The sequence below is a fragment of the Hippoglossus hippoglossus genome, chromosome 13 (assembly GCF_009819705.1).
Source record: "Hippoglossus hippoglossus isolate fHipHip1 chromosome 13, fHipHip1.pri, whole genome shotgun sequence".
Taxonomy (NCBI): domain Eukaryota; kingdom Metazoa; phylum Chordata; class Actinopteri; order Pleuronectiformes; family Pleuronectidae; genus Hippoglossus; species Hippoglossus hippoglossus.
Window position 1 is genome coordinate 27,061,928 of NC_047163.1, and position 139,676 is coordinate 27,201,603.

General features: G+C 41.5%; 5 protein-coding genes and 1 long non-coding RNA gene across 10 annotated transcripts; 3 read left to right on the forward strand and 3 right to left on the reverse strand.

The window, feature by feature from the left end:
• Positions 1–31,048: 31,048 nt before the first annotated feature.
• LOC117772673 (endothelin-converting enzyme-like 1) lies at positions 31,049–80,059 on the forward strand. Of its 2 annotated transcripts, XM_034604000.1 has the most exons (18): positions 31,049–31,246; positions 39,941–41,133; positions 41,891–41,959; positions 43,212–43,322; positions 43,430–43,522; positions 45,731–45,855; positions 56,974–57,196; positions 63,133–63,231; positions 63,787–63,861; positions 67,044–67,147; positions 68,596–68,654; positions 70,558–70,609; positions 74,143–74,210; positions 74,788–74,936; positions 75,999–76,064; positions 76,593–76,688; positions 77,682–77,758; positions 78,516–80,059. In XM_034604000.1, exons 2-18 carry the CDS (start codon positions 40,276–40,278, stop codon positions 78,613–78,615), a joined length of 2,424 nt encoding a protein of 807 aa, XP_034459891.1. In that variant the 5' UTR covers positions 31,049–31,246; positions 39,941–40,275; the 3' UTR covers positions 78,616–80,059. The 2 variants fall into 2 exon arrangements, with proteins under 2 accessions (XP_034459891.1, XP_034459892.1); XM_034604001.1 differs by lacking the exon at positions 31,049–31,246 and having other exon boundaries at positions 40,276–41,133; positions 74,812–74,936.
• LOC117772677 lies at positions 65,576–95,264 on the reverse strand. The gene is made up of 4 exons (XR_004615822.1): positions 95,057–95,264; positions 77,184–77,189; positions 76,106–76,112; positions 65,576–65,589 (listed from the first exon to the last, which is right to left on the reverse strand). It is a non-coding gene; the product is annotated as an uncharacterized LOC117772677 (long non-coding RNA).
• Positions 95,265–96,403: 1,139 nt separating this feature from the next.
• xaf1 (XIAP associated factor 1) lies at positions 96,404–100,159 on the forward strand. Its single transcript, XM_034604008.1, has 7 exons — positions 96,404–96,554; positions 97,309–97,444; positions 97,523–97,579; positions 98,049–98,274; positions 98,388–98,449; positions 99,758–100,027; positions 100,116–100,159. The coding sequence occupies exons 1-7, from the start codon at positions 96,517–96,519 to the stop codon at positions 100,146–100,148; spliced, it is 822 nt and encodes a 273-aa protein (XP_034459899.1). The 5' UTR covers positions 96,404–96,516; the 3' UTR covers positions 100,149–100,159.
• Positions 100,160–101,827: 1,668 nt separating this feature from the next.
• Positions 101,828–107,622, forward strand: tekt1 (tektin 1). The gene is made up of 8 exons (XM_034604007.1): positions 101,828–101,921; positions 102,962–103,140; positions 103,224–103,389; positions 104,850–104,978; positions 105,136–105,282; positions 105,458–105,683; positions 106,795–106,991; positions 107,331–107,622. The coding sequence occupies exons 2-8, from the start codon at positions 102,981–102,983 to the stop codon at positions 107,488–107,490; spliced, it is 1,185 nt and encodes a 394-aa protein (XP_034459898.1). The 5' UTR covers positions 101,828–101,921; positions 102,962–102,980; the 3' UTR covers positions 107,491–107,622.
• inpp5ka (inositol polyphosphate-5-phosphatase Ka) lies at positions 107,310–121,096 on the reverse strand. 4 transcript variants are annotated; one of them, XM_034604005.1, is made up of 14 exons: positions 120,974–121,096; positions 120,539–120,643; positions 117,432–117,536; positions 117,232–117,340; positions 116,884–117,000; positions 115,097–115,272; positions 114,893–115,004; positions 114,655–114,764; positions 114,520–114,546; positions 112,854–113,079; positions 111,767–111,904; positions 111,598–111,681; positions 111,417–111,521; positions 107,310–107,447 (listed from the first exon to the last, which is right to left on the reverse strand). In XM_034604005.1, exons 2-14 carry the CDS (start codon positions 120,592–120,594, stop codon positions 107,430–107,432), a joined length of 1,383 nt encoding a protein of 460 aa, XP_034459896.1. In that variant the 5' UTR covers positions 120,595–120,643; positions 120,974–121,096; the 3' UTR covers positions 107,310–107,429. The 4 variants fall into 4 exon arrangements, with proteins under 4 accessions (XP_034459896.1, XP_034459893.1, XP_034459894.1 ...); XM_034604002.1 differs by lacking the exon at positions 107,310–107,447 and adding an exon at positions 108,038–111,317; XM_034604003.1 differs by lacking the exons at positions 107,310–107,447; positions 120,974–121,096 and adding exons at positions 108,038–111,317; positions 120,668–120,937 and having other exon boundaries at positions 120,539–120,629.
• A 1,551-nt stretch (positions 121,097–122,647) lies between these two features.
• Positions 122,648–135,047, reverse strand: LOC117772679 (phosphatidylinositol transfer protein alpha isoform-like). Its single transcript, XM_034604011.1, has 12 exons — positions 134,910–135,047; positions 133,371–133,401; positions 128,772–128,917; positions 127,971–128,062; positions 127,708–127,715; positions 125,638–125,712; positions 124,853–124,927; positions 124,595–124,672; positions 124,383–124,493; positions 124,087–124,209; positions 123,669–123,734; positions 122,648–123,584 (listed from the first exon to the last, which is right to left on the reverse strand). The coding sequence occupies exons 1-11, from the start codon at positions 134,924–134,926 to the stop codon at positions 123,681–123,683; spliced, it is 810 nt and encodes a 269-aa protein (XP_034459902.1). The 5' UTR covers positions 134,927–135,047; the 3' UTR covers positions 122,648–123,584; positions 123,669–123,680.
• Positions 135,048–139,676: the final 4,629 nt, after the last annotated feature.

Genomic DNA, 139,676 nt, shown 5'->3' on the forward strand with positions numbered 1-139,676 from the left:
GTGTCAAATTGCCCCTGCCTTTCCTGTGTGTCTGTATTTAAGCCTCGGTTCTTCCCTTTGTCCTTGTCGGATCGTCGTCGTATGTCTCTGGTCGTATGTGTTCTCGTGTATACCCGTCCTAATCTCCTGTCCTGTCCTCCTGTCCGGATCTCCTGGACTTCTGTATCCCGTGTCTCCTGAGCCTCTGCACCTCTGCACCCTCCCGTGTAAGCTTCCTGTATTTTCTCCCTTTGTGCTCCCAGTTTGGTTTGTTAAAGATTCGTTTTGATTAAAATTATACTTTTTTAAGTTTAAACTCTGCGTCTGGGTCCAACTGCCCCCCACACCGTGACAGAACGATCCGACCTAAGATATGGACCCAGCAGAGATTAGTTTTTTTTACGAACAAGTTTATTATTTGGATTGTCTGGTGGACAAGCTGGGTTCACCGGGCACCCAGCACCAAGCAGAGACCCTGGAGGAGATCTCTGTTGTGGAGGCATGGCTGAGAGACCGCCCTTGGGTGAGCCATTTCGTCCCGTACCTCGTGGAGGTGAGGGACAGACTTAAAGAATTCCTCAACCCTCCAGTCCCATCCTCAAACCCGTACGTGGGAAGCCGCCTGGCTCGGGGAGGACCCCGCAGCCTCCAGAAAGCTTCTGCTGTGGGTGGCAGATGTCGGAGCAGCAACCCCCCGCCTCTCTGGCCTGTTCACAGGCACCACCCTCCAGCCCCATCCACAAACCCATACGTGGGAAGCCGCCTGGCGTTTGGAGGACCCCGCAGCCTTAGGGAGAAAGTCTCTGCTGGGGGTGGCAGACGTCGGAGAGGGGGCGCCCACAACAGGAACCCCTCACCTCCAGTCCTGGCTGAGCCACAGCTTTCCCCTGTCCTGGCTGAGCCACAGCCTTCTCCTGTCCTGGCTGGGCCGCAGCCTTCCCCCGTCCTGGCTGGGCCGCTGTTCCGACGTCCTGTTCCGCGCCGGAGGGTCCCGGCTGACGTCACTGCTGTTCCGACGTCGGGGGTCCTCGCAGTGTCTCTTCCAGTTCCTGTTACGCGCCGGAGGGTCCCGGCTGACGTCACTGCTGTTCCGACGTCGGGGATCCTCGCAGCGTCTCCTTCAGTTCCTGTCCCGCGCCGGAGGGTCCCGGCTGACGTCACTCCTGTTCCGACGTCGGGGGTCCTCGCGGCATATACTCCAGTTCCTGTTACGCGCCGGAGGGTCCCGGCTGACGTCACTGCTGTTCCGACGTCGGGGATCCTCGCAGCGTCTCTTCCAGTTCCTGTCCCGCGCCGGAGGGTCCCGGCTGACGTCACTGCTGTTCCGACGTCGGGGATCCTCGCAGCGTCTCTTCCAGTTCCTGTCCCGCGCCGGAGGGTCCCGGCTGACGTCACTCCTGTTCCGACGTCGGGGGTCCTCGCGGAATATACTCCAGTTCCTGTCCCGCGCCGGAGGGTCCCGACTGACGTCACTCCTGTTCCGACATCGGGGATCCTCGCAGAGTATACTCCAGTTCCTGTTCCACGCCGGAGGGTTCCGGCTGACGTCACTGCTGTTCCGACGTCGGGGATCCTCGCAGCGTCTCCTCCAGTTCCTGTCCTGCGCCGGAGGGTCCCGACTGACGTCACTCCTGTTCCGACGTCGGGGATCCTCGCAGCGTCTCCTTCAGTTCCTGTCCCGCGCCGGAGGGTCCCGGCTGACGTCACTGCTGTTCCGACGTCAGGGATCCTCGCAGCGTCTCCTCCAGTCCCTGTCCCGCGCCGGAGAATCCCGACTGACGTCACTCCTGTTCCGACGTCGGGGATCCTCGCAGCGTCTCCTCCAGTTCCTGTCCCGCGCCGGAGGGTCCCGACTGACGTCACTCCTGTTCCGACATCGGGGATCCTCGCAGAGTATACTCCAGTTCCTGTTCCGCGCCGGAGGGTCCCGGCTGACGTCACTGCTGTTCCGACGTCGGGGATCCTCGCAGCGTCTCCTTCAGTTCCTGTCCCGCGTCGGAGGGTCCCGACTGACGTCACTCCTGTTCCGACGTCAGGGATCCTCGCAGCGTCTCCTCCAGTCCCTGTCCCGCGCCGGAGAATCCCGGCTGACGTCACTCCTGTTCCGACGTCGGGGATCCTCGCAGCGTCTCCTTCAGTTCCTGTCCCGAGCCGGAGGGTCCCGACTGACGTCACTCCTGTTCCGACGTCAGGGATCCTCGCAGCGTCTCCTCCAGTCCCTGTCCCGCGCCGGAGAATCCCGGCTGACGTCACTCCTGTTCCGACGTCGGGGATCCTCGCAGCGTCTCTTCCAGTTCCTGTCCTGCGCCTGAGAATCCCGGCTGACGTCACTCCTGTTCCGACGTCGGGGGTCCTCGCAGTGCTTCTTCAAGTTCCTGTTCTGCGCCGGACGGTCCCGGCAGACGCCACTCCTGTTCCGGCGTCGGGGGTCCTGGCAGCTGCGACTCTGGTTCCTGCCCCACGTCCAGGGCTGAGGTCTGCGCCCCTTCATGTTTCGGGACAGCTGCAGAAGCGGCGGTCATCTCCTGAGCTCCCGTGCTCCGTCCCTGACCGGCCTCCGTGTCGTCCTCCTGAGCCCCTGTACTCTGTTCCTGATCGGCCAAGGTGCCGTCCTCCTGAGCCCCTGTACTCTGTTCCTGATCGGCCACGGTGCCGTCCTTCTGAGCCCCTGTACTCTGTTCCTGATCGGCCAAGGTGCCGTCCTCCTGAGCCCCTGTACTCTGTCCCTGAGTGGCCAAGGTGCCGTCCTCCTGAGCCCCTGTACTCTGTTCCTGATCGGCCAAGGTGCCGTCCTCCTGAGCCCCTGTACTCTGTTCCTGATCGGCCACGGTGCCGTCCTCCTGAGCCCCTGTACTCTGTTCCTGATCGGCCACGGTGCCGTCCCCCTGAGCCCTTCTCTGTTCCTGAGAGGCCACGGTGCCGCCCGCCGGAATCTTTGTTCTCGGTCCCTGATCGGCCACCGCGCCGCCCGCCCGAGACTCTGTTCTCTGCCCCTGACCGGCCTCCGCGCCGCCCGCCCGAGCCCCGGTGCTCTGTCCAGGAATCCCTCCTCCGGATCCCCCCTCCTCCCTCCCGTCTAAGTGCGAGTTTTGGGCCGTCTAGAATTCGGCCCTTGGGGGGGGGGTACTGTCAGGGTTTAATATTTTCCAGTGCTTAGTTTCCACCATTTCCAAGGTGTTTTCAGTTATTTAGTATCTCCTCCTGCTTCATGTTTTCACACTCCGTGTTCTGTTTCGTGTTTTATTTTGTAGTCTCTGTTGCTTGTGTGTTCTTTCTTCACTTCCTGTCTGTGATTGTCTACACCAGTCCTCATGTGTTACACCTGTGTCAAATTGCCCCTGCCTTTCCTGTGTGTCTGTATTTAAGCCTCGGTTCTTCCCTTTGTCCTTGTCGGATCGTCGTCGTATGTGTTCTCGTGTATACCCGTCCTAATCTCCTGTCCTGTCCTCCTGTCCGGATCTCCTGGACTTCTGTATCCCGTGTCTCCTGAGCCTCTGCACCTCTGCACCCTCCCGTGTAAGCTTCCTGTATTTTCTCCCTTTGTGCTCCCAGTTTGGTTTGTTAAAGATTCGTTTTGATTAAAATTATACTTTTTTAAGTTTAAACTCTGCGTCGGGGCCCAACTGCCCCCCACACCGTGACAGAAAGGAGTTCAAATGAAGCAGATGGACACAGAAAGATCTTGGGAGAGTAAAGCAGAGAGTTGAAAATATGGAATATTTTCTAGCATGAAAGTTGGTAAAAGAAAGAAAAAGAGAACCAGTGGCATGTGGAGATAAGTGTATGTGTGGGTGTGTAATGAGGAACCGTGCAGCACCACCTGCATCCTTCAGGCAAAAGCTGTATTGACAGGTGTCAACATCAGGGGGCCTAATCTTGTTTGGATTTTTCGCCAGTGGCGCTTGTACCTGTGTGGGGTGGACATCTGACTTTATGGATGAATTTGTGTGCATGTTGTATGTGTGTGGCTGTGCAGACGCTCGTGTGTGTGTGATGCCTGTGGCGTTTCTCTCTGGCTGCCCATAGAGCGTTGTATCTGGATGTGTTTGCACGCAGCAGCAGAGCACTGGACAGTTAATGCTCTGTCTCACATCCAAACTTACAAGCAACAGCAATTGCTGCTGTACACTTTTACTTTTTATGTTGACTTTACACAGACAGGTACCCCTCCGGAAAAAATCCAAACAAGATAAATTAGTCATCAAGAACATTCAAACAAAACCTGATGTGAAATATTGACAAGAGGATCATCAGACAATTAAAAATCAACAGGGGAGCAGAGTCATTAATCATAGCTATTTTGGGATTGATTAAAGTCTGTGAGGGAGATTTTGACAGTTCGAGTGTCCCACAACCCAGATACTGATGCTCGGTTTGAAGCCACAGAGACTGACGAAGCACAGCAGGAGAAAAGACTGCAGCTCACATTGGCTTTGATCGCATTGTTTTTCAGTTTGATCCGATTGAGCTGATATAAATGACAGACACAGTGGAGTTAAGATCAGAGAAAAACACTGTCTCAATGAAGCAACACTAATGTTGATGAAATAATATATCTATATAACCAGTAGTTAGTTAGTTAGTTAGAGTACTCGTTATGTTTTTGTGCACTTAAATGACTGTAGTATTAATTGGTGTTGTTTAAGGTGAGGTAAGAAGTTGTTACACACTTCAACTCCACGGTTTGGAGTTCTGTGATTTCAAGTCTTTTGCTCCCTAACTTAGTTTTTGACATAAGGAGTAGTTACTGCCATCTGCCTGCAACCTCAGTGTGATGTGTGTACTCGGTAAGCTTCAAATTCTTGTCAAATCAAAGAACAACTTTGAGCATCCATCCATTATCTATACATTTTGTGGGTCGTAGGGGGAGCTGGGTTGCTGTTACATGTAACAGATGCAAAAATGGGAAAAATAAAAAGAAAACAAATATACGGTGGCCCTGAGAGCTCAACGCACTGCAACTTAAGAAAACACATGCAAGTGGACAAAACACAAGCAAAGTAAGAAAACATCTTCATCAATTTCACCAACACAACACAACACAATACAGAAATGCGCTGCAAATACAGAAACGTACAGCAAATACAGAAACGCACAGCAAATACAGAAACGCGCAGCAAATACAGAAACGTGCAGCAAATACAGAAACGTGCAGCAAATACAGAAACGCGCAGCAAATACAGAAAACGACAACGGAAGTGTTTCCAGAGGACAGCTAAAAGTGATGGACACTGCTGCCACAGGAGACACAAAAACGTCCAATACATCAAACAAATACGGTTCCACACAGGGGTCGGCAACCCGCGGCTCTGGAGCCACATGCGGCTCTTCAGCCCCTCTGCAGGGGCTGTACAGTGTTGTGCATATTTTTCGCGAACGGTGAACTTAACGAATCAGTTTTCATATGATTAACGTGAATGTAACGATGAACGTGAGTGAACGTCACGTTCATTTTTTAAATCATCGTATCAGGCCATCATGAAATACCAGGAGCGGGCGTGTGTGTGTGTGTGTGTGTGTGTGTGCCCCCAAATAGCGCACACACACACTGGCCCCGGGGCTCCGCCCCCGCTCACTCGCTCGGAGACACACAGTGAGATCAGAGCTCGGAAGAGGGGGCAAAATTGCTCTTTTGATAGTAAAGGTTTCCTACCCCTGCACAATATGGACAATACATTGCCTCACAAACAGGGGCTTGCTTGTTAGCGCTGTTTATTCAGTTTAACAGGAAAACACGGCATGTCTCTAGCTCAGACCGTTGAGGAGTCATGACGCTCTAAAGACAACATGATATTTGAGATCGTATAAAGCCCAGTGGGTCTCAGAGGGTTAACAGGATACATCTGCAGTAATAAAGTTTGTTATTTATTAAAATAAACCAAAAACGTTTTAAAGTTTAGCAAATTTTCCAAGATCACTGACGGACACCGACTTTAACAACTCCAAACTGCGGCAGCAACAACAAGCGGACGTGTCCATCACTTTTAGGAGTCCTCTGGAAAGACTTCCGATGTCGTTTTCTGTATTTGCTGCGCGTTTCTGTATTTGCAGCGCGTTTCTGTAATGTGTTGTGTTGTGTTGTGAAATTGATGAAGATGTTTTCTTACTTTGCTTGTGTTTTGTCCACTTGCATGTGTTTTCTTAAGTTGCAGTGCGTTGAGCTCTCAGGGCCACCGTACAAATATCTTCAGGCAAGAAAAAGCGGTGTCACTCACATGTAAAGAAACAGACGAAGATGTCAAGAATGTTTGTGGTGATAAGAGCCGACACCGCTGTCTGTGTGTGGTAAAGAAAATCACGTGATCTGCACAGCGGAGTTAATACGTTACTTTCTGCCTCTGCCTGCTGCGCCCAGCTGCTCCAAGCCTCGTCTGAGTAATGCATAGGATTTGTTGCTGTTGTGCAGGGAACCTCCTGCTGCGTTGTGCTCTCATATTCACACAGTCAATTTAGAGTCTCCAGTTAACCTAACCCCAGTCTGCAATTGTCTTTGGACAGTGGGAGGAAGCTGAAGTTCACAGAAAAAAAGAGGGAGAACTTGTAAACTCCACCCATAAGGAACTCTGCAGAACCGTGATTCGAACCTGGAACTTTCTTGCTGTGGGGCAACAATGCAAACCATCGCATCATCATACTGCCCCAACCTTTGAGCAGAGTTTCCGAAAATCTGCAGCTTTATCAAGGATTATAGAGGACACCAAGACGAGCAAACAATGGCCTAACATTCGAGTATCCCCTTTAGAAACAGGTTGAACAACCTGGTTGGAACAAACATACTTAACCATTAAAGGGGACATGGCATGCAAATTCCACTTTGTTAGTGCTTCTACAGGTTAATGTGGGTATCTGGCATGTCTACCAACCCCAAAACTCTGGGGAAAAAACACTCGCGCGTTTTGTTATAGTTCCTCTAAGTCAGAAACGTCATGCTTGAGCGACTCGATTGAGCTTCCTGTGTATTGTGTCGTAACAAGGAACTGGAAGTCTCCCTACATGGTCTTGGCCCACCCCCCACCTCATCCCCCCACACTCGTTACTTCCGGGTTTACACCGGAGGCAGCGAGGCTGCGAGGCAGCGCAGCGCCGTTCCCAAGCACGCAGCCGGGCTGTTCACACGGGACGAGCATTTCTCCGCTGGTCAGCCCGCGATTCACTCACATGTGACATTTGTCTGGATCGTTGGGACTGGGAGGCTGCAGCAGTTGCTCGGGCGCGACCGCTCGCTCTCCCATGCGTGAGCTGGAATTTGTGTCAGCGCCACACAGCCAGCAGTGTGGAAGACTTCCGCAGTGTTCAGCGCTACTGTAACCCCCGAACCCCGACATTCAACGGGTACAACAACAAGCGGAGAAAGCAGAATCGCGGGCTGACCTTATATATACAGTCTATGGGGCTGACCAGCGCGGAGAAATGCACGTCCCATGTGAACAGCCAGGCGGCTGCGCGCTTGAGAACGGCGCTGCGCTGCCTCGCAGCGGTCTTCCACACTGCCAGCTGGCTGTGTGGAAGACTTCCGCAGTGTTCAGCTCTACTGTACGCCGGGGTACAGTAGCGCAGCGCCGTTCTCAAGCGCGCAGCCGCCTGGCTGGTCACACGGGACGTGCATTTCTCCGCTGGTCAGCCCCATAGACTGTATATATAAGGTCAGCCCACGATTCTGCTTTCTCCGCTTGTTGTTGTACCCGTTGAATGTCGGGGTTCGGGGGTAAATGATGGTCTTCATAGCCCCCCCCCACCCCTCTCTTTCTCTCTCTGTCTGTCTGCTTGTGTGCTTGTAGTGGATGGGCAGATGGGGACATTTAATTATGTGATTGGGAAAATTAAAACTCCAGGACAACAGAAGGGGAATACAAAGTATGGGATGCATATTTGATAATTTATATCATATAAAATATGTAATTTATATCGTTTAAAATCATGGGGGGAGAGGGGGAGGGGGGAGCTGGCTCATTAGCATTTAAAGGAACAGGCACTCAAAACAGGTCACTCTGTGGAGGGCTGTTTTAGACAGGGTAAAAAGGGTGCTGTTTGAAATGATCCTTGTGGTATTTTGACCAAAGTATGTTACAGACATTTCATTAAGACCCCAAGGAACCATATCAACTTGTGGTAAAATGGGCATGCTATGTCCCCTTTAAGACTTTTAGCCACAGTATGTGAATGATATTTTGTCAGTTAGGTTTATGGTTAAAACTAAGATCACGGAAACCTTAAAAGATATCTTCAACTATTTTCACATTGCGCTTTTGTAATACTACCAAAGTCACAAGGGTCCAATCATTTTGAGAAAAGGATCAAAGTCAATGCAGCATAAACAGAAAACAATCTATTCTCTTTCTTCTAAAAACCTGTCACTGAAATGACCCACAATGCAACATAACCACCATCAGAGATTATGGTGTGTTTGGCCTAAGTAGCCAGTGTAGCCTCACACAGACGAGGAGTGGGACCCTGAGCACTTTCTACTCCACACCAAAACAATGTTCAATCTTTAACGTTTGAGTTACTCCCTTGAGGAACTTTATCACACTTCACTCAGCTATTGAGAAAAAAAAAGAACATTAATTTGCAAAAAATGTTCCCACGAGTGTTTCTTGGTTTTGTGAAAAAAAAAAAGTGAACCACTAAGAAATTATCACATGGTGAATAGGAAAGCATCTCAGTAATTATTAAAACTAAAATTTAGCTGTGCAAATTTTAAATTTTAATTCTATTTAAAATGTACAGATCATTGAATACATTTATAAAGTTTATTAGGTTAAAAGATATGATAGCAATCATTTTGTGTACGCTAACCAATTTGCCAGACGCTAAGTTGTGGGCACTAAAGGTTAGATTAAACTACCAGGTAAAGAAAAAAATTTGAATTTTAAGTTATGATGTTAAATTTTTTTTGCAGAATATAGATAATATAAAATGTCAGACTAGATTTAATTTGTTCACTTGAATTTGCACCATCTCTGAGTCATACAGCTGCTCTTTCTGCTCACAAGACTTTCTTTGTTTACCTTCCTACAGACACTGCTCTTTTAATGAAATGACCGTGAAGAGAGATCGGTTTAAACGCATTTAAGAGCCTATGTGCACATATACATCGAGAGTGTTCATGCGTGCACGTCACGGTAAACACTCTGTGTGTCCCTTCCCACACTAATGCGTTTGGGGGAGGTGTTATGGCAGATGATGGGGAATTAGAGAAGCGAGTAAATTGAATACGAGTCTTGGAGGTAGCCTCATTATCGAATTCCAATCCAACATAATTAAGGCACAACAATGCAATAACTGTCAGCTCATTACGGAGAATAATAAAATTCACATCACAGTGTCACTCTCACAAATGCCAACTTCAGGCGCCAACTGTGATCATGCAGCCAATCCCTCCCTCTTTAACGGAGAAATTACAATGGAGCTTTGGGTGGAGGCCCATCTGCTTGGATTTCTTATCTCCCACTCCTCTGTTACTCTGTGAGGATTAGGCTAGATGAGAGGATGAGGAGGTGTTAAGTCAGTATGCCAACTGTAATTAAAAGGGCATTTCTCTTTGACTCCAAAAAGTATGAAACAGGAGGAAAGCTTAATGATACATCAACAATGTATGCAGTTTATATGTCTGCATCCAACCTTATCATCACTTTTTTTTTAAAGCCTGCAGGACAAATCATTTGTGTTTCTTTTTCCTTTAATATTCTCACCTATACAGGTGATGTTGATATGACAGTCTCTGGCTAACTTGTGATTACGTCATGGCTATTGTTGTGCAATAATGCATTAAACGAGATACCATAAAATGGTGTGCCTTTCGGCATTCAATAAATTTGATTATCAAAATAAAATATTGAATATTAATATTAAAAATATTAATATTAAATAATAACTTGAATTGATTAAAGTTACCTCAGGGCACCACCCTTCAAAGGAAGGGAAAAGATAGCCAATTTATTGATTAAGTCTCATAAAAGTACTAACTACAAATTTGGAACTATCTATATGGTTAGCTAACTAACCATATAGATAGTTAGCTAAGTTGAAGGATATAGAGTTCTTGACAGTGTAGAGGTTGGCAAAATTCACTTATGCAACATTAATGAAAAAACATTTGTGAAAGAAAAACATTTATTATGAAGGTAATAAAGTACAAAAACACAAATTACTAATGGTGTACTTAATATATAAAGATGTGTATGTGAGTCAGCGTGCTTCCAAAATGGCGGTTGGCCACTCCGAAGATAACGGACTCCCCCCTTTGGAATGTTTACGACATGTAGCGGGGGTCAGAGAGATTGGTGAAGAGATATGCGTGTGTCTGTGTTGGTGCCAAATTAGAGAAAGTTACTAGATGCATGCAAGGAAAGACTGAAGAGCATAACTAACATTAACTTTCAAATAACTTGCAACCACAATATCACAGCAACACAAATCAAACTTATAAACATCACACGGAATCGAATAAACAGTCTTTGCTTAGCCTAGTATAATTATTAAGCCCAATTGTGTTACCCGTCCATGGAAAGGAAAAAAGGTTGCTGTGCTGTTCGAAGTTCTGTGAAGTCGTCTTGCTCCCTAAAGAGACGAAATTCCCATCACTATTTTGGTGACAGTGTTCCCTGTTGAGTTGAGGTGGAAAATGGTAAAACAAAATGGCATTTTATTCTAAAAATGCTGTAACATGTGGCTGAATACTGAGGCCTTTCACTAAGTGGAATTTATACGTTGTCTGAACTGTTTGAATATGATTTGTTAGCAGCTAAATCACCCAGATCTTAAAAATGATTTTGCCTCTTCTAAGAGTTTATACTATCTCTTTTTGGCTGGACCAAACAAGTTTGTGATGAAGTTTAACCATTGGTTTACTGAATGCTGCCTGACTAAGTTAAAGGCCCCAGTGTGTAAGATCTAGGTGAAATGTTTTCACGAGTGTGTTTCATCTAAATTACACAAATTGTTGTTTTATTTACCCTAGAATGGGCCCTTTATATTGAAATAATTTATATTTACATCAGGGGGGCCCTTTTATGGAGGCCGCCATGTTTCTTGTAGTAGCGCAGACTGGACAAACTAAACACCCTTTGAGTTTTTATGAAAACTGAAGGTTATGACGACGTCACTGTGATAAAATCAGGTTTTTGCAGAGCAGAGCAGCAGCTTGGAAATGGCTTGGAAGTTAACATATAGGTTAAATAAGCCACATTTCAGTCACTATTTCATACTTGTTCCATTGTCTGACAACAGAAACAATGAAGTGGAGGTTGAAGCAAACAGATAAATGACACCGGGTGTAAAGATGATCCAATGAACATGTCATGAATGTGCATATTAGCATATTGCAGATTCCAACAGTTTCCAATAAGGTCATCAACTTTAAACATTGACTATAAATGGTCGAGTCATGTGGCCTTCCAGGTTTTGACCACATGATCTTGTGAAATCCTTTTTTTGTGTAGTTCAGCTGTGAGTAAAAATAATACAGCAACATGTGAAGCACAACTAGTATGGTTCACATGACCCTGTGTGTGGCAAATGGAAGGAATCTGTGCTCCTATGTGTGACGGAGCAGCATAACCATCTTCAGCTTACCGTAAAAGAGAGGGAGACAGAGAGAGGGGGGGGGGGGGGGGGGGTGAGGGACAGAGGGAGGGAGGGGGGTGGTTGAGGGGCAGAGGGAGGGAGACATGATCTCTGGGAGAACATACAATTTAATTATAGCTGCAATCAATCTGATTTACAGGCACACACACACACACACACACACACACACACACACACACAGTCTTGTCTCCGTGACTTCAGAGGACATTACATTGGCTTACATTAATTTCCTGGAGATTCTAACCTTAACCATAACTACTACAGGCCTAACCCTTACCCTAACCTTTGACATGCCTTCACCTTTAAACGATATGATTTATACTACGTGTACTCGCTTTTTGTCATAAGATAGACATGGCCACATAATGTGACTGCGTAAACAGATTTAGGTCCCCACAACGTGAGGAATCACAAGTGCAACCAAGTCTCTTATGAGATTAGACTTTCTCACTTTTTGTTTTTTGGGGGGTGTTTTTACCTTGTTTCCTCTGCTTGTACTGAAGAGAAGCACCTACTGAAGTAACACTGACATATATGTACATACATGTCCCTCGGGGGAGCAAGGCAACAAAAATTTGATGGATTGATTGATTCACATGCACACGCACACACGCACATAAACAGTAGTATTGTTCTCAGCAGTAATGTAATCTTGCCTCAGCTGCTGGCTTCATCAGACTGATGTAATAGGAAACTGGTATTTATGTTTTTCGGAAAAGATGGATTGAGTGGAAGGAGAGAGGAGGGTGTGAGGAGGTTACAGCCCCAGACTAACTCTACTCAGCCCGTCAGGCCTGGGGAGGGAGCAGAGGGGTGAGGGAGAGAGGGAGAGGTAAAGGGGGAGATTGGATCAGAAGAGGAGAATAGGTAAAGAGTTGTTAAATGGAGGGGAGGAGAGAATGACGGATTATTTATAAAGGGGAAAAGATGGAGAGATTGAAAGAGGGGGAGGAAGAGGACGAAGGAGGAGATTGGACAAAGTATAGATAAACAGATTAGAGAGTGAGGGAGTGTGTTTTTTTTTTTTTTCATTTCTCATTTGTTCTTGCCAAGAGAAATGGTCAAGTCAGAATGTGAGTGTGTGTGTGTGTGTGTGTGTGTGTGTGTGGTATGTATCATTAGGATATGGAGTCAAGTCTTCACATCCCTAGAAGGAATTGTAAATATGTAAAATAAATGTTAGAAAGAGCAGAGAGAATGGCACTGTTTATGTTGTGTTATACATATATAACCATGATAATATATGGAGAGCTGTGTGTGTGTGAGTGTGCATGTGTGTGTGCGTGTGTGTGTGTGTGTGTGTGTGTGTGTGTGTGTGTGTGTGTGTGTGTGTGTGTGTGTGTGTGTGTGTGTGTGTGTGACATCATTGGGTTTGTAGTTGTCCAGTAGACAGGAGGTAAGATTCCAGCAAATAATTTGTTGCAATAAAACAAAGTGGCAAAGATTTTCGTAAAATCTTTGTGGTTCTATAAAAGTTATTTTATTACCTAGTTATCAAAGGATAGGTTTGGAGATTTTTACATCCATTTTTACACATCATTTCTAAACATATGATGGAGATTGTTGTTATTAGTACTTTTTTATAGTTTTATCATAAAAAATGTAAAGGCCATCGACCACACCGATTAGTTTGACGTGGTTGAACATGAGTATAAATAAACTGTGCTTCTTATTCCTCAGGGAATCAAAATTAGTCTGATTGGTTTTCTTAAGGTTGTTCCTACCTGGAATCAGATATTTGTTTCACTTGAATCTTCGTCCATTGAGTCAAGGTAGGCAGCATATAAATGTTATTTCAGTGTTCAATTCAAAGTGGAAGCTGTCCTGTGATACTCCCTTTGTATGTGAGAGAAATGGGTTTTACATTTGTGCCGCTTAGAAAAAACTGAAGTAAACACACACATGATCTGAGTACCTAGCCGAGGCCCAATATATTTACATAAACTTGACCTGACAAAATTTGGTAACACAGAATGGATATCTCAAAATAATGCGAGGAATCTCTATCTGTCTGTATGAATGTATGTATGTGATTCACCCTCCTGGTAAACGTTTATCCCACCTACTTCAAACTTGGCCTGTGTGTTGCTGTGAGCCCAAGAAAATGCAGAGGAGAATTTTGGTGCAACTGGGACATGTCCAATAATAATACATTCCCTGGCCAAGGCCCAACAGTTTCCTTAAATCCAATCAAGCTGCACCAGATTTCACACACTCATAGATATCAGTTACCTAAATGTGACAGATTTTTTTTAATCAAGCCCTAGGAGTTGTCCCCATGAAAAACAGTGGACATGTTGAAGAATGCCTCCTATTGTGAAATAGTACAAAATAAAAAGGCTCTGTAGCAGCAAGGGTTGGGACTCTTGACGAAAATGATCATTTCAAGTCGAAATTCACCAAACTCTGAACAAACAGGTGAACAATTCTATGTTCACACAGAGGGACCAAGTAACCCCCCCCAGTTCAATTACTGCAACCAGCATCACCACACACCAAACTAACGGCCCAGATCCAATGGACGTGTTTCGAATGGTCACTGCATTAGTAGACAGAATTTAAGGAGACATGCTTGAGTATGGAAAGGATTAAAACATTTCACAACCAATAACTCTCTTCATCTGAATTGAATTAAAACAAACGTGAAAAAAATCACTTTCTTTTATAGCTGTTTCTGCTGTGCTGTCAGTCAGGTGACATAAGATGTTTTCTCCCAATGGCATCTACATTCTCCTATTTCCTTTCCCCCATAAGCACTTTCTCTGAAATAAATCAAAGTAAAGCTGAACATAGCCATTTGGGATAATTTGCGTCTCCTTCTTGTCACTGCGTTCTCAACAGCTGGGCTCCAGGGCTTTTGCTGCTTTAAATAGTTGTATCTTTGTTTAACACAGTCAGCATTTTCTCCAAGCTCTTATCTGAGTTGTGTCAATGCGGTCCTTGTTTCATATAGTCTGTTTATTACACCATGTTGTGCTATCAACTGGCTGCCTAACACATCAGTGGCAGGGGGAAACCCATTCAGCAAAATGTGGCAGCAAAAGCCAGGTAGGTTGCCATGGACACTGCTATGTTCACGGCTAGTTAGAACCAATGAAAGTCATTTTTCCAGCCACTTTTTTTGGAAGGAGAGGTGGTGGTAAATCTGTTTTTGGAGATAAAGAGTCTTTAGGGTTTTTACAAATCAGGTTTTTCTGTTGCTTGTTGTTTGACCAGCTTCACTCTCTCTTACCCCACTTCTCCCTCTACTACAGTCATTGGAAATATAAATTGCAGCGGCCATGATTTATGTCACTGAGGGTTCAAGGTGCTTTTGCGTCCTTACAAGTTTTGTTCTTTACGTTTAAATTTAAAAAACGGACACATGACTGCACTGTGCTGTTTTGTGACGTCCAAATAAAAGACTGAGCCTTTATGAAGTTTAATTAAGTTTGTAAGTTACCAGCAGCTTGTACCAGCAGATATGCTGCAGTACAAGTCAATGCAATAACTGAGGCGATCACAAAAGAAACATGGTTTAATTCTGTTTAGTCATTCCACTGAGGCAACATGAACAATTCCAGGTCAATGACCCTAATATCTAAATGGAGAGTTCTCATTATTAATGTTATTAGTTACACTTGTGTTCTGCAGTGAGAAAGGTCTATAAAGCCTCATGGAAAGATGTTTTTTGACCTGAAGAACATTTAGTGTGTGACACTGTTCAGTTGTGCAGACACAGAGTGAAGACATAAAGTTGCACTATTAGGTTTTATGGTTGTTTTTTGTACACTAACATTTTTAATGTGCAGGTCAATCATCCAATCTGTATGTGGAATGCATATCTCACAGACTGTTCAAATTATTGATTTCACACTTGCCATGTGTATTGTAAATTGCTTGAGAGAGGTGCAGGGCCGTGTTTGGTGCAATATGTACAATATCAATAAGAATATGAAAAAGCAGGGGACAAGCGCTCTGTATCAGTGGGGGAGGGGCAGTGAGCTAAACGTCAGTCATGGACCGAGTTGAACATGTCTTCTTTTACATCCTCGGATAAACTACAGCACTGGTAGGTAACCAACAGCCGGTGGCCAATAATATCTGACCCACCAGATCATCTTAATAATTTGATGATTTGTATTTCCCCATATCAGACAAAGGCAGACATTCAAGGGAGTTACTGGTGCTGATCTCCATCGTGGCAACAACATTCACAGAATCACTTCCACTTTAGCAAGTTGTCTTCAAAGTAAAAGCACATTTGTTTTATTGCTGCAATACTATTTATCAGGCTAAATTACAGAGCTTTTATTTAGAAAAGTTGTTAATTTGGGTCTGAACATTGTGTCGATGGCTAAACAGATATGGGGCCATTATTGTAGCAAAACTACTGACAAATGTGAGTCTCAATCCGTCTGTGTGTAATCAGATTTGTGAATGTGTACATTGATCTGCAAATCTGTATTTAGAATTTGTGTATGTGTGTAATCGGATTGAAATGTGTAAAGAAAATATCTTCAAATATGTATTGAGATTTGCAAGTGTATTGATATCTGTAAATGTGTAGAATGTAAATAAAAGTAAATTAAAGCAGTATTAAAGTATATATAAAATAATGGGAGAAAAGACAAAAAAAATTGCAGCTATACAAATTTCACAACCAGAGCCATTTGACAAATCCGTCAGAATGGCCAAGATGGATTATCAATTTGAGAGATTTCTTGTTGCATCAGGATTAAAGGAGAAACCAGAGGAATATCAGGTGAATTCACACCTTTATGCAATAGGAGATGCAGAAGAGTTCTGCCAATGACCAATGAAATAAAAAGAAGGATGATGTTAAAGCTGTGGTTAAAGCTGCATTTGGACAGCACTGTGTAGGAAAACACAATGTCATTTTTCAAAGAGCTCAGTTTAACATAAGATGTCAACTAAAAGAAGAGAGTGCAGAAGTATTCCTTACAACAGTGCAAAGGTTAGCGGAACACCGTAACTTTGGAGTGCTTAAAGGGATAGTTCACTCAAAGGTGGCTCGCCAGGCCCCTTGTGTCTCTATACACGCACCAATTTGGCAAAATCACACATTCAAGCCTGGACAACTAGATGTGGTTTTTGCAGTTTGAGAGAGAGAGAGAAGGCCTTGAGTATTTCCCTAGATTTGTATATTAATGGCCAATTTGCTTCATTTAGTCAAGTACAACAAGTACTAAATTTAATCTTCCAAATTAAAATTCTTTTAGATATCTTCAAGCTAGGCATTATGTTCAGGAAGAGTGCCAAGATTTAGGCCCAATCCCATTTCACCACTTAGCCCTTCCCCCTCGTTTTGCGCGTTCACGTGCTAACGTGTGTAGGGGTACCCAGAATGCATGCGAATCACCGGCCAGCTGGGAGAGAGACACACAAATGTAGTATTTTCTCCATTAATAAGTATTTAAATATTACGGCAACCTTAAACCTTTGTAAAATAATCCCGTATTTTCACATAATTTCATGTCGCATCCCCCCCCCTCTTTGAAGATAACCGATGCATTTGATTTAACCAGCATATAGCAGCGATGTTAATGAACTTAATTGCTCCTCTAGTAACAAAGCATCCTGGCAGGGTTGCCTACAGTATGTAGTGGTCTCTAGAAGTGCTGTCCCAATTCGTAGGGGAAGATTTCTACCACTACCCATTGTAACTCTGTTTCAAGGGGCAAGATAAACCCACGAAAATAAGGGGTAGGGGTAGGGGATGGGAGAAGGGGTGAAATGTGATGGGGCCCAAGTGTCCGTAAGGCCCGACATTCAAATTCATGTCTACAGAATTTGCAATACAGAATTGTGTTAAAAGAATGGCTTAAGTGAAAAATTGGTGCTGAGCTAAAGTCAGGAGGTGTAGCAGTATGTAGCAGTAGAGTTGACAGTACCCACAATGCAGTGTAGAGAACCTCCGGGTTGACTCAGTAAAACGTTGTGTTCACCTAACTCCATGGCGTCCTGTCTCCTTCGTTATATATAAAGAGTCTGTATTTGACCAATCCCAAAGGTTAAATCAGGATATTATTACACAGTGGAATTTTAATCGTTGTATCAGGTTTTAATGCAGACTAATGCTACTAGTGTTTTCAATTCTTCTGAGTTAGACTATTCTAAAAGTTTAAATCATAGTTTATGCTGGCTGTTTCTGTACTTGCACTGATGAGAAATGACATAATTTCTGCTGCCTCATTTCATTGTTTTCCGGCTGGTCGCACAAAACTCTTTTGACTTGGTGCTTCTAGCACAACATGGATTGAGCTGGTGGCAAGAGTCGAGCACGTCTGTCTCAGATGTCTATTCTTCCTTATCGATGTCATTAATGACAGAGCATAGATATTTGAGGGGTGATTGCAGAGGCTGTTGGTAAAAAAATAAGGAATTCTGCAGGAAACTATGGAAAACCTCTGCAAATGGTTTGTCGAGGCAAAGAAGCACACACAAGCCAAAAGTGGTGCTCCTGGAGGTAGCAAGCCGTACTGGAAAAAAAGCCATTCTATATGTGTTTGCTCTTCTTCTTTGCCTTTTTCTGTGAGTGTGGTTGTATTTGTATCAGCGGCGACACCCATAGTTCAGGAGAGGACTGCACTGACTGCAAACAAGTGTAAGTACACTGTATGACAGAGAGAGGCGTCACAGTGGGCATGCACAATGACCAATCCTTCAAGCATAATCACAGCTTGAGCTCACTTAAATCTGTATCTGAACGTTGGTGTAGCATTTTTGCTTCTACAGAAAATAAACTCATGATTGAAAACAAGGACCTTCCAACATCTTTACTCTAACTGAACCAGGGAGAAAATGTGGTGCTGTCTTCCCTCCCTGTACTTTCTTCCTAGCTCACTACAGATGTGTGGCTGTGGTGCAGAGTGGAGGCAGGTTTAGCCCTCGCTCTTGTTCCTCTGCTCATCCCAAGGGTCTCTTTAAGGAGCTCACGGCTTCCACAGCCACGAGACTGAAAGAAAAACACACACTCACCAGCACGTGTACACGTACACATGTTCTCAAGGTGGTGATAAGGAGCTACTTAAGGGTGCTTGAGCTTTCCCACTTGAACCCTTGTTTATTGGCTGCGAGCACACCTTGTCCTGCAGCTTGGCTGGCTGTGTTTTCTTCAGAGCAAACAAAACCAATACAGGGGGAAAGAGAGCGGTGTAAATAAATACACACATGGCTAATTCTTATAGACACATATGCTTACACATATTTCTTAGAGACAAAAAGTCCTTTCCTGGCACCACTTTTACCTCTTCATCCATCCCTTAATGAGGCGGTGACGAGCGATCTGGTTGGGATTTTGTCAGCGGGTGGCTGGAGCTCCACAGACAGATTAAAACCCAATTATGTTTTCATTTCACGCTCTTTTATTGGACCTGATAAAAAAAAATTGGGAATAGCAGAGCAGAAGGGTAGAGAGAAAGAAAAGGAAAGGGGACAGGCGGAGAAGGCTGAAGGGAGGAGAATACAGAATGGGCTGTAACTGTTAACTCCTCCCTCATGACGAGTGTGTGTGTGTGTGTGTGTGTGTGTGTGTGTGTGTGTGTGTGTGTGTGTGTGTGTGTGTGTGTGTGTGTGTGTGTGTGTGTGTGTGTGTGTGTGTGTGTTTGTGTGTGTGTGTGTGTGTGTGTATGTGTGTGCGTGTGTGTGTGTGTGTGTGGTTCTCCCTTGAAAAATAGCTGTAGAGGCTGCAAGGACATTAAAATGAGATATTAAGGCCATACAGTCCTACACACCTGCAATGAAAATAATGTATAGATGTACTTTTATCTGGCCTCCATTGAACATCATCAATCACACATCTACCATAAATTTGTGGTTCCCAATCTTTTTGGTTCAAAATCTCAGTCAGATTAACTCAAGTAACACCTGCCCTGTTCAAAAAACTATATGTGTTATTTCAAGACAAAGTATGTAACAAGTCTTCATTAAATGTCTAAAAACAACTAGACCTTGTTATATATTTTGGTGACTTGTGTAGCCTACTTATATTATCCAAAATGATTCCAACAATTTTCAAACCCAGGGAAATTCCCAATTTCAGTTTGACTTGCGATATATCAGCTTTACCTGTGGCTGTGCTTATCTTTGCTATAACTTCCAGGACAAACGAAGGAAAAACACACTGCTAGCAAGTAGTTGGCTGTTTATCCCACTGTTTGTATTGGTGACTGGTCATGGATCACGCACAAGTATTTGCGCCTGAGTCAATGTCATCACACTAGCTCTTTTCTTATTGTTTTTATTGAGAGATCCCTAGTGGTTGGGGTTACATATTGTATGTTTGAAAAACTGAAATATATATAAGTCGATTATATGTCAATATTTTTTCGTACAATTGAACTATGAATGCATATGTTTCTCTGGTCTCATTAATATTCACTTCACCACATTGGCTAGTTCAAGTTTTACCCTGTACTTGCAGCTAGCCTTTCTTTTTGAGGAATTCATCCATCGATTTCTATCATTAAACTATTACTGTTAGCTATCTATTACTATTACCAAATAGCTATTACTTTTCAACTATTTGAATAGTTAATCAATTACATTTAGCTTTCTGTTATTTTGCTAATTATATCAACTTTTTTAACCAAGTATTTCATCCTTTTATCCATTGTTTTTGTAGCTTTTTCAACCTTAACCATTTAACTATTTCAGCAATTTAGCCCGCACAAGCATTTATCAGTTTCTTCTGTCTTCTTATTGATAACTTTTAGCTATCTAGTTATTTATCTGATGGCTAACCATTCTCCGATAGCTTGCTAACCAGTTTTCCCACTCAGTTGCAGTGTGTGTATGTGTGTATTGTTTCGGTAACTTATTTCACTAACACTCTTTTATTTCTTCTGTATAAATTAGAGCCGTTGCTATAAGAAATTAAAATATTAATGGGTTGAACAAAGTTAATAAACAACAACTTTGTGGTCAAAAGACAGTTAGCTTTTTTTTAACCACAAACAGCCATAGGTGTATCGTTTTTTTATTTTAATTTCCATATTTATAAAATTGACTCTCTAATCAGCTGCAATCTCTTTTGTCTTCTTTTGACTTCTGTGGCATTTAGTCATCTTTTCTCTGCTGTTCATGACAAACATTTCAGCACTGAGCTTGACTCACGCATGGCCTAATCTCTTCTGTCACGCCATGATATTTAGCCCTGAACCATGAACTTACAAATGTCAGTAGGATGCAGAAGTTTGACTTCAGCTTTCTGTCACATAAACTTTTCACATTCTCTGACTACTGCAGATCGCTGGTGTACAAGGACCCCTGTTTGGGAATCACTTCTGAACATTACAAGCACACACTCACACAAACACACACACACAAACACACACACACAAACACACGCACACAAACACACGCACACAAACACGCACACAAACACACACACACACACACACTGTAAAACATATTCCACCACCGTACATTGGTGTCTTATGAGGAGACAGACACGCATTTACACACACAAGCTCCCGCATTGCCCTCCAGTACACTATCTGGAGTAATTGATTGATTGAACAAGAGAACCGAACAGGACATACAGCTCAACCTGGTCATCTCATTAGTAAATCCCTGGGGACCCTGTCAACATGTTAAACACCCACCTCTTCACGCACGCACGTGCACACACACACACACACACACACACACATACACACACACTGTGCCCCATTTTCTTTCCTCCTCCAATTTCTCTTTCCAATCAAACTGAAGACGACGACTTTTGCCCTTGTCCTGGTTTTGTCCCATGCCCCCTCTACCACAACCCCCACCTTTGCCTTGTCCATCACTCAATCATCCCACACCTCATCACCCAACACCTACCCATCCCTCGTGCTGCTGTCGCTGTAACACTTTTAATTACAGCAAGTTAAAAATTACGAGCCCGGAACACAGAGTCGCTGGCAGGTTGGCTTTAATTGCCTCGTGGTGTAATGCTGGACAGAGGAATGGGGAGGGTGGTGGGAGGGTTAAGGGGGAGTGGGTCACTCTTGGGTAGCAGAGAGAGAGAGAGAGATAAAGAGAGCAAGAAAGAGACTCACTTTCAGATGACCCTGTTAATCAATGGACAGCCAATAGTGTAGCAGAGCACGGAAACTGTTTCCTCCCTCTCACTCGGTCTTCCCCAACCTTCATCCAACAGTGTCAATGTAACACTCACTCTCACACACACACACACTGTCTAAAAATTGGCAATACAATATGAGGCCTGCACAGGATCAGTGGAAGTGAGTCACTTATATGTGTCACATTCCGTTTTTACACTGACATAGCCGGTTTACACAAGTTTTTGAGTAAACCTGCTGAAAAAGGCGATTGTGAACATGTTCGACGTCACAAACTAAAATCTGAGGCGCTCTCTCACCTTGTTGTCTTGCTGAATTAGTGCGTTCACCCGGTTATCATGTCACTGCTGATAAGAACCGGAGCAGATTCAAATCTGTGTGTACTCTAGAGTCATTTAATCTGGGAGTGAATGCTGATTGTATCCATTCCCATTGTAGACAAAAGCCAGATGTAAGTTGGTTTTGGTGGGTTTTTGGACCAGTGGGAAAGGGGCAATTGATTTTCTCAATAGTACACCCCCTCTTGGTCTTGGCTGACTGTGCCTACAGTTCAAAGCCAATGTGAATATAACTGAATCTCTTGAGTATTTGCTCACCGGTACCTCTCTTGGTGATCTGCTTGGTAATTCAAATGGTGATGGACGCCGCCTTTGGCAACATTCCCGTTTTGATTCAAAACAGAAAAGCAACAAACACACCACGCCACCTTCTCCTACCAGCCATGAATTCATCATGATTTGAGGTGATTTATGACTCCACCCTCCCTCATGTGGATAAGCACCACTGGAACCACTCAGATATATTAAAATGGAGCACACCCCTCCACCACGGCCCTAAGCATTGTGGTTAGCTAACCTAAATAAGCTGTAAAGCTCTTGTAGCTTCAACAGATCTCAGACTACTGCAGCTGGATGACCGCTTCACTTCGGCCTGTTCTCTCCCGACTCCACCCATCTAATGAAACAGATATATTTTTGTCCTTTGCGGCAAATGTGCATTAAGATGGAGGTCGCTGCGGGGCTAAGTGGATGTGTGTGCAGATGGTGACAGTGACAGAGATGTAAGTGATGGTGGCATCTGACCAAAGGATCCATATAGGGATGACATCACCCTCTGAAGAAAAAAGAGGAGGAGGGGGAGGGGGAGGAGGCGGGAAGGAGGGGTTAGCAAACTATGAGCTCAGAATATCAATGCAGGAGGACAGCTTTAAGCACTTCTGGCACTGGAGCTCCAACCCTCTCCTTCCCTCCGCCCTCCCTCCCCTCAGTGTCTATAACTCATCCGTTGCCAGTCTTTTATCATGGAGCCCTGACACCTGTCCTTTTCCCACCCCTCCCTCATGTTCACGCACCTTTCTCTCTGAATTCAGGTTGCCACCTGCTAATCTGGTCTGTGCCTTTTCCAATCACAGCTGTGACACTTTCCCTTGAGCCTTGAAGTATCGTAGCTTCTTTCTTCTTCTTTTTTTTAGTTTGCTGCCGTCATTGTGTGTGTGTGAGGCTGACTGAAAGGACATCTAGGTTTATTTCAGACACACACAGGAACACTTAGTCACACCAGGTCAATAGTGTTTAGCTTGTTACTTAAAAATTAATTCATTAATTATTTGTACCCATCCTACCTTCGGGCAGATATTAGACCTTCAGAACCCAGTAACCACACATATGAATGATTATAAAAGCCAAATTGAATGTAGGAGCAATCTTCTTGTCATCATCTTTGCCGTGTAAAATAAAACCGGGGAAGCTTTCCACAGGGATAAACTCTTCTTTTTATTGTGTGACATTTCCCATCTTTTCAGTGTGAGAGGACAATGACTAAAGACCGTGCAATAAAAAAAAAACAATCTTTAAAGTTCTCTGCTTGTCGCACTGTGCAGGCCAGGTCGACTGAAAGCTTGTATCATGTGAGATGCTGAGATGTAGATAAATTGTAGTACTGCAACATAAAAGACGTCATCCATCTGCACCGCTCTCATGTTTTAAAACTGTGGCAACACAACGTCATGAAGTAGAGAGGGTCGTCCAGGGTCGGTGGTTCGATCCCCAGCTCCTTCAGTCCACATTCTGATGTGTTCTTGGTCAAGATGCTGAACCACAAATTACCCCTGATGGCTCTACCAACACTGTATTAATGGTGTGTCACAGAAGAAAACGCTGCATATAGTAGCATTGTATAAATGTGTGTGAATCATATCATAATCAAATATTATTTGTAGTGTTAATGGCTTTGAGTGGTCCATAAGACTGGAATACAGTCAATTTACCAAAAGAAGAAAAAGGGGCAACATGGATAACTAATACTGCAAAGTGAATTTCAGACATATTTTCAAGCAGTAACATTATGTGATCTGTTAATCTGCTACATGGCAAAACATATAATGTGGAGCATTTATTGTTGTTTTCCGGTTAGTTGGTATTGTAAATGTTTTCCTCAGCAGGAGTCATGATAAAGGCATTTTGGCCCATCTAAGGTCACAACACCTACAGCTGGATAATAAAACAATACCAATAATTACAATTTTCATCAATATTGTTGTAGCTTAATCCAACTACTTTTCAAATGACGAGATGAAAGTCCAGACTTAAAACAGAGATTTTCCTCAATGAATAGAAAAAGGTGGATACACATGTGATTATGGAGGCTTTGCACAAACAGCTCAGTAACTACTAACTACTGCTGTTTCTGTCCCCTGCTCCGAGAGCATTATGGGTAATGTAGTTCTTACGATAAAACTTAAAACCTCAAACATCTAGCCTCTAAATTATTCCTGGTACTTAGTTTGCAAATCAAATAATCAACATTAGTTTAAACAAATAAAGTCACATCAATATAAGATATGATCAATGTATATATCGATATAATGCGCATACATTGTGTAAACACAGGGAGGCGGAATAACACATAATTGATATCAGATTTGTGAAATGTTTTGCTGTTTATGAAGTGTTTGTCATTACCTGCTCATAAAGAAGAAGGGTTTAATCTTATTTAAACTTAAGAGAAATAATAATATGACACTGATAATTATCGATATTGATTGAATCTTGATAATCCCATATTGCTCAGCCCTAACAGAAACTTTAAATTACCTGTTGCTTATCCTTGAAGATCATTCCATGAAATGTTATTCCTTCATGCTTCTCCACATCAGCTTTGCTCTTTTTCCTTCACAGAGCTCCAGAGATCCTTCTTCCAGTCGTTTTTACCACACATGAGGATGTAATGCTTTTTAAGACATTAAACTATCACTATCAAGTTAATTATGTTACCTTTATATTATACTAGCAAACAATTAAGCCCGGGATGGGAAGCTTGAATCACTTTGAGAGCAACACGATAGAAGAATGAGGAATGGTGCCACGGAGCAATAAATGACGCTCACAGTAAAAGAGGCCGGCGGTGTTTGCCAACCATCTGGAATATGGTCTAATTTGTTAACAGTAATTACAGCGCCATCTCAAAGGTAATATGCTGCTGATTTACCGAAGTAAAACAGCTACATGTACATCTTAACGCCGCTTCTTGTGTTCCCATGTTTTTGAAGCATGTTTGTTCCGCCTCTTCCTCCACCACGCTCTCATCCACCCCTTCATCTCTCCTTTACTCCATCATCTCTCTCTAAAGCCGTTGAGCTCTTTCCATCCATCTCTCTCCTTCCAACCATATCTCTCCCCCTCCATGCCTCCCTCCCTCTCCGGCTGTTTTAAGGGGAGCTCTTTGAGGATCCACTGACTTAATTACTGTAATGGGGTTTCTGACACTTGAGACTAAACAAGTGAAACTGGGGAAAGGAGCGACCAAGGGGACGTTATTAGTTTTTTTTTTTATAAAAGCTGTGAGCACAACAGAAAGTAGCAGAAGGCCCTCAGAGGGACGTTCTTTTGCAGCAGTTTCCTGCACTTTTTATCCTTCATTATTAAGAAAGTTTGACTGTGTGTGTGTGTACGTTCAGGAAAAGAATGTGCACCTGTGTGTGTAGCGGGAGCGTTTGCAGTCCGCGACATTCAGAAGTGTTCAGACGAGGCTCTCCGAAAAAAAATGGTTAATTAAGCAATTATTGAACATTGCAGCTGTGACTCGTGGGAGATGTTTGTTTTGCAGGTTGTTTAAGGCTGAAGTTTTTAAACTGCGGTTCAAGGATTTTCAGAGTTCGTTGAGGGGATCAACTGGGATTTTGTTTTGCAAAAAAGTTTCCTCATTTGAGTTACTTTAGCAAAAGTTAGCTCAACATGTGAGGGACTGAGCTGTCAATCCCTGGAAGTCAACGTTTAGTTTATGACGTGTGAGACACCTCTTGATTAAATGAATGAAAGACACCGACTGGTTTTCTGCGTTTGACTGTAAAATAGAATTGCCCTACGTTGTCACCAGCTACACATGCAGGGACCTGGATCCAAATGAGAAGGGAGAAGGGAATGGAGGAGGAAAAAAAGAGGATGGAAAGAAGAAAGCGGAGGAGGAGGAGGAGGAGGAGGAGGAAGGAAAGAATGCGAGCCAAGTTCTTGTCCATCTTCATTATGATTCATTTCAGTTTTTATCAGTCACAGAGGAATCTCAGACGTTTGGCTCGATATACTGGCACACACACAAACACAGACGTGCGCACGGATATTTAGAAGAGGCTCAACTCAGTTTCAGTTTCATTTAATCAGAAAATAAATTTTACTCTGGACTGTAAAAAATGTAAAGAAAACTTAAAAAGCTTGTTTCAATCTATAATTATACAACTATGAATAAATTAACTGCCAGTATTAGAAAATTACGTACTTTCTCAAACAGCATTTTAAATTCAGTGAACTGAAGGAGACCCGGCTGCCCACACATACAGATATTTACAGTCACATTAGATTTCAGTGATATTGCATATGAATATGCTGACACATAGGTACTTTAGAACTTATTTACTGCTCATTAAAATCCCCCTGGGAGCAGATCTCATGGTAATATACAGTACCTCTTAGATTATGTGATATGTTGGGTGAAAGTTGACACTTTGGCCGAGTGGTGATGGAGGAAAGCTAATTGACAGTCCACAACATTAAGGGTCTATCCTCTGGGGAGCTTGAACACAACCAGTACATTTCCTGATAGCAGAATTCCTGACTATATTGTAAGTTCATTTCAGCCTCACGGCAGAGCCAGAGGAGAGTTCATGAAATATTATTATTCATCCTCTGGAGAAAACAAATACAGACAGGACCTATCAAACAAATGCAGCTGTTAGGTTTCTAACTAGGTTGTGTGGTATATACTGCCTTTAAGTAATATCAATATCAACTCTGGAATGTATGCAAAAACCGACCAATGAGTCTGTTGACCTAATACACATGTGCATCTGCTTAATGGTGCATTTACTGCTAACATATCTAGATGCTTTGCAGTTCTACATTTGATAATTCTGTGCCCATCAGTTATGGTTATATATTTATTATTATTGTGGATAAAACTGCATCTTTATTCCTCACTACAAAAGAGGGTAATGGAAATTTCAGATGGGTATGATGACATGCAAAACAGTGCAAGCTGCCAAGTCTCTGGTTCCTATATGAGTGCAACTTTCACTTATCAAGAACTAATCCAAATTACCACCTTAAATGGGCAATGCTCCACATAGATGCATTAACCTATTAACTCTATTGCATTGGTATCAGTACTAAAAGACCAAGTTGAGAAGACTGAAAAGAATGTTGTATTGTAATATCGCCAATGGAACACAAACCACCAAGCCTCACACCTTGAATTACAGCTTGCCTCATGAGGATTCACAAGTAATGTGTTTATATTTCACAAAACTGTGGCATCAACATAACAACAATTTGTTTTGCCAGAAGTTTCCAGCCAAGACTTTAATCAGCTTTAAGTGTTTGTGTTTCTCCCCAGTGTCGCGTTCATCCTGAACATGTACAGAATGGTGTCATATTGAGCACACAAAAGATGCTCATGGAGTTATTTGATTTAAGAAACTGGATTCTAGCTACAAAGTCAAAATTATGTTATCATTAATGTGTTTCCTTTGAATACAAATAAATGTTTCCTTTGTTCCCTAATTGATTATCTAAGTGTATCATTTTTTTAAGACAGTTCTTGTTACATCTCACCTTAAAATCAGTATCAGCTAGCTCTATGAAATTAATTATGGTATTACACTTTGATCATTTTTGACCTTGACCTTTTTGACCTCATATAGAAAACACACTCATTGACTGAGTACAACAGAGATTTTTACTTGGTCTAATTGAATTATTCTTTATGTGAGAATTTATAAGGCATAAGAAATAAAAAATCGGAGTTCCAAATGTGGTTTAACACGCTTCAATGTGATTCAATTCAATTTTATTTGTATAGCGCCAAATTATAATAAACGTTATCTCAAGACACTTTACATAGAAGGTCAAGACTGTGAAAATGATAGAGAAACCCAAAAGTATACAATGTACAGCATCAGGCTTTTCTGGGAAACCTGCTCGTACATCAAAGAAACAATGACGCTTATACAGAAGATACAAGGTTAACACCAGTTATGGAAACAGATTTTACAGTGATTCATTGATAGGAAATTGATGTTTATGATAAAAGTTACACATTGAAGCCTTCATCATGAACCAAGGCCTCACACTAAACTTGATTCTCATATGAAGAGACGTACAACACCAAATACACGCTCACACCCACACACCCACACAAACACACACTCATCTCTTTTACCCCTCTGGGGGGTTGAATCGGCCTATCAGATAGCTGAGGTAGGGTGCCGGTGGGGGGGCAAGGAATATAAATGGTGCTCCCAGTTCCCCATTAGCCTGTCTGAGTGGAAGATGGAGGGTGGTGGACGCATGGGGTGGGGTCAGGCTCAGGTGCTGAGCACACAGGAGAGAAAAAACCTCCTCCCCATCCTCCTCCCTCCTCCTCTTATCTTAGTTGTTGCACCTTTTAGGCAAGCAACCTCCATCCATCTTCAGTTTGGCTAAACCTGAGAGCTACCTGGAGACTACCTCTCCAATTCTATTACACCCATCGCTGAGGAAGGTGGAATCTATACTACTGGTCGCTAATGTGTTCTTGTAAAATCAGCTCACTTCCCGCTGTATGTAATTTCAGAATTATCATCTCTGTCTCTGTCTTAACTTCCTTTGTGAAATGTCTGCTTCATCAGGGACCTTAATGAATCCAGTGAACCAGGACAAAAGTTATATTTTTAGACTCTCAGAAATAGACTTCTGTCATCAGCTCATATGGACTTTCCAATCATTGTTAAGAGGACGTGTTGAGGGAAGTTAGCGCAGGTGTGTGTGTTTTTGTCTGTGTGTGTGTGTGTGTGTGTGTGTGTGTGTGTGTGTGTGTGTGTGTGTGTGTGTGTGTGTGTGTGTGTGTGTGTGTGTGTGTGTGTGCCTGCAGTGCTGTTGATTATATATGTGTCTGTCCATGAGAGCCAGAAAAAGATGGAGAGAGTGAGTTTCCTTGCCTCTCCCCGTGGCAGCAGGTGTGTAAATAACAACCTAATAAAAAATGAGGCTAAGTCAAAGTGCTGAGGGACCAGACTGCCACTCATCCATGCACTCCCTCCCCTTCTCTTTGTCAAACTCCGACATTGATCCCAGCTCATCTGCTCATTGTCAGCGTTCCCCGGCTGCACAAGGCTCCCTCCCTCCCCTCTGCTCTGCTGGGCCGCTCGTTATAATTCTGGGTCTGTAGGCCGCCAGTGTTGTGGCATCATTTTACCAAGTGTCCTGCTTCCGCACGGGCTGACAGCTGAACCCAATCTCCCCTGCTTCACTCAGCCAGATTAAAAGTGTGCCTCGTTTGCCTCGTTGTCCTCACTGTTGTTACCTGTTGGCCGAATGAGCCCCAGAACTGCAGGGGACAGAGAGCGAGAATGGCTCTGAGCAATTCTAACCATGCAAAGTTGGTCATGAAAAGATTGTCAATCAGTGTGAAAATTGAAACATCTAAATTCACTTTGATTATACAGTGTATGTATCCTACAGTACAAAAAGATCAACTGAATTCGTAGAATCAAATCAGGTAGACTGTCTTTATCATTAAATGTCAATAATATCTCACCCTGTATAAAATAATACAACCTTAATGTTAGCCAGACTTAGCCCTCAGTTCAACAATTGAGAGTCTGTGTTACTCAGTCCCAAAAGGTAAAAGTCCCAAAACAAAGTTTATGCAGGTGTGCGTGGAAAGATGTCGCAGAAATAAAAAAACAAGGATATTCCATAAACCTTCTCTATTTCATTTGGCTCTTTTTCATCATATGCTCCACATGAACCATTTAGTTTAGTTGATTTTATTCTGCGTTGGTATTTTCAGTTATTTCTGTATGCCATCTTAATACATCATTTTTATAACTGCTGTGTTTCCTTGGCAATTAAGTGCAATTCTTAAAATTGGTGCTTTCTGTTGAGCAGTTTTCTTTTCCATCAATAAGTCAACAAACAAAAGGACAAAAGGAACCCATTTGTAGTCACTGTCTCTAAAATCCGCTGACACTCGTCCTCCCTCAGCTCGAGCCTCCTCTCACTGAACAATCAGAGTAATGAAATGGCCGGTTAGTTACTCAGCTGATTTGCATAATAATATTAGTTGACCTTTTTGGTTTGATTAGTTTGGTTTGTGTGATTTTCAGGCTACATGGAGATGAATGTTCTCCAGTTCTATAGCTAATGTTTAGCGGTTGTTCGGAGCACACGATTTATTACAACGCACTGTGTGTCGGGGTGGCACAGTAAAATGTTGCAGCCCTATAATATCAATCAGTGGAATAGACTTACTCATTTGGGAATTAGTTGATGTTTACCCTCTGAGCTGCTGGGAACATATAACAATTCTAATCTGCTTCTTTAACTCAATAACAGAGGAACTTACTTCGCCATTAATATTAAAGCTGGGCACATGCTCATGGGAGATCGCTGCACAGTCTCCCTGTGGGTGCTTTTAGCAGATAAAACACAGTGGGTTAAAATGGGGATATGCTGTTTTTTTTTTTATCTGCTGTATGATCAAATCCTTTTAATGTGGAGTTGAGTTGTCTGGGAATGTGCATGAGTCAGCAAGTCCGAATTTCTATTCTTCCAAAACAGAAAACAAATAACTCAATAACCCAATATTAAGTCAAAGCAATTACGCTTAAGATATTAGACATAATTACTCACGCAAATATCAATTAGAAGCAAAAGAAAATGAAAGAATTAAAGTCTGTTCTCTTGAATGATGTTTGAGAGAGTCTGTGTGTGTGTGTGTGTGTGTGTGTGTGTGTGTGTGTGTGTGTGTGTGTGTGTGTGTGTGTGTGTGTGTGTGTCAGCCCGTGCCTCACCTTGTTAATGAGGGGACCCCCCCCCCCCCACCTCCTCTCCTCCCCTCCCTCCTCCCCTCCCTCCCTCCTCCATACATCGGAGGCTGTGAGCTGCAGCGGCGGCAGAGAGCGGTGCGGATCCCCGTGTGTGTCGATCTCCGGAGGCGGGGCGGACCGGATAATCTAGTCGGACCTTAAGTGGTGTGGATCTCCATCCATCCGCCCATACACACGCATACACATACATTTTCACACAGACCGGACCAGGGCACTTTAACTCTCGGCTGGGACTCAGATCTACTCACCACAGGTAAGCTCCTCATGGGTTTTTTGAACAAGTTTCCGTCCGTATCCACATGTCAGAAGAGCGTTCGTGCTGAAACAAGTCGCTCCACCAGCCAGCGCGTTGTGTGCAGTGTGGCACGACAGGGTTGTGTGAGTATAACGATCATGTTATTATTGTATATTGCATGTTAAAATATGAAGAGCAAAGATAAAATAAGAAGCAGCGCAGCTTAACTTGGGGGTCACGTCTCAGAGCCGAGCACGCGCTGTTGAGAGGTGTCCACTCGTCTTTTACGCACATGGTGCCACAGTCAATTTTCATCAAAAACGTCCACATGGACGAGTCTAGAAGTTTTCTGGTCAATACTAAGATGCTTTTTCTAAATGCATTGAGGCAATTATCACGTGTGCGTATAAGTAGGGCTAATTGTTATTTCTTTATCTTTTCTTTTTGCGGAGCAGCTTCACCAGTCTGCCTTCCATCTTTACGCACCACCAGCTTTGCATCGCCCAGAAAGTTGTCACATGTTACGGTCGATCTCTTCAGAATAGTCTATTGAAAAGCCTATAACCCTACATATCAGTCTTCAGGTTCACGGCTCCGTCCACCGACAGAGACACGCTTTTCTCTCTTGTGGAGAATTGAGCTTAAAACCTCAGAAGGTGAATGCTGCTGTGCTTCTTACTGGTGAAACTGACACAGGCTGCAGAATGGGACTTCAGAAAAGTAAAATATTATGTTATGATATGATTACGTTTAATCAGGCACAGAACACAACCTATAAAAGCAGCCTTTAATTGGATGGAAAATAAACCTAAAATACTTATTTTCAACTCCCTCGACTGAAATACATAAAGAGTGGGTAACTATTAACGTACTTCTCATGAGTAGCTGAGTAGAGATAGTAACTTAATATCTCAGGGGGGAGGACTCAAGTAGTTAAAAATCCCACTTTTTGAAATGTGGTTTGGCATACTGCTCTACAGAAGAAGACTTATGGGAGTCATTACGGTTAATAGAGTTACTGTATGTAAGTGCTTTATACCTGTCAGTCAGTGTTTCACTTGAATGATGTGCGTGTGCGCATTGGATGGAGAGAGTTAGTGACTGAGAGGGTTTTTCAGGGGTTCTCCTGACTAATTGTTCTGTAATAATTGATTATTAAGAATGTCTTTATATTGCACATGTGGGATATTTAATAAATACACAGAGCACCTCAATAGTTAATAGCACCACAAAGGGGGTTCTTCTGAAGTACAAGTCTAAGAAGTATACTGTATCTGTCGGTGGGACCCTTGAGCAATACGTCCAAATCTGTAGCCCATACAAACACACCATAGCACTCTACTGCAGCCTCTGGCGACTGGTGATAAGGCTCGCGGGGCTCCCAATGCTCAACCATCAGAGTGCCGTGAAGCTGCCGGGGCAGGCTCTGTGACCATTTTGATTAGGGGATAATAAACCCATTTATCGGGGGCTTTCAGGTGACGTAACGCAGCTGAGGGGAGATAGAAGTAGAGTTTCCCGCTAAGCTGTTATTTCTGGTTCTCTTGGTGGTATCATGACAAACTGCAGCAGAGAAAAGAGGAATGTGCTCTCAGTGAATTCATGTTGAGGTGTGAGTTTGGCTGTCTGGAAATTGTAATAATTTTGGTGATAAGTTTTGAGGGAGACACCAAGCACACCACTTGCTGAAGGCAGGAGATATGCGGGTTTAACATGGTGGGACATTTACTCTCATTTCAACGGTGAATACTACATGTCTACTACAGTCTGTATGGACAGATATGTTTTATGGTCTTTGCAACATGCCCTCTGGCTACTTTGTAAATCTGTTGCAGAGGGGAACGATTTTTATGTTGATACGTTAACTTCCAAAGCACTGAAGCCTGTTACTCCTAAAGCACAGCAAGTCTGTAGCGATAATTCAGTACAGCTCAAGCTGGTACAGCTTACATTTCTATTTGATGTGCTCATTTATTAGGAAACTGATTTACACCAGTAAAATATTCACTTTTTATTTTAAACATTTAGAATCAATCAGCTCACGCATCACTTACACAGAGCAGTCATCTATTAAACCATTTTTGCACATTTGCCTTAATTCTATGAGAACTGGTATCCATCTGCGGAGTCACTGTAACAGTGATGTGAACCTGACCCGTCAGAGGGCTCCAGTTATTGATTACCCATTGATCTTCACTGAGGAGTTATTGATAGCAGTTAGAGAACAAGAGACGTGTAGTGTAGTTTCTTTAAAGAGCAACTTAAGAACCTGTTTTTGTTTGAACAAATTCACAAATTCAGAAACTGAATTTCCTGTGACTGCTGGCCGTTGGTTGCTGTTCCAGGTTTCCTCTGTCTCTCCCCCCTGTCTATAGCAACACATTATAGGCATTTTCTGATGTTTAATAGCCGTCTATAACATATGATGTTTATCCCGAATTCCTAACTCTTATTATAATGTCTACATGTATATCAGGGGTGGGGAACCTTTCTCCTATCAGGGGTCATTTCATTCTTTCTAACATTCTTTAGGCCATACAAAATGATTTAACACAAATATCCCGCTAACCTCCCTAAAGCTGCTTTCAGACATGCACAGCTCCTGAATTTCTCATACATGTATTATGTGAACGCAAATTTCCGTGTGAGAGCCTCCAGAATTTCTGCTGAATTTCTCCGCCTGGCCTCCTAGTATAAAGTCTGCAGAAACTCCGGAGGAGCCGATGTGAGAACACTGCAGGAGATCCTCTGCAGAATTCAGCGCAAGTGAGTGGGTGTGTTGATGTTGCTTCTCACACAGACGCATAAATGAAAAAAAGAAAACAAACATCTCATGTTGACAAAGCGGCGCCACACACACACAAGACACAGATGAAGATGTCAAGAGAGTTTGCGGTGATAAGGTGTTGATGTGCTGTAAACAAAATCACGGGATCTCCGCAGCAGAATGAATAAGTTAGGTCCTGCCTCTGCCTGCTGCACCCCCCTCACCTGAATCCCGTGGAGGATTTATTGCTGTTTTGAACGTGTCCGAGCAGAGAACCTCCCGCTGCGTTGTGCGTGTGTAAAAGGAAAACTGCGGAAAAAGTCCTGACCCAAGTCCCCTGAGTTTCTCCGCAGGTCATGTCTGAAAATAGCTTAATGCAATGTCTGGCACTGCTTCTCTTTGGCAAAGTGTCTGATGTCAGGTGGTAGTGATGTTGATGATGTTCCTCACAGCTCGTTTTCCAGGCTTGGGTCACACGTTCTAGAGCAAATCGAGTCCCTTTTGAAGAGAACTGCTCACAGCAGAAGGTCATCAGTGCATGTCTCCTCAGAATGGGAAAATCCTGAGGACGTACAATTTAAAGAACTCAAACAGAGGGAGGCTGAGAGTTTTCAGCACATTGTGTCTTTGCGGCTCAATGATTTTGTGTTGTTGGTTTTCATACATCAGCCGTTTCCACACTAAACAGCTTAACACATATGCTCTGTTTTCTTTTGTTTACTTTTCATGAGCTGAAATGTCGCGACAAATGCCTGAAGGATTTTGGAAACTCACCCTGTTCACATGTCATAGCAGACTTTTGTTTTCGCAGTGTTGGAAGATGCAAAAACAAAATCTAAACTAATCCTCACCTTTGTCTTGCAACAACACTGATTCCTCCCTCGTATCAAACTCGGCAGTGATCCCAACTGAACACACTGACACTGTCCCTGTCAGAATGTGATCACTTTATCTAAGACCATTTGTCCTTGTGGCTCCAGTTCAGCTGCATGTTTCCAGCTGGGATGGTGCTTGGCCTTTTTCATCAGTTTGAGCACGTCCCCGCAAACTATAGACACACCAAATATAGAAGTTTGTTCATTTCGCTTGGAAAGCGCGACTTTCTGCATCTTCTTTTCTTTTCTTGACATGTCACTATGATCCTTGTCAGCCACTGTGTGTTCATTCACCTTGACCGTGAAGTGACAGGGGTACAGCTGGAGGGGACCACCCTGAAGGACATCTTCAATCTTATGTTGTTTTGTGTTATCACAGAAAAGATTTATTGCTGTCATGAACATTTTTTTGTGTTTCTGAGGGTAAATAGAAATTGTCTCATGGGATGTGTACAGAGCTGGAGACCGCAGGTTCCCCACTCCTGCTCTACTGTATATGGTGGTGTAGCTGGTAAAAGCTCAAGTTGCATTAACTCAACATGAAGCATCTTTTTTTCCTGGCAGAGGATGAAAGCTGTGAGAGTGACGTCACTGACCCTGATTCTCAATCCTTCACTGACGGCTAAGATTGTGGTTCAGACCTGATTAAAATACTATTTTACAGTTAGCTTAGCGAGGCTGATTCTGCAGATTCAGCAGAGGAAAGTGATGGAATTTGGAAAATGATTTTGCCTGATTGATTTTTCACAGTTGTGGGGTAAAGTTGACAGAATTACTGAAAATAACTTGACCTGGGGCCTGGATCAACTGACAGCTAAAAATAATTATCTTACTCATAGTGAAGTTACCCTTTAAATATATTACTATGTTGTTTATTTGGAATTAATAGGAGTTTGTCAGTTTGGTACCGTCTTCAGGACCCCTGGACGTCCCCCGTCCCCACTTTGAGAACCCTTCCAATAAGTTAAAGTCAATGTCTGATAAAAAAAAGATAAAAAATCTATGGGAAATGCTTGACAACTGACAAGGTGGTATGCATGACCGATTGTGTGTGTGTGTCTGTGCTGCAATTTCAGTTTCCATGCATGTGTGTGTGTATGTGTGTGTAAGAGCGTGCAGCAGTTTTAGTATAACTCTCAGATATTAGGCCCTGTCATTTTCGGTAAATAGCCATTCATCATGCATGCCTCTCAGTGTGATGGTACACACACAAGACCCAATCCATTAGCCATGGGCTGGGTGTCCACTCAGAATGTTATAGTGTGTGTGTGTGTGTGTGTGTGTATACGTACATTCATAGCATAATTTTTCTATAAAGCTTGTGGAGTCCTGACCTGAGAGAGTGCATGTGCATTTGACAGAATGAAGGAGAGAATGCATGTGCTGTGTAGAAATTCAATATTATTATAGCCAGATTCTCCTTCATAGATACAAAATGTTTCTGACCATGTGTGTGTGAGTATGTGTGTACATTAGTGTAACTAGGGGGAGGATTGATAGATGATATGTTAAACTGATAATGATAATGACACTGCACAAAGACACACTATCCTTGACTCTCACCCAGTTCTCTGCATATCCCATCACTGAACTCTGCTCTTGGCAGGAAGAGAGTGCAGACAGACATTCACAACATGTTGTCACCAGCCGCTGCTTTTCATGTGGCAGCCATGAGCCGCACGATGAGGATGTAATGATGCATGAGAGCTTCATGCTTTCCCCTCACTTCCACCATCCATTGTGCAAGCACCTCGACCAACCAGTAGGGAGCGCTAGACCACTCACAAAACAGGACGTTGGAATTGGATGATGTAAAACCCAGCATTACGGAGAGTGTTTTATTGAACACTCAATCTCAAAGTGCTTTATGTTGTTTATTTATACAATATTCAGGAAATACAGGATGGCTAAGCACAGGACACTTGAGCTGCTTTCAGACATGCACTGAACTCTGCAGATCCTCCGTATTTTCTCCGGAGGAGGTGCATATGTGAACGCAAATGTCCAAGTGAGAGGCCTCGAAGTTTCTGCAGACTTTCTCCACCTGGCCTCATAGTGTAAAGTCTGTAGAAATTCTGGAGAATTCAATGTGAGAACACCTCTGGATTCACCGCGAGCGAGTTGAGGGGTCGATGGCGCTTCTAACACATGACACGTGACAAAATGAAAAAAAGTAAAAGAAGACAAATATATAAGTTCAAAAGCAATGAAACACACGTAGAACACAGACAAAGATGGCAAGAGAGTTTGTGGTGATAAGAGCCGACACCGGTGTGAAAAGAACCTCCTACTGCGTTGTGCACGTGTGAAAGACCGACTGCTTGTAAACTCCTTTCGACAATTCTCCAGATTTTACTAGCAGGTCATGTCTGAAAACGGCTTTGCAGATTAAATTGGGTTCATGGGAATCAGTAATGTTTTCCAGCACATACATTGGACGTGAATGTGTGTGTGAATGGGTGGATGGCAAAACTGTCTATATAAGTGATTTATAAATACAGGCTATTTACCTGCACACCCTGAAATGAACATGCCAGAGCGTGTGCCAATTTATCTCCTGAACAACAAATTATTATATTCCACGGACCAACAGGTGGTAGTAACATGTCATGATATACTGCAATACATAAGTAGAGGCAGAAGACGAAGAGTGGCAGTTACAGTGTAAGCATGGACGTGTTTGGATTTAAATACTTACGATGAAGGGCATGGCTTCAGACCTATAGACTGTCGATATAGATGGACGACATGACATGTCACGACAAGCATCTCCATCACGTCCTGGTGGCTGTAGTATTGGTCATGGTTGGATGGGACATTGGCCAAAAAAAGCCTTAAAAGTCAAAGCTCACGTAAAATAAACGTTTCTCAAAGATGGTTTCTGTCATTTTTGTAGTTCTTATCACATTGATGTTTGTTTGAGTGTACATTTTTCTGGGAAGTTTGGCTTTAGTTAGTTATTTGTTGCTATAGAAATGGGTTGAAATGTCATGATTGACCTGCCACTGGTCCGGCAGGTGTATCGGCTGGACCTCGATTTTTCCTCTGATCGGTAGAAGATTGGCTGCAAATAATGTCATTGGTGTAATATGGCAATGTTCGTGTCCAGGATATTTTGACTTTAGACATGTCTTCCATATTCATTTAAATGGACATACAAATAATGGTGGACACCACTGACTGTAAACATACCTTTGGTTTGTTAACAAGACAACACAGGTACCACAGGGCTCTTTGAATGGAAAATACAATGGATGTGTGGAGTGGCAGAACAAATGTACACAGAAACACGGCATGCTTAATAAATTGGCGAGCTGTAATGTAAATGACATGTGATTTGGAGTAAATGGGCTAAAGCAGCAGAAGCACACAGCCTTCTGTTCGTAGCACAATGAGTTGTGAGGTTGTGATGTGCAGATTTTCCGGGCTATTATTCATTTTCAGGCAGCACTGATCCTTGCAGATGTGACCAGATGATAACATTTATTTCATGCAAACCTTCACAGCTGAATGGAAAGTTTAATTTGAGCTTTACTTTCTGCCTTCTTATGTGAGGGGATACCCTTCACTGGCTCCTACCATAAATCATACATCAAATTATTCCACATGAACGTTTATTCCCAGGGATATTGTGCTGTAACAGGAAGAATCCCCTGCTGGCTTCCCGGCAATAAAAACACAGTCAATTGTGTTTGCACAGACCATCCGTTGTTATCATTACCTCTGCTTGAACCACAGATCTCTGCAGTTGGAGATATGAATTTTATTTCTTCACCATCCATGCATCAAGCTTTCTATATTCTGTCTATCACCCCCCTCCACCTGTACACATACTGCTTTATCCCACTAACCACTCACCTGCCATTCCCTTAAGATTTGTACTCGCCACCTCTCACAGGATGAAGCGCCCGCTGCTCGTCTCTGTTTACCTGCAAAGACTGAACTTCTTATTCCTTTCTCTGATTTTGTCTTTCTTTCCGACTATTTCCTCTTCTTTATCTACATAGAGCACTCCACAGTAAGGTCAGGGAAAGCTTGTTAAAGACGCCGGTGCTGAAGTTTGCTATTCTAAACGGAGATAACGGATCCATTTTCACAGATCAGCTTCACAGCTTTAAGCAAGTTCACTGTGTAACACACACATATGCACGCACCCACACACACACACACACACACACACACACACACACACACACACACACACACACACACACACACACACACACACACACACACACACACAAAGACATAGAGAAAAGGGCTTGCAAACTCACAGTGGAAGAGCATCCAAAAAACAATTTGTCTGTCAGTCTCCCTGTCTAAAGGCTTGTGATATTGCCTACAGGCTAGTAAGCAAGTAGCATGCATCAGCAAAGGCAAAGCAGAATACAAACAGACGTAAAAATATTTAATGTGTAGTTTGTCTGTTAGTGCCGCATTATACCAGCTCATGGACACGCTGTGAATCCAGTCTTGTGGGACTTACTTGAAAAACCACTTAACATCAAGATAAATGTAAACACTTTGGGATATTTGTGCATTTGATTGATATTTTGGCAGCTGCTTGTAATGTGATAACGTGTTATAATTTTTTTAAATCTCAGAAGAGGATCGGCTAATGCCATCGCTGCTGGAGTTGTTTGTAAGTGTGTATGTGTGTTGGTGTGTGTGTCTTCAGCTTGGTGAGACAGGACATAAATCCTGCCTGCCCCTCTGTAATAATAAAAAGTTTTACATCAATTTGAACTGACACAGGCTAAGTTATGGTGATTGCCACGCCTCTCCATGTCCAGCTGATACTCAGCTCTTTTCTCATTTCTCCATTGATCTATCCAAAGCCATGAGTCACCGGGGGCATCTTCTCCCTCCGAGGGATGACTATCACCAATCAATTCAACAGCCTTAGCTGACAAACAACAGAAGGAATCCATGTGGGGGAAATGTGCCGAAAAAGGTGCTATTTTGTCATTCTCTGCTGCTGTAATTGTGGATTCAATTTCCAATCTCTCTCTCTCTCTCTCTCTCTCTCTCTCTCTCTCTCTCTCTCTCTCTCTCTCTCTCGCCTTACAGAACCAGTTACCAGTTGGAGAGAGGGAGCAAAGAGGAGCAAATGGAAAGGGAGCAGCAAGAAAGAGGATGAGCGAGAGAAAGAAGGACCCGAGAGATTCCTCATGCTCAATGGGAGCCCCCTCGCTCTGCTGATTTAAAAAGAATAAAGGGGACTTTGCCTAAAGAGGCCCAACAGGATTTTGACTTCTCTTCAGTGTTTTGCCCTTTAGCGGCAGTCCTCCCTTTTGTCTCGCGAGGAGTTGTCGTGACAGTACTCTGAACGTAGAAATAAGTTATTTTTTCATCCATTTCACCCTGAATCCATCGCTGCTTTCTACCTAAAACAATAATTTGCCATGGAGAAGACTTACTCACTAACTGCCCACTATGATGAGTTCCAGGAAGTAAAACATGGAGGTCGGTACAGCAGTGACATCCTAAGCAATGGCATGACCCTTCACCTGGGAGGCAGCCTGGACCGCCATGTGGGGCGAAGCCGAGGAGGGACCTTGTCAAACGGTCGAAACAAAGATCCAAGCAGCGCCAGCAGCAGTGGAGGGCTTCCTCGATGGAGCCGGAGGGAGATCTGTCTCCTCTCTGCACTGGTCTTTGCTGCAGGCATGTGTGTTATCTTGGGCAGCATGCTGGCACTCAAGTACATTTCCCTGGACGCCCAGCAGGACCCACAGTGCCGACAAGACTGCCAACGCAAACGCTCCCTGCTGCGCACGGCTCGCTTCGTTCAGTCCAATATTGACCCAACCATCCAGCCCTGCCAGGACTTCTACTCCTTTGCCTGTGGCGGTTGGTTGAGGCGCCACGGCATCCCAGAGGACAAGCTCAGCTATGGCATCATCACGGCTATAGGGGAGCACAACGAGGAGAAACTACAGCACCTCCTTCTGGAGCCAGTACGGAGGCGTGGGCCCGACTCGGCGGAGCGCAAGGTCAAGGAGTTCTACAGATCTTGCGTCAACATCCAGGAAATCGACAAGCTTGGCTCTGACCCCATGACAGAGGTGATAGACAGCTGTGGGGGGTGGGACCTGGCGGGGGCTCCTCCGGGTGCTGCTGGGTGGGAGAGCGAAGGTGCACCTCAGAGACCGGACTTCGATGAGCTATTGTACAGGACACAGGGGGTGTACAGCACTGCCGTCTTTTTCTCCCTCACTGTCAATGTGGATGATAAAAACTCTTCCAGGAACGCTATCAGGGTGAGAAGAAGCTGTGTGTACTTGTGAATGCACGATGTGACTTCATGGGGCCACAAACGTATTGATTGTTATTCATCCTAGGTGAAAAGAGGACAATCATGGGACATTAAAGTTGTGTTCAGACTAAACACAAAGTGAATTTTCACCTGGTGTATATAAATGTGTCCACTGGTGAGACTCTTCCTCATTTAGTTCCTGTGCCTTATTATGACCTATGACCTGAAGGGTCTCAATATGCAAAATTCAGTTTGCATTTATTCTGAACACACCTTTATAATAAAGCCTTTATTTAAGGTGCATCAACAGCTCTGAAACAGTCTGAAACAGAGTGTTTCTTGTCAGGTTAGCTGTGTAATACCTGATCTGAGTCACTGTTCACTGCTCATAGACAAACCGTTATGAGAGCAAAGCTGAGATTAAATAACAGATGACATGTCAGTCCAGCGCACACACTGCAGGAATTATTTATGAAGGTCATAGATAATGTACAAGTTTACCATATGTGTCATAGCCTGCACATACTGGCTTTATTACAATCCTTTGAAAATACATATGTGACATATGTGACTATGTACCAGAAAATTACCATATGATCTTCTGACCGTGTGTGTGTGTGTGTGTGTGTGTGTGTGTGTGTGTGTGTGTGTGTGTGTGTGTGTGTGTGTGTGTGTGTGTGTGTGTGTGTGTGTGTGTGTGTGTGTGTGTGTGTGTGTGTGTGTGTGTGTGTGTGTGTGTGTGTGTGTGTGTGTGTGTGCAGGTTGATCAGGAGGGGCTCACACTCCCGGAGAGAACCCTCTATCTGGAAGAGGATGAGGACAGTGTGAAGGTAAACATGCCTCCTTTGGTTTCTATCAGTTATTTTGGTCAGTTACACATTTTGTTGTTCCTCAGGCTCTGCGGCTCAGACACATTAATTGATGCGACATTCATTTGCTTAGTCTCACCTTTCATTTGAGCTGGTTTACATTAATATATAAAGTACTGTGTGGGAGATATACTGTAGACACAGTATCCAAAGTTTAATGAGTCAAAAGTAGTTCGACCTATTCACATTACTTCAAACTAAATCATATTTTATATTTTTGGGAAAGATCCTTTGCTCACTATCCTTTATTAAGAGGACAGACAGTTTCCCGTACTCAGTATGTGGGGGGCGGCAGCAGCCAGGATGTGACCTGGCCGTTTGCCGTCCTCCTCCACTCTCTCTCCCCATGTCACTCAGTGTCATATCAATAACCCCAAAAGATCTTAAAAAAAAACCCTCTGCGGTCACTGACCTGCTAAAGTTTTCCACCACAGACATCAGAAAACACTCTTCCCTGGAGATTCTCTGTCAGAGCATCATTGCAGCTGTCCTCGATCAGCTCTTGCTTGTTGTTTGGTCTCTCTGCTTTTAGCCTGGTCTTCAGAAGAGGAATGAGACTACTGACCCTAACCTAAACTCTCAACTCTCAATCGACCCTGAGCCATGTGTGAGCTCTTTTGTGCATTAACTATTGTTGAGACAACACAGCTGCATAAGAAACATTAGTGGCTTAATCTCACACACGACTCTTTCCACACTGACGTTCACCCATTCAAATGAAAGCCGACACTAGGCACTAGTACCATTATATAAATTCAAATTGAATGTGCTAAAGCACAGAGCCTGAAGATTAATAACTGAGCACACACTGTAGGTCTGGACAGTATCTACCTAACCCTTCCCTGTCCATCCCTCCTTCCCATCACTTCGTTTTCTCTCATTTTTCCCTCCCCTATCGTCCCCTTCATTATCTTTTTTCTACCTTTACCTCACACTTGACGTCCTTTAGGTTCTTTCTCTCCTTCCTAACCTCCCCTCCTCCTAGTCTCTTCTCTTTTCTTAACTCTCTCCCTCGTTCTCTCCTCCTCCGTCTGTCTTACTGAACCATCTCTCTCTCTCTCTTCTCTTCATCAATCCACCTGTTTTCCTCTGTCACCCGCTGTGCTTTTGTTATCCTGTCCACTTTGCCACATGTCAGCCCCCGTCGCTGGCCATTACTGATGATGTCGCGGCTCCTCCTGCCTATTAACGCTGATGTCGCTGTGCTTCTCAGATCCTGGCGGCGTACAAGGCCCTGATGGAGCGCTTGCTGAGCATGCTGGGAGCTCAAGATCCCACGCAGAAGTCCAAGGAGATTATACAGCTGGAGACTCGTCTGGCCAATGTGAGCTTATTGCGTGTGCATGTGAGCTTATGTGAGTGTATGTGCGTGCATGTGAGTGTATGTGCGTGTGTGCGTTGTTGTGTAAAATGTCCTCTCTCTCTCTCCAGATCACTGTGTCCGAATATGATGACCAAAGAAAGGACATCAGCACCATGTACAACCGCATCACCCTGAGGCAGCTACAGCGCATCGCTCCTAGTGTGGGTACTACACACACACACACACCCACACACACACACCCACACACACACACACACACACACACACACACACACACACACACACACACACACACACACACACAGACACACACACACAGCACATAAACATCATTTATGATATAATATGTATGTGTGTATATGCATGTGAACGTGGACTGAATCAGACCCACACACAGAGACCTAAGTGACTCTCAAGAGCTGTCCGCCAGCAGGGGTAGTTGATGGAAAACAATGGAGAGAAGGGACAGAAGGAGGGGGTGAGACACTGGAGACACGAAGAGGGAGAGGGAAGAAGGTGGAGGCTCTCCTCTGAAGCAGCGGGAACACCAACAGAGAATCGTCAAGATGTTTTAATGGTCGAGAAGGAGGACTGGAGGGAGGGAGGGGAGATGGAAACTGGGAATGTGCTGAGAGGAAGAAAAAGAGTTACATTTTTCAGATTCCCAGCCAAAAAAAACTGTGTGGAAACAAGGGGTGTGACAAGGAAAAGGAGAAACATGGAAAGACGTAGATCAGACGTTGAAGATTCAAGTAGAGTAGAGAGAACACTGCAAAGTTGCTTCAGTGTGTTGCTGCTATTCATTAGTCCAAATGCAACTAAAACCCTGGAGCTTGTCACTCAAGATTTGTGAAAAAAATACAGTCACAAGGCTGTGCAATTATAAGTAATAACACCAAGCATGAACAAGCAGCAATCTGCCTTATACCAAACCCCCACATTATTGTACAAGCTATAAATATAGGATTGTGAATACATTTTTAAAAGCATCATTTATGTCTAACAAATATAAATAGGAACATATGCAGTATACATTAGACAAAGACAAATCAGTAGTATTTGCATTATTTATTCCCTGGAACGTTGTGCTCCTACCGTAGGCCTCCTGCCAGCAGCAAGCTCTGAGCCTGTTTGATTAAGGACCGGGTCACAGGCAGACCTGAAGCAAGGGCACATTTTTAATGGAGGGACAGCAGCAGCAGCCGTGAGGGTTGTACAAGCGATTTCCTTTTCCAGTGTTGTTGCTTGCAGCATTAGCTCTTAAACGCCCATTTAATCTGCCCGATTCTCTGCTGTCTGAATAACCATCCTCTGCATCTTCGTCTTCATTTGAGTTGAATAGCCTATATACTGAATTGGATTTAAAAGTTCTAACACTACACAATACAAGTAGCAATATTACAGGATTATTTCATGTGTGATGTGACTGAAATTAAGTAAATGAAGTTCTGAGGTTCATGGCTCTTTAAAACTGAATTCTACCAGTGCAGTTCTATTCTAAACCTGCCTGTTTGGAATGGGCTGTTTACTTGGTCTGTGATGATGCTGCTTGCACTGCACAAAGAGCTGTTCACCTGTTCATGCAAAGTTCAGTGAAGCTCGACTCAGTACGCAGAACCCTGAACTGGAGACTCAGTTGTTGCCGTTGTCGTGAATGCATTGTCACTTGCGTTGATTAGTCCCATGGCCGCTGCTGCTACAGAACGCCTGTATATTCAAAGTGTATTAATATTGAACGTCCAAATCGCACCAAATTTGACAATGCACTTTCTTTAGCCCTGAACAAAACACTTACCAAGTGTGGAGCTGATAAGATGAACTGTTCTCGATATCTGCGAGCCCCAACAGACAGAGAATTCCTGAATTAGTAGATAGAAGAGGATTTTTCCTGTAGGTCGGTGAACACTGTGCATCTTTACTGGAAGAGATAGACAGAAACTGACTCGCCCACTTTGTCCATTTCACAGTTGTGATGTGATATCAATAGGTCCTCATAAAATAACATTACTTGGGCAGCAAAAATTGCTTTTCATCACAAAAGCCACAACAACAAAATTGTAGCCTGTGTTAAAAGTTACCATGGCCGGGTCTAGAAGTGAAAATTGTGTAAATGTGGGTCAATTCCCAGACTGAGCTTGGCATTGTGAAGCCGTTACAGGTTAAAGAGAGAAAAAATAAATGTTTCGTCCTCATATTTTTAAACTTATTTTCCAAATCTTTTCATCCTCACAGCATCTGGGTTGGTATATTGCTCTTTTAAGTGTCTGACACAGGACCATACTGATTTGGAAAGCATCATGGTCCGTGGCCTGGAACTCCCAACCGTTCAAAGAGTATTTAGCACATTTGACAACAACTGTATTTAACATAAAAAAGAAGTGACTCGATCATTCCCTGTCCAACCACAGATTCACTGGAAACGGCTGCTGGACAAAATCTTCCTCGAAAACCTCTCGGAGGACGAAGAGATCGTGGTGCTGGCTACTGACTACTTACAGAAAGTCTCTGACATCATCAACACCACTTCAAAGAGGTAAGGAGAAAGAGAGAATGGGCGGCGGGTGGTTTGACGGCTGAGGGTGTGGGGCAGGGAGAGAAAGATGAGGGCACTGAGGTGTATGGAAAATCGATGAAATTAGACGCATTCATTTTTGAGTCCATACTTTTTGAGTGCGAGTAAGCGCTTTTGTTCTTAAGTTTGTGTGTGTGCGTGTGTGTTTGTGTGAGTGTGTGTGGGTCGCATTTGGTTTAGGGCTGTCACTACTATTTTGGCTACAACGTATAATGTCACGAGTTGTATGGATTGGGCTTTGAGTGCTGCTATGCATGTATTTGTGTGCACATTAGCCAATGTGTGTGTGTGCGTGTGTGTGTGTGTGTGAGGTGAGTCACTGTTGGGTGAACTTCCACTTCTACAGCAGATGATTATTATTGATCTCACACCCACACCTTTCTACCACCTGCAGACTTAGACAGACTCCAGGGGAAGCTTTAGAGGGCTGTTGCACACCAGGATGTGTGTTACAGCCACTGATAGCTTGCCAATAGTCAATGTCCTTTACACAAATACACAACAGCCCTCGAGGATGGGTGACTATCCAGTCACCCATCCTGGGTGACTGGATGGTTGACTAAAATGTCACCTCTACCTTTCTGCTAGGCAAAGAGGTGGGTGGTATTTCATTTCTCACAACAGCAACTCCACATGCTAAACATGGACCAGGTCACTGTGTTGTCACTATGACCCATCAGTTCCTCTGGTCAACCAATCAGTGCCTCAACCTGTTAGACCTGAATATCGTGTACGCACCAGATCAGAACTTAACACAGAGAAAGACACATTAACTAACAAGTCCCCTCATCACTGAGCAACTATTCCATCTTCCTGACATGAACACAACCAGAGCAGCAGCTAGAATCAGAGGAACAATTTGAACTTGAATTGGAACTGCCTAAAAAAATCGTGAATCCAGGAGACCCATTTCTTTTGACAGGGTTTTACCACCACCACTTGTTACACGATACGGTAAATGCATAGTATTACAGTGGTATTATCTACCATTCAAAGTGCTTCACAGTACAAGTCCAATTCACCCATTCAACCACACATTCATACAGCGTTTCTTAGTGCTACGCTTTTTTCTATCACACCATCCATACACTGTCGGCACAGTCAGGGGCAATTTAGGTTTCAGTATCTTGAACCAAACTGTTGGAACAGGGATCGAACCACTGACCTTGTGGTTAGTGGATGACCCTCTCTACCGCCTCAGACAAAGCCACAGAACTGCCGTGAGTTTTCTATGTAACATCAGCCCAACTCATATGTGCCATCATGCAAATGGCTTCATGGTTGCTATAAATTGCTCAATTTTATGTCTGCATTTGGGTTTTTTCCTTTCTCCAGTTAGATTTTATGTATATTTATTCATAGTAAATGTTTTTTTTCTTTACTTCTTATTATTGTGTCCACCAACCTTTGTATTTTATATAAATTACTTTCATGATCAACAACAAAAGAATGTATATTTCTGCAGCGATTTAGCTCAGCTCCCATCAGTGTCAGATTTTCTGTTTTGCGCTGCTATTTATTTCGGAACAGACTATTCCTGATCTCTTTTATCTGCTCTCCTGCTGCGCTCCTTCTTTGTGAAATGTAGTTTTACATCACAACAGTCCTGCATGCACATGCATTGAGTCAGGGTCATATCATTGAAGGGTTTCATTATCTCCTTTGTGAATATACAGTGACGTGCGCCTCTGTCCAATCCATTTTCGCAGCCTCACTTCTCCACAGGTTGCAGGAGCCAGGTTTGATGCTCTGTCTCTTCTCTTGTTGTTTACCAATCTTCTCTCTGACTGGTCTGTCCATCCATCCTTCCTGACGGCTTCAGTAATAAACGAGACTCTGCTTCCATCACCCTCTCTCCCTGTCTTCTCTCCCCTCCACCTGTGTCTATATGACATCCTGTCTTCTCTCCCTGTTATCGCTTCTTCACTCAGTCAGGGTGAAAATCCAGTGCAGAGCTATACACAGCAGCTTTACTAGCTTTTATTTCCTTGTTAAATCAAATGCTGTTGCAGTATATGACCAGAACATGCAGCGTTTAAGGCCTCTCCACTCCTCATGACAATTTGCCCCTCTGCCAGTAAAGGGAAAAAGACGATCAAAATTATGTTGGGTCCAAATTTAAACTTAACAAGACAATTTTTTTATTTAATAAAGTGAAAAGCTTTGACATTTTAATATTGACGTTATAAGTCAAGACTGTGAGATATAATTTTATTATCGTAAGTCATATTAATGGCACAAATATGTTGTGAATTATGATTAAGATGAATTATTAATTTCATCTTTACAACAGTTTCTCATAATTTTGTCTTTGAATTTCACTTTTATTAGGTTGGAGGACTGACCTGATATTTTTTCAAGAATAGTCAAAATCAATGGAGCAGTTGTTGACTTATTCAGTTTAGCTCCAAAATTCGTGCAATTCCCATAATGCAACTCAACACGTTTTGCTAGAAACTCCCAGCCTGGTAAATGCCAGAAAATTGCCAACATTTTAACATAAATGGACTGTATTTATATAGCACTCTAATCTTATTTTATCCACCCATTCACACACACATCCATACAGTGCTTCTATATCACACACCATTCATACACTGCTGGCACAGCTGTCAAGGACAGTTTTGGGGGTTTAGTATCTAACCCAGCTTCTGAATGCATAGGAGCCAAGATCGAACCACTGACATTTTGGTTAACCGACTACATCCTGGACCATAGTTGCCCCATTGGCTGTTCAAGTCCATGTCAAAAACATCTGACCTTCGTAACGTCATCATGCTTATAGCGACTTCAGAAGGATTCCTACAGAACCTCAACAATTAGTGCATATAGGGCTGGGCAATTAACCGAAAATGTATCCAAACCAACATGTATAACCTCTCACCGACCTAATATTGCTCATGTCTAATACTTTTCCCGATGCGTGCATTCACAAACTGTTGGGTTTCCGCTACTTTCCGCGCCGTATTACCTTGCATTACACTAAGCAGAAGTTATTAGCATCTGAACAGGACTTGAAGTCTACTTTGTGTTTGTTTGATTTTCTCGAACGTTTATGAGACTCTTATTAAAACACATTGAAAAAAAGACATTTTGCGCTCACGCAGTTCAAATGCAGCACACAACTCGAAATGTGACGCGCACAGCCTGAACGATCCGGATTCATCATCCGACATCTTCGATTAATAACTTAATAGATGTGATGGTCAGTTTGTGTGAAGCGCTACAGAGAAGAGCAGACACACACACACACACACACACGCCCTCCTGCAGACAGGAGAAAAGAGGGGGGGGATTGAAATAATCGTGATATTGATTTGAAGTCATATCGCCCAGTCCTAGTATATTTTGTGTTCACACACACACCGAGTAGTCCCCACTAGTAAACACTTAAAATTGATAGTTGCCGAGGTCGAGCTGAGGAGGGTTGGTTGATGAAGACCCCCTAATTGATTAATGATGAATGCACACGGGTATACAGAGAGGTCTGGTGTTATGCTGAGGACTGGCCAAAAGGCGTGCTGGAATTTCTCCCGGTGCTGCCGATGTCCAGACTGACACACAGGTCAATGTCTGGGAGAGAGACACAGAGAGGGATAGAGTGCGACCAGGAGCTGCACACATCTCTACAATGATGCAACTTCACTAAGCAATGAGTTAGAGACTGTTTCTGTTATCACAAAAAGTGCAGATGTTTTCCAGCTCATTATGAAACTGCGGTGAGACAAATTAGACTGTGTCGGGCCTCAGAGTCGCAGTAATTAATGGGAAACACTGGTCTTTTCAGTTTTTAGCAGGAATGGGCTTCCATACAATGACAGTTAGCAGCAGCAGTTTGAACTTTTAAGACTTTCTTCCTCTCTGTCTGTCTCTTCTTTCAGTCAGTCTTCTTTTCTCTCTTACCCTCCGTTCACCTAACTCTCCTATCCCCTGCTCCACCACCTCTCTCCATCTGTCTCTCTTTCCCCATCTTCTCTGGCTGCCTCTCTCCTTTTCAACTTTGCATGAACACCCTGTAGTTGCCCTCAATCTGCCTCTCTGCTCTCCCATCTCTCCATCTGCCCCTCTGCCATTGTTACCTATCTATTCCTCCTTCAATCAATTCTGTGGGCTACCTTCTGTCATCTTCTCCCTCACCTGTTCCTCACTCTCTCCCAACATCTCTGTTGCTATCCTTCCTCTTTTTAATCTCTCTTACTCAGTCTCCACCTCCAGTCTGTCTCCAGGTTCCGTCTCCTAGGAAGTTCATTTTAGACTGAACCGAACAAAGGTTGGCGTTGCTCATTCACACACACACACACACACACACACACACACACACACACACACACACACACACACACACACACACACACACACACACACGCACACACACACACACACAGAGTTGTACAAATGGTGGAATGGCGCTATGGGGTATTGCTCATTAGCATTGCTTATGAATGCCCCGGTTGCTCACATCAAGGGGTCCTTTCCACCACTGCCAGTTATTAACAAGTCACACAGCTTGTAGCAAGAACAGAAAACACATCCACCCATATAAATACAGACTTCAGGAAACTGAAGTTAACATTCACATGGAGATAACACCAGGAATCTGTACCTGCAAGTGCAAAATCCTGTCAGAACAAAAAACACTTCCTTCCTCCAGTGTTTCATCTGTTCGGTAGTTGTGTTACTCCATGTTTGCTTTTCCCAACTAATTAATTAGACAAAACATTATTTCAGTATTAGTAGGGATATTATATGCTATTGACTTCATAAATTAATAGAAGAGATGAAAACAGCGGAAATAGCATAAATATTAATCAAGTAATATGGAGTCTACAGCCATGCTAGCGGCTCTGTGAGGCTCTGCTTATCACAGTGTTGTGTTGAGCTTGTTGAGCTAAGAGCTAACATCAGTATGCTAACACGCTCACTGTGATAATGTTAACATGCTGATATTTATTCTGTATTCATACAATGTTGGCAGAAGAGGAAAACACTCTTTATTCAGACTCAGGTGGTGATGCATTTGCAGTGGTTTCTCCAACAGTTTGTTGACATGTCTGTATAGTTACCCTCACCATGAGGGAAATATTAATACTTTCACTTTGACACTACTGACACTTACTTAAATAGGATTTCTCATGCAGGACTTTAATGCAATGTAGTATTTTTTCACAAGGATCTGAATTCTTCTTAATCCACTGGGGCTCTTGAATGTCTGCAGGAAGTGTCATGGAAATCCATGCATTAGTTAATGACACACGTGGATGACATGACCCCCCCAAAGTAAAGTCAAAGTGTCTCGATCGCTCCCTAGTGGCTGGCTGCAGTATAGGTCATAAACCCTGCCTCCTCCATCTTAATGGATGGTACAAGGACCAATCTAAGTACAGATCAAACACATTTTTCTCAAAGATGGTTTCTTTCATTTTATGTAGTTCTCATCACACTGATGCATGTTCAAGTGTTTGGTTAGTTTGGTTTTAATTCGTCATGATTGACAGCTGAGACTGACTCACAATTGGTCAAGCGTCTGAATCAACTGGACCTCGCTACCACGGCTCCATCCCCAGATCAGTACTGTACAGACTGAGGCACACACACACACACACACACACACACACACACACACACACACACACACACACACACACTCGCACGGTTCCATTGTTTAGCCTCATATAGCTGGAGTCAAAGGTTGTGGCAGAGGTGTTGGCCCGTGGTGTCATTGTCCAGTAGAGCAGATGGTGAAGTGGTTTTGTTCTTCTCAACGTCACAAACGGACCACAGAAAAACTCTTTTGTACATTGTCATACTTTGCTGAACTTGTGTCACTCACTGACACACACACACACACACACACACACACACACACACACACACACACACACACACACACACACACACACACACACACACACACAGATCAAGAGTGCATTGAACTCATAACAGAGCCAAAGGCATTGGAACAGACTTTCATATGAATGCAGACAGAGAGGAATGGATTCTTGGTAAATTGGAGGAACAGTTTGAAGTGGAACTCTGAGGTGAAAAGGTGTCCGACAAGAACACAGACAGGTGCTTCATCTGACTGTTGTGTTTCGTGACAACAGGATGGATGGTTAAAAATGAATGGATCTACCATCTCACCACCTTCCTTCCATTTCTCACTTCTCCCCCCTGCTCTCCTTCTCTTGACTCCTTCTATTTCTTTCCTCCTACCTCCTTTCCCGTGTCATTTCTTTTTTCATTTCCCTTCTTCATTCTTTTCCCTTCTCCATGGCTACATTTTTGTACTTTTTCTCCCCTAGTCTTCCTTACATCTTGCTTTTCATACTTTCTCTCACTCTGTATTTTCTCTGCCTTCCACCCATTTTCTCTACTTTTCTGTTACGACCAGATGTGTTTTTCTTTATCCATCCATCCATGCCTCATTCAAACTCCATCCTAATCCTTTCCCTTTACTACCAATCATGTTTCCCTCTATGCATTAAGTCTTTTCTTCTCCTCTGTCTTCATTCTCTTAAACTTGGTTTGGGGTTGCTATTGACAACTCCATCTATCCATTGCACTCTCATTTTCTCCTCTGTCCATTTCCTCTCTCTCTCTCCATCTTTTAGGCATCTTATTGACGGATCCTTTTCTCCATTGTTATCTCTCTCCATCCTTACCATACTCTCACATTGATGGCTTTCCCATCATACAAGGCTACTGACAAGAGAAGTCACACGTCTGTCTCTTCATGCTCCATCCATCCATCTTTCTGTTTTTTCTCTCTCCCTCCAGTGTCTGTGTGTGTGTGTGTCTATGTTTGTGTGTGTGTGTGTGTGTGTGTGTGTGTGTGTGTGTGTGTGTGTGTGTGTGTGTGTGTGTGTGTGTGTGTGTGTGTGTGTGTGTGTGTGTGTGTGTGTGTGTGTGTGTGTGTGTGTGTGTGTGCAGTCCCATTGGGGTGACTGCAGCCAATCCCATTAGCCAGATGAGCAGGCCTCCAATGAAGGGGAAAGCACCAGCCTCTCTCCCACATACCCCCCCCTCTTCTCTCTCTCCGTCTGCTCCCTCTGTTCATCCGTCACTCTCGAGGGCGTGTGCAGGGGTAGGTGGTGTGTGTTATTTCTCCTGCCTGTTTGGAGTCAGCTTTGAAGACTAGCGGGGAGAGTCTCTCATTTCATGTGTGTTTGTTTAGAGGTGTTTTAAGCAATACAATAAAATTGAGTTCATGAGTAACCCACAGAAAAGACAGAGCACCAGCGGAGGGTTCGCTTCCTGCTGGGTCCACCACTTTTAAAAATGCACACTCGAGGTAATTGTAGAGCTTTTGTTCACATGAAGCTGTTCACCAAATGTTGGATTTCATGGTTAAGTAGCTTTCAGCAGTCGAGGTCTGATTCCCAGCTGGGCCTCCCAAGCTGAAAATACATGCAGTCCTGCTGCTATATTGTGCTTTGGATGTACATCTCAAGCAGAAATGTGTGCGCTTTTCTCTCTCTGTGTTTGTGTTTGTATTTTATAACCTTTTTTTTCTTTTTATGTCTCATTACTACACTTTCATCTTATTATTTTACATGTAAAATTATTATATCTCTGCTGTCTGCATATCCAGAAGTGAAGTTTGGACCAGAGGAGGTTCTCCCCTCTCTATTACCTACAGGGTCATTGCCTGTGCTAATGTGTTGATGCAGTGCACATGGGCAGTATCTTTTCATCTCCCTATCCTCCACATTAAAAAAGATTCACCTAATGAGCCTTCACTTAGTCCTCGAGTGATTAAACCTACTTCCTGATCTGTACAGGCCCTCTGCTTTCGTGTAGCTCAGCTGTGACTCCATGACTGTGCAAAACACACTAACACATGACACGCAGGGAAGAGTGGGGTGATGTGACCTTGTAGGGGAGTTTCTAGGGGGCTAATGATAAATTGATGACATTTTATATATTTTGTGACTCATTCCAATCACCATGTAATGCAAAACATGGGATGTTTAGAAGAAAGTTTGCTGCTATGAATGATTGTTGAAAATGTCTTTGAGTTTCCCATGTCAAAACAGTAATACAAATAAAAATTGCTTTACTTATTACTCATCAATTAGTTATATATCAATCAATCAATAACATTTTATTTGTATAGCCCATATTGTATAGCCCATATTCACAAATCACAATTTGTCTCATAGGGCTTAACAAGGTGTGACATCGTCTGTCCTTAACCTTCAACAAGAGTCAGGAAAAACTTGTTTTATTAATTTTGTCACTCAGCACAGCTTCATTGAAAGGTCTTCTAATGACTCCTGACATCTCTTGTATTCAACAATGGACTGTAAAAAGTAGGACAACATGACAGCTTCCCCTAAAAGTGAAGCCAAACTATTTCAATCACCACCTGGTGGCTGGCTGCACAAGAGGTCATAAATCTTGCCTCCTCCATGTTAGTGGATTAGACGTGGACCAACTAAAAAGTCATACGTTAAATAATTTTATCTCCAAGATGGTTTCTGTCATTTGAGGTAGTTCTTATCACACTGATGTTTGTTCAAGTGTTAATTTCTACAGTGAGTTTGGTTTTAATTAGTTATTTGATGGTATATAAATTAGAGTGAAACGTCATGATTGACAACTGAGACTGACAATTGGTGGAGCCCTTGTATCCCCAGGACCTCGCTACCCATGCTCCATCCCTGATTGCTAATGTGCAGACTTGTATTTGGGATATTGTAGCTTCATTTCTGGATAGTGGGAGCAAGTGGGGACACGTCATCCATCTTTATATACAGTCAAAAAGCTCTGTCTCAATTCAGGGCTGCATCCCTCTGAGGATGCGGTCTACCCAGCCCACGAAGACCACCTCCTTGAAGGCAGCATAGACAGCAAAGTTCGAACCGATATAAGGCGGGAGAGGTTGGACCAGGATTCACCTATTGGATCCTTTATTGCTTGGGAACGGAAGGACACATTTGTTAGCTGCATTTGAAGTAGCTGTTGAAATGGAACTGTCTATTCGCACTGCTGTGACCCAGTCTTCAAATGCAGCCTCTGAAGATGTGGCTCCTGAATTGTGACACAGTTTATGTATTCAACACACCCTCAAATTCTGAGCAAACATCTGCTGATTTTTAATATATACATTTTTTTAGAGATTTCTAGCCCCCACACCAGCCTGAGACATCTCTGTCCGGTCTCTCTCCCTGAACACTTGAGGACAAAATTGACATCAACCATCCATCAAACAATGCATCACTGCCAAAACCTGGTAATTAGAGGTTGGTACTACAATAGGAAGTCAAACTGCTACAGCTTGACCTTAGCTGTAAATTTGTCAGGTGATGAAAATATATTTTTTATTAACCTTGTGATTTCTAGTGTTTTACTAACAGTCTGATATACAAGTAGTTTAACAAGTCAGAATACGTGCATCGTTTTCAGATCACCAGAGCAGCAGTCTCATCAGTGTTCTGACTCAGTGTAACAATGATTTGAGGGCTGGATTTTAAATGATGTCTACGACTTGTTATGGATGTAACAGCATCACATTACTTTTGTATTTTAATGGTCCATTTACATAAGAACATAAAAGCGTTTACTGTCAGGAAAGAATAAACATATGTTGTTTCAAGTGTTTGAAATGACCGTTGTCCTGCTTTCCGGTGAAGACTGCCGCATATAATCGGCTACTACACTCAAACTGTGCAGCCATGAAAAGAAAGCAAACCACTGGTGCAAATTTAATTAGCGTTGTGTGTTTGTTTCTTAGTAAGCACACAGCTCATTGTGGATTATCCCCCTTTACTCTGAGAGATTACTGTCATCGCTTTTCTTCATAGATGCCTCGAGTAAAACCTCGCTCCTCTCCCCATCGCTCCCACACATCAGGAGGAGAACTGTAGGTTTTACCATTTCCATATAGATGACTTCCATACATGTATTTTCTCTTTTGGGCAGACACACAATCTGCAGCAAACAGGTGATGACAAAGTCACACCAAGCAGCTAATCGCGCGTAGCAGCCACACATGTAACACATGTTGATTAGCTGATGGTGGCTGATGATCAAGGACACCACCTGAGGCTCTCGTTCATTTATTTGCCCTCCCCTCACTCCACCTCCTGCTTTCCTTTCACTTTTCCCGTCAATTAAATTCACTTCACAAGTGCTTTGTTGGCGGGGACCTCAGGGTGCTGTCGCCAAGGCGCTTTTGATTTAATATCTGTGGTTGCATCAAAAAAAGAAAAAAACAGTGGAAAACAACAACATGCCTCGAGGTTCGCATGGTGATCTCCCAGTAGGGGTGATAGAGGGGGGCATTTGTCTCCGCAGGGCAGATGAGATGTGTGCGCCCAGTGGGGGCATGAGGACACAGCAGCTCTCTAACTCTATCGTCTGGGGGAGTTCGGGGAGACACAGCTTGAATACATTAATGAATGATCCATTCTCTCGCCTCCCACTCGACACTTTCCTCACCCCTCTGCTGCCCCTCTGCTGAGTGTCACTCTGGTTTCAAGAGAGCTGTGCTTTAACTGTTAGACCCTCTTGACTCCTCACCGCTCGCTCTCGATCACTGTCCCCCTCTTGTTTTCCCTCTAACTTTTCTGGCTCGGAGGGCAAATGTAAAAACAGAAACTGGGCCATGAGGAAGATTACAGTTTGACTCCGCAGACGTCCCTTTACAAAGACTCAAGTCTGTCCTTAGTCCTATAGACGTACATTAAAGAAGTAGAGCGCATATCTCCACCAAGGCCCAACAGTCCCCTTAAAATCAATCAAACAGCACCAAATTTGACACTAGATATCAATCCTCTTAACTGTGCCTGATGTTTTTCATCAAGATCCCTGAATGATTCCTGGGCAAATTGGTGAAAATGTAAAAAAAAATTATTTCAAACAATGTTCGGAAAAAATCCAGAATCTGCCCCTTTCTCTGGATCCCCATCAAAAGTGTATGAATTCTTCCTTGGCCCATGTTCCACTATTCATCCAAAAACATCTGTCTCTCATATGGTGTTTGCAGAGCTGTTACCGTGTTTCAATGGTAGATTAAATCCAAACCAAATCTATGAAAATGTAACTGACCCGTCCTTCTCATGTCATCTGTCTTAGGGTTCTCCATAACTACATGCTGTGGCGCATTGTGGTAGCGCTGAGCGAACACCTGTCCACCGCCTTCCGCAGCATCATCCACGAGTTTTCTCGGGAGATTGACGGCACAGAGCAGCAGCTGGAGCTGGGCCGGCTCTGCCTCACCCAGGCCAACAAACACTTTGGCATGGCTCTGGGAGCCCTGTTCGTCCACCAGCACTTCTCCTCACAGAGCAAGGCTAAGGTATGGATGGATGGATGGATGGATGGATGGATGGATGGATGGATGGATGGATGTTGGGACTGTAGATGGCTGGATTGTGATGGCTTCCATTTTGTCCCTAATTTGTTCATTTTCACTTGATGATTTAGATATATAGAGAGTAATCAATCAAGCTTTTTAAATTTTGTATTCAGCTTTTATTTTTCTATATATTTTAGGTGTAAGTGTGACTCAAAAGTCACAGTTTTGCTTGATGCTTGGTTTTATTTTACTGTCCGGACAGTGAAAACATTATTTCCTGATATTAATTAACTTTCTCTGAAACTTCAAAACCAGTGCACTACAAAACTGACTTTATAGTAGTTGCATACCATATGCATTTAATATGTAATATGAAAGTGAGATAACATTAATGTTCTCTCTCATTCCTCTCCCTGGGCATTGTCTATCTACCTGCAGTACATGGGTATGGTTGGTTGGTGCCCAGAGAGGACAACATAAATGTCATTCCATCTGGAAATAAGTAAACCAAAACCAGCACATTTAGTCTGATAGCTAATAGAAGGAAGCTGCCCAAATCCAACCCAGTACTTTGTCACACTCTGGCAAGCAGTGCTTTAATTGCATGTGACTCCATTCGCTCAAATGATGCAAATAAAGTGGCTTCCTGGGGATGTGACAACATGTTTTGCCAACCATTGTCTTGTTGACTACACAGTTTAAGAACCAGCCACACTCCTACGCTGGGTCTGGCCTCACACAGCACACAACATTTCGGAAGTTGTATTGGGGGAGATAATTCAGACGTTTCCGATTTTTAAGAGCCAGTTTGGAGATTGAACCCTGTGTCAAGCTGCAACTGTATCATTTATTTTTAATGAATGTGTTTCCAGCACTACTTAGACTAAGATGTGTGCATTAATGAGCAATTTGTCTGCAGTCCCAATTGGTTCCAAAAAAAGTACTTGGAGAGGAATCTCACTAATGTCAAACTACCCAATGTTCAAAGGCAGCAAGAGGAAAACCCACATAACTGACCTGGAATTCAATTTTTGTGACTGCACTTATTGCTGAATTATAACAATATTTTACCATTGTTAGAGTAGTTTCATCAAATCTGACACTTAAGGGCTGTGACAGTTTTTCATATTTTTCTTTTCTGTAGCTCCACAGAGACAATGTAGGGGGGGTTCCCCTGGTCGGTTTTGACATGTCTAGATGACTTTGAGGGATTTAATTTTGATCAATCACAGCTATCTCCTTAGTCTCTGTACCTCTCACTAGCTGCTTCTTTTGGTTTCTGATTTGCTCTACACTGAGGTCAGTCTTTTCTAATCCCCACTTCTGCCATTTGGTCGCCTTCTCTTTCACCTCAATCCTCCCCTATATGTATTCGTATCTAGTCTGGTGTCAATTCTAGGACATGGGGATGTGGGTCCCAATGGGATTTCTGACCTCTGTAACCCCAGACTCTTTCTCTAAGCCCTCCATCATCGCCTTTCCACCTCCTCCTTCTTCTTCTTCTTATACTCTGACTGTCCACCCGTGCACGCTCTCTTACTTTGAGCTGCCTTTTCTTCTCCTCTTGCAAACTTTCAAATCTCTGCCAAAGCTCAGGACTTTTAAAGCAAGTCTGACACAAGTGGATGTGTCCACTAATTACTTTCTATGTACTGTACCTTAATTGAAATTAAAGTTTGCAAGCTCCCAATGTTCTATTTAAGATTCTAATGAGATACAAAGTGTAAATTTCAAAGACGCTTCAAGCCAGTGGCTCCTGTCTGATGAAGAAAAGAATGGAAGAGAGGGTGTTTTTTTAGGGTCAAGCCTCCATTAGAGTTTTTAACCTAATAAAATTAATAAATCCATAAGTACCTAAACATCACACTACTGGTCCTTTAGAGTGTCTGCAGGATAGAAAATCTCACACTTGCTGCATTTTCTGCTGTTGTCCCTGTCCTCATCGATCATTTTACATTGCTCACAGACATGGGTGTGTACAGTTCTGGCATGTCCACACAGGTTGGAGACCTCATTATCAACACCAGAGGTACCAGACCTGAGGCCAGTGGCGATGTGTGTAGCCTTGACTGACTCACTGATGCTGCTTGCCTCAGCATGACCTGGAATTAATGAGCGTCAGGAGCTGAGAGGCTGACAGGAGACAGAGTGGGAAAGACAAGCTTTGTTGTTACTCTGAATCGCCAATGTGGAGATATTGTCGAGGGACACAACATGTCCCGGTGCCATTCAGGAGTAGAATTTGTGCTTACGGTGGGTTTTAGAAAGCACCAGTAGAATTCTTTTAAAGATTATTTGAGGTTTGGACAGAAGAAGTTCTTCGTTCGTATCACGAGAAAAGACAAGTTATTTAATAATTTAATTATGTTTAGTGCCAAAACATTTTAAATTCTTTCGGACACATTATCTGTATGTGGCATCTAGAGCATGGTTAAGAGAAGATAGAGAATCTGAAAAGGTTGCTGTCATTGATTCTGACAGGACATGAACTCTGCTCTCCAACACAAAAGTCAGATACTAACACCCATCCAACACCTCAACCCTTACACCCTTACATTGTGCCATGCTACATAAAGGTGGGTTTTGATGTGAATCCTGTGGAATTATACAATGTACACATGATTACCAGGGACACTGAGCCTAAAACTGCATGTGACACAAACAAATGCCCAAAGAATCGATGTAGATAGACCTAAGCAGCTTCTGGTTATTTAAAGGGCAACTCCATCAGCTTTACACATCAAGCCTGTTTGTGCCTTGAGAGGCAGCTGTGCTGTACGATAAACTTCCACAACTGACGTGACTTGAGTCAATATCAGCTCGGTCTGGAGATTACGTTTGAAAAGGTATCAAATCTGGAGGTGTGGACGTGGAAAGAAGTGAGTTTATCAGACCTCTGGAGTCTGTTCTGCATCTCTGCTTGAGACTAGTGGCTCTATACAACATTAGCTGCTACAAGCATAACACACACACACACACACACACACACACACACACACACACACACACACACACACACACACACACACACACACACACACACACACACACACACACACACACACACACACAATCTCCACCCAAACTGCCTCCAGTGCAGTGGCAGGGTTTGAATAAAAAAGATGATTTTGATCTTTATCCTTAAAAAATATATATCTACCATGAGTGCGTCAATGTTATAGGCGGTGATGGAGCAAGTACTCCACAAAAGTAACACACTAACTTTTCCACTTGAGTAAAAGTAAGTACTTGCTGAGTCTATTGCCTAATGCAACAGTCTACTTACTATGTCATTGCAACTGAGTCTTCACAAGTGAGCAGGGTTTAATGTTACCTGCCCACTCTGATTGGTTCAGTGGACCAATTCCCCTCTCGTTATTGATTATTTAAAAAAATATTGAAAACAATATGAACATGTTACACAATACATTGCAGTTAAAATGCAGTTGAGTAGAAAGTAAATATATTTGCTGATACAGTATATGTTGTGAAGTAAGTAAAAAGACCGGGAAATAAATCTTCTGAAGTTAAGAACAAATACATGAAAAATGTACTTAAGAACAGTAAACGAAGTAAATGTACTTTGTTACATCCTACCACTGTTTATATGTGTGCACTGCTAAATCCATGGACTCTTTTAATTTAACCTTAGAGATGACTAGAAGTCATTTTATGGCACTGTATTGAATATACTGGAATTTTGAAAAGAATTGACAGGACAGATATGAGACAATATCACCAAGCCTGGTTTAATTGAAGGTGATTCATTTACATTGTGACTGGTACTACACAAGACAGACTGGAATTAGCATCACACACAACTGACTTCAAGAGCTGTGGCTCTTGAAGTCAGTTTAACTTTGGGGAGAGCCCAGGCCAAAACAACAAACAAAATAACCCCATTTAGAAACAACACCACACTTCTGAATGAACCACAAAAAACAGTTATAATACTAAACTTCCTAACACCCAAAACAGGAGAAAAATGGGTGAGGCCAAAAATAGCAGCTCTACACTTCAAAGCTTTTGGCAAGATTTACAAAGGAAGGATGAAATTAAAACTGAAAGTAGAACAGACTGAAAAATGAAACAATCCAAAAGTAATTCTGACTTTATGCTAAAGCACCAGGTTATCAGAGACCCACAGGTTAAGTTTGGTCTAACACAGCTCTTCACACACATACATGGAGAGAGGTGCAGCGCCTCAGGTCTGGACCGATCAGGAGGAAGGATCCAGAGCTAACTCACTACGGGAGAATTTCAGACTTTGAAATAAAAAATCTCATCTTTTTGTTGACTGAGAAGGACGAGGACAAGATCATCATCACTGAATGATATTGAATCATCATTTTTTTCTGGGGAATGAGCTGTACCAAATCTTCTAAAACTTTTTAATGAAAACATTTTGCAAGTTTTGCAAATTCGTATCAGTGCCGGTATGAAGAATTTTGAAATGTGGAATATTCAAAGGCAAGTATGTCACATTTTCTTGTTTATTTTTCACACCCCTGGTGTGTAAAGGCCTGAGTTAATCATGTCTTACAATATGCAGTGGTTATCATGCTACATGCAGACATTTTGCAGCTTGCATGCTTTGTGGACTGCAAATCCTAGTTGACCCATTTCAGTTACTCTTACTTGTGTTGGTGCTCAGCTGGAAAACAGCACAGAGTCCCATGTTATTTAAAAAAAAATTTCAATCACATAAATAAATCCAGTGATGGCGGAACACTTTGACTTGTGGTCTGTGGCCTGTGTGAGCTGCACATAGGGTCAGTGGTAACTAGACTGGAATTAGCATTACACACAACTGACTTCAAGAACCGCAGCTTAATGGGACGACAAAGGTGGATCAAATTCAGCATTGTAACTCTCTGATTTAGTAGAAATTTAGATTAATCTTTTTATGGTAGATGGACTGTATTTATAAAGAGCTTTTCCAGTCTTATCTACAAATCAAAGCACTTAACAGTACAAGTCACCCATTTACACACATTCATACGACACCTTTACACACATTTTACACTCTTTCTCTAACACACACCATTCTGCACAATGTCTGCATGGGCGTCAGGGGCACTTTGGGGCTCAGTATCTTGCCCAAGGACACTTTGGAATGCAGACTGGAGGTCCTGGGGATTGAACCATCGCACATCTGATTCGTGGACGAACCACTCTACCTTCTAAGTCTTATTAACCAGTCATATTAGCACAAGCAATGGTACACAGAAAAGCACTCTTGGCAAGTGATCATCACTACCACCTGCTCCCAGCAAGAAACCACAATTGGAGGCAGAGGAAACTTGCATAAAGCACATTTTAAATAAAAAATATTGGGTATTTAATTAAAGGACAAATATGATACGTTTTTTCCCCTTCCTCTAGTTAGTGTATAGTTTTTTTTGTGTATGTAAAAGGTCTGGAAAGTAAAAAAAAAATTAGAAAAAACTTTAATCAGTGGAAAGGGGAGCTCCTCCCCCCAGAAAACATTGCTCCCTGAAGCAGGGGAAACGTCTAGTCAGTAGTCTGCATCATTCAGTTACCTCCATTATCTCCGCCCAATATTTGCATGCCTAGGCCACACAAATAGGAGTAGAACGCGCTTGTGACACCGATAATGTAAATCCTCTGTCTACAAAGGCTGCCTCCTTCTTGGGCCGGGTAGACCGCGTCCTTAGAGCCTTTGAAACCTTTTTAATTAATAACACAAATGAACCTGAATAACAGCCTAATACGTCTCCTTTGAGATTCAAACACTGAACAGGGGCACCAAGGTTTATATTAAAAAAATAACTAAAACTCCAGAAGATTTCTCTTGTGAAACATTCCATACTGTCATAACATTGGCAGAAAATGTGTTTATGGAGATCCACGTAAGTTGTAATATGTTTTAAGGATTTTGACACTTCTTCCAATATGATGTGATCTCCCTCCAGGTACAGGAGCTGGTGGAGGACATAAAACACTCCCTGGACCTCCGTCTGCAAGAGCTGGACTGGATGGATGAGGCCACCAAGGAGGCTGCCAGAGCAAAGGTTCGGAGCCTAAGTCAGCTTCTGCATCGCAGACACAGCTCCCTGCCAGATCCGATTAGTATTTGAAAAGGATTTAATTATTTCTTTGCAGTTCTTTTCTTTCCAGGGCTTTGATTGATTGCTTGGTTAGATGGAAGTGTGTGATAGAATACATCAAGGGCTTGACATTGAGAAGTGAGGATCTCCTAATCCGGATCTCTCTCTGGTGCTGCTTTAGGGTCTGCACTGCAAGATATCCCTTCTAATACTTCTACAATCTGGAGTTATAATCCTTTTAGAGGGCCATGCTGAATATAAAGAGCTTCCCTGTAATCCTATTACTTTGGGTTTGCTTGATTAGTGTGTGTGTGTGTGTGTGTGTGTGTGTGTGTGTGTGTGTGTGTGTGTGTGTGTGTGTGTGTATGTGTGTGGAAGGATAGTTGTGTACCTTGGTCCCTAAACGAGTGTGCATGAGTGGTTGTTAGTTATTGCAAATGGATGTTACGTGATTTCGGACCAGTTCTTCCTCCTCTACTTCTCCATCTCTTCATCATCCTCTCTTCCTCCCCCTCGCAGCTGAAGCACATGATGGTGATGACCGGGTACCCAGACTTCCTGCTCAAACCTGAGCTCATAGATCAGGAATATGCGGTGAGTCACAAACTGTCCAGCCATCTTCACCATGCACAAGTACCCACCCTCACTGTTAATCCCATTTCCCAGCAACCCCTCCCCCTCTCTAGAATCACTTTCCAGCAGCCATTACACTGCAGCCTGGGTGATTGTATTCAGATCGAGCAAAAATACATCATGCACAGAAGTATATAAACACGCACTGATGAGAGTGTTCATATAAATCACATGATTTAAGTATGTAGATCTAACGAGGTAGCACATGTAAAACCTGGGAGCAGCTCAGCTGGCAAAGAAAATGTGCAATCAGGAGTGTGTTGATGGAGAGCCTGTGGGGACAGCTGCATAAATAAAAGATAAGTATATACTTTACATCTGCGGACAACTGGGATGAGGATTTGCTTAATTGTGGGTGGAGAGAATGAAAGTGTGAACCCAAGAACTCAAAACCAATCAAGTTCATCATGAAGGCTGTGCTGAAAGAGGGGAGGTGATTCAAACATGAAACTGCAACTATATACCCTGAACAAAGTCGTCCAGACAACAAGTCACAGTGTACAGTGAAACTGGTTAACATCAGTGGTGGGTAGTGATTAAGTACATTTACCAAGATGTAGTTTTGAAGTACTTGAGTGAAGGGAACAGGTCATACAAAAACACAAGCTAATAGCAAACATTGAAAACTCAGTATTTAGACTGGGTTACTGGGTCAGTCTCCAAATTTGTACCCCATGTGTCAGCATAGCCATGAAGCAGAGTATTTATTTCTCCTGTGTGTGTGTGTGTGTGTGTGTGTGTGTGTGTGTGTGTGTGTGTGTGTGTGTGTAAAATAACTCAAAAATGCATCGACAGAATTTCACCAAGCCTGGAGATAATATTATATGGGAGTGTATCTGTAGATGATTGACTTGTGGAAGTAATCGGTCAAAGGTCAAGGTAAGAAAAGTATGATCTGAAAAGAATTTTACCAAAGAAATCATAGAAAGACAATATTAAGCGATTCATCCAAAAATGATGATGGATGGATCATATATTGTCATATTTAATGATATCATATTTTTCACGGAAGCTTATATAGATCGAAAAATCAGCTAGGATTATGATGTAGGAGTGAAGTCTTCATGACATAAGCAGAAAATGACATCATACAATATACTACTGAATTAACATTAATAATCAATATGCTTAGAGAAAGGGTCGACACCTTTTTGGGATGAACTAATCATTCATCATCATATGGTATAAATGACGTCTTGATGATGTCTTTATGAAATGGTTTTATTACAACATAGAAAAGTTAGCATGGCCTGAATGGGCTATATACAGTGAACATGCAGGGTATCCTTCACCATTCTAATGCTTTTCATTGTATTTTGAAAACTAGATAACTGCTCCCAGATCAACATCGTGACCAAATGTATAACTGCTCTGGGGCCTTTTCCATCAGTACATAGGGTTAGCCTACAAAATGAGTTGTCTGCTGGGTTGCATAAACAGGGGAGTCTGGAATCGAGTCAAATTCCTCAGTCTGAAATATAGTTTTAGTCTGCCAGGCCAAACCATTCCTTTAATAACAACTTTATTTATAAGTAAGCTGTTGCTCTGCCAGTGTTTTTGGTTTTATGTTCAAAGTGCAGACTCGAGGTAGGGAGGCGGTTGTGGACATTCTGTCAGAGACTATGGTCGGTCTCCATGCTGCCACAGTCACGTCAGTGAGTGTTTATGTGTGTATTTTCTTCTCAAACACTCAGAGGCAGATCTGGCCCTGTGAGCCTAAACAAGCAAAAAAACAAACAAGAGAGATTTTGTGTTTACTGTCAGTTTAAAGGATAGAGATGCTTCCAAAGCAAGTAACATTAAATTCCTCTGGCATGTGAACAGAAATGGTCCTCAATCTGTGTACAGTACACGACTGCAAGTACATTTTAACGCTAGGCACCAGCATCAGAACAGGGGGAATTAAGTCATGAATAAATTCTGCCACATTCACCGCAGATTATCACTGTTTCGAGCTGATTGGCTGCTGACTTAAAGGTTCAGCTCGCACTAACCAAAAACATCCAATTAAAGAAATATGTTTACTGGCTTTCTTACCAAGACTTAAATTAAAAGATTGACTCTCATGTCCATCTACATACTAAGTCCACAAATCTCTGTCTGTGTATGTATGTGGAAGGCATAACTCAAGAACCGTGAATCTTATCTGTTTCACACTTCCCACATGTATTGTTTATGGCTCTAGAGGGTGCATTGTTGAATTTGGTGCAATTTGGACACATGTTATGTTCAATATGAATAAAGGTTGAATAAAAAGGCAAACAGTGCAGTCAGTGTGAGTTAGAGTTTTTTTACCATATGAGATTGAAACAGACATTCACGGCTGCTGATCCCGCGGCAGCAAAATTCATAGAATCACTTCCTTTTTATCAATAGTCTTCAAAGTAAAAGCACATGTTCGTGTTGTAGCAGCAATGCTTTATATCGAGCTGAATTGCAGAGCTTTTATTTTAAAAAGATGTGAACCTGCGTCTGAAGATTATGCACAGTTCTGTAAATCATTTAAACTTATATATAACCCCCCAAAAGTGAACAGCAATAAAGCAAATTCTGTTTCATTTCATGAACAATATTGATTTTATAATCAGAGCAAAAAACTGAATCCAGCTAATCATAAGTCACTTTTACAGTTTCAGAAAGCTGCAACCAGCACAACCACAGGCCAAACCAACAGGCCATTCCAACAGCATGTTTACAACAGGCATGGAACTAGTAAAATGTGAAACTCGAGCCGGAAACCAGTTTGATTAATTTAGCCCTGAAGACAAAAAACAGCAAACCTGTCTCTGTCCAGTGGTAATAAAACCTTATCAGAAACCAGGACCATCCTGAACTCTGGATTGTTTCAAGAAGTGTGAAAGACATAATATTCTGGCACATCACAAAGCAAATAGTTATATTGATATTTTTGTTTTATACGGATTAAACGATTGAAGTATAATTTGTTAAGTGAGAGCTCAAGAGGGCGAATTTGTCAATATCGATCAAAGCCAGGCTCGCTGTTTCCCCCAAATGTCAAATAATCAGCTACTGGAACTATCTGACAGAAAGCGATGAACAGTGCACTTCCCAAAATGTCTAACGATTCCTGTACTGCATACAGTGAAGGTCTTCACACTGACCTCGTGTCTGTGGTTTTGCAGTTTGTCGTGGATGAGAAGACCTACTTCAAGAACATCCTCAACAGCATCAAGTTCAACATTAAGCTGTCGGTCAAGAAGATCCACGAAGAGGTGGACAAGAACGCGTGAGTCCTCTCCTCGCGTTACACAAGTGACACTAGGCAGCCATCACCACTCACTGACACGCAGGGCAAAGCAATTAAAGAAGGTTAATATATCTGAAATGTATTCTGAGCTCACGCAGCTGAGGCTCACACCGGACGCTGCTGCAGTTACGCCACTGTGAGTGGGTCTCGCTAATATGTCTGACATGCCTAACATGTGTCCCTGTGAATCCCTTTGTAGTTTGACACATTTGTTGATGTGCCTCTAAATTAAACCAACAGATACCATATTGACATACACACAGCAGGAGAAAATCCATTTGATTTACTTATCTATCGCAGCCAGGCAGCAGAAAAGTGCTGTGGGACATGCCGCTCTCTTTTTCAAAATAGAGCCCTGTACGGTTGGATTGAGTGCCTCTCCGCTATGACAACACAATAAAGTCGCATTAGTATTCCAAGGTGCTCAAAACAACTGTATCATTAGCCCACACTCAGTGCCCTGAAGAGTTAAATCACATACTCCCTCTATATCACCAAAAAGTGAACCCTTCATCATTCACTCTGTCCTGACGCAGGGAAAAAAATAAAGTATCACTCCTCCTCCTCTTCCCTGTGTTTGTCTCCTCTCCATCTCTCTGCAGTCCACACACAGCCATCACTCTTTCGCTCCCAGAACAAGGGCATCGCACACTTTCAGAGTTAGTCATTTGGGGGATTTTATGCCAATCGATTAGTCTGGCTTTAAGTGGATTACCATAAAGGAACTGTCCGCAGTTTCATATGCAGGGAGGGAGGAACTCTGGCCGTGGGACCGGACACACTGAGCGTTTCTCACCGGGGAGTTTAGACAGAGAGAGACAGAGGTGTTTGGGATTCTGTTCAGGATCTGGGGTGTGTTTTCAAGTCGGTAAATTGGTGTGTGTGTGTGTGGTTGTACTTGTACTTATATATTTGTGAGGACCATTTTGACAATAGACCTAGAGGACATTTTGGCTGGTCCTCACTTTTTCAAAGGCTTGTTTGAGTGTTAAGACTTGGCTTTAGGGTTAGGGTTACAATTAGGTTGAGGTCAGGGTTATTTAGTTGAGTTGGTTAAGGTTAGGGTAAGGAGCTGGCAAATGCATTATGCCAATGAGTGTCCTGTTCATCTCAAGACTGGATGACCTGATCTGCCCCCGATCTCTGTCCAACAGTCAACATGTGAGAGGCCGTGCACTCCAGATATCTGTGCTGCTGCCAGTCCTGCTTTTACTGTTGCTTGACCACATGACTCCTTTCTGACTGAGACAAGACAGAGTGAAGCAAACGGTCATATTGTGTGTGTGTGTGTGTGTGTGTGTGTGTTAGTGTGTGTGTGTGTGTGTGTGTGTGTGTGTGTGTGTGTGTGTGTGTGTGTGTGTGTGTGTGTGTGTGTGTGTGTTCCCATTTGTAATCCTCTGTTTGTTTGACACTGTTTCTCTCCTCAGGTGGCTTCTCCCCCCTCAGGCCCTTAATGCCTACTACCTCCCTAACAAGAACCAAATGGGTCAGTGCAAGTCTTCATTATACATACTGATATTTGTGTTCTCTCTGCCATCTGTCTACACACACACTCACACACAAACACACTTTCCCCTATTGCCATTCTGCACCATGACATGGACCTCGCATTAGTTACACACAATTACTCCATGTTGCCGCCTGTTTTCTGCAAGTCAAACACGACGGCTGCTTAGAGGGAACAGCGTCCACTCCCTCATATCATATTCCCCGTCATCACTCACTTTCTACTTCGATCTCCACCTCACATACTTAATACCCCCCTGGAGGAAAAACAAGCCGTGACACTTTCCCGACTTTTAACAAATCTAGGCTTGCTATGTCACCCCTCCCTCGCTGCTCGCCTCATCTTCTCCCAGGCTTCCCCCGCTGTCTGTGTCAGCCTGCCTGCTGGATTAAATCTCTCACCGAAAAATCAATGGTGCACTCGCGAGCTGATGCTCGAGGACAAGAGGAGTCAGACAAACACAGTCATCAGTGCCCCTTGGGTCATTTTTTTTTCAACCACACACATTATTTCTCTCACTTAACCCTGAACTTTTCACTTCTCACCTCTTTTTTTCTCAGTGTGCTCATTTCTGTATTCAATTTTTTCTTTAATCAAATTAATTAAGTCACTTAATCCCATTTCTCTTGTTTCTTTTTTTATGTCTAGCATCAGCTTTTATTTTAAGATACAGAGACAAGGACAGTTGTGTAATTTCTCTTATAGTTGGTTTTCAGTCAGAAAATGTCACATAATGTTTCATAAATGTTAACCAACATTGCAACTATCGGTTTCCATGACAAAGTAATATGTCAATTATCTATATTAGATTTGTCCAAAATGTTTGAAACCTTAAATCAGTTATTTTACCGTCTGTGTGATGCTACTCATGTGTGCTTTGAACTAAATTCGAATGTCCACAGTTTTATGTTTAACATGATAATGATTTACAAAATCTAAAATGTGAACCATCATCGTTTAACACGTTCGCATGCTAACATTTGCTAATTAGACAAAGTGCAGCTGGAGGGAGTGTTCTAAAGTTCCTCCAGATATTTTGTCATTGACCAAACTAATGCCCGATCTTGCCATGTAAAAGAAAGTGAAAAAAAATCTTGGATTCACTGGTTTATCCAGATTCACTCCAACATTTTATGGGATTTGTTCTTGGGTCACGCCCCAACCATTCCACAAAAATGTTGTAAACATTTTTTGCGTAATCCTTCTAACTAACTAACTAAGAGAAAAACAAACAGCAGACACATTCTCACTGATCTCACTTAAAGTTACTTCAAGCCCCTAAGATGTCTTTAAGTGTTAAATTTCTGTGCGACAGCCAGAGGATATTTGTCTTAGGTTGTCCGTCAGACCCATCCTCGTGAACATGTTATCTAAGGAACACCTCAACACATTTCTTCAAATTTGTTACTAAAGAGAAGGTTGAGATTGTGGCCATGTTTGTTGACTGTTGTGAGGAGGCATGTAAATGTGAGTTGGTAATTCTAGTTCTTGATAATATTTCATGACTAAATAACAACAGTAAAATAAAATGGGAAAACAGACGTATCATGTTTTCTGTAGCGCTGGAGGAGCTTTCCAGTTTATGTACAATATTATGTCATCAGGATACTGTAAACTGCATGTCATACTAATAATAATGATTAATTCTGCATTTATACTTTTTGAACATTGAAAAGCTGCTGCTTCATCAGGACTGTGAGATAGTGGTTTGATCCGTTCTGACTCAGTCTAATCTGGTAACTGTGTTTTCCTTTTCCAATCTCGTCTGTTCCCTCTTAAGGAGCCCGTATACTGTCACTGAAAGTGTGTGATATTCACACGAGCTGTTGGAGTACCTGAGCCTTTCCACTTCCCTCATGTTGTTTCCTCATCTCTTTTCCAGTCTTTCCTGCTGGCATCCTTCAGCCCACTCTCTACAACCCTGAGTTCCCACAGTAAGTCGCCCTCCTCCTGTCCCTGCCCTCCCCTGCTGCTGCTGCTGCTGCTGCCCACAGGGAGGAAACAACATCTTCACAGCCACAACAACAGGCCATTAAAGGCTGCGTTAGTCTGGCCAGCCTCGGAGTCCCAGCATGGCTGATTAAACCAATTTAACTACCCACCAAGAGCTCAATTACTGAACAAGGTCCTGCTAATGGAACAGGTGTCACTGAGAGGTCGACTCTAAAAGTAACTTCGCTGAACTTACATGGCTTCCCTGTCCGTCCAGCAGTTCTGGGAAAAACTATTCATAACTTTAAATTAGTTATACATTGAGAACAAACATTTTGTTCTTTGGCTGTGCATTTTACAAAGATACTTTTTTGTGTTTTTAATAAGGTTTGACAGGTATCATGGCCAATAGCAATTTTATTTTTTAATACGGTATCTGAGTGGAAGTTTTCCCTTTGATGGTAAAATGTAGGATCTTTACAAATCAAATTATTGTGAGACAAGAATTTCAAAAATGTAAAATGTGATCATAACTCAAGCAGCCCCACAAAACGTTTGCTTGGATAAACGGGTCTAAAAGGGGAAAAACTTGAATTAGAAATCTGACCAGACAAGTCAAGCCACCGCTTTGAATACTTTACATACTATACACATATTTCTGTATGTACCAGAGAAGTATTAAAGTTTGACAATCAGCTGTAAGTATATAACAAGAACAAAAACTTTAATAGTCATGAAGCTTTACGGTGTAGCAACTGATCAAATCTTTAATATTTAGGTTTGACTCAAACTATATAACCGTCATACAAAAATGGTGAAAACCGATCTAATCCTTCGTGTAGGCCCACTACATCTGCCAAAGAGTATACATATATTTCTAACAATTTGATTGAAATCTATACAACTCTTAAAATGAGATATAACGTTTATTTTCGGATTATTTCTATAATATATCAAAAGTTGAATTCATCAGCCACAAAATGCAATTTTGCCGAGTTTAGTACACTTTTGGGTTTTGCTTCGACAGCTTTACAAGGTCTGGTATGACCAGAATACTCAAATACCTTATGTGAGTGAATGTTAGTAAAGTTACCATATTGATTTGGACAGTTTGCTGAGTTTATGACTCCTCTCTTCCGGTGCTATACTGTTACATGACATTTTAGGCTGTCACATATAAACCTCTCATTGGTTTATAGAACAGAAAACTCAATGTACCTCACCAGGAGACATGGGCTTCTCATTTTCTCCTTGTAGTCACATTCCATTTGCTCTCAGTCAGGTTGTGTAATGATGGCATCTTTAAAGCACCTTGCTCACCAGGATCTTTGGGGAAATGAAGGTAAATTAAATGAACCATTATGCTGTAATTACCACATGGGACAATCACTTCAGAGGATCATGTAGTTTCCCATGTTTGAACCCATTAATTACAAACTGACTGAGGATAAATGATTTATACCTGCATGTAATTTACATTTCTCTTGGCTATTTCTCACAGTCTCATGGAGGTAAAAGATTAATTTCCCTTCCAGCTAACCACCGTCTTCAATGTATTTTTTCAGTACAGTATGATAATCCACTGAAAAGGGTAATTCTGTTATTTTTTAACCTAGGCCATTTGTTTTTTAAATGTGGGCATGTAAATGAATGGTAAATAACCACTGCTGCAGTTTCATGGCTGCCAGTGCAGGTTATCCACTGGACAGAGTCAAGTTCTAATGTGACTTTGAATAAGGTTTTCAACATTAGGCAATTTTAAGAGGTTATCCATGATTATGCATTTAAGAATGAACATACAAACATGTACACTGTAAGACAAATTATGCCAAAAGATTTTTTTCGGTCAAAATTATTTGTATGTCAGAGTTTCCTTGAACACACCAATGAGAGAAACCTTTAAAATAAGTAAGCTTCAACTCTCTGTGGTTTGGATCATGGTCAGTGAAAGTGCCATGAAGTGCAGCACTGGGGAATATGCAGGTAAACATCTGCTTCTCCACTCATCACACCCTTTTGTTCACCAAAGCTATTCACAGAATCATACTGCTGCCACAGAGAATTATTTTAAGTTAATGCATACAATCCAGTTCAAGTAGCTAAACCTGCTGCATTCATACCAACTCTCCTGAGCAAATAAAAAATAACACAAAACACACGCATGCACACAAACGCACACACACACACAGACACTTCACACAAATATGAGCTAATTGCATTTAGCAGCTTGTGTATCCAACATTAGGTAGCACTTCTGTGCCCTCATTAGGTGTGATCACCACTACTTCCTGTACCCACTGCCATGCATGTTAATCAATATTAATTTAGCATTTTTGTAAGGTGTGTCTGTGTGTGTGTGTGTGCATGTGTGTGTGTGTGTGCATGTGTGTGTGTGTGTGTGTGTGTGTGTGTACACCTGTCCCCTTTAAGTTATTACTGCAGTAGCCCTAACCTCCCATAAACACGCACTCTCCTACTCCTGCTCACACTCGCCCACACAAGCACGCACACAGACACACACACCTCCACTATCACGTTGAGTATAATGAAGCTTCAATCAGCCAGTTAGTTCAGCGAGGGAGTCTGGCCCAGTGTGAGGCAGCGTATCGACTAGCTGTCAGAAAGTCATTTTCAGACGTAGCCATGTGAATAGCCCCGAGCCTGCCCTCTCATCGCTCTCTATATCTGCATGAGCGCCAACGACAGCACTTTGGATCGGCCCACGGTCAAGGAGAGGTGGAGCAACCCATAGGTCTTTGGAGGCAGGGAGCATGGAGATGGACGCATGGAGGTCATGGGCATGACAAACAGACCTCTGATGTTCTCTAATCAGCGTGAACATGGCATTTAACTTTTTATTCAATACCAGTCTCAACCACGTGGATCCAAAATTAGGTCCCAGGTGTATTCCATCTGGCTTTGCTGAGCAGAATTAGCACACATTGACAAAACAAGGGGAAGAAAGACAAAGCATTTGCGATACCTCAGAAGGTCAAAAGGTACAGACACATTTGTGTATTTGTAAGAGGAAGTACTGCAAAGTATTGTTAATTATTACTTTTAGAAAAAAAAACTCCCCTTAAATGAAGGCCCCTAAAGGTGTGTATTATGCTCCAGACATTTTATGAAATTTGTTGAACTTCATTTTCTGCCTCATCTCTTGAAAAGCTAACTAGCTACAGCCCATTGCTGTTTATTCCTAAGATAACAAAATCCACCTCACAGCACCTGTAAAGCTCACAAACACGTTATATGGTGACCCCGTTCAGACTTGGTATGAACAACAATCCTGAGTGATCAAATCACAAGTAAGTTAGTGGTCATACCAGAGTAGCAGCAAGTTACTGTGTACTGAGCTGATCGAGGTTGTATTGTTGCCTATGAATCCAACTTTTTAAAAGCAAAACATTATCTCCCTTAATAGTTCTTAGATTTGTTTTAGGTTAAGGTAGCTCAAGACTTTTTAAAGCACCTGTACAAATTATCAAAGTGTCAGTTCTGTCTTATGTTCCATATTTCTCTTTTCTGCTGCCAGGTCTCTCAACTACGGAGGAATAGGAGCTATCATTGGTCATGAGCTAACACATGGATATGATGACTGGGGTGAGAATGACAGCTTCTTCACCCATCATCCATTTCAACTTACACATATCTCCATTTTTCACCATTTTGTCCCCATCATCGCAATACACAAGACTACCTGAGAGAAAGAGCAAGGGTTCCCTGGTGATTACTGTAACTTTATGACATTTGTAGGATTCCTGTGTGTCCAACTGTGCAGTAAAGACTATTTTGAGCCACAATCTCTGACTTTCATTTCCAGTCAAAGTGCTGCCCTTTAAAATACAGTAAAAGAATTTAATGAGGGGGTGAACTTCCTGCCAGCCACCTTCTCAATGCTGCATTGAATGTTCTACCAGCTTCTTTGCCAGAGAGACAGCCTCTGTTTTATTAGACAAATTTAGTTGGTTGGAAAAGTTGTTCCATTGGCTCATGAACTGATTACATCAGCCAAGGTCAACCATGGATTTTAGAACAATTACCTAATGGTTTGACTACTGCAGCTACCAAAAAGGGGCAAAAAAGATGACCTGCTGGGCAGCTCTTTGGACTGTGAAGAAAAGTTGCAGGTTGTGGTGTCTCCATGCTAATACCCATGCCCTTTTGCCCTTCATCTTAGTGATGCAATGGTTCATGTCCCTAGGGGGCCAGTACGACCGCCATGGCAACCTCAAACAGTGGTGGACGGAGGACTCCTACAGGAAGTTCCAAAGGAAAGCTGAGTGTATCGTCAAGCTCTACGATAACTTCAGTGTTTATAACCAGAGGGTGGGTTTGCAAACACGTACGCACACTGCACCTCTCCTATGTGCATTTTTAATTTTCATGGTAACATCATATACAGAAGCTATATAGTATGGAATGTTTATATTACAAACCATATGTCAGCTAGTCAGTGTCCATTACCGCAATGATGCAATTTATTTATTATTTCTAATAAGATCAATACTACTATGCTAACATATGAAAGACTTGCATAATTTAGCTCAGATTACATGTGGATATGCAAACCTAACTTTTATGTTTCTTTAAAGGAGCATTTCACCAATTTTACATTTTACATTCCTAGTTTGGTTTCCTCAGAAGCACTGCTCAGCCTGCAAAAACAACTGCATTATGTCTTTTGTGGATCTGCAGCAGCTTTTAAAGCCTTTCAACAGATAACATTATTTCATGGCTCTAACCCTATCTACCTCTAACTCGTACTGTGTTCAGACATTATGGTTACATTCTGTTTTTATCTGTGTCTACAAAGTCCAGAGAGCAATGTTAAAAAAATACAGTATACTTTTGATGGTGTCATGGGAGAGTTTCATGGCCTGGTGGTATTTTGGTAACTCTACCGCTCAGGTAAAACTCTTGCCAAGATTCAGATGAGACGGTCAGTATCACTCTTATGTCTGCATGGTAAATATTAAACTACAACCAGCAGGGGATTAGTTTAGCCAGGTTAGTTTAGCATTAAGACCAGAAATAAGGAGAAACAGCTGACCTGCCTTTTCTGGAGTCTCCACCGGTTGCCTAACAAACTCAAAGTGGCAACAAGGAAGGAAATCCCTGACATCATCCAGGAAGTAGGCAAACCCCTGTAATTTTTAGACAGACTAGTAATGTGTTATTATTGAGTTTTAAAGATGCTAGCGGGTGCATTTTTTTACCTTTGTACAGTGTAGGCTACTTCTGTATTCATTTTTTCATTTTTTTTTTTGCTTTTATCTTTATGCTAAGCTTAGGCAGACTGCAGTCTTGTCCATTACCAGCAAAAACAGCATAGGCACAGAGCTGTTGAGACCCTTCAGTGTTTCAGAGGTTTCTTTTCTGTGTGTCTAGGTGAATGGTCGTCTGACACTGGGGGAGAACATAGCAGACATGGGCGGGCTAAAGCTGTCGTACTTTGTAAGTAATATGCCATAACATCCATGTTTAAATATCAGTACACAAAGACTCTGAAGAAGATCTCTCTTTATTCTTCATGACCTCTTAGTGAAAGTAAAGAGCAGAGGTGTGTGTGTGTGTGTGTGTGTGTGTGTGTGTGTGTGTGTGTGCTTGTCTGGACAGCGGAGGATCTACGATGCTGCATAATTCAATTCCATATCGACTGTGTCAGTGGTCTATGTTGAGGAGGGGAGTGGAAACAAAAAGTACAAAGAGAATAAATGGAATGAATTTTAAATAACTCGCAGCATCAGAATGCAACAATAGGGTCACGATGCCTGGTGGTCATGTCAATCAGTCAGATTGGCTGAAGCAAGTATAACGAGCAAGTTTTCATCATATCTCATGGATTTCTTCAAGGGGAAATCATTGATGTCCAATCTGGATTCAGATCTCGATCTAATGTGAAGAGAATAGGTTGTGTGGACATGAGGTGTGGAAACATCATTTTGTCAGTTGATTTGAATCTTCTGTCGCTCTCCTGTCCAGGCGTACCAGAAGTGGGTGAGGGAACATGGTCCCGAGAGGCCACTGCCTGGACTCAAATACACTCACGAGCAGCTGCTCTTCATTGCCTTTGCACAGGTACAGAAGTCTCCCAACTAATTCACACTTGTGTCTTTCATTACATTTGTATGTTAAGTCATTTCAGCAGCTCTTCTCGGCTGGAGTGACTGATCGCACAGAGCAGGTAGGAGTTTTTTATTATCCCAACATGAGCTGATGGATTCATTAACCACTGGAGGGATCAAAAACAAATGAGTGTTGATGACAGTGTGGTGTCTAAAAGCACCAGGCCACCCCTGCTCCGTCTATTATGATCCATCATTGAAATGGCGGTTTCGTCGAAAAATCCATGGCTTAATGTAACAATGACAGAAATCTAGAAACACATTTTAATCCGGTTTGCTGAGTTCTATCCCATTTTTGAAAACTCCTGACACAGGGAGGTGATGTGAAAATCACCTCACGGTAACGTTTATTTATACACTATATTTCCCCTGTGAGTCTAGGTTGAGTGACGAAGCATCATCTTCAGCTCTGAGACATTTCAGCCACCTCAGTGTTCACAAAAAATACTCACATCTGCACAGCAGGGCCAGCGAACATGACCTTTTGAACTTAAAGCAAGGGTTGGTAATCCTTGAAAAGTTATCAAGAGCAGGCTACACTTTGAAAATATACAACCGATACATCTCACCCCCTCCTATCAGCAGTCTTGGCAAGGCAACGCCCCCAAAACAGAGGAACCTGCACTGACAACTGCTAGAGGACTTTTCTGTGACTCGTGCTCGCTAAACTCTGACCTGATTGTGTACAGGCAGTCAGGTCTGTTAGTGACAGACAGGTACGCCAGCCAACCATGGGGGTCATAATCTCGGTCATGTTTACTTCAGTCCTGCGTGGGCCACAGACACTGTCTTTTCTTCTGACAACTTAATTTACTTATGGTTATCGGGACGTGAAGAGGATTTCAACCAACAAGATAAAAAGTGTTTCAGAAACAGCTTACCAACCGTACTTTTAATAACCTATTAAATATCTAATCTCACTGTTGAGTCAATGCTGTCATTTCAGAACTGGTGTATGAAGAGAAGATCTCAGTCCATTTACTTGCAGCTGCTGACTGACAAACACGCGCCAGAGCACTACAGGTACAGTGCACACACTCACAGAAAACAGAAACACCCAGGATCCATTCATAAGTTAGATTTATGCAAATTATCTTGAATTATAATACACCCAAAATACATGACACTACTAACTACTGTATAACTAAGAGTGCACAGGTTGTTGTTGGACTGCTCCCTTTTCCTTTGAGAAAACAACCCATTTATACTGATACATTATCACATAACTGCATTGCATCTACATGTATTGCATCATATACACATCATGTACATAGAAATGTTCTGCAAACTTTTCACTTTAAACGCAGGCAAAATATCCATTCTCTGATATAGTTGAAAGGAATATTTGTTACCATACAGTGAGTGAATAAAAAACACTACAAACAAATCCAGATTATTATGCAGATCCACACACTTTCACCTGTTCATCCTAGCACTCTACAGATGTCGGATTTTCTGTATTAACGATCTCTGTATTATTTCTTAAGGAATAACAAAAAATTTGAAAAATGCTCTATCTCACAATGTTGAAGAAAATCTAAAAAGAAATCCTAGATTCCTGATCAAGAACAGCAACAAAATTGAATGGGTTCTTTCCTGACCCATACCACATCCCTCCACCAAGTTTCATGGTAATCCCTCAGTAGTTTTTGTGTTATCCTGCTAAACAAACGCAGATGGAAACCTAACCTCCTTGGCGAAGGTACAGTAAGTACTGTGTAGCACAAACATACACAGATGTTTACCATGTTGGTTGTGTTTGTCTCTCCTCCCCCTGTAGAGTGATCGGCAGCGTCTCCCAGTTTGATGAGTTTGCCCGTGTGTTCCACTGTGCCAAGGGTTCTCCAATGAACCCTGTAGACAAATGTTCCGTATGGTGACCTCTCCACCCGGCCTGGCGACCATGGGATGACCTCCGTCTTCATAGCCCACACCCACACAACCTGTCCTATATCACACATTCATCAGAGCTAACTTGATGCTACAGAGCGCATTACGCCTATTGTTGCCTTTAAAAAGATACAGGAAGGAAATGTATCTTTTCAGCATTACAAATATGTTTTCAGTTTGAAAAGTTTACTGTCCATTGTCCGCATCTACCAAACTAAAGCATGGATCACATGACCATTGTTCTTGTACATAAATATCATTTGATTACATATATTTTTCTACTTTTAAATTTATTTTCAAATCATCTATTTTTGTATTTAAGCATTTCTTTCATTATGCATGTAACTCATATGCTATTTGGTTTTCAATCAAGCAACATGTTTCCTCACTTGTTTCCCTTCTTTGTAGCATCAACTGGAAAAACTAGAAAAGAACCAGAAATCAGAAGTTTAAAGATTGGTAGCAACAGTAACTTAAACGGGACAAGGAATTTAAAATGAATTGGGATCAGCAGTGTCCTGCCTGTCCAAATGTTGGTGTCCGTTCAACTCGGTAATGGAGTTCAAATATTTAGGCAATGCTGCCCTCTCATGGCTGCAGAGAGCAATGGTGCCTGATCCCCTGTCATGACTTGTATCGTTCACCCCCACTGGTCTTTGTTACTGTGAGTGTTTGTAAGGTTTTTAAGATTTGTCAACTTTTTTTACAAAAACAAAACAAAAGGAGGTGGATTCCAGGTTGATGTTTTTCTCAGGATTTGTAGCAAAGTGCAGCCGAACAGGGAGTCTCTATATCTACATTCAACTCAAGTCTACACAGAGGAGCTGGTATATTTATCAAACCGTAGGATGAAAACTGAGAGGAGAGGAGCTTTTTCATCGCTGGAATTCACTGAACGGGCAACCACCTGACCCTGTTGGACGAGGTTGATCCCAGAGCTCCTTTCTGCTGGAAGTGGAACAAACTCTGCTGTTGGATTATTCGCATCTCGTGTTCCCAGATCAAATGTGCATGCTCTTATACGACCCGGGAATCACGCGACAGGACATATGTTCACAGTTAAGTCGCCAAATAACAGAAGCCAACTATCCACATGATAAAGTGCAACTACAACAGAGGCAGGATCATACATTTGTACAAAGTGATATAAAAAAAATAACTTTTGTATAAAGAATCAGTTGGTATAAAAAAAATCAGAATCTTTGTATAGTCAAGAGGTATATCAGATGTTATGGTTGTATAGTTTGTTTTGATGAGAGTGCATGTTTCCTCTCTTACCAACGTCAAATCTGATGGATATAAATGGAGGACATCACACACACACACACACACATAGGTCTGACAATACAGCTGCTACTTCATACAGCTGCTGCTATCTCTCCCTCTCTGTTGGTCACTGTTTAATGTTTGAATAAAAACAAAGGATCACTGTGATCAGGCATGGATGTGTTTATGTGTTTGTGTGCGTGTGTGTGTGACATACATCTCTTCTGTATGTGCTGCTCATTATCAGTGTGCATGTGTTTTCAGCTGTGTCCTGCAGTGATGGGAGCCAGTTCTCTCTTGGCCTCCCAGTGCTGGATGGTAGACGTCCACCTTTGCCTCACTTTGTTTAAAACCTGCAGCGTGAATCAAACAACATATTTAAATTAATCTAGCTAACTCTGTTCATATAAAATAAGATTAAATCAGTTACAATGAGCTAGGGTGAAGCAGTTATTTCCACAGTTTCTCCTTTGATAGTTCTCCTTTGCTGTTGCAACATGAACTAGTGTCTTTACAGCGTTTCAAGCAACATATGTGCTTCCAAATGTGTTGTAATAAAAACAGATGATTTTGAGCACTGGAAGTAGCCACAGCATAGAGGAGCATATTAAGTCTTGAGGTAATTAAACAGTGTTTTCACAGTGAGGCAACTACTCATTTAATGCCTGGCTTTCTTACAATAAGATCTGCCCACTCATCATATGCATATTAATGACATTGATGAATGAAAGCTGAAATGAGTGAACTCCTGGAACTGAGAAAACACAACTGAGAAAACACAACTGAACTAGAATAGCACTTCGGAGAGCACATACCTCCATCAAGGTCCAACAGTCCCCTTATGAGACCAAATTTAAATTCACTAGATCTGGATTTTTATTTAGATCTGCACCGAATTGGACATACATACAAATATCAGGCCCCTAAACATTATGATTTTATTAATCAAGGTCCATGAAATATTCTTTTTAAAATCTGTGAAAATGTTGAATCTCTTAATGTTAAAGACGGGGAAAAAAATACTTGGATCAGCCCCCTGATCCAGATCCACATCAAAGTTTTCTGGATTCTTCCCTGACCCATATCACATCCTTCCACTACGTTTCATGAGAATCTGTTCAGTAGATTTTGCGTAACCTTGCTTACAAACAAACAACCAGGGGTGAAAACATAACCTCCTCGGCAAAGGTAAAAAGGGCATATGTGTTGAAGGGATTATCTCCATACAGCTCTGTGGACTAATCCTGCTTTAATAACCTCTGTAGTCCGCTGGAGTACAGTCACTTCATCCCAGCTGCAGAGCTGAAAACACTGAAAGACTTGACCAGCCAGACATGATCTCAAGTTTGAGATCATTTTATTGTGGCTTGCATGTACCAGTCATGGTCCAGTTTCTAACAGAGTCCCATGTTTCTCTCAAACCATTGTACCTAACAAGAAATACTTTTTACATTAATGCAATAAAAAGACTGAAACTATATTGTGACCTTTATAGGACACTGAAAGCGACAGACTCTCCAGTTCAGACGCACGCTGGTGCAGCCCCTCATTGACTTTAGACAGGTCACCTTACCTGGTTGGCGAGTCCTTAACTGCAATTTTTAGCTGTGCAAGGACACAGGAAATTCACAAAAACTGAGTGAACGGTTAAATCTGAGGCACAAGATGCAAGAAGAATGTGCTAACAGTTTTTCTTATTATGCTTATATGAATGACTCATTGGCCAATTAATTCTGAGGGAAGTATATACAGAGTAAACAAAAATGAGATGAGAAGGCTGCCAGCCTCTGCTGTTTTGTACCATGCTTCAAACAGCACAGTCAGAGGTAAGGATTTTCAATGGGGATTATGTATTTTCATACATATTTATATATTTACACAGTTCAGTAAATCTCTCAGCGTTTTTTATCAGTTTGCAGCTTTTACTTTTAGACATTTCCACAAAACTTGGAGACTGAGATGCTGTGAGGGTTAGTGAGGGACTTCAAATGGTAATATGATTTGCAGTTAATGCACAGAATTTATTGCTGATATTACCATCTTTTTCTTTAAAAAATAAACCTCTACAACAGAATAAAAAGATGAATACAATTTGGTACCTCTGAGATTTCTCGGTGCAGTGTTGTCATGGCAGATTCGTAGTCGTCTCTGTATTGTTGCTTTACAGCTCCGAGCTGTTCAGACAAATGATCCATCTGTTTTCGAGCCTCATCTCTGCAGTTTGTATACAGCACACAAAGTTATCATTGATACATGTTGTATGAGATGTCTCGATCACATGTTCATGTTTGTCCACACACTGTTACTGAGCTGTTTCCTGACAGTGTACCTCAGTGTGCTGGTGGCCTGGTACTGCTGCAGTTTGCTGTTGGTCAACACAGCCTGCTCCAGACTCTGGGCCAGAGTTTCTATTGTTCGCTGGCATCGTATCCAAGGCCTTCTGCAAAGACTCCAACTGGAAAGTTTAGACACATACAGACAAAATTTTGTTAACGTAATTGGATGAACCCACGGGGGAGACCCTTACCGAAATTGAGCAGTGGGCGCCTGTTGACCCCTGAATACGCCTCCTCTGCACTCTGTACATTGATATCCTTTGAGTACACACAACAGACTATACATAGCAACTTTATTAGATTGTTCCTAGAACTAAGACAAATTGCTGCAATAGAGGAGACAATGCTACACGTCCCTGAGGTTTTTCTTATTGAATTAATTAGAAATTCTTCAAGAATAGAAGCCATGTAAACACAATATCAAATCAAAATCAATCAGCTCTTGAAATTAGATTTTGTTGAGGGCCTCACAGAACAACAGCATTACATCACAATGCAGAACCTGCCCTGAAGGCGCAATTCAACCCTTTGACAAATACACAATTTCAGTACCTTTGCTATAACAACACATCTGATAATCAGTTTTCTTATAAGGAACCGTTAATCCAGTAATATGGGTTTCATTGTTTCATTGTCACATACTAATACAAATTCAGATTCAGTTCAGATTTAAATTCACTTTCAGATTTTTTTATATTAAGTTTATGCACCTGACAGCCATGAATCTTGAATACATCAGGTCAAGTAAACTTTTATTGTCATTCATCCACATATTAAGAATACAGCTGAACGAAATGTCGTTACTCTCAGGCCAGAGCGCTAAACATCAGTGCAGCATAAAATGCAACATAAAAACTGAACCAAGTGATAAAGCAAACTAGCACAGTTAGCAGGGGCAGGAGGGGCTGCTGCGACCATGTGTGCCACCATCTTACATTTCAAAGACATGAATTCTTATACCTGGCATCACCTTCTTAATATTTAACTTGTTATCGAAGGCAGATTTCAATTATACAAAAAAAGACACTAAATCTGATAGTAAGTTGTTTCATCCTCTCCAGTAAAGTGCCATTTTTACTTATTGTGCTAAAAGTGACTCATCGATGAAATGACTATGTGTACATCAAGGGTTTTTCATCCTGCAGTTTATCTAATTATACAAAGCATTGTACAATTCTTCAGCTCACTGTTGTGGTTTTACAGCACATGACTATGATTTTGGTTTGCTCTCTCCAATCACATCGCTTATATATAAGCTCCAAGACCTACTGTGCACTATAGCTGCCCATCATTAAACAGCAGACACACCGAGCTAGCACCGAGCTGTCGGGACCAGTGGAGCATTTAGCAGTTAAAAAGTCAGACACTTATCTCAGCAGTTGGTGCAGACCAAACCAGAGCTAAAAGGAGATTGAATCTAAGACGTACAAATAAGCGGCTGCACACAAAGTTTACTCCAAACAAATGTCAATGTTCCTCCCCACACAGCTGGATGTGATACACAACTGTTTGCCAACATGTTCCCCATAGCAATGTTATGGAGTGATAATATGTACGTCTATGTTTCAGCATAAATATTCACATGTAGTGCTCTCAAATAAATTCAAATTCAATTGACGTACCTGAAGCGACGCCTGGGAGCTAGTTCAGGCAGCCAACTCGAGCTGCACTGCTCCAATCATCTGACATACATCATGTGACATACCTCACTCTCCACAACCATCTATAATACACACCCACCTTATCAGGTGGTCTATTTAAGCAGAGAGAAATTTCCCATCACCCTCTTTGCTCGCACTGCTGCTACAGTATTGCTACCAGTTGATTCAGCCCCTCCACCACCCCAGCATCCACCTGTAGGCTCCGACGGGGAGTTACAAGTATTTGCTCATCACTCCCATCGAACTGTGTAATCATATGGGGGAGTGATTAGGTTGGAGCCTAGACGCCAAACACTAAACATGTTCTACTGCTGCAATAAACGTTTGAACGTGAGTTGTCTGACTGGACTCTACTTTCTGTTCTTCTCAGTTAGGTCCTTCAGCATGTGGTCCAGCTGCTGCAAACAACCAGGCAAACACACACACATTTCTGTCAGGGAAAGAATTTCAGTCAGTACATAAAAACCCCTGCTGCTGCTCTAAAGCATTCACCTTTCCAATGAGCCTCCTGTGCTCATCCTGCTGACTCTGTAATGCTGAGCTCAGAAATCCCACCTTCCACTGGCAGTCACAGCTTTGCAGACCACCAACATGAACACAAAGCAGAACTTTGACCAACTATTGAATTCATGGTGTATATAGAACTATATCAGTTTATCCTACCTTGGCCTTGTTAAGTCTATTCTCCAGGTTGATTTTCTCAGCCTCCAACCTAGTGACAACAAGACATAACTGGTGGCCAAGGAGAGAAGGAACAGGGAGTATTTTTTGTGTATTTGACTATTTCAGGGTTCAAAATTTCTAATTGCATTGTCACTGTTTCTGGCAGCATTTATGCCATCAGATAACACTGGATATCTTCACAGCATTGCAGACCATTATTTAGGTTGGCTGTGTTTGCAGCAGAATGATGCCAAGAAAGAGGCAAAAACCTAAAGAATACCATCATATCAGAGATGGATGGCAGACACTGAATTTGATTTTCAATAAAGGAAAACTATCATATATCAGTCTGAGACGTTGTAAACCAATATATCTGTCTGTTCCTACTCTTGTCAAATGTTAATATTCCTCCTCCTTCAGTAACATGTGCTCGTTTTCCATGAGACATTGAACTTGGAGAATCAAGATAAAAGTGAGAAAAGATGGGAAACAGATGCTTCAGATTATGGTCTGACACATGGTTCAGTCTGCTGCTGTTGCATCTGACTGTGAGTTTATGTAAAAAGTAATATTTCTGTGAATCTTCATTGTTCATATGCAGTATTTGTCCTGTATCTGGAAATTATTTGGGATGTGTATTATTCCCTATTTTCTGATTGTTTTATTTTGTCCAAGTAAAAATATGAACAAATATATGATCATAAAAACTTTGACAAAGAGCTAAAATTTGTAGTGTCAAGAAAAACTGATTTTTTTCTCCACTTGTAGCTGAGGCTGCTGAAGAGCTTAACATTTACAAAGTGAAAGGGATAGTTCACCGAACAACTACTACTCACCACTATGCTGATGGAGGGGTGGGTGAAGTGTTTGAGTCCACAAAACACTTCTGGAGTCTCAGAAGTAAACTTTGTTTTAGCAGAATCCAATACAATTGAAGTAACTGGTGACCGAGACTTCAGATGTAATAGACGACAGAAAAAACATAACATACCTCCATAGTGCTCGTGTGGTGTCATCCAAGTGTCCGCAAGCCCTGACATTCATATTCGACTCGAAACGAGGTCATTTACAGTGTGTGCCAAAACTATTGGCCAAAGAATGCAAGCGTGCATCCTGCGAGAGGTCTTACTACTGTTATGTGAATATCTGTGAAACAGCAAGCATTCTGAAAACCTCTAAACTGATCTAAAGAATGCAGACATGCATTCTGCGAGAGGTCATACCACAGCTACATGAAATATCCATGTGCAACAGCAAGCATGTTGCTGACCTCTAAAATTATAGACAAAAGAACTGTTATGAGAAATATCTATGTATAGCAGCGAGCATGCTGCCGACCTCTAAAATGATTGACTAAAGAATGCAGATATGCATTCTGTAGGAGTTCATGCTACCATGAGTGAATTATCTATGTGTAGCAGTAGGCATGCTGCAGACTTCGAAATTAAAACGTCATGCGACGATTATGTGAAATATCTATGTGGCAGCAAGCATTCTGCCAGAAGTTGTACTACCGTTAGGTGAAAAATCTATGTGTAGAAGCATGCATGATGCAGACATCTACTAATGAATTACTACACTCTCTCTCTCTCTCTCTCTCTCTCTCTCTCTCTCTCTCTCTCTCTCTCTCTCTCTCTCTCTCTCTGCTTGAGTAAGTGAAGTGTTATAAGTTTGCTGGAGATGGGGCAGAACACCAGCTGCGCTTCATCAGTTAGCCAAGCCCCTTCATATACTCTGCCCTGCCATCTCCACACTGCCAGATTGTAGATTCAGCTACCAGTTAGTGACCTGCGCCTCTAGCTCCTTATTACATCTTTTGTGATTTCCTAAGTCTAGTATTTTTTACCTTGACTCATCGTGTTCTCCTTTTTTCCCAGTCCCTGTCACCCTGTATCACTCCGGCAACACCACTCAGCTGCTCACTCTGAACCCCAGTGGCCTTCTCCCTCCTGGTTTTGGATTGACACCCCCTGCCATCACCTACATCTCTTGCTGCAGTATTTACAATAAAATACTCTGAACTGATCAGCTGTCTCCTGTTCTGTCTGCACTTGGGTCCACTACTTAACTGACACCCAACAGTGGAGTTATAGGATCACAGGGAAAGACACAGAGAAGCAACAATTACCAAGATCTCAAACTATTCCTTTACAGAAATATGTTAAACCTGAAATTGGCCTTTAGGGCCCTCACTTATACCTGATGCACAAATTGTCTTTGCTTGTTTCAATCAATCAATCAATCAATCAAATTTTATTTGTATAGCCCATATTCACAAATCACAATTTGTCTCATAGGGCTTTAACATGGTGTGACATCCTCTGCCCTTAACCCTCAACAAGAGTAAGGAAAAACTACTAAAAAACCCTTTTAACACGGTAAAAAGAACGTAGAAACCTCAGAGAGCCACATGTGAGGGATCCCTCTCCCAGGACGGACAGAAGTGCAATGGATGTCAAGTGTAAAGGAGAACATCAAGATAAAGGTTTTAGCAGCATTGATAAGGGTAAACATTTTGAAGTATAACTGAAGGTCAGTGAATTGGTGGATTAATGTCATTAATGGTCAAGTGTCTGAGGAGAAATACTATGTATCGAGCAGTCCTGCTGCAATCATAGTCTAAGGTCAGCAGCCAGCAAGATCATGATCCACCATCAAGATCGGATGCCACCATAGTCCACAGTCATTGTCCACTGCCGCCATTAGGATCCATCATCAGCTGTCACCTCGGTCGTGGTCCACCACCATTATCTGATGCCAACACGATAAAGGATCTGCCTTTATTATCACGATCAGCCAGCACGATGCAGAATCCGCCATACAGGATCCACCATTACGACCTCTGATACGCGATCCACAGATCCTAATCCATCATGTGGCCACAGCCGCGGCCCTGGACCTGCGAGCGATAAGGCAAAGGGACTCCGGGGAAGAAGTCAAGTCAGTAACATGTATTGATGGGATATGAATTACTTTGATGTGTTTAAGACCGAGACAGACTAACTGTGGCAAATGACACAGGGGCTGCAGGCGTCGGCCTCTCCGCTGAAGAGGGGCCCAGAGCAGGGGCTGCAGGTCCCGGAGCAGGGGCTGCAGGTCCCGGAGCAGGGGCTGCAGGAACAGGAGCAGGGGCTGCAGGTCCCAGAGCAGGGGCTGCAGGTCCCGGAGCAGGGGCTGCAGGAACAGGAGCAGGGGCTGCAGGTCCCGGAGCAGGGGCTGCAGGAACAGGAGCAGGGGCTGCAGGTCCCGGAGCAGGGGCTGCAGGAACAGGAGCAGGGGCTGCAGGAACAGGAGCAGGGGCTGCAGGAACAGGAGCAGGGGCTGCAGGAACAGGAGCAGGGGGTGTGGAGACAGGACCAGGTGTGGAGACCCGAACACGCGTCAATATCCCAGCCGACGTATCCGGTACCGGAGTTGCGCCCTCCATCAACTTCAGGGCTGCGTGGGGACGCGGAATCGTCGCACGCTCACCGCCACCTCATCTCCACACACACACTAAGCTGTTTGTGGTTTGAACTGCTGACAGAGCCCCTCCGGTGTCTGCCTCTGTCTCTCTCTTCAGTTGCTGCCAACTGGTTCTCACCTCAACACACAAGATCTGATGATCTGACAGCAGCAGCAGCTCAGCCTGGAAGGTCAGAAACTGACAGCATGTTCGCTGCTGTTCACACACACAAACACACAGTGAGCTGCTTCACGGTGTACAGTACCTGTCTCCTGTTCTTCTCCACCTGTCTCTCCATCTCTTCAACCCACTGGAGGAGCCTTCTTACTGTAAAAATACTTGTGGTTTTAAAGTTTTTTTTTACCGAAATGTCACTTCCTGTCTTTGCTGCTGAGAGTTGAATGTTGATAATTTGTTTAATTAGAATAAGCTCATTGTATAAATAGATGGAATCCTATCTTATGGCCTTTGCAGTCACTAGATCTCCACCAGATATTTTAAAGTTTGGAGAGAAGCAACATACAAGAACAACTCTGGGGCAATATTCAAGATTTATATATATTTGTCACATAAGATTGTAAACAAGAACAAGCACACATTGAACAAAGAAACAATAGAATAAAAAATACAAGAATACAAGAATACAATAATTGAAGTACAAATACAACACTCTTTTATTACACTTCTTCTTCTTTCCAATCCCTCTGGCAAAATCCTCCACCTCACTGAAATAGTGAAAGGAAAACATAATTACTGCTGTGCCGGGTTAACAGAAATATTGGTTAGACTTAATTAAATGTACATTAATTAACATTACAACTTCTTAAGGCATTGAATAATATTAGTAAATAGTTAGTTGTTCATAGACTAAGATTTTATGCATATTAATAAAATAAATGACATTCTGTACATCATGGTCATCAAGTAAACACACAGAGATGTCGCATTGCACTACGGTTTCATTAAACATGTGCACAAATTGGCAAAACGTTTTGCAGCAAGCCAACAGATAAACTGTTTATAATGCCTTTACTATCAAAGATACCTACTCACAGTGTTGTGCAAGTTCACAACTCTCATGAACTATTTCAAAGTTCAGTTCATACAAGTAAACATGAATAGTTCACGTTCATAGTTCACCATTTAAATTCTGAACTAGTTCATAGTTCAGTTCATTTCATAGTTTTAAGGTGGAAAGTGAGAATGAAAGACTTAACTTGTTTTTTAAAGAACTTTATCCATCACTACCCCTTGCCTTAAACTGTACTTCATATGTATCAATTCCTAAAATAAATGTGTTTTTTTATTTTTTTTAATTATTGCTAATTTTGCCTGTTTATTTATTCATACCCTGCAAACAAAAGGCACAACAAATCATAGTGCTATGCCTTGCTATGAAACCAATTATTAGACTAGACCTTAAATTCTATCATTTAAATTTATAAAATAAATGTGTGGACAGAGGACAAAAAGTTTTTGGGGGGGTTTGTTTTATTTGACTGTTGCACCTACCTTTACAAAATGGCTTCAGTTAAATAATGTAGGCTATGTAATATTGTAAAAAAACATGAAATGAAAATGAAATGAAATGAAACATGAAAATCAAGATGGCCATTTTTATCAAACAGCTCAAGATAGGTAGGTTGTTAACTTTTCAGACAAAGTCCTGAAATATTACTTGGACAGCTTAACAAGTACTGATGACATGCATTTGAACATCAAAAACACTTTGTAACTCTTTATACTGTAAACTGCACCCCTGTAGAACTCAGGTGCCCCTCTGTTATGGGACTGACACTCAAAACTCTGAGTAAACAAACATGTAAACAATGTTCTTATCAAAGAATCACACAAGCTTGCTTAGTCCACAGACTAGACTACTGCTTTTTGTTAGCATTTAAAAGCAATTGCTTTTCAAAGTTGGCATCTCCCAACGTCTTTCTCCTGGGCCTAAAGATCTGGCCACCAATGCTGAATAGCCTCTCTACTGGAGCGCTCGAAGGGAGTGCTGTGTTGTATTTGACAAACAGCTTTGTCAGTTTTGGTAAGACTATGTACTCCATGAGGTCATCATTGGTATGTGCATCCAGGTAGATGTCCACCTCAGACTTTTTGACACTTGATGGGCGGTTAAATTTGAAAAAGGATGACCTTTTGCTCTCAGAGCCACCAGATGACTGGGCTTGATTAGAGTCATTAGCTATGTCAACAGATTGAAATTCTTGCTTCAACATCATGCGATATTGCAAGCGCTTAATCTCATCCTCCACCCAGTCCATCTTGAATGCTGGCAGTAGTATAGCTGCCAGTATGTTTTCTCTCTTTTCGAGCATGCCTTCCACTCTTGTAGAGAGTGACTGTATCATGTTCTGGATGAGGGGACGACATGCAATTAAACCTTGCGTAGCCGTAGGCTCGAAACTCTCATCCAATAGGCCATTCAAATCATTCTTCAGCTGGACAATAGTGGGAGCCAGGAACCCAAGGAATGTGTTTTTCTCCCCCTGAAGGATGTTCAGGGCAGAGGCTAGGGGGCTCATCACATTCACAAACTTGTGTATGAAGTCGATTTCTTCTGGAGTAAATCGACGTAGGCCAAACTCATCAGACAGTGTGCAGGAGGAGTCTGTCATATTCAGGATCCGTAGACAGACTGGCCTGGGGAATCATAGTTGCTATTTTAGACAGTCGCTGCATGGAGAGGAACATAGAGTTCCATGGTCTTCATCTGTGATTAAAGTATGACTTTGAAGTTGATCAAAGGAATCCTCCTTTGATAGGAATCCTCCGTTGATCAACTTCAAAGTCATACTAGTGTTGTAGAATGAAACAGATCATAGCAAATTAGCTCACCTATTTAAGAGAAACATTTGTCAGTGGAACCAGACACGACAACCGTGAGCCAACATCAGACACACGAGAAACTTCTCTCCAGTGACTTTCGACCATCACAAGACAAGAGAATACTCTACAAAAACTTTTGTACACAGCTACAGAAGAAAGTACTCTACAGAAACCTTCTTGCTACACTGCAGCACCTGTTAATCAACATGGAGAGGATCAAAAGCTCAGGAGATGAGCAACACAAGTGCAGCATGAAGAAAAGGCTCCGCCGAGCCCTCCAGGACTCGCAGAGGGAGAACCAGGAGCTGGCGGCTGAAAACGCCCGTCTGAAGGAGCTGGAGGCTGAAAGCGCCCGTCTGGAGGAGCTGGAGGCTGAAAACGCCTGGCTGAAGGAGCTGGAGGTACTAAACGGCCGACTGGAGGCTGAAAATGCCTTGCTGAAGGCTGAAAATGCCCGGGTGAAAGACCTGGAGGCTGAAAACCAACGGCTGGAGAAGCTGAGGGCTGAAAACGCTGCTCTCAGAAAACAGATCACCATGAAAAATATTTCCTGGGGAGAAGAGAGGAAGAAGATGGTCGAGAAGTTGATGTATTCTGCCTCACATCTGTTGAAGTCCAAAGACGACCTGACCAGCTTGATTCAGCTCGTGGAGTCTGAAAAAGCCAAAAAGAAGGAGCTGGAGAAGGAGCTCAGAAACATGAACATGAGCTTTAAAGTAAAAGAGGAAGAGGTCGTCTCCCTGAATGCAGACCTGAAGCTCCAGCAGGACAAGCTGCAGCACTACATCCTCAAAAGTGAGGCCAGGTCCGAGGAAATAGAGGAGCTGCAAAAAAAAATGAGAGACTTAGATGAAAGGTGGGTCACCGAGCACGAGGAGTCCCTAGAAAAGGAAATTAAGCTGGAGGACGCCATAAAACTCCTGATCCAGCAGAACATTGTGCTTCAGGTACGTTACACCAACTCATTCTGATTGAATAATATTGGATTGTTGATTTGTTTCCGATTCAGACTTTGAAAAAGAAAAGAGTGAAACTTATGTTGTCTCTGTGTTTTCAGGAACAGGTCTTGAAGACTGACAGCTACAAGGAGAGGGTCAAGAAGGAGAAAGAGGAGAAGAAAGAAAGGAAGAAGAGCGAGAAGGAGGAGAAGATGGAGAAGAAAGAAAGGAAGAAGGAGGAGAAGATGAAAAAGAAAGAAAGGAAGAAGAGAGAGAAGGAGGAGAATGAGGGGACGACGAGGAGGAGGTTCCCCTGTTTTCTCTTCAACTTCAAACCCTCCTAATCTCCTCTCCCATCCTTTCTCTCCCTCTGCCCTGTCAATCATCCCCTCATCCCAGCTCCCCCCACTACTTTACACCTTAACCCCCTCCCCTCCTCACCCTCCATCTACCTGTATGTGTTAGAAAATGAAAAAGAACGATCTATCAATAACAGTGACCTTTCCTCTGTCTAGTGATTCCAGAAAGCTCTGTCAGTATGTGACTTGTATATCTCAAGAACTGTTCTTCTTATCAGCTACACACATGTTTATTCAAAGGCCGATTGAAGAGCAGTTTTTGTGACTGTTGTGATTTCTTTTTTAATAAACTTTGAATAAACAGACAACCAGCGCTGTGGCTGATGTTTGGTCCACAATCAAAATGATGAAAACCAAACATTTATATGTAAAAAAAACTAAATATCTATTTATATTTTATTCCTTTGTATTTTAGCTGGAAAACACACATTCTCCGCAGCACTATCCTTTTATTAGATTTAATTATATTATTTTGAAAGACACTGACAGATCATGTATCTACTTAACTATGGTATGTTTACTTAGTTTTTCTGCTTATTATTCTGCATCAAAATATACAGAGGCTGTACATCACGTAATAACTCCGCTGCAGAGATCACATGGTTTTGTTGACACCCCATCGACACCGGTGTCGGCTATCCTCACAACAAACTCTCTTTACGTCTTCATCCTATATACAGTCTATGGTTCCAACGTGTATCATTTGGTGTTACAAACCCAATCCCAAGCTTTTCCTCAACAAAATCGGAGGCTTTTGGACTTCTTTTCACTCTGTTCCATAGAGCAGATGCCTTTGAAAAGACGGGCCTCGCTCGCGTTTTGTACTGTCTATCAGATACCTTTTCTGTGTCTTTGGCAACCAGATTTAAGGTGTGAGCCATGCACCTTCTGTGAGGTGGAAGGCAAGGATCCTCTAAATCTGAGAGAGGTGCAGGCTCAATCCCATCATCCTCATCTGAGCTCTCACGAGCAGGGCCAGATTCTTCTGATGCATCATCTTCAGTTGCTTCATCAGCTGCATCAGTAATGGCAACACTCTCTCCAAAACAGTTGAATGCTTTAATAAAATTTGAAGCGTTGTCCGTCACAGTGCACACAATTTTGTTTTGAATTTTAAACTCCTTATACACATCTGCCAACACTTTTGCCAGCACATCATATGTGTGTGCTCCTCTGACACGGCGGCATGCAAGGACTGCTGACCTTCTCTGTGATATATCATTTTTGTCCAGCCAATGAATGGTAATGCCCATAAATCCTTTGTTGACAGCTGACCAACAATCTGCTGTTGTGCAAACATGGTCAATATCAGCAAGTTCAGCTTTAAGGTTACTGATAACCTCACTGAATTCTTTATTTATCAGTCCCTGAACCTGCCTTCTTGAAGGCACAAGTCTGCCTGGTTGCAAACCATTCACTAGTCTGATGAAGGAGGGCTTTTCCACTTTACTCAGAGGCTGTAAATCTCCAACAATGTAGTCAATTATGAGTTTGTCTACCTGTTGCTGGGAAATCATACCCTTGAAGGCTTCAGACAATGTGGTTTGGGTCATTTGGGGCTGTTGGCAGGGGGTCTTGGTCTTTTTTTGACTTTCAATTACTTGGAGATAACTTTTTAGGCTAGCTGGATGCTTCAGCTCCACATGCCGTTTTAAATTAGATGCGGATGAGGCTGACGTCCGGACTTGCTTTTTCAGCGCAGGACGACACAATTTGCACAGAAAGGTGAGATTTTTACTGTTGGAATCTTTATCAGACAGTGTGTAAAAATCCCGCAAATAATAATAAGGTGCATCGGATGTAGTCGCTGAGTCTGCGTCTCTGCTTTCACTTGCCATTTTTATATGAGACCGAGAGCTGTTGTCTTGGAATACGTTGCTTGTTTGGACTACATGTGTGTGCGATGAATCATACGGAAGCTTATTGCATTCACTTGAAAAAAAAAAAAGTTCTGTTTTTCTGAGATAATTATCTCGGAAATTCCGAGATAAGTTCTGTTTTTCTAATTAATTAGAAAAACAGAGCTTTTTTTACATGCTTTTATTTTGAAAGTGAAGTTCCTGTATAGACGCTATACGTCATGGCGCTAATATACGGAAGCGTATGCAATACGCAATAGATAATTGTAATCTAGTATTTTGATGAAGTTACATTTTGCATGGACGTTTCGCACAGAGCCCTTGTTCAGCGGGCTGCATGTAGCTGCTGCTCTTAGACAGTCTTTTGTTTGGCACGATTTCTTGTATTAGCGCCATGACGTATAGCGTCGCTTCAAACTGTCAGACTCTCCTTCTGTATAAATAACAGTGAACCACAAAAGACTAATGTAGCCGAGCGTGTTGTTCTCTTATACTGTCACAGGCCTCAGCCGAAGAAGGACACGAGAGATGGTTATTGAATCGGGACATCACACCCGGTTACTTTCCTTCACACTTCAAAACTTCTCTATCGACAGAACCCTCCTCCGTTAGAACCCCTTTCAAAACAAGAGTCCCAACCAACACCCTGCTTATAACAGGAACTACACATCAATCTTCCATAATAAAGCCACTAAATAAAATAGCTTACACTAACAAACGAAATATTTGAATTATGGACATAAATGAAAACTATCCTTTATCTATCTGCAGCATATCCCCGAAAGATGGTCGAGACTTTCAACTGATGTTTTCAGGTTTATTTGAAACTTCCCTAAACAACACCGTAAGAGCGTGTGCCTCTTCGGGGGGTCGCTTTTTTTTTCAGAAAAACAGAACTTATCTCGGAATTTCCGAGTTAGTTATCTCAGAAAAACAGAACTTTTTTTTTTTTCAAGTGAATGCAATACGCTTCCGTAGAATCATGGGTAACGTAGTGCGAAGTCGAGTTAGTTGGTTTAGGTTAGGCTACATCGCGGAAATTGTACGGGCACTGAGCAACGACATGGTGCAAGCATTCGATTTAGACAGCGTCTCTCCTCAGGAGAAGGAAAACATTCCGTCACGTTTCAGCTAGACCTCAGATAATATGAACGTGTTCACCGTTCAAATTCATTATTTGTCATTAAGTTGCGTTCAGTTCATCGTTCTCATAAAAATGAACGTGTTCAATGAACGCGTTCTTTTGAACTCGTTCATGCACAACACTGCCTACTCATACTTGAACTAGCTTACCTTAACTTTGATATTTATTCAAGACAGAGGAATTGTCTTTTAACATTAAACAAATAACAAGTGATTCAGATTCAGTACTCACACTTATACTGTCGTCCATCATGCAGGTCCGTTGTCATCCAATTCCCAAGGTGGCGCTGACATGAAAAACAGAAGACCCTAGAACTTCAGTCCTGAAATTGCTGCCCCCGGCTCTGCAGGAGCATTCTACTCTGTCATGTGCTCTGTCCACAATATCATGACAATTAAATATAAATATCATCATCACAACTAAATATGGATATCAAAGTGATCTCCCAATTGCACAATGCAAAGGAAAATAATTTCCTCCACTTTACTCCACATATAATTCAACTTATTCTATTATTCCAACGCTTTATTCCCGTTTGTGCTGAACTGATTGTGAGCTCCCAAAAAAACATGTAGATAAAATAGTAAAACATAAATAATAGGGTTGGGTTAAAAAATAACAACAATTAAAAGAAGTTGTATTAAAAGATAAAATAAAATAAAGAATTTGAAAATTATAACAAAAATGAAAAATTAAATGAAATAAATTAAAAATTAAAAAATGTAATTATTTCAAATATATAAAAGAACAAGTAGGCCTACTGTACAGCCTGTCTTCTGTTATAAATAAAGTTGTTTTATTTATTTATTTAGAAACCACTGAGTGTAAAAGAGTTTGATGTAAATGTTTTCAAGATATTTTAATCCAGTTAATATTAAATTGTTGAAATTAATCTCTAAAATCCCTGTATATTAGTTTGTAGTATTTGCTATGGATTGTCTCACTCGTCCTCTCTTTTTGGTCCAGCTCAAAGCTTCACAAATCCACTTTGCTTTTCTTTTCATACGCTCTGCAATATATTTACAGAAAGCTATCTTTATTTATAACCCAAATCCATAGCTCCAAGCCATCCGTTTTTCCATCTTTGTACACAAGTGTCCTTTGTGTAACTTCTCCAAATCTGATAATCTGAGCTGTTTGCAGTTCTGCCATAGATTCACAGGTAAACTCACAGTAAACTGCACAATTGAAACCGTAGTAAGGACGTTTAGCGACCCCCTGTGGTAGATGCGAGAAACAACAGCAGCTTGTGGAACAGATGATTTCACTTTCTGTTTTGGTTGAACTAAAACACGCAGAACAAAACTCCAACTCCTGCTGTGGATCTTTAAGTGTTTGTGTCGGTGGATAACAGGAGGAAAAAAACACGCGCCTCCATGGACAACACGAATGGAACACGCACCTGCGGCCTGTGGTGAGAGTTCACTTCAGAATTCACACCAAACTGCATTTAGAAATCTCTGTGTTTGTGGTTGTTTCGATCACTGGCAGGTGAATATACAGACTATAGGACGTAAACCAAAATGGACGCTTTAGCAGTGGTTGGGGTCACAGTTCTGTTTATGAGTGCTCACAAACTCCTGCTGGTACCATCATGTTAAATCGATGTGTGTAAGAAATTGAGGGGAGAAGTGTAAATCCCAACAGTGTGCATGTGAAGATCTGATTAGAAAGAAATACAAAGTGTTTTACTGGAGTTTACCATACGTGTTTCCATAAGAAAGCATCAAGGATCATGCTCAGTGTCCTTTCACTTTCAGATTACCTTTTTATCTAACTTGAACTTTTCAAGCAGCTTAGTTTTGACCACAGTGGACATATAAATATATAAATCGAATAAAACATCTTATTGGAGCCATACAATGTGACACATTATTTCAGTTTTTCATACAGGTCCTAAAACACTGATGGAAAAAAATAATGCTGAGAAACAAAATTACTATCCCCTGAATTATGTTGTGTTTTGTGACGCTCAGCAACTGTGATTTATTAATCCCTTTTTTGAATGAATCCTGTAGAAGTAGGTTTAAGAGTAAACTTATTATCCTCTTTCCACTGGGGAAAGAAAAACCTTATTCCTTACATTGTTTTAGGTAAACACTACATTCAGTGCTATATGTTTTGTTTAAATACAATTTCCCCATTGACATTCTCCTACTTTCTTCAAGCCACAAAGAGGTTGCAGAGGCCAACTTCGCTCTGCACGAGACGCACTGCAGTCGCTTCCTATGTCTCTGTCCTGACTGTGATGAGGCAGTTCCTAAAGAGCAACTGAGCCAACACAGAGAGGAAGAGCACACTCCGGTACACACACACACACTCACACACAGACGCAGACAAGGGTACACTACACTGTAGGTTTACAGCTCTGTTTGTTTGCAGACAAGATGCTCCAAGTGTCACCAAAAGATGGAGCGTTGTCGCCTCAAGGATCACGAGGTGAGTCCGTTGTCACTGCAGGCTGGACATAGGGAGTAGTATACTGTTGCACATAATTATTTGTCCTGTCCCTGTTTGTCATCAGCCCCCCTCCAATAATGTAACAGAAATGTATTTTTAGCAGAAAGTCAACATTACAAAGATGTCTATGTTTACCAGGCAGAGAGAGTGTGAAGAAAGATGGATTGTGTTGCATTATGGGAAAAAGTAGGATGCATGTTTTTTTTTTAGTTTAGGACACACTAGTGATTAAATACAGGATGTATCTGGATGTTTTTAGATCTTTTCAAGATGTTGTTATTTCCACTTTGCTACAAATCCCTGAACTATAGATGCTCAGTGTCGCCCCCTGATTTTCTTCCATAGTAGAGAAGCCTGTAAAAGAGCAACACTTTTGTCGTAAGTGTTCGATACAGTATTTGCCAAATGTCTATTTATTCGCCTGACTCTGCTCTTCCCTGTCTCCCAGTCTGATGAGTGTGTCGAGCGCCTGCAGGCCTGTCAGTTCTGTGATCTGGAGCTGCCGTGGAAGCAGCTGGAAGAACATTGTCTGGTGTGTGGGAGTCGCACCGAGCTCTGCAGGGACTGCAGCCGCTACGTCAGACTGAGGGACCAGCCGGAGCACGCCTCGACCTGCCCGGCTGCTGGCAATGATGCAAGTCCTCCTCAAACTGCCAGCATTCCAACAAATGAGAGTAAGGGGATGCAGGGTTCGGCACAGATTTACAGCCACAATATGGTTTACACATTTCAAACAGCCACCATCTCCTGTAATTAACTCTTGCTCATTTTCTCACCACTGCAAAAGTAACAATTACCTGCAGCGGATGCATGGGATTTGTTTCTGCTGAGGACATAGAGAAACATGAGGTACAAGCTCTTTTCTTCTTAGCATTTCTCTTATAAATTATGGGCACAGTTCTTCAAGCTTAACATAGGTTCTGTGGAATATTAAAAAATCTTGAAAATGATGAAATCCTGTAAGAATGAGTGGGAATTATGTCATACAGATCTGACAAATGAATGCAAAAAATGAGGTTGTGTGACGTTTGAAATTGTGTTATATGATGACCTGCAAATTTGACTAAAATTTTAATTGATGTTGGTTATACTTTGTGAAAAATCTTATTTCTGAATACTTTCTAAAACTGTGTTATTATAGAAATTTTTGGGTCAATTTGTTGTCAACATCTAACAAATGGTGAAGCGGCTGTTGCTTTACATAATGATAGCATTTAGCTAAAATGCTAAGATATATAAATTCAAGAAATTAAAAAAAAAAGTCAAGCAAACCAATTTCCTAATGTGCTTCATGCAGCAATATTTACTTTAGCAACCCATGGCAACCACGTGTTACTGGTCATATGACGCCTGGTAATGCTGTGGCAGTAAAGCCTTGGCTGTGCAGAATTAAGTAAACAGTAAACAGAAAGTTGTTTTTTAATCCTCTGAAAGAGACATAGTCTTGCTTTAAAGGGATAGTTCACCAAAAATGAAAATTCCCTCATTATCTACGATGGAGGGGTGGGTGAAGTGTTTGAGTCCACAAAACAATTCTGGAGTGTCAGGGGTAAACGGTGTTGCAGCCAAATCCAATACAATTGAAGTAAATGGTGACCTAGACTTCAGACGTAATAAAACAACAGAAAAAACATAACATGTCTCCATACTGCTCCTATGGTGTCATCCAAGTGTCTGCAATCCCCGACATTCATATTCGACTCGAAACGAGAGAACTGTGATCTCTTCCTACGAGGTTCGTTCACTGATCCTCGGACACATCGTGTGGATATGTCCGCTAGCTTAGCCACTTCCAGTGGACTTTTGGGCTTAGTACACGGTGTAAATTACCTCGTTTCGAGTCGAATATGAATGTCGGGGGCATGTTATGGTTTTTCTGTTGTTTTATTACGTCTGAAGTCTAGGTCACCTTTGACTTTAATTGTATTGGATTTGGCTGCAACACCGTTTACCCCTGACACTCCAGAAGTGTTTTGTGGACTCAAACACTTCACCCACCCCTCCATCGGCATAGTGGTGAGTAGATAATGAGGGAATTTTCATTTTTCTGTGAAATATCCCTTTCAGTCCAAAAATCCACTGTTGAGCATTTTCTGGATGGGTTACCACAGGTAATGCCGTTAAAATAATACCCTTGTCTGTATTTCCACAAACCAGCTGGAGTGTTTCTCAGCGTCCGGGTGGGACTACTCTGGAAAGGAAAAGAAGGAGCATGAAAAGGAAGAGAGGGAGCATGAGGAGGATAAAGAGGAGGAAGAGGAGCTCCCTGGGCAGGTGACCACTCCTCAGCTAAGCAGCATCTATAAGGCAGCCTCCCTGTCAAACACACACCACAGTGGTCCCTTGGGTGAAGGAGATCAAGACCAGATCAGCATCTGTCCCCACTGTCATCTGGCCCTGCCTCTCTTCACACTGCGCAGGCATCAGGTAACATTCCTGCATCACACAAGATTTGTGTAAACATTTCTATGAAGTTCAAATAATAAGAGGTGTTCCCTCCTCTCTGTGTTTTCAGGCAAAGTGCCAAATCTACATTCAGCTGAAATAAAGAGAGAAGAAGAAACGGATGTGTTGCCTCCGACATCTTTGATCAATATGTCAGTAGCAAAAGATGAGTGTTTGGATTGTTGAAATGTAAATGTATTAATGGACTACATTAGATGTATTTCTGTTTAAATCTATCAATAAAGAATTACATTTAGTTTTCAATTTTAGCTGATCTTTAGTTTTAGTTAGTGACTGCATAGAGAGACCGTTCAGAATGGAATACTCTGAACTTCACACTGTGGAGAGTATTTTCTGTTAAATGCAAATACAGCTGCTGATCTGTAAAGCTGACCGCCTCTGTCCAAACCACTGACTAAAATGTGTTAAGTTAGAAACTTCATATTGAGACATTTTAAAAGAAGCTCAAGTTGAGTTATTGTGTTTGAGGTCCACCTCTTAGTAGTATTCATGTCATTTAGAATAAGAGGCATCTGATTAAGCTTCTCTAGCTGAAGTTATTGGCATAATGTTTAATGATTTGAGGTTACATTGTAAACCTCTGCCAAGAAGGTTATATTTTTGTCGGCATTTGTTTGTCTATCTGTTAATTTGTAGGATTACACAAAAACTACATGAAACTTGGTGGAGGGATGGGTTATGGGATGAGGAAGAATTTTGGGGCTCTGGGATCCAGGAACGTTTTTACTTCCTTTATCATTGTGAGATTCTTTCAACATTTTCGTTGATGTCACGGGAAAAAAATTATGAATCGTGATAAAAAGAACATATTTAATAGACTGATATTTACGAGCGATCCCTTTGAATAAACATGTTTGTAGTTGGTTGTTTTTGTAATTATTATTATCATTATGACAAAAATTAAAATCATTTACAAACAAATCATTTCATGCTCCACTGTGCATGCGTGTAACTCGTTTTATACTGTGGTTGCTTCAAATTATATCTTTTACTGGGATTAAGGATTTTGGCCATCGGACATCAACTGCTCTGGTACTGTCTGAGCAATATAAATTAGCCAATGCAGTCATTGGTCATGTTAGCATTAACAACATCAAATACCAACAGTCAGAGGTTCTCAAACAGGATTCCATGCTCCTGACAGACAGCCTGTTGGACACTGGGCAGGATGTAATCATCTCTGGTCCCCCTGCCACATTTTGATGATGTGAAATTCAGTAATTTACGCCAACTCCACATCTGGCTGAATGGTTTTTGAGGAACAGAGATGTCCCATTTGTTTACAATTTTGCCACCTTTCAAACAGGCCCCAGCTCTTTAAAAGAGACGGTCTCCACCCTTCCTCTCGCCTCTTATCAATGAATATTGAGCTAACCTTGCACTTCTGTAAAGCCACTGTAGCCTAACTTGCAGTGAATGCATCTGACTGCACCTTCCTGGGTGTCCTCAATACTTGCATATCATTCCCCTCTAGCTCCCCCTACACCTATATTATATTATATTATATTATTATATTATTATATATATATAATAATATATATAATATATAATATATTATCCCCCTACACATTTCATATCATTAAGGAAAAACAGTTTCTTGGCTGAGTACATATACATGTACATGTACATATACATATGCGTCATATATGTATATGTACGAAGCCTACATGTGTATATATATATTGTGTGTGTGTGTGTGTGTGTAGATGACGTCAGCTCCGGTAAAATGACCCGTGTCCGTCCGTGACACGTTGTTGCCATAGTAACCATCTGTGTTGTTCTACTACGGGAACTCAGAGCAGAGGAGGATAAAACGGTTTGATTTTGTAAGTTTTTTTAAGCCTCACGGAACAAGGTAGGTGTTTGGTCGATGAAGATACATGTTTGTTTCTGTAATGCTAGTAGCTAATAGCCAGAAAACACACGTTTCTGACCAACTAGCTAGCTTAACCCTTTGATACACAACATGGGTCAAAAGTGACGCGGCTCAGTTTTTATTTTCTATATCTTTGCAGTGAATAAATGTATTTTATCATTTAATATTCTAAGCATTCATTCAATATTTGTTTTTGATTACCACAAATCATTATTTTCCTTTTTCCTTTCTTACTTTATAAACAGACATGTTTTTACATCACTTTTACTAAAAACGACCCATACAGTATGTATTCACTACGGAACACCTGTCATTTCACACAGCTGCTTTTGTACATCTGATGCATGTTAGTCTTATTTTACAATCCATTACTAGTGAGAAAGAGAAATATGAACAATACTAACTAGCTGTTAGCTAGCTAGCTTCTTTTCTGGCTAGCTAACCCACAGGAGAAGGCTCATTTGATGACATAGAAGAATAAGGTATAAAGGAATATAACAAAGAAACACCCAGCCATGCATGAAATAACACAGGAAATGAATATGGGTAATTTTTGACCTATGTTGTACATTAAAGGAGTTTGCATAGCTTGTGTATCAAAGGGTTAAGTAAAGTTAGTGCTCACTGTATCGTGTGTGTTTGTTAACGATAGGAAGCTAGCGACAGTAAGTGATGTATCACAGATGTTTATTGAAAGAACTCATAAGGCCCGTTGTTTTTTAAATCAAACATTTCATATGATTAAGGAAAAACAGTTTCTTGGCTGATATTCGTCCACTTTAAAGAAAATTACTTAAGCAGTAGTTTCCTATGACTCTTGAATGATAAACATCTTTCACTTAAATAGACATTTTGGGAATTTGGCTGTATTTGTTATTATTATCATCATTATTACAAAAAAAATGTCCATTATACGTTGTTTGAAGTTTGAAAGTGTGTTAACTTATGACCTGCTTTAACAGAATTACATTTATTGTACAAATTTGACGAAAATTCATATTATGTTGTGGTGAATGCAGGAGTTAAAACTACAGCAACATGGACCAAAGCACTCCTCAGCAAACAGCTCCTCCCGATCTCAAGAGTATTGAGGTCACGAGGAAGCAGTCAGAGCTCTTCAGTGGAGAATGTATGAGGCTGATCCAAGAGACTCATAAAGCATCTAAACGCATGCATCATAATGACAACATACAACTTGGTGAGTAGGCGACAATGTCTGTGATTAGTGAGGAGGGTTGATGTTCAGGCTTTATTGCAGCGCTTTATTCATCTGCTTCTCAGATCAGAGGGTCAAAGACATCCAGTTCCTGAAGAGGGAGTTGGAGCTGAAGTTGGAGGAGATCATTGAGGAGATTGATACCCTCACAGCGTTCCAGAGCAGAGTGGTGAAGGCGCTGGAGGCCTGCAAGGAGCCTCTGAGGGTCACTACTCTCTGTCTGGAGGAGAGGTGAGGCTGGAAGATGATGGACTAAAGAGGAACAATTAATTACAGTGAAGTGATGTAAAAGATCCCAACCACACATTGGGCGAGAAGTCTATCAGAGAACCAGTTTTCCTCAGATTACAATTACAGAATTGCCTTGCTCTCAGTATCACAATATATCGTAACACAACGAGACATAACTCCTGTATCATGATACTTATCATAACGAAAAATTATTTCAGATACAGAGATCTAATGTAGTGTTTGGATACTTCCTAAATGTCCCTTGCCGCATATACTGTATATCTTTTGTCTTACTGATTTGGAAAGCATCTTTAGTTTTCAGGAACTCAGTCTAAAGTTTCGACACTAAACTTATGCATAAATGATAACACTTTATAGGGAAATTCCTGCACCGGACCTTCCTCGATCAATGTAAAGCCTTTATGTCACATCTATCATCCCATTCTGTTCAATAGGCCTTTTTATTGCAGATATTTAAACTTGTCAGACACTGTGTAACTAATAATGTGCTACACTTGTGCACCTGAATGGAACAGAGCCATCATTACTGTCATCATGAGTTGCGCCTGTGTGTTTTATGCCATCAGGTCATATTATCTTAGATTTTACATTAGGTGTACAGGGGAAGCACGGTGATGAAATGGTTAACACTGTCGTCTCACAATGTGAAGGTTATTAGTTCATTAATAATGAATCAGTTGTTGGTTTTAATCCCAGTTTGGCTGGGCCCTCTCTGTGTGGAGTTTGCATGTTCTTGCCGTGTCTGCCTTGGTTTTGTCTGTGTACATTGGCTTCCTCCCACAGTCCAGATACTTGAGTAAGAATCAGAATTGGGGTTTTATTGACAAGTACGGTTACACATGGAATCTACTTTTGTTGTAAATGGTCAATCTGTTGTACGTTTGTGCATTGGCAAAAATATAAAAATGGGGATCACTATTTGAAGGTTATTAATACTAGAAATAGAGATGTAAAATATGAAAGTTAGATATGTGCAATTTGAGCGTTTGTACAGTGAGACATTATTGGCCAAGGAAAGTTCAAATTCCATCCTCACAGGTTCGGACATTTATGCAGATTGGGGTTAGATTAACTGGAGTGAATGGCTGTTTGTCTCTGAATGTTGGCCCTGTGATGGAATTAGTTACCTCCCCACAAATGTCAGCTGGGATTGGTTCCAGCACGTCCCCCTGGACCCTCAAAGGAAAAACGGCAAAGAGAATGGATGTATGGATAAGTTCTACAGCCTTCATGATCTATGGCTGGATGCTAACAGAGGATGCAGACATGAGACAAATGAAGTTAAAAGCATTTTGTCCAACAGCAGAATCAGGGCAACAACATCAGCAAATAAAGTTTGAATCTGAAGATTGAGAAGATTTGTGCAATTTTTTCCGGTGCAGCTGCAGGATGGATATGCAAGTGATAAAAGCCTTATTAATGTATTCTGTTTCCTGCAGGATTAACCGTCCTACCACTGAGACCCGGCAGGATGAGGTGAACAGAGAGCTGCAGAAGGAGGGGGATGCTGCAGAGGGGGCGGCTACCCTCCTGCAGCGTGTAGTGGAGCAGATCACTGAGCAGATTCGGTAAGAGAGATGGACGAGGTGTGACTGTGTGGACTCAAATGTATGCAAACCTTTTAGATTTTTGAATGTTTATTGTCTTGAAAACCAGCAAGAACATCAAATCACTGGCTAGAGTTGACAGTAAAATCAAGACAGAACATATTGTTTTGTGTTCCAGACTGAACCAATCTGCCAAGTACCATTTAGAGGAAGATCTGAAGGAAAAGTATCAGGCTCAGTGCATCGACCACACCTGCACCCTCATGACCATCAATTCCATCAAAAACCAGCTGGAGTCCAAAAAAACCAACAGTATTTTGCCGAGGTGAGCTACGACGATCTTTACCCTGTGAAGTTGAAAATATTTGGAGGATTTGAAATCATTGTCTGGTCTCTCATTTTCTCCTCAACATTTCCACACTCTGCAAATGCACCAAATGAAATGTACTGTATGTTCCAGGTCTTCAAAGGTGTTGTTTTCACATGTCTCCGTCTCTCAGCTCGGCAGTGACTCCTCAGCAGTGGGAGAACACCTCAGAGATGAACATAGCCAAAGCGGAGCGGCAGAAGACCAACTCGCTTTCACTACGGGCCTTCGCGGAGTCTGTCCTGGAGCAGACGGCTGCTGACATGCAGAAGCAGGTCCAGGCTACAAAAGTAGCCTTTCAGCTGAACGTCAATCAAATCAAGTCTGCCAAGAACCAGATGGAGGGTCAACTGAGCAAGGTAAAGGGAAGAGCAGAGGAGGGGTGTGGTGTATATTTGGCAGAGAGAGCGAGTGAGGTGAGAGGAAACAAATTCAGGCAGAAGGAGGCATATGTTATAATTATAATTAGAGTTTTGTAAAGTTGGTTTGATTTATCATTTCAATATCCTGCTTTTATTTAAAAAAAATGACATTTCTGGATTGACAGGTGGAAAATAATGTGACAGATTTTTGTCCTAGTAAAAAATTGAATTTAACAGGAATCACAGTGGAGTTGATACTTTAAGAGACATGAAGTTTCATTTTTATTATTATAAAATGATCACTACACAATATATAAGGTTACTGTTATGTGACAGGCCATGATACTGCATTCACAAAATGTTTATTTGTTGGCTTAAACTATTTAAAACGGTCGCTGGTGTCAAAACACAACTTTAATGTAAATGGTCCATATACTAGAAAAGTCGAGTTTCTCTGCAAAAAGTGGCAGCTAAATATTTAATATAAATGCTTAAAGGTAATGTACCAATAACACAAGTAGGTAGATGTAATAAATCAGAAAGCTGACCCAATAATGACAGTTACACATATTTAAGTGTACTAACGTTAGCCACTATAAGCTACTGGTCACACCCCATCGGCGTGTGTTTTGTGGCTAATGAATTAGATTTTTTACACAAATCATTTATTTTGTCATTCAGACTAAAGTAAGACTTTAAACAGTATCTTAGTGTCAATAGTCAGCTCATGGTTCATCACTAGTGGATGTAAAAATCATCATGCTGTGTTGTTACAACCTAATAACAAAAAACCCAATGTGGTTATAGTCTCTTAGTAATATTGTATGATAAAATGGTAAAATATATTATTTTTAAATAGAAATATGTGATCATAATAAATGAATGTTTTCTTTTAAATAGATTGGAGTTGCATTACAAATACATTCAGTTGTTTGTTTTACTTCATCTTATTTGCTCAAGAATTTATTTGTACTGTTTTTTAAATTTTTTCAATGGTTTTGGTCCTGTTTTGTGTCCAAGTAGCAGTAGCTTGATATAACCTTTGTGCAAATGTACCAGTAAGTGTTAATACTGGTTGAACCTGGTGTCAAACGTCCGTCCTCTCTAGATTCTGTCGGAGTTTTCCAGCATTCAGAGGATCCGAGAGGATCTCCAGGTGGCCATCACACAGAAGGAAGAGTTCCTGAGTCTGGCCCAGGCCCGGGTGGATTTGCGTCACCAGAGGCCTGACAGAGAGCGATGTCACGATCCAGCGCAGATGCAGCTCCTCACTGAGGTCCAGCAGCTCAAAGCCCACATCAGCAAGTAAGACCTGGCACACTCACGTCTCATGTGAAGAGAAGATTCATTAAAAAAGTGAAAAGATGCCTGTGTGGATACACAGATGTTATAGCTGCTAATTTAAAGAAATCTAGTAATAATAACAATAGGAATACATTATTATAATAAAATGGAAAATTTAACAAGTCAACCATTATGAGTAGAAATATAAAACCAACGAAATATTGATTACTTGATACCATATTTTTGATGTCTGTGCAGTTTTTTGAAAAACACTTGCTCCTACTTTCTTGCTGTCCTTCTCATATACGCTGGTGTCTTGTTAAGAGATCTAACCAAGTCTCTGTACCTCTCCAACTTCAGACTGCGTGAGGCAGTGGCCCAGTCAGAGGAGGCGCAGTGTGCTCTGGTTCGCTGCCAGCGCGAGTTGCAGGAACACATCAACATGAAGGCCACCTCTCTCTACGTCGATGAGGTCACCTGCGCCCAGCACAGGGAGTCCATTGTCATACACAACTTCTGAACAGTCAGCAACAGGAGAGCTCTGCACATGACTGTGGTTTCTTTCACAATGCAGCATTTATATGAAATTAAGTTTGAATTTTGTGATATTATATTTGTAGTAGTATGGTCTAAACTGGGTTTGAAATTTGTTTTCTTGATTCATTTTGATTTGATTTGATTATTATTCTGGCTTCAATCCTATTCTTTAGTTTGTTCCCCTCATAAAATATATATCTCTCTCCATCTATCTATAAATACACAATCACAAATCTCATTGGTGAATTCAAATTGTATCTGCTGTTTGATGTAGGAGTTCATTAATGAATAAAATATCCCCATATTTAATTTAAAGGTCCAGTATATCGGATTTAGGGGGATCTATTGGCAAAAATGAAATGTTCTATTCATATGGTCTTCATTAGTGTATTATTATTCCATTTCCTTAGAATGAGCTCTATAGGAGCAGGTCCTCCTCCATGAAGTCCACCATATTACTACACCGTAGGAACATGGTGGTGCAATATGTACATACATACATGCATACATATAAACATACACACAAAGTAATCATATATAAGTACTTTAATATTTACCATACATTTGTTGGTTCTGTTACAGTATATTTCGTTACTTCACTACTTGAGAAAATATGTTTCTCTTTAGTTCAAAAAATAAAATAAAATAAACAGCTAATATAATTCATTTCAGCAAGCCAGTAACATTCAGCAAAAGAGAGCGGAAAGTTCAGAACAGCAATACTAAAAACCAAAAGCTCTCCTAAAACCACGCCATGTTATGATAAAATAATCTAATGTATATTAATGATACACATTGTATCAAAATTGAGCAGCATAGTAAAGTACAGTAAATGTAAAGCGACAATCATTTCAAAGGCACTTGCTGAATCCTAATTTTTCTCTTAAAACACACCAATAATAATAATGAGTAAAGCTGTCCGTACTTATTCATTACAATCATCAGTGTAACATATGAAGTTGTCCATCTGACTGTGATGCCACAAACAGTACTTCTACGGGAGGATTACTATAAAACTGAAGAAATGCTGGTAGGTTAACGAGGCAGCAAGCTGAAAATGAGTCATAAGCAATCTTCAAAAAGTCAAAGTTTTATTTTATATATCTATGTTTTCAAGTTCTCCAGGAGCAACCACGTTTATTTTACAATACCATGAGGAGAAAATCTAAACTTATACATCTTTTCTTATCTTCCTAGAACAGTCCACTCACACAGCAAAGTAACCTACTCTGTTAACCTACAAATATTTCAATTGAAAAACATTTAAAACCACAAAAAGGTCCAGCTTTCAAAACACAGCAATCACTTCAGGATAGGAAACATATTAAATTAGATCATCTTCCGTTTTTTAAAGGAATTCTTCACTTCAATAAATTTGAATTTCACTTCATTTCTTCCTTAAAAAGGTTTTTTCAGTCATTATCGAGTACCTAAAACCACGTCAGTCAAATCTCTGAAGTGTGTGGGGTCACCAAACAAAAGTGCCATTTCAGTTTCCTCTCACATTGAAGTAGAGTAGGCCAAGATTCAACAAAGAGCATAAAATGTCACACACATTTCTCTCTGTGATTCACATGTTTTGTAGAAGATCTTGATATTTGACCCATTTAATCCTCATTTATAAGACTCTGGATCCTGGCAGCTGACAGAGCTACCAGCTCCCTGGTGGTAATGAGATCTGTGACTGAACAACTTTATGTTCAGTGGTTCTACAAACTTCAACAGTTTGAGGTAACATTTGCTGGTTATACAGTGACTCGCTCTTAATTTTAAATACACCAGTTCTTTTTGACAATTCTCTCCCAAAGATACGAAGCTCTGATTTCCCCTTTAACAGGAAATCCTATTTAATTCAAAGCTTTAGGACAGACTCAACTGAACACATGGGAACTTAAGCCTAAGTTAAGTTAAGACATACTAGTTACGAGAGTGATTCATCGATAGCCATCTCTTTATGTTTGCTAATTCAGCAGTGAACAGTTGCTTCAGCAGTGAACAATGCATTAACCTTGTTAGCAATTGTAAACACAAATGGCCAATGGGCTTTGTTAACTTTGCATTTCCCTTTTCCTTTTATTCATTGTAGTAGGTTTGTTCTCAACTTACTTAAACTTCCAGCTTTTCCTTCAGCCTCATGAAGGCAGCTCTGACAGCATTTGGAGGTTTTCAAACTTTTGATCATTAACACAGCCTTTAACCTTGAACTAATGCATTGAACTGTTCTCACAAAGCAGCAGGCCGTAACACATCCTACAACATACTTACCCTACTACTTTTTCATTACATCTAGCTCAGGGCTTTTCAATCTAACACTGTTCACCCCCCACAGACTTAATCAAGTGCGAGATGTGAATGAGTTACCTGTAGGCTACAATTTGAACCTGTTATTTTGAAAGTGGATTTGTTTACATTTTGGGAAATTAGTACCGTCAAAATGTATATGCTGAAGTAAATATTAACACTTCCTGTTTGTGATGTACCCATTGGTGTTCAGACAAATATCATTGACTTACAATTGACACTGAAGAAAATTTTGAAATGTTATGAGTCTCAGGCAAGTCCAGGAGTTATTAGGAGTGACTTTGAGATTGAAATTAGAGATGATAGCAGGGGAAGATATGAAATATCTGGAAGTAAAAGTCAAAGCCTCTGAGTCTAAACTGAACTCTTAGTACTCTTACAGGCTGAATGAGCTTTATATCGCAGCCAATGACTTCACATATAAAGATGGATGACATGACAGTTTTTAAAAGTGGAGCCAAAACCTTATGATTGCCCCCTGGTGGCTGGCTGCAGGTTACCAACACACACACCCTCCATGTTAGCAGCTGGGAAATGGACCAAGCTAAAAAGTCAAAACACACACCAAATAAATGTTCCTTAAGATGATTTCTATAATTTTAGGTAGTTCTTATCCCACTGACGTGTTTCTTTTCTGATAAATTCATTAGTTATTGATGCTATAAAACAGGGTGAAATGTTATGATTGACAGCTGAGATTGATTTACAATTGGTCGGGCAGGTATCAGCATGACCTTGATAGTGCAGCTACATACTACTGCACAGACTCTGGCTTTAGTTAACGTCACCAGGACAAGATAGAAGCCTCTGTGTCTGAGATATTTTGGTTACATTTTTGTACTGTGGGGAGGAAGTAGAGACAAGTCGCCCATCTCTATATACAATCACCTCTGGTCTCAGCCTCTGCTGAAACTCCATGTGCAGATCATTTTGATAAACAGGCCAAATACAAAAGGTCAAACTACATTAAGTAACCTGAATGCACCCACTCCTTTCACCTGACATTCACTGTTGTACCACATTTTAGCCCACAAGATAAAGCTGGCAGTTCTTTGCTCCGACTAAAGCCAAATTAAGTCTAAGTTTCCAGTGTAATGTGCCCAGTCTCAGGTTTTCAGTCAGTGGGCGAAGGATTAATGTTTTCTGCTTTGCCTTTAGTCAGAGCTCAGCCTCTGGTTAACACACATAGAGAGAATGTGACCATAGGAACCAGTTGTAGAAAAAGGTGTACTGACCACAGGGGTGTTAAGTAGCCACTCCAGTAGCATTAGAGAGGCCAGTGGGGCATTTCATAATCTGCTCTTTCACTGACAGGTGAAAAAGCACAGTTATGAAAAACTTGGTCGTTGTTCAGGAAATCCAGGCCCAAACTGTTTCATCTCTACACTATATCACAGCTATGACTCCTGGAGATCAGTCTCAAACACCTTAACTTGCTACAATTTGGTCTAGTCTGTTAATCTGGTCATGTAGCAAGCCTTCCTCATTGGCTACCTTGGACTCGTGGACCTAAAAGAGAAAGAGGCAGATCACCCTGGAGCTTTATGAACAAGACCAGGTACTTTGTTTAAATCAGATTAAACAAATTCTAATACATCATTCACTCACCTTGAATGGTTCACTGATTCCAATGATGCCCCGCAGAGTATTACTGTAGTAGCACAGCACACACTCTCCTCCCTGCACAGGGATTTCCTCTTTACTAACATAAACCTACAGAAACAGAGACACACTCATTACACTGTGGGAGGTTTCTCGTCTTTTTACTCATTGGTGCACAATCTACTACCTGTATGACTTCTTCATTGAAAGCCACCTCATCGTCTTTGACCCACGTGTAGGTGATGTAGTCTGTCAAACTGGAGAATCCAACCTGAATGTCATACAAACATTTATGACTCACCTACTGCAATATCAAATTTAAGCTGGCATTGGTTACCTGGTGTTGCTAAACCGACCTTATAAAGTCCAATCCAGTCCCATGTACTAGAGGGGAATGGCTGCAGAGGGCTGTAAAGGACCATGGCATCAATGTCTGCGCTCCATTCGCCTTCCGCCTGCAGATGCACGAGAGGAGTCTCGTTCATCTTCCTCAGCTGGATGAGAGGAGAAATAATCTTCTGAATCAATACAGTTTTAGTTTTGATAGTAAATAAGTACACAAATGAATCTGTGCAAAGCAAGTGCATGTACATTTCAAGTGGGGGATCTGGAAACAGAAAGGCAACACTAATAACTAGTCAGGAAAAGAAGCAAGAGCAGTTAGACAGTCTGATCAAGAGCATGCCAAGCCACAGGTGATGGCTACGTACGTAGAGCCGCTCTGCTGTGTATTCAGCAGCTAAACTGTAGGTTTGTGTTAGAGATAGAGTATAACATCGTAAACAGTAGAAACAATGGCAAAAGATAGTATGAAATTAAAACCCCAGTTGCAATATAGAGCAATTATCCTTTAAAATCAACTTCCAAGACTGGGAAAACACAATAACAAAGTTTTCATATTGTTAATAAATCACAGACATTACATTCAAAAGGCAAAACATTGAGAGGTCACCTTTGACCACCAAATTCTAATCAGGTCAAGTGAACTTCGTTAAAATTTTGAGGAAATTTCCTCAAGGTGTTACTGAAATGTTACGTTCACAAGACCAAAAATGTTTTTGTGAGGTCGCAGTGACCTTAACCTTTGACCACCAAAATCTAATCAGTTAATCCCTGAGTCCAAGTGAGGTCTCAAAAATGTGAAGAAATTCCCTCAAGGCGCTCTTGAGATTTGTGTTCACAAAAATGCAACTGATGGATGGACAACCTGAAATCAAAATGGGGCCACTTGCTGTTGCCAGCGCAAATTTGTTTTTGTAAGAGATTGTGGGATTCATTTCAAATAAACCAAAATTTATAGGTTCATGGTAACAGAACATATTGCGGACTGCAACAGTGTGACTTATAGATATGTTAAGACATTTTATAGAGCAAAAACATTTAAGGATTGTTAATTGTATCTGTATCATTGTGCAGAGCACAGTCAGTGTTACAGTTTCTCACCTCCAGTGTGAAGATGCCAATGACAGGCTTGTGGTCACTGATGCTAAACTCCATGTTGCTGGTGTACAAGTCCTGCCTAATCCTCAGAGGGTACTCCTCATCCTCCTCCAGCTCCTTGACCTTCTTCACTACCTCCGAGTTGTCATCTTGTTTATCAGAGGTTAGGTCTTTGGGCCTGAGCCGCCACAGGATCCTGTCTGTCCATGCAGGTTTGCGTTTCTTTCCACTGGACAGGTGGGCAACACATGACAAATGCAACAGAGAGGAAAGGGCTTCAGTCAGGAAATGCATTAAAAGATTTATAGCAAGAATCACCACTGTTGTCAGGCCCTGGATGATGAATGAGAAAGTGAGAAAATTGAGTTTTTGTTTTTAAATTGGGACTCTCCACGTTCTAAAGGTTCATTAGACACCATCAGAATGACATATCTAAAATGTATTTACCAGAACTGAATATCTTAAATCACCTAAGAACACTTCACACTGTCATACAGACATTAGTATGCATGATGCTTTGGTCTTTGATACAATTAATGTACATAGCGACAAAATCAAACAATGTCACATAGACAATGTGACATTGTTTAAAAAGACGGTACAGACTATACAGTACATATTGTTATTGAGCATGCACGTTAGCTGTTATGTAGCAGCTTTTCTGTTTCAACACTTTTACATTAACAACAGTACGTTAAATGTGGGTTAATGTAGACCACTGATTGCTATTTAAAGGCACCCCGTAGAGTTTTTTTATGAAATAAAAGTTTCCTTTATTTTTAGTTTCTCACAAAACCCATTTAGTTAAACCCTTAATAAATATGCTGTATGCCTTCTCCACTTCATTTGTTGAGATTTTCTTTTATTTGATAATCTGTAAAGTTATGCAAACATTCCTTAATCTCTGATTTTTGTGTATTATCATTTCCACCGGTCATCAGTGAAATAGTCTGAACTAGACATAAAGATAATATTGCTACTTAATAGCCACTAGTGGTCATAAACTATACAGGGTACATTTAACAACAATATCATCTCCTGAGCTCCTGAATACTGCTTGAGCTCAGAGAGTATTCAGTAATATAACAAGCTTTCCAGTCTTTTCTTATCAGGGACAACCTGATATTTGACTGAAAAGGCTGTTAGTTTTTTGCTTGTTTCATCTGCAGCGTGTTACAGATAAAAAACATCCTTGTTAATCCTGTAAAAACATGTTTAAAAGTCACAACCAATGGCTGTACAGTATATAAAGATGGACAATGATTCTGCACTTCCTCTGGATGTATAAAAATGAAGTTAACATATCTCACATACAGTAACCTCCATCTTGCGCCTTTGACGTCATTTTGAGATCATCATCAAAAATCTGATTAAAATCTTAAGAGGAAACATGAGCCCATGAACATACTTCAGTGTGATAAGAACTACCTTAAAAAAGTTTTCAGCATGACCTATACTGCAGGCTGCCACTAGGGCGATCCGGATGATTTGGTTTCACTTTTAGAAGCTGTCATTTCGCCCATCTCTATATACTGTCTATGGTTCCAGCAGGAAACGAGTATACTCCTTGCATGTTAAAAGTTGTGTATACGCAAATACTGCAGTGGTGGATTAAAAAAAGGGTTAACCTGAATGGAGATTTGGATAAAAATGGACTTTGTGCTCTTACTTAAAGCCAAACCATGTCTTGTAGAGCCTGTGAAGTTGAAAAGAGGTGTAGATGAAATATATACAAAAGAATATTTTAAGAAGCAGGTACTAAAGATGGGGGGTATTTTAAAAAGTACATTTATGAGTAACTTGCCTGCTGTCATAAGTATCAGAGTTCAAGTCAAACTTGTACGTGGGTTGAAAGTCCAGAGGGCCTTCCTCAAACTCCTGAAGTTTCTGTTCTTTCTTCTTCATCATGATTAACTGCACAGGACAACACAAAATCAAACACACCATCCATTAAAGCTGGTGTACAACTGAGACCTGAGCCTTTCACATGAGCTGGAAATAAGTTTCCTGTAAATATGGGGATGATTCTTTAAGTGTCAAACCTGGTCTTTGCTCCACAGCAGGTTGTAGGTTTGATTGTTGATACAGGTGCGGACAAAGTGCATGCCGTGGTCCTGAATTCGGAAGTTGAGATCGCCAAACCAAAAGACCAGACTTAAGATACGATGAGATGAAGCTTCATATTAGCCATAATGAAACATTTTTATGGGTAAAGTGGAGATTGGTTATTCTATGCAGCTGCTTACTTGTGGTCAGCAATTCTTGGAGTTTTTTTACATGCAAACGTTTGCGTGTCCATGATGTACTCGAACTCATCCACTCTCTCAGTGGCATATTTCATATGAGCAGCCAAATGACAGTTGAGAAAACAGAGCATGTGGCCATAGAAAGACAAACGGATGGAAACACCACCTTTGTTCCCCTGAGAGACAAACAGGCAGAGATTAGAAACAGGAACAACCACGAGTTCTGTTTAACTAGCATCACCCTTTCCACTTTTAAAAGGTCCAGTGTGTAAGATATAGGTGAAATGATCTATTGACAGAAATTTGAATATAAAATAATCCTAGTGATGTTTTAACTAGTGTGTTTCATCTAAATTGAATGAATTGTTGTTTTTCTTCACCCGAGAATAGACCCTTTAGATTCAAATACTTTATATTTACATCGGGAGCGGGTCCTCCTCTACGGAGACCGCCATGTTTTTTACAGTAGTAAAAACTGCAAAAACTAAACACCTTTTGAGTTTTTATGACAATTGAAGGCTTCCACAGGTTCTCTTTCATGTTTGGAAGTGGAGAGTGAGGTGAGGGGTATTCAGCTGATACATGAAACTTCACCATTAGATGTCACTAAATTCTACACACTGGATCTTTAAGCCACATAAGAAATGTACCAGTGTATTTACAACTACGACAAAAAGACATAACTATCAACTTATAACAAGTGCAAAAAACTGCTCATGAGCTACTTTTGATATTTCCTAAAAATTAAGATGAGATTTAAAACATTTACTTCTGTTTCTGTGGTTTGGTTTTGACATATTTTAAACACAGATTTTATTCCATTCCCTATTTAAAGGGGAACTGCAAAGATTTTACACAGCACAGTCTCTTTAAAGGGTTTGAGAATTATGCATGCATTTGCGAATGAAGTGGCAAAAAGCCCTTTGTGGCTCTAGAGGAAGCTTCATGGGTGAAGTCGGATAAATGGCCTAAAGGGATATCACTTGGGTCAGCATCAGTTGAAGCAGCTTTGAAAAAGAAAAAAAAGCTGATTAAGTGATTACGTTGCATTGTGGGTAATCTACACAACAGGCAGGTTTTAATTTGGGAGAGGAGGGAGAGAGACAGGAACAGTTGGGTAACCATCATATTTAAGCCCGGTCAGACCGGTTGTTATAATGAAAATAATAAGACATATGGAGAAAGCAGGAGATTCACCAGTCAGACGTGTTCACAACAACAAAGAAATCTGTATGCTGAGGGGTAGTGCAGCAGGCAGGACTTAACGTCATAATGCTGCTGCGGAGATCAAGTGTTTTTGTTCATAACATCAGCCCATGTGACCAAACATTCGGTGGTCATTCCAAATTGACATCTTCAGCGTCTTCTACATGTGAGAATACAGCAGGAGATTGTCCAGAGGATTAACTGCAAGTGAGTGGGGGCATTGATGTTGTTTCTAACACTCAACAGATGCAAAACGGAAAAACAAAATGAATACACCTCTTTTGCATCCTGAGATATTTGTATTCTTTTTGTTTTGATTTTCAGTTATGCATGTAGAAACAACATCAATGCCCCCACTCAGTTGCAGTCAATTCTCTGGACAGTCTCCTGCTGTATTCTCACATGGGGCTCACTCAGACATTATCAAGTTTTTACTAAGGAGCTGGCAGGAGAAACTCTGTAGAATATCAGCAGCAACTGACTCTGACATTTTGCGTTTCCACATACATCCCCATGGATAACTTCAGGAGATTACCCGGATTTCAGTGGATATGAAAGCAGCTTGCGTGTGTTTCCGTTACCCAATATCCAAAAATGCCTGTACGTGTGTATGTGGCCTGGATGTTGCTGATGAAGGGGACATGCTGCAGTTTGGAGAAGAAGAGCAGCAGCAAACCCTGCATTCTGATAGAGGACACCTGAAACACACACATGGCCACACTGAGAGTAAACTGCAGCAAACTCTCTAAAGTCAGCATTTTATGTAAATCTAGTTGATGGTAATAACTAATCACATAACACTAAAATTCTAGCCATCAAACAGTCTTACTTGCTGAAAAGGAAACAAAAATAAACAATATGTTCCACTATCTGTACTACACTTCTAATATGAGTGCAGGTATAAGAGGGTGTTATGAGAGGTTCTGTACCTTAACGTAATTCCGTGGTGCTAAGATAGACATAAACAGATGACTCCATGGATCATTGAATACAACATCTGACACGAATCTCAGTGGCCCTGAGTACACCTCCTGCAAACTAACACACACACACACACACACTTTTAATTGTGAGTCACTCTTCTGATACCCAGTTATATAACCAAACGTCCGACGTTGTCGCCACCTACCCGATGACGTAGAGGTCCGGGCTTTTTGGGGAGTTCAGATGGAGAAGCAAGGTTACGTCGTCTGGAGGATCAGCTGTGGCCACATTCCACGTCACCATTTGAAGCCTGTGGACATGGAAGGAAAAAATGTACACAGAATTTCCCACCAAAATATAAATCATCAGTAATAGATTGGTAATGCCCAATGTACATTCAAAGAGCTTAATTAAGTGTTGCACAAACCAAAAAAGGAGCACCAAGTGACAGTAAGCTAAATGCTCTTACAGTATAAGCACTGTGCTGCTACAGTTACCACATAATGAGACATGTCATCCTTGTGCCCAAACTCATAGCATCCATTATACTTAATTTCCCTGCTCTGAAACACATGTTGGACTGGAGGGGTTCATTTACCAAAGATCAAAAGTGTGTTTTGTTGGCCAGATATAATTCAGTCCATTGAAAACACAGAAAATCCATGAAAGAATGTGAAAGAGAAATAGCAACCGAAGTTAACCAGAAGAAAGAGGTAGTCATGCACACAACACACACACACACACTATCGCCACCTCCATCATACAGGAAAGACAAGCGAAGAGGTGACATTGGTTCTCCACCTGAAACGGCCTTTCTTCGGGGTGTTGGCTCTCTTGCCAAAGATGAGGAAGGCGTTATCCAGTGTCTTGACCACTTTCTCACACAGTTCATCTTTGGTGTCCAAGTCATCCACGCAGGTCAACAGCTGGTTAAGCCGATGGCGCAGAACCAGCTTGCTGCCCGTCGACTGTGTGGCATCGCTGCAGAGGCTTTCAGATCGGACACGTTGTATGTTGCCTAACAGCTGATTGATTTCATCCATTCTCCCTCAAGAATCGATGTTAAAAATTACGGAAGCACAAATACTTGCCAACAAGGACCCCAACTTGTTGGCAGTGCTCCGGTAGAAAAAATTATCCAAAATTTGATGATTGGAAATACGTCTGTACTGCATGAAAGGAATCAAATGAGCGTCAGTGTACGGTTTTGGTGGCTCCTGTAGAATCAAACCGCTGAGTGAAATGAGAGAAGTCCTGGCTTAAGGATTTGGGTGCTCCAAATTTGGAGTGATTAGGGAGTTGGTTCATTATTTCCACAAGTCTTCTTTGTCTACTTAAAACCACGTCTAATCTCACTGAAAAATGTTTCAACATGAGGCCTATTAATAAATTATGAAACCAACTTGCTATTTGAGCATTAAAACCTCTGTCCCTTTGCAGGCTGCTGAGCACCATCCTGGATGGCAACACATTGTTTTTTCCTTCAAATCCGCATTAGGTAGGTATTATTGGGCAACGTAATCCACCAGCCCCAGTGCATTGTTTGCCAGTCTAATGTTTGTAGACTGGCAGACACAGCACTGTGTAGGGTATTGTAATAGATTGAGGGTTTGAAAACTCTTAAACTCACACAAGACAGAGTCAGACTACAATGATTTAAGCAATGAGAAATCGCAACAGAAAATACTCCAGCAAACTATTCTAAGGTATAGCGTATAAATTATGTGCCAAACGTAAATTTCTCATTCCAGATCCCTTAATCCCCAAATTACATGGCCATATTTAGGATTCCACCAACCCAACAGTCTGTGGTGTGTTGTTGCAGATCAAACTAAAGATTAGAATGGCACTCAGTAGAGAGCATACCTTCGCCAAGGCCTGACAGTCCACTAATGAAACCACATTTAATAATGATAAACTTTATTTATATAGAACTTTTTAAAAACAGAGTTTACAAAGTGCTTTAACAGCAAAGCAGGAACAGTAAATATAGGAGAAATAACAATCAGCAGGATGCAATGTGACAAGGAGGCCAAACAACCACGCTTAGGGGGTCGGACACAAGGTACTGCTCAAATGAAATGAATCACTATAGAGCTATGTCACATGAAAACTTGAACACATAAAAGCAGTAATATGACAAAAGAAAATGAACAAATAAAATAAAAGGTGAAAAAGAAAACCGATAACAACACAGTAAAAACTCAACATCACATCAAAGCAAGTCCATAAAAATGGATTTTAAGAAGTGATTTACAACAAGTCACTGACTGTGCGAGCCTCATCTCCTCAGGTAGGCCGTTCCAAAGCCGGGGGTCCCTGATGGCAGAAGCAGGGCCCCCTTTAGTTTTCAACCTCGACTTTGGAACAGCAAGCAGGGCTCCACCTGAGGATCTAAGGCTGCGTGCAGGCAATTAAGGGGTCAACAATTCTGTGATGTAGCTTGGGATCAGACCCTATTTTTATGTGGATCTGTACCAAATTATATCACCTGGTGGCCACTAACACCTGCTAACATCATCTGGTAGTGGGTAACTTAAATTGTGCAGAAGACCTTCAAACGTACAAGGGATAATTACCATAGTGTATTATATATATTTTTTAAACACACTCATAAATATCAGCTCTTTAAACATCTCAAATTTTTCTCCATTACGATCCAGGAATTATTCCCTGAAGAATCTACTAAAATGTTGAAAAAAACTGTAAGAAAGTTAAAGAAAGTGAAAATAAGTTCCTGGATCTGCCCCCTGATCCAGATCCACACCTAAATGTAATGGGTTCTTCTCAGACCCATACTGCACCCTTCCACAAAGTTATGTGTTAGTCTGTCCTGTATCTTTAATGTAATCCTGCTCACAAACAACAGACAGACAAACTAAAGCAGACAAAAACATAACTTCCTTAAAAATACTACAATCTACAATCAAGATTACACAATTCAGTTAAACTGAACACTGACCAGACACCAGATCCCTTATACACCACGGAATTTAGCACAAATCATCACATGAATGAGCTATAAACCCAGTCATTTTACAGCTGTGTCAGTAGAACAACAGTGGTCTTATGACTGAAGTGGAAAGGACCTCAAGCCAAGGTCCATTCACAAACCTGCCATATTGATAACATACTGCTGAACTGCATATCTCTCTAAAGCCAGATACAAACCTGAACTCCCACTGTGTTGTCAGGGAACACGTGATCCAAACGAGATCAAGCCATTTGCTGTATCTCTTCTTTTACTGCGCTATTAGAAGTTAAAGAACACACCTGCAGGTCTGTGTGTGGTTTACATGAGTGCTCACCAACCTGAAGCTGTGTGTGTCGGTGTCTCCCCTCTCCGGCTGCTCCTCCTTCTCCTCCATCTTCGTCTCCACAGCTGGAAGACGATGACACAAACCCACACGATGGCAGCTGCAGTCCGAACCAAGCACAAACACTGATAACTGCAATAATACTGCTTTTGTTCCGTCACACCCAGCTAAGAGTTAGCTAACGATGCTAACAACTTCACTGGGAACTCTGAGAGCGTGACAGCTGTCTTGTGCACGCTTGTTATGACAGCGCTCATAACTTCAGCCAAGCTAACTTCACGAAGCTAAGCTAACATCAACATCATGCCCCGCTACTGTTAGCTGGTAATGTAAACATTAGCTAACAGCTACACTGCGCGGCTAACTGAAGCTAGCTTCCTAGCATCAAACACTTGAACAGTCGAGCTAACTGTGTTTCATCGTGTTCTACCTGGATGTGTGAGCAGACTGGTTTCCGCTGTTTATCTGCTTGCTTACAGACGTGTTTTACACATCGACATAAGCAGGTTGTACAGTAGCTTCTCAGCAGATGGACAGTAAACTGAAGTTGCCCCGCCCCTTATCCGGAAAACACAAGATTCGCCTTCAAATTAAAGTTCCATTGCTTTTAAAATAGCCACTTTTTTCTTTGATTTACTACAAAGTTCATTTTCGAAATTATTGTTTATCCTTTTGTCTGCACTGGATTAAATTTGCCACTTATCCCCATCAACTTTTTAGAAACAAAAAGTAGCTTTTAAGACTAGCTTCAGCTGTAGTTATCGTTTGCAAATTTGGTCAAAAGATCTCGCCATTATAAACTGCCTGACAGAAGGTTCCTCTTCAGTTAGAGTTAAAGGGGACATAGCATGCCCATTTTACCACAAGTTGATATGGTTTCTTGGGGTCTTAATGAAATGTCTGTAACATACTTTGGTCAAAATACCACAAGGATCATTTAAAACAGCACCCTTTTTACCCTGTCTAAAACAGCCCTCCACAGAGTGACCTGTTTTGAGTGCCTGTTCCTTTAAATGCGAATGAGCCAGCTCCCCTCTCCCCCCATGATTTTAAACAATATAAATTACATCTTTTATAAGATATAAATTATCAAATATGCATCCCATACTTTGTATTCCCCTTCTGTTGTCCTGGAGTTTTAATTTTCCCAATCACATAATTAAATGTCCCCCTCTGCCCATCCACTACAAGCACACAAGCAGACAGACAGAGAGAGAAAGAGAGGGGTGGTGGGGGGCTATGAAGACCATCATTTACCCCCGAACCCCGACATTCAACGGGTACAACAACAAGCGGAGAAAGCAGAATCGCGGGCTGACCTTATATATACAGTCTATGGGGCTGACCAGCGCGGAGAAATGCACGTCCCGTGTGAACAGCCAGGCGGCTGCGTGCTGGAGAACGGCGCTGCGCTGCCTCGCTGCCTCCGGTGTAAACCCGGCGTAACGAGTGGGGGGGCTCTGTGTGTTTGTGCCAGTGTTACAGTAGCGCTGAAAACTGCGGAAGTCTTCCACACTGCTGGCTGTGTGGCGCTGACACAAATTCCAGCTCACGCATGGGAGAGCGAGCGGTCGCGCCCGAGCAACTGCTGCAGCCTCCCAGTCCCAACGATCCAGACAAATGCCTTGCAGCCTCGCTGCCTCCGGTGTAAACCCGGCGTAACGAGTGTGGGTTGAGGTGGGGGGGTGGGCCAAGGCCATGTAGGGAGACTTCCAGTTCCTTGTTACGACACAAAACCCAGGAAGCTCAATCGAGTCACTCAAGCATGACGTTTCTGACTTAGAGGAACCATAACAAAACGCGCGAGTGTTTTTTTTCCAGAGTTTTGGGGTTGGTAGACATGCCAGATACCCACATTAACCTGTAGAAGCACTAACAAAGTGGAATTTGCATGCCATGTCCCCTTTAATAGTAAAGGTGTGTATTTAGATGTAATTAATGTAATTTAATGCCATATTCCGTTTCGAGTCTCTAAAGGCTCGTGGTTATGCTTTTATTCTGAAGGACCAAGTGTTATAAGTTGTTGGGTGGGGTCGTGTTTTTCATGGATGTTCATGTATTGGTAATGGCTCACTAGACCATTTTTTACAACAGCAGAAAAATGTACAATCAAGAAATAAATTGTCTTTAATACACATTGTAATTGGATCGATATTAAAACATCAAAATCCAGACAATTACAATGACAGCCCAGGACAAAGGTTTGACGTTATAGAGAAGTTATCCAGTTTTAAGTTATCAAGACAGTTAGGCATTTAGGAAAATGCTCAAGCTTCAGGTTTTTCTGACAAAATACAAGCACAGAGTCAAAGCTTGAGCTTAAAGCTGTAATCAAAAAACAGCAGTTGTAATCTTTGTGTGAGGTTAAACCAACCACCAGACCAAATTAGACTATAGAGTATTATTGAAATTTCTCTGATGAGGTCTTTCCCATGTAAATACCTCATATGTTATAGTTTGGCCTCCAGACACGACGCCAGGATGAATTTCCAGTTTGATGATTTAAAAAAAAAAACAATATGTGATTAGGGGAGAAATTTGGTAAACGCTCCAGAGCCTATTCTATTTGTAGTCAGTCCTATTCTGTGTATGTCAATTGTACAATACAAAATAACATTGGAGTTTTTCTTTTTGAACATTTATCTTGTTCTGGAAAGTAAACAATTGGAAACAACTGGAAAATACAAAATCAAGGGAAAGAACAAAGCCCAAATATATTCCATTAAAAAAAGCACACGAGAACAATTAATCAGATATGTTGCTTTAGACACAAACCACACGTCTTCCCCAGTGTTTTCAAATTTAAGAGGACGGAATAGGCATAAGCAAGAATCTTACATCCCCAAAACTGGTTTCACAAATGCAGTACATAAATACAAACAAATGTTTTACAATAATCAGCTCTTATTAAGAGCAAATTTTATTAGGATATAAGTGTTATATTCTTGACTATGCCCATCATGCTGGTCTAGGTCCAGTGTCCGAGGTGAGTAGATTGAGTTTGTTGAAGGAAGTCAAATCTTCCTGTATCAGAGAAGCGCCTGACGAGAGAGAGAAAAAAAAAATCAACTGTCTTATTCCTGTTCAACAGTTAAATTGATCCAAAACAATAGTAAAATACTCACTGGGTGAATCCATCAGTTGCAATCACTTGCCACTGCCATGCCTTTAACTTCATCACCGGCCCTCAACTATGACATGGAAAAAAAGCATAAATGTTATGAGCTACATACATAAAACATATATTCAGTGTCCAATTTATTAGGTCCACCTGTATAATCTGATGCAATCCAATATGACTGTTCTGCCATAAAAAGTCACGAACAGAATGTACAAGCGCACGCACACACACACTCAGAAAAAACTGTCGATATTCACATTACATGAAAATATCTACATCAGTCATGTGATGTAACTGATCTACAGTTGTTAGTCCCTGACAGTACCTTTTTGTGATACATCAATGCAACGACTCATTGTGCTATAATAAGAAAGTGTTTGGGTTTTGAGTCGTGCAGTGTACAGTTTAATATGCTCACTCACATTATCCAGCTCTTTCTTTGTCTCATCCTCCATTCGTCGGATGTCATCCATGGACAGGTCGATCCAATTGTCGATCCAGCAGAACAGCTGTCTGTGGAAGTTGGCGAAAATACGCCGCTCCATCTGGACAGAGTGGGCGTGTAAGAAAGACAGCGTGAGAACACTCCAGAGAAATAGTAGTGTGGTATTTCAGTTCAAAGCAAAACACGTCCTCTGTGCAGAGCTGCATATAATGGTCACAAAAAGCAGTAGGTATCAAAAATGCCATACTGATAAAACAAACAACAATGTTGTACCTTTTGAATTGTTTTCTCCAGCTTGGTCTGAAATCCACGCCATTTGCATTTAACGGTGACTAGCTTGTAGGCACACATATGCGGACAGTTGGAGTTGTTAGCGACCTCTTTCTGCAAAGGCACAGATGCACAGATCACATAAAACACAGATCCAGGCCTTTAAAATCATATTTTCATTTATTTATTTAACTAGCCACAGTGAAGAGTAGTACCTTCCAGTCAGGGCCAAGAGGTCCTCTACCGGTCTTCTCTGACTTAAAGATGGCTGGGTCAAGTTCTGGTTTGTAGTCCTAAAGAATGAGGATAAGTACAACAATGACATGCATCATAGCTATGACAAATATGAAGCAACATAATAAGCAGCACGTCAATTACACTAAATGTTTCGTTCATTTGAATCAAATATCCATCAGGGAAAAAACTGATCTCTGCTCATTTCTAAAACACATGCAATTTTTTTTTTTACTTACACCTTGATTTATGTCCTTTCTATCAGCTATGTCAATGTAAACTATTTCCCGTTCGGCATTTTCAATTCCATGTACCTGCAGCAAGGCAAAGAAAAACAAGTTTGTTCAGTTTCTGGGTAAAAACATACACACACACTTCATGTTTTCTGTTAACTATCACTTGCTTAGTTTCGCTCATCAGCTCACTAACATTCACTAAACACCATGTACAGCTGAGACTGGTTGAAATTGACCCACAGTACTGAACAGGGATCGAACCACTAATGCACTAAAGCCTGGGAGCTTGATTATATATATATATATATATATATATATATATGTTATATTCATAATTCATCTGGAAAGCATGAAAGTGTGCAGAAATAGTTGTGAATTTCAACCTATTTAGCTTCATTTCACCTGCTGCCTGTGCAAGAAGACCCAATCCTGGACTTAAATATAAACAACACTGTCACCCACCACCAAGATTGAAAATCAAGGATTCAAACCCTCTATGACTTTAAATTTGATTAGCAGCTCTTTAAATAACAAGTCAGTCATTATAAATGTATTAAAGTTTTATGATGCTAATTCTGCTTTATTTTATTCGTAAGAGCAAAGGTGTGATAAGAATAGAAGCAAAGCAGCAGAAAAATTAACAACTGACTACAGTTCTTGGCGAGTGAAGGAATGAAGTTTGATGCCAAATAGTTATCCTTGATTAAACAGTGTTAATGCTAACGTATATATGGTGGGTAAATTATGACCACAACTGGTTACTAGTTATTCCAAGTTACAAGACTTACATTGTCCTGATCTCCCATATCAGGCTTGTGCCACGTCGCAATCTCGATCCGGAATTGTTCTCCCATCCAGGGATTCTGTGAACATGGGTGAGATACATGATACATCCATCCACAACAATGCTGGAATCGTTACATTATCAATATCTGCATCAAAAAGTAACTAGTTAAAAAGGAATCGTAACTTTTGAGTTACTTTTATTTGTCTGCTTCAGTTCTCTTTTTAATGCGCCCATTCATCAGCTTTATTACTTCTCTGTCCCTGAGACCCAGTGTGCAACAGGACAAAGGTCATATCTAAGTCACAGCTGAACTCAACAGGCCTTCAAGTCAACACTAATTCAGCAATAATGTGTTAGCAGTGTGAAATAACTGTTTGCCCCACAATCTTGCCTCAAGACAATTCGGTACATGCAATGGGGGAGATTGGGATTGAACCGGTGACCCTCTGGTTGGTTACTGAACCAGCATAGACTAAAGTTAGCAAGTCTCCAAGACACAGGCAGCAATCAACGTGGGTTTGTTGTGTGTAGTAAAAACATGCTGGAGGGAGCAGTAGGCAGTGACTCTGCTGCTAGTGCTCTGGATCCTAATATACAGTATAAAACAGTGCGTGGGATTCATACTAAAAGTGTACGTGTGCAAAAAAGCTGTAAATGACGTATGCAAAAAAGTGACAATAGAAAGAACGATAATTAAAAATATATATATTGCTTCACACTGAATGTGAGGGAACTTGTATCGCCTGTACGTATTTTGAGCATCCAAAACTGCGAGATTATTAAATTCAGAGACAGCTGTGATATCCCCAATAATTTTTTTTAACAGAATTATATATTTTTAATGATTAAAAGAACCTCTACATAGAAAGGTTAATATTATACAGTGTTAAATCATACCACACACAGACCTGTCGGCTAATAAACCAGAGGGTGTGTAGTGGGATGGTTCGGTTCTGTCAGGTCGGTCTGTGTAATACTGGACTCAGTTCTGCACAAAGATCCAAGATCACAGATCTATAGAATCTATATCAGCTGATCAGTCATCATCATGGGACAAAAAAATATATGTGATCACTGAACACTTGTTTCCTCCCAATCCTTCCATTCACGTGTATCCGTCACGCAACATTACGCACAAGTGTCATTTAGAGCCATCAGACAATATAAAAACTAAAGTCGTACTTGATGATACACGCAGTGTTAGAAGATATTATAAAAAAATATGAATGAGTCAACTGTTTAATTGGTATCTGAACGGAATTTGCTGTAATTTGTTTTATATCTTTTTCAAATGAAGTTTCTTATGGATCAGTTATGTCACGGGAGCACAAATAACTCTGTTGGATGTAATGTTAATGATGAAGTGGATAAATAATCTGGCTTAAATTCACCATATCACATCAGTATCATCATTTTCCCGTCTCCAAAATGTCCGTACGCATGGGTCAGAGTTAGCGTGGAAGTGCACGCATATTCTCCCGTCAAGTTAGTTTTTATAAATCCAAACATTTGCGTGAGAAGTGGCGTACGCATCTTTGAGGGTCCTTTTTGTGACTAACAACTGCTGGCATTTAGTGTCATCAAACAGTTTGTTTAACAAATGGTGATACTTTGTCCCGACTTTCAGACGTTTGGGGTCAGGATCTGCACTTAACACAACAAGTGGTCAACTACACCTCTCCGCTCCTTCCCCGCTCAGAGACAAACTCAACTAAATGACGTAAAATGCATTCTCACACTGAGCAGCAGTTATCATGATATTCCTTAAATTTTAATGTTGCCCATTTTATATGATGTTGGTGCTGTGTTATTTCTATTAATAATGAATATATTATTCAAATACAATACTTAGTGAAATAACTTCATTTTGTGTTTCAGGAATAAAAAAGGTTTTTGGGACATTTTAACAATAATAATACCGATAACCGTGATAATTATGTTCACAATAATCGTAAAAATAATTTTCACATGGTTCATCTCTAAATGGGCCCATACTTAAAATAAACAGTTAAATGCAAAAACAAATGTAGAAAGTTTAATTTGATTTTAACTTTCATTTAAGAATACTTACTGTAAGGACTGCATCAGAAGAAAGGTTGGACCGTGATGGAGAGGGGGGTGGATCAGAAAGAGAAGGAGAGACAAGGTTTTAGCTGATATACAGATTCAAAGCATCAAGGTTGTCAGCTGAGACATTCCACAACGCACACAGTGTAACTGTGCAAGGTCACCAAAAACCGCTGGTGTTGACTGGACACGAGATGCTGACTAACTTAAAAGCAGTGTTAAATTATTAACCCTCAGTCAACATGGTACGTGTGTGTGGGGACTCACTGGTTTTGCAGTAAGGATATGCGTTCCAGGCCTCCTCATGAATCTCCAGAGAACCATGCGGAGCTAATGCGCGGATGATAGCTGGCACTTTACTGCAGAGTCACAAACAGAAAGCATGAAAACACACACACACACACACACACACACACACACACATATATATTAGGTATGATTTTATAGCTAAACAGAATTGCTTTCATACAACTTCTTAAAGGTTGTTTCTGAAACACTTTTTATCTCATCTGTGGAAAACCTCTTCACGTCCCGACAGCCATCAATAAATAAAGTTGACAAATAAAAAAAGCCGGTGTCTGAGGTCCTTGATAGTATCTCAATGATCAATGAGTACATCAGCCAATCATTTCAGTCGATCGGATTGAAATGATTGGCTGCTGTACCGGTCTGTCATGAACGGACCTGCCTGTGATCTCACTGCACATGACCAGACTCTTCAGTCGGAGAGACATAAACCGCTGAAGCAGAGACAACAGCCGAAGTTAGTGAGAGAGTCACGGCGAAGTCGTCTTCTAGCAGTTGTCAGTGCAAAGTCATGTGTTTTCGGGGTGTGGCTTTGACAAGAGGGCGTAGGGATGGGATGTATCGGTATTCAGTGCTTCCCCTAAGAAACTATTTCTGCAGCGGGGCGGGCCATGTCTGTGGAAGATGAACTGATCCTGAAGCAGCGGCAGCAATAATTTGGTATCTGCAAATGTAGGGGAAACCCTGATATTGTCAAAGTGTAGCCAACCAAACCGTTAAGCCTTAATCAGTGTATAGTGAGATATGAAGTGCACAGCCAACCTCTGCAGGTGGTAGATCTTCTTAGTGTACTGTCCCTTCTCCCCATCCTTCTCATAGGGCTCATTTTCAAACACCTGCACGCCTTCTCCTCCGCCCGTCTCATCCTTACTGGCCTGAGCTACTGCGTACAGCTGGCCCACTTGGTACTGGAGGGAGAAAAGAGGAACCTGTGGTTATTTTTGTTTACAGACACTTTTATTCAATAATGAATTTAATCATTTTAATCTCCCCTAAATTATGTGCTGGTGCTTCAACCTCTTGGACAAAAGGAGTTAAGCCTGTGAATGCCCCACATTTCTTCAATATGACAAAACAGTGCACAGTCTGAAATATTCCGTCATTATTTTACATAACTTGTTGTTAAATGTTTCAGAATCTTCAAACTTTGATTATTTCCAAGTTTATGTGAAATTTTTCAGTCAATACATAGATATCGTAATTAGGGCTGCACGATAATATTGGAACGTCGTTGGAATCGGCCTAAAGGCTTTAATATGACATATCGGCCCGAAATGAACATTTGTTGGTGATAGAACTGGATTGTATATTTTACTCACTTAAAATCAGCCCCAAAAGTTCAGTATCAGTATTCACCTTGTCATGTGTTAGATCTTTTTCACAGCGCACCCTCTCACTTTTCATTGCAAGAAAAATCCAGGTGAAACTAATGATATTAGGTCATGTTAATGTGTAGACGTGTGGTGTGAAAGAGGTTCATCAATAATTCCTTTCAGTATCTTTCAGCTCATTGTTTTTGGTGAGATGGGCCATGACCTCTGTTCTCATTTTCAGCTATGTCGCGCTGATAAACTCTGTTTACAGCTTGTTCTGCTGCCCCAAGTGGCCAAATATTGAATTTGATGCTTACGATTTCGTCATATGAAAAGGTAGCCTGATGGTATTTTATTTATTTGACAACATTATACCAACTTGATAAACTAAAAGTGACTGATTCCATAACGAAACACCTCACTAGCTTCTACATTAGCTTTAGCCTTAGTACGCAGAGCAGCTCACACATTGGAGAGATTTTGGTGAAGGTATTATGTAACTTCAAATGATACAATAACGACCCAAAGGGTGACACGACAAGATGGAAAGACACATTCCAAGAGCTGGTTGTAAGAATTCCTCTGTCCCCTGTTCAGCATTTCATGTGAATGACCGTGAGTTAACCATTTTCCTTTATCACAGACACAGACTTCAGCATTAAAAAACTGCAGAGTAAGCTTTCCCTTCTCTCTTCCTCTTCGTCTTCCTCCTCCACCCCCCACAGTTCAAGCTCTTCCTGACTCAGGCGCATGTGTTGTGACACTGGAAAGAGTGACTCACATGACCGGTACTGCCAGCCTGGCTACTTGGGAGTGTCCTGGTGTGTGTGTTTGATTTTGTGTGTGCGCAAGCTGAGAGGTTATGTCCTGCTAGGTGCTTGTTATAGATGGACGTGCAGTTTGCAAGTGACATTAAAAAACAATAATTTAAAGAGAATTGTAAAATGTGATGTCTGCAACTTGTGTACGAAACTTTTTGCTGACCTTCATTTTCTCCTGCTTTGTGTGAAACAAAGTGAATGTTCCTTATTAGATTAAACCTGCTTACTTCTCGTAATAATAAATAATGTCTAATTATTCTTGATTACAAATCTTCTGATCAATCAGGAATAGATGTGGTTTGAAAATGTCAAACAGGCCTTTACATGAATTCACTACATGTTAACAATTGTGAGGGCAAACTTATTGAAATATGATCAGTGATACAGTATAATAGAGTAGTGGTGTTAGACTGAAGAAGCCACTACGGCCAATCGTCTTGCCAGGATCCCCCTTGTTTACAATGTTTTCGAGGTGGCTGGATACTCTATATACTTGTGGAAAGTTTGTTTTATTCAACACTGAAACTGTGTGGATTTGTGTGAAAGCTTAAGAGACGTTAAAACCTGTGCTACCGTTTGCAGTTGACCTGCACAAAAATGTTGTTCTCCTCAGAAACAGTGCTTCAGGCTAGCAACCTGTTCTGGTAGCTGTGGGATGCTCAGCCCTGCCATTTGAGCATGAACTCAAAAATGTGACTCGTCGTGAAGAACCAGTACGTCTTCCCTTTGTCAAGATGTAATTACCGACCTTTAAGAGCAGCTCGGAAAGACGAATTTCGGCTGTGAACAACAAAAACTGTCTGAACCTGAGCGGAGGTCGTCACGAATACTGGAAAAAAACATGTTGAGACAGTTTTATCAGCAGAAACCTGTGAACCTGCTGGTTCAGAACAAGGGAATCACCGACACAAACAAGGTGTGCGGCCTATGAATAAACATGTTCCTGATTAATAATTGTGTTATAATTAATGGGAAAACAAACAACTGTAGCATTTCAGTCACATGTAAATAACCGTCAGCATGACTCGACTGTGTCTGCTTGTTGAAACGTGTTTAAAGCCTTAACTGTCCACCAGTCTTTCCATACATAGCTGCAAAGTAACTATGCAGTAACTTTGCACTTCATATATGTAATTTAATTATATATTAGAACAACAAATGAAAACCTACATGCTTTCTGCTACACGTTCAATTAATCAGGGCCGTAACCAACAACTATATTTACATCTATTAATGGGCCTTTTTCTTTATTTAAAAAGGATCTGTTTACTGATTCTACACATCAAGTTTAGTCCACCTGTCATGAGTCTGAGGAAACAGTTAAATAAGTATCTGCTCTGGTTCTGAAGGTGCTTTGTCAAGTTTAATACATTTATCCAGAGGGTGTGGTTATGATGTCATCAGGGTTATTACGTCTTAAGCGTTAAAATTCGTTAAAAGTGTATTTGGTGGGGTTTTCATTTGTTGTGACTCCTAACTTCATGGAAACCTAGTCCCAAATCACTGGAATCCCCTTTAAACCAGTGAATGGTTTTCTCTATTAAATATCCGAAAGTAATCGGTCTAAATCATGGAAGGCAACATTTTAGATATTTGTTTTATTTTTTGTGGGTTTTTTTATATGTTCGTATCTGTTTAGCCTCATCAACTTCCCCCCCTCCGGAGAAAATACAGAGGAACTGCGGAGCAGCTTGAGTAACCTTGTTTAGAGACTTGAAACAGTGTGACTCCACCTGAAGAAAGTCAAATTGTGTTTCAATAATTGTCAAACTAAATAAAAACATATTTTACTGAAGTGTAATCGACAAAATAAAATAAAAGACAAATGAAAATAATTTGCCTCTAAATCTAAATTTCCATGTTCAATGGTTTTCGCAAATACCTCTGATTCTACAAATATAAAATAAAATAAAAATATCTCTGACTAAAAGTAATACATTACAAAACTTCCCATTTATTACATTAGAAATTGTAATGTAATTGCGATGCACACATTGTTTTGTTATCCTGCGACCTGTTGTTTTAAGTAACTCACCCTGAATTGTTTTCAAATCCTGTTGCGTCATCATTTATGACGGCATACTCAGATTACACAGCACACACCTATTCCATTCATTTCTAATCCAGCTCAAGATGCTATAATGGTTCCACTTGATCTCTCAACAACACAGGAATTCAGAAAAAAACATCTTAACACTAAAACGGAGCAGAGGAAAAGCTCATTCACCAAACTGTGATTATGTGGGTGAGTGAAATCCTGGTTACTGCTCGCAGTGAAGTTATGGAAAAACAACAGTTCAGTGTTGTATGGAAGATTTCGATTATAACCGGAATCAAGCATTGGCCATTATATTAAAGCGAAGGGGTTGATAGTTTTCCCATAGAGCACAAATCTAATTAGATGGCAGCAAAGCACATACCTCCATCAAGTAAATTAAATTAAATTAAATTAAATCTGGCCCAAATTTGGTGCAGCTTGATTAAATTCAATCAAGCTGCACCAAATTTCACACACTAATAGATATCAGTTCCCAGTTCCAGTAGTTTTTGTGTAATCGTTCTTACAAACAAACAAACGGACGGGGGTGAAAACAACATCCTTTGCAGGGCTAACGAGGTGGAAGGTGAAGAGGCAGAAACTGCTCTCGCTGCCAACTAAATAAATTCTGGACCTGATATGAAGTTACAGTTAAGTGTTGCAACTGCAAGGGCATCTAAAGGCAGTCTACTGAGACTTATTGTGGCGCGTGCAAAACCTAATCTGCTCTGCTGTGCCTGTAATCAGGCAGTAAGATCAGATGCTGAAATACTGTATGTCGATCAGCAGCCTGGAGGATTTTAAACAGCAATACAGGAAGGAGGAAAACTGCAGAGTACTTACTGTCACTGAGAGAGAAAAATAAGATTTATCAACTGACACCAGAGAGATGGGAAATTGCTACTGAAAATGAGAAAATCCCTGCAGGGAAAGTTGTGATTTAGAGGAAGTGAAGACAAATCCTCAAATACTTGAGAAAAAGAACATTTTTGGAATACAAATTGAGAAGAAAAATACAAAGCTCTGTGGTTCAGTGATTCTATGCAGCACAACCGTCTGAACATAGCTTTACCAAACATTTGAAGTTGAATGGTTCAACTGGGCCCTTTACAACACATTATATTATATTGATATCAGTTATCATGAACTGTCCCTGTTTAAGACAATGAGTAACTAAATGAGCCCTTACCTCCTCCACTGACACAGGCAGGACAATTCGGCTACAAGAGAGAGAAGAAAAAAGGTATTAACTCACAGAAATACCAGACATCTCACCATTCAGAGCGGATCTAGAGGGTGTGGATTTAAGCTCAACACATTGGAGAAAGCAACAGGAACAAAGTTGATGACAGTTAGCTGTCATTCCGAGCTGAGTAATGTTAACACCACACCTCTGCAGGAATCAATCGAAACTTTACTGGTAATGTATCCAATCATTCTGCAGCCGGCACATGCAGCCACAAAAACAGCAATGATACCAATGTGTGTGTGTGTGTGTGTGTGTGTGTGTGTGTGTGTGTGTGTTCTCTTTGTGTATCCATCTCTTGCCTGAGCCCATACAATAGCTAATTAATCGCCACCTGTTGCCAGTCTTGCAGGGCCTGAATATTTCATTACAACAGATCAGAGTGAGAGAGGAGGCTCCCAAGCATGAACTTGAAGGCTGGTGTGGTGAAAAGGATACTGTGTATGTTATGTTACCCTGCACCGTTTACACAGCACAGCCATAATGTCTCACCAGAAGGGTCCAGTTAAATTTTGGAGACACGGGAGAATCATCCGAAGCCCTATAATTAATCATGGCTGACTCGTTCTCATGGACTTTGCACCGTGATCATATGACAGTCAGCCACTGAATGATGTTCCAGCAATGATGTGCATCAGGCAGGGCTGTCCAAACCGCCTGGCTCAGGAGTTACAAGGGTGTAGTTTTATGTAATTTTGAATCGACTGCTAATTTATTCACTTATTTTGATCAAAGGCAGGTTTGTTATTTTTCTGACTTAAATCCCAAAGAAGAAAAAACGTGGAGAGAAGAGGAGGTAAAGTTCAGATCTTGACTCTGGGAGCAGTCAGGAAGAAGAGGCTGATCCAGACAGTGGGTGGTGGTAACGCACCTTGACATTGGTTGCCACCGCCGATAAAACGCCAATAAACGGAAGAAAGAAGAATACCAAGAGACCTGATATTTACCAAGCTCAATGACCCCAAGTTCGTGGCACACATTTTCGAACTTCAGGGGGATTTTTCAAAATACATTTACTGGCATTTGTATCTTTTCTGCACACTTCAAAGGAATTCTCCACCTCAGTGCCTCAAAGAACAAATAAAGCGAATGGAAATGGCAGTTGATCACACCCATGATTTCCTCCTCACACGGTTCACTTAGCTGTCAAAACGATTTAACCGAGTGCCACCGGTTATTCCAATAGAAAGGTAAACCTATCCTTGCCGAATTGACATAAACGCAAATACTAATTTACTTAACTACAGCATGTGGGTAATATTGCTCAAAATGAAGATAATCTTTAAATCGCTTGACATTTCAAAGGAGTTCTGATGAGCGCTCCACGTAAACAAACCACGCAAGGTGAGGAAGAGCTCAGATAGAACGGTAGCATTTCCCAGTCCACCTGTCTTTAGTGGTGAATAGTTTGAAAAGGTAAACCACAGGGAAAAGGCTCGTTCCTCTCTTGTAGCTGATACAAAACGAAGTTGTGATACTCACTATTCAGTAATCAGCATGTTGACGGTGTCGAAGCCCAGAACAAGAGACTTTAACTCGGATCACGGAGCTCCACTGGCCGGTGGACGGTGTCTGTCAGCCGGACTCCACTTCCTGAAAATACCGGCTCAGTGAGCGGAGGGGCGGGGCTTAGACTCAGGGGGACACACCCACCTTTAGTTTCAGGTAACTTCATGTTGCGTTCACGTGCACATGGTTAATCATTATTAAACATCAGGAACTTGAAAGTTCATAAAAGAACACTTCAAAGGATTCATTAAGATAATATTATTTTATATAAATGCTTTATATAAAAGAACACTTCACAGGAGTTCTATAATCCTGTTTACGAACACAGACACAATTAATTCAATTGGTGACACACAAATCTTTTTCTTTTGAATCAAAGTTATCAATTGTGTTAATATAACTTTATATTACTAATTTACGTGTTACTGACTGAAGTATTTTTTTAAGTTTGTGAACATTTTTCTTATTTTACTGTCGTCTCAACATTGACATTTGACTGAGTGGACGTAACCCCATTTTCAAGGTCTCATCATTCAAAGACCCTAAAGAGCCTGACATGTGATTGTATGTGGTATCAGACGAATAAAGTAATAAGGTTACAGGTGCTGCCAGAGTATCAGTGATCCCAGCTTGAGCATTAGATGTGCAAGGTGAAGACAGGGCTCCTTGTCTTCACAGAGGGTGGAGCAGCCAACCCCTGTGTCGTCAAACCAGAACAGGGAGAAACCGTCCACTCTGGTACAACCTGTTTACTTGACATGACTCAGACGTTTTATAACCAGCCGGGGTGTTCTTCTATGTTTAAAACAATGCTGGGGAAACCTTGTCGCTCCACAGGTTTAATCCCCTCATGTATCAGTGTATTTATTAAATAGATTATTTATTATCTGTTAAACTCCAGATACAAAGAGCATAAAAGTGAGAGTGTGACCCCTGCTGCTCGAAAAAAAAACATCGTCCTTCCATGCAGGGTGAAAGGGGCATGCTGCTGTTTTGAAAGAGGAGACACATTTATACAAATTATTGTGTTTATTTTGCTTTGTATATTGATCTGTCTTTTTTTCCTTTCAGTGGAAACAACATGATTTGAAATGTCAGTGACAATGGCTATACTGTGGCACAAGACAAATGAATATCAAATATAAAATATAGGACAATGAAGAAACATATCCTCGTAAACATCAGCAAACAAATAAGAATGAAGATGAAAAAAATAAACGGAAACATGGTACAGAGTAGAAAAGATACAAAACATACATGCCAGAAGGGAAGTGGAAACACGGCGTCAGTTTAAATCTCCATTTCCTATCATCACAAAGCAAAAAAACATCCTCGGCAAGCAAATGCTCACACTAGGATTCATCTTCAGAGGACAAACAGTTCATGAATACACCAGTCAATAAGCCAAACTATAATGTAGAATCTATATCCTAGGAAGATAGGATCAGACCGGGAGGGAGATGGCACTGGGGACGGATGTGTTGTTTAAGGTACCGCAGTAGAGGAAAGTGCTGATCAGTTTCCCACTGTAAGGGAATGAACTCATTCATCCAGGCTGCATTATCACAATGTTACGGGTTATGTCAGTGAACAGAAGTTTGTGGTTTGAGGAAAAAACAGCCTGTAAATGTGTCACAGAGTTCAAGATGGGTGACCAAGCAAATATTAAAAACTCAATGTCCAACACCAGCCACATTCACAGGTAAACACTGCATCAGAGAATATCTGTACCTGCCTGTCACCTCCTGTGTTAGCAGCATATCAAGTAACACCAGCACACAGAGAGATGCTCTATATGGAGTTAAATTAGTGCCATAATGTAAGTCTAATGTGTTTTATTGGAATTACAAATGGAAACAAGTTGTACAATAGTAATTGAAGACTTGTTTTACAGCAAAAAGATTTATAATAATAATTTGTATGGTTCTATGTACTGATTCACATTTTTTATCTCTCCAGTACAAAACTGGTGTTTAGAGAGAGACGATACCACAACACAGATCTTGTGCCTGTATAAGAATCCCAGTGTAGTCATTTGTCCACGCTTTCCAAATACTGATAGAAAAACGATCCCTGTGTGTGTTTGTATCTGCAAAGTAAAAATAAAGATCCTCAAACTAACATTTTCAAATCTACTGTAGAGGAGAGGGACATTTGGGAAACCACCCCAGTCCCTGGGGTAAATGCGATGTAGAACTGGATGATTGATATCTGCTCTTTTAATAAGAGTTGTGTACTTTTGTACTAATAGAAAAATGTAAATGTATGGATAATGCAAAAACAACCACCCTATTGCAATCAGTAGAGTGCATACATCCGCCGAGGCCAAATAATCCTAAATATGTCTGATTTTCTACATCAATATCTGGACATTATTTCCGGAGTTACTGGTGAATATCTAGAAAATGCCACAATGTTGAGGGCAGTAATACAAAAATCTGGATCTGCCCCTTTAACTAGATTCACATCAAAATTGAATGGATTCCTTCCCAACCCATGTCCCATCCCTCCTACCAACGGTGGGTGCAAATCAGTTCAATGCTTTTTTCATCGTCATTCTGACACTTACATTTTAAAAACATAACTACCTTGGCGGAGGTAAGAATACAAAAGAACGTAATGAATTCCTGCATATTATCAGTGTATGTTTAACAGGATATCTGATGAAGATCTATAATTATAAAAGTTACATTTTTAATAAATGCTTTGCTGGCATTGTGTGAGGATTCATTACTTTCTTCTGCAATTTATTTTCCAAAGATCAACATTAAATTCGACATGAATAGAAATGTACAAATGTGAATTTGGTTTTATTCCAAATGTAGAATATTCAATTACTTTACTATAGTTCCTTTACATTTGACATCTAAGACAACAATTAAATCATTCCAGCACCAATTTGACTCCATACAGTTCTCTGTGATCCTAGAGATAGATATCAAACTCATGCAGATCAATGAGGATGAACGTGTCCTACAGTTGTGATATGGTGATGTCCACATTTACGAAAGGTCCTGAGCCGAGAGACAAGACTCTACCACACTGTCCACGCACATAAAGGCAATATAATGAACATGTGAAGCAATTTCGGAGTTTAAAAAAATAATAGCATCTTTCCATTCCCATGTTCTGAATTATAAGTCTACATCTGAAGCTCGAAGTATACATTCTTTGAATCATGAGCCATGCACTGTGTGTCTGATGTAGGGGGGTGGGGGGGCAGGCCATTCAGAAATACATGACTGAGGTCCATTTTTGAGGTCTAAAGTGCATCATGTGCCATTCGTTTCTCACTTAGTCATTCACTGGGGGCCTCCAGTGGCAGCAGAGGCTTGTCTCTCAGCTCCGCCATCAGTAAACACCTCACAACTTGTTTGCGGACTGATGGATAGGTGGATGAAAACAACACAAAGATGGATACGTGACTGAAGGGAGGGATGGATTGTGTGCAACATTGAATCTACTCCTCCAATCGTCTGTACTCATGAAGAGGCACTCTGAGGGTCATGGCTGTCTTTGGAAGTGCCTCTGTGAGTTCACTGCCGGGCAGAGAATATCTGGAGCTTCACTCTGTGGCGTCTGAAGACAGCGGGCTGAATCCGAATGCAAATATTATCCCCCTGTATCATTCTCTACTCCTGCTTCCTGGGCTTTTCGGTCAAAGACAAAGTTCTGAATGTGTCTTTATAAGCCTTCTATCTTCAAGCTAATGTCCCTTTATGTCAGTCACTGGTGAATTCAAGTGGCTCCACTGCGTGTTATGGGGCAGAATCAACAATCAGAAACCAAGAGAAAAGTAGTCACGTGAAATGGTACCTTGATTGGTTCTTTGGAAAACCACTGCTAAAAATGTATGCCAATTGTGTTACCTTTTGTGGTAAAATTACTTCAACTGCTCCTAACAGCAAATATACACAAAACACATTTCTGTGATTAATTAGCACCCGTTGTGGTTTAGAGATACGGCCCATAAACATTATATGCCTGTCTGTGTGTGTGATTGTGAGTCAACGTGTTGCCCAGCATCCCACAGAAGCACTTATTGCTGCGACGAATCGAAACTTCCAAAACCCGTGTGTGTAGCAAGCAGAACAACGGGGGCCTCCACCTCTACACCAAGGCAACCTTTAAAAACACACTACATCTAATGTCTTCATCCTGTCTAGATAGTGTAAAAACATAACTCCTCCTCCTCCACATCTTCAGATCATGTGTAGGGTAAAAAAAGATTTAACAGTACATCTGCAATCATATTGCAATAAATACATTTAAAAAGAAAGAAAAAAAACAACAATTAAAGGTTACATATTTTGAGCATACAAAAGGAATTCATGACCTAGAGAACAAAAACTTTACTCACATTCTGAGTGTGTTCCTGCACTACTAACTGAGTGAAAGTATAATAAAGGACCAGTATGTCATCACTGGCATCATGCAGTGTAGTTTATCAAACATCAGAAGCCACTTCCTCACACTGCATCATGTCACACACACACACACACACACACAGAGCTGCTGCTGCTGTGTTTTCCTCCAATTCATCTGTGCGCCATGTGCTGTCATACTGTGTGTTTCAATCTCAACTGCTACCAATACTGCTGTCTGTGGATTCATATTTAGATAATGCCCTCCAGCACAAGAGGAAGCAGACGTCCGGACCAGTGGTACCACTTGTGTGTGTGTGTGTTTGTGTGCGTGCGCTTGTGTGTATATACTTTTATTTTGTATCTGTAGGATGTT

Excerpts from the sequence above, each read along its gene's own strand:
- LOC117772673 (XM_034604000.1), top strand. The coding sequence starts at position 40,276 with ATGGAGAAGACTTACTCACTAACTGCCCACTATGATGAGTTCCAGGAA. Across the intron at positions 63,232-63,786 it reads AGGAGGCTGCCAGAGCAAAG|CTGAAGCACATGATGGTGAT; the intron begins GTTCGGAGCCTA and ends TCCCCCTCGCAG. Across the intron at positions 74,937-75,998 it reads TCAGTGTTTATAACCAGAGG|GTGAATGGTCGTCTGACACT; the intron begins GTGGGTTTGCAA and ends CTGTGTGTCTAG.
- xaf1 (XM_034604008.1), top strand. The coding sequence starts at position 96,517 with ATGGACAACACGAATGGAACACGCACCTGCGGCCTGTG. Across the intron at positions 96,555-97,308 it reads ACACGCACCTGCGGCCTGTG|CCACAAAGAGGTTGCAGAGG; the intron begins GTGAGAGTTCAC and ends ACTTTCTTCAAG. Across the intron at positions 98,450-99,757 it reads AGGACATAGAGAAACATGAG|CTGGAGTGTTTCTCAGCGTC; the intron begins GTACAAGCTCTT and ends TCCACAAACCAG.
- tekt1 (XM_034604007.1), top strand. The coding sequence starts at position 102,981 with ATGGACCAAAGCACTCCTCAGCAAACAGCTCCTCCCGATCTCAAGAGT. Across the intron at positions 104,979-105,135 it reads CAGATCACTGAGCAGATTCG|ACTGAACCAATCTGCCAAGT; the intron begins GTAAGAGAGATG and ends TTTGTGTTCCAG. Across the intron at positions 105,283-105,457 it reads ACCAACAGTATTTTGCCGAG|CTCGGCAGTGACTCCTCAGC; the intron begins GTGAGCTACGAC and ends TCCGTCTCTCAG.
- inpp5ka (XM_034604002.1), bottom strand. The coding sequence starts at position 120,594 with ATGGAGGAGAAGGAGGAGCAGCCGGAGAGGGGAGACACCGACACACAC. Across the intron at positions 115,005-115,096 it reads CCAAGAATTGCTGACCACAA|TCTGGTCTTTTGGTTTGGCG; the intron begins GTAAGCAGCTGC and ends TCGTATCTTAAG. Across the intron at positions 113,080-114,519 it reads AAGACATGGTTTGGCTTTAA|TGGAAAGAAACGCAAACCTG; the intron begins GTAAGAGCACAA and ends CCACCTGTCCAG.
- LOC117772679 (XM_034604011.1), bottom strand. Across the intron at positions 124,494-124,594 it reads CTCTTGGCCCTGACTGGAAG|AAAGAGGTCGCTAACAACTC; the intron begins GTACTACTCTTC and ends GTGCCTTTGCAG. Across the intron at positions 123,735-124,086 it reads CAAAGAAAGAGCTGGATAAT|TTGAGGGCCGGTGATGAAGT; the intron begins GTGAGTGAGCAT and ends TCCATGTCATAG.